Here is a 144,179-nt window from a genome sequence, read left to right on the forward strand (position 1 = left end):
TTAATGGGTTTGTTGCTAATGATGTAAAAATCCCAGGGGTAAGATTTAGAACCATTCAATAGGAGTTGGGGGGGGGGGGGGTATCACTCTCCAAAAATGTGGAATTGTATAACATTGGAAGTGGCTACGCCCCCTTGAGGCCTCTAGAAGCATTTGAGTAAAGAGCAGGAGGTGGGGGGTTGTCCAGTTCCACCCACCAAAATAACAGTTTTAAAAAGAAAAAGTTATAACAAAATTTTAGAAGAGTATTTTTCTTCTAGGGACAATTTCTCATGAAAGTATGGTGGTATCCATCCCTTAATAGTTATAAACCTTTCCTGAACCTATAAGAAGTACAATGTGCCAACCTTTTTAACTACTAATTGTAATCTACAAAAAGGGTAATTTTGTGTATCTTATTTGGGGATATACATCAATTTACTGGCCATTGCCTTATCCCTTTAGACCCCAGTTTGCGAAAATGATTATATGCAGAAGTGATAACACACATTCAATGCAGGGAAGGAGTTTTTAGTCCCCAAAGTTTTAAAAGGCCGTTATCTTATTCATCAGCTCAAAAATTTTGGGGACTTTTATTGAATTTTAATTGGTTGGTTACTAAAGTTGATTATTTTCAACAATTAATTGTAATTTACAGAAGAGATTTTTTGTGCATCATCATTGGGGATGTGCATCAATTATTGGTTTTTGTATGGAGGGAGGGGAAAATGGACTATATGAATTAGAAGATGATTAAAGTCCCTCTACAGATTATGACGTTATACGATTGAATAACTAATGAGAGGCCAGTATACACTGTAATTGACCTGCAATGGTGAAATTTATGCTGGCCTCTCATTGATTTTTCTATCGTATGACGTCATAATCTGTGGAGGGACTTTAATCATCTTCTATAAATTACACTGGTAACATTAAAGCAAATTTTAATGAAATTATTTCTCGTCTGCAATGCTTTAGGTCTTTGTAATTGGAAATCATTTAGTAATCTGTTTATACATCTATACTATAAATTTATTCTGGTAACAAAAGTTTTTCAAACTTATTTTCTTAAAAATGAAATGCTTTTGTTAAACAGTTAATTTAAACTAGCAGTGTTCGAACATTTCAACCAATAATTGTAATCTACAGAAGTGTTTATTATTTTTAAGAATATACACCAATTTATCTTTCATTGTCTTATCCCTTAGGTTGAAGCTAGTAAAAGTGGCTGACTCAGATTATGACGTGAAAAAAAATTAACCAATGAGAGGCCACTATAAGTTTTACCATTGGTCAATTACAGTTTATACTGGCCTCTCATTGGTTAATTTTTTTTGACGTCATAATCAGAGTCAGACACTTTTACTAGCTTCCTTAGGTTCCCTGGAGATTTTGTAGATACTCATTGGGGGGTGATTAACAAGTGTCTGTAAATACTGGGTGATTAAACATAATCAATTCCAGGGAGGGAGGGGACATTGGCCTGTTTATTACACTAGTCCCCAAAGTTTTATAATCAAGATTTCTTATTTGTTGGCTTCACAACTTTGGGGACTTTTGAATTTTGATTGGTTGGTTATTGTTAATTAAGTTAAATGACCAAACTTTTCAATAACTTACTGAAATCTACAGAAGGGTAATTTTGTTTATTATCATTTGGGATGTACATAGATTTATCGATCATTGTCTTATCCCTTTAGATTCCTGTTATTTCCTCTCATAGCGTCTAGTCGATCATAGAAACCCCCCTCTCCCCTTATTTTTGGAATCGAGGGGTGGGGGCAGAAGTCTTTTACCTTAGGTTAGGTTATATTTAGTAATGGGTAGCCCCGAAAGATTAGGTCAACGCAGGGTAAGAGCCATCACTGAGAAGAAAAAAATTTGTCCATTTTTATACTCAATTCAAGAATTAAGACGTTGCCTGTACAATATAATATGATATTTTCATATAATTCCTTTTATTGTAGTTTATATACTATATTGTAAACTTTTTTTTCAATTTTGCTTACAATGAATTCGTAATATTTTTCTGATTCTAAAGGTATATATGAACCCATATTTTTTTACCTGTGAAATAATAAAATTAAGTTCAAAGTTTTTATTCTCGTGGGTTTAAAAAAATCGATTTTTTCAATAATTACCTGACAGAATTGAAAAAGTAAGGTGTCAAATTAAAGATCTTACTATTTTTGTTCATAATGGCCATTTTCTTTCTTTTTTTTGTTGCATTTTAGTACCTTAAAATCGACTTAATTTTTTTTTTTAAAAACTTAAATTACTTTAAAAATAAGAGGTCTACAAAAAAAACCGATTGCATATCTGAATTCTATGAAAAATTTTACATCTACTACTTACTAAAAGAACCGGCTAGCTATAAAAAAAAAGTTGATACACCTTCTTTAAAACAATCGATATAGTATTACTTGGATGTTGTGGTGCTCGCAGCTGGCTAAAATAATCATAACCCCATCCAACCTCTTTACATCGTACCCCCTCTCCTTCTGGATGAAAAAACTGACAAATAAATGAGTTCCATGTTAGCAAATTAAATTGTCAATATATATTCGTATGTACTATATCCATTTTCATTCTGCTATTTTTATATAATGATACCCTAAAAATTATAGTTTTTGTATATTGTTTTGAAAGGTTGTGTGATTTTTTATATAATATTATTTTCACCTTTAATTATTGATTATAAAAGTTTTTCTAGTATGGCTTTGCAATTCCTATTAATATCCGCTGGATCAAGACTGGTTCTCAGCAATACGGAGAAATCAGCATTGTAGTACAGACAATTTTCTACGAATATTAAAATGAAAAATCTTAGAATCGATACTAGTTTTGTTAGACATGAGGGGCCGAACTGGTTTGAATAGTTAGTTAAATAGATATATATAGACAAAGAAAAAGACAGATAGATAGATATTGACAGATAAACATATAGACAAATACACAGATAGACTGATGTATATACAGACAATATACAGATGGACTAATAGACAGACAGATAGATAGACTGACAGACCAATACAATGATGAGACAGAAAGGCAGATAAATAGACAGACAAATTTAGATATGGATAAATTAGATTAAGATGTGGTAAAATAGATAGATTTATAGACAGACAGATAAACAAACAGATAGATACAAAGATGGTTAAAATTAGAAAAATAAATAAAATTATATAAATATGAAATAGAAAGTGTAAGAATTCAGGGAGGGAGGAGACAATGGGCTGTATATTACTCTGGTCCCCAAAGTTTTATATTATTGTTTCCTTATTCGTTGGCTTAACAAGTTTTGGGACTTTTATTGAATTTTGATAGATTTGTTCATTAAGTTGAGTGTCCAAACGTTCAACCACTAATTTTAATCTACAAAAGGGATAATTTTGTGTATCATTATAGGGTATGTAAACCAATTTATCGGCCACTGTCTTATCTCTTTATATCCCTGCGCAAGTGAAAGAATCTCCAATGTTTACTTTTAATCAACACAGTAGACAGAAGGGCCAGGGATCTACAGTGATAAGACAATGGCCGTAAATTGATGTACATCCCAAATGATAATGCACAAAATTAACCCTTTGTAGATTACAATAAATGAACAAAACAACCATACTAACCAATTAAAAATTAAATAAAAGTCCCCAAGGTTGTTCATCCAACGCATAAGAAAACCTTATGATAAGACTTTGGGGCCTAATACTAGTAAACAGCACTATGTCTCCCCCCTACCTACAAATAAGTTATCGTACTAACAATTTTGTTTAGAATTAAACAATACTAAATTTTAAGTTGGAGATATTTTATGTTTCCATAGAACAAAATTATAATTTTCCAATAAGGCTTCGCGATTATTTAGCGTTTAGTTAATCATTCCGAAACAATCAAACTTAGGATCATATAGAAGATCTACTTTCACCTACAATAAGATATAAACTGTCAGTTGACATTAATATCCTCATAAAATTTACTTCTTACTTGTCAATTCCAAAAAGTTTGACAGACAATATTGTTAAATGATTAACTTAAATAATATTATTATTATTTAATATTAACCGCTTAATTGTTTAATAATAACAATATTACATAAGTAAATTTTATTTTATTTGTAATAAAAATTTTAGTTTTAGTTGTTTTGAAAATATTTAATCATTTTTATTAAAAAAAATTATTAATTTAAAACATTTATTTGGCTACTCTATCGGTAAATTTTAAAACTAACTTTACTAATTTCGTTTAACCCTTTGTTTCCGATATTGGGTAAACTATATAAATAAAAGATGGAATATTCAACAGAGCATTTATTAAACGACACAAAATATGTTAGGTGATTTTAGTTGGAGTGATGAGGGGGGAGGGGGGTTATAGATTAACCATCCCTTACCAAAATTTTGTATTCTATGTGTTCTATGTACTGAAAGGTTAATTAAAACTTTTCAATTTTGACGACGCAAGCATAATTATAAAAATCCTTTTTTAAAATCAAAGAATTTCCGTGTGTAGGCTAATATCTCGTTAACTACCGTAACGATAAGGTATTCGTGTACGATATAGCTTCTCATAAGTCCTAGAATTAAGTTTATAATTTTTTAAACGCTCTTCCCTCTCTGTTTAAGGTCGCTAGTACTTATATAATAGTAATAGGATGTCTATCTGTTTGTAGACTAGGATCTACTAACCGCGGAACCAATATGGTTCTCGTTTACAGGGTAGCTTCTCATAGGTCCTTGAACGGTTTATAATTACTTTGGGGAAGGGGATCAACCACCCTCCATAGAGAAATTTTCCATAAAAAAAAATTAATTTTAGGGACGTAGCCAGTAGTGATGTATATAAAAGTAACAGAATGTGTGTGTGTCTGTCTCTTGCTGCTGATTATCCTATTATATAAAGTAGTAAACGTTTTTTGTCTGTCCCAAAGGATCTCGCTAACCGCTGAACCGATATTGTTGTCCTTTATAGTAAAGCTTCTTAAAGGTCCTGGGAAGGTTTTTAACTATTTTTTGGGAGGGTTCCACACCCCTTCCCCCCAAAAAATATTTTTTTAACTCTTCTGAAACTCAAATTTAAATGGGATAAGGTGAACTTTTTCCCCTCCTATATACCAGTGCCCCTAGAGGCTTCTAGGGGGCGTAGCCGCTAGTTACTAAAATAGATCTTAGTATAGATGTGTATACAGACAACTACCTCCCTTCCTTTTTCAATGACCTTCCATGTCTGCTTCTAAATTATTTTCTGCTACTTGGCTGTTTTAATATAAGCGACACAATTGGTTGATTTTCAATAACCCAATAGAAAGGTTGCACAAGGTGGTTGCGATGGGAAGATACAGTTATTTAACCCTTTCTCCCTCTAGTGTTTTACTCTAATATTACTAATGATGTATAAACAACTGTAAGAAAAAGCAATATTATATTAAATATTTATTATTGATGTTCTTAATATTATATAAACATAGTTTTATAATATGTCAGGAAAATAGCTTTGTTTTTTTTATTATTTTCCTATATATAAAAGTAACAGGATGTCTGTCTGTTTGTACTGAAGGATCTTGATAACCGCTGAACTGATATGGTTCTCCTTATTATGGTCCATTGATGGTTAAAATCTAGTTTGGGGAAAGGTACTACAATGAGAAAAAAAACCTCCAAATTTGTTTTACTTATTTTCAAAACTAAGATAAAAGGGGGTTGTTTAACCCCTCCAAAGTCTGATTACCCATATATAAAGACCTCCCCCCCCCCTTCCATGAATAAAGGCCTCTAGTATATAGCTTATTCCAAAGAAAAATCTCCACCTTATTTGTTTACTTATTTTTCAAAACTAAGATATAAGGGGGGTTTTACTGTTTACCCCATCCAAAGTCTAATTACCCATATATAATTATACAGATCCTTTCCCCCTTTCATAAATAAAGGCCTCTAGGGGCTTAGACCGAAAATCCTTTAATGTGAAATAGTAGTGTTTTTGTTTGTCCGTTAATATCTCACTAAGAGCTGAACTGATTCAGTTCTTCTTTTAGGAAATCTTTGGACATAGGTTCCGCTTTACTTAACCGTGCTGGCTTAACCTGTATCAATTATACCTAACCTAACATCCTCTAAGTAATAAACTTATAAACGAAAAACTATTATATTTCAAAATAAAGGGGAGAGGGGGAGATGAGTGCTCAAAAGGTCAATTTAAAGGAAACGGCTTTTTTCACTAGTTAAATAAATAGATAGGGGTATTTGACGTCCAAAAGTTTGGGGTTAGAATGGGTAATTACCCCCCACCCCCAAAATTTTTGATTTGGTATTTTTCCCCCACCGCAAATAAAAAAAATTGGATTTCCTTGCCTTTATGATATAAAGATTACCACCCCTCCTCCCCCCCCCCCAAAAAAAAAAAAAATGATGAATTTAAATCTTAATTTTTTATCCCCCCCCCCCCTCCCCCAACTCAAAAAGCTTGAATATTTGATATTTGAAGAGTTAAAAGAATAATCTTCTTACGCTGCGGATTTAATCTTTAAATCGCATCATACAAAATATATTTCAATTTTTATATATTTTTTGATCATAGAAAGAAAACGAAGTAGCGGGTTTTGTCGTATTTTCACAGTAGCTTTTCTCCTTATTCTAGCCCCTGCAGGGCCTATTTCCTAATCCTGCGGGGCAATCATGAACTTTTACCTAACATAACCTAACTTAAAATAACCTATCAAAAGCTACTGAGAAAATACGACGAAAAAAGTTTTTCCATTTAGATTACCACTGAACCGATTGAGATATCTATATTAGGAAAGCCTCACAGTATGTATTTAGGCTATTTATTTTAGCTGTTTTATGCTATTTTTCTACATTTGTTAGCCCGTGCCTTCGGCACATCAGGACTAACAAAACTGGCTTTAATCTTACAATTTTTTTATTTCAATATCCACGGAAATCTGTCTATAATACGATGCGATAAGTAACTATTAAAGAGTCTCTGTGATTATAATTGTTTAATGTCCAATTTGTTGAGCTTCGCTTTGATGGATGTTGTCATCCTTTTTTTGTCGAGAATATTTTATGTGAAAAAAAACATAAATTTGAATAGAAAACATAATTTTTGCTATTTTGGCATAAATGAAATAACAATTTTCCCAATTTTGTGAGTGGGCCAATTATAACCCCCTTGCTTATATTGATGTACATCCCCAATGATGATATACAAAATTACCCCTTCTGTACATTAAAATTAGTGATTGAAACTTTTGGACACTCAACTTATAAACCTTAATAAACTTAAGTGCCCAAAGTTCATAAGCCAACGAAAAAGAGAACGTTATTATAAAACTTTGAAGACTAATCTAATAAACAGCCCATTGTCCCCTCTCTCTCTAGTCCAATGTGTTGGTATTATATCAACCTACACAAAGAAGAACCATAATAGTTCAGCGGTGAGAGAAATATCATTCGCGTAACACATACATCTTGTTACTTTTATACAAGAAATCCTGAATGTCGACGCAACAAAATAATCCACTAGATATCATATCGATAATTTGTCAGTTATAACCTTTTTTATGACATCCATCTGATTTAAACAATTTTAGGCGCGAAGCAGCAAAGTATTAAGGGGGGGGGGGTTATATATTTGTTTGTTGAAACCAAAAGATCTCAAAAACTTCTAAACTAATCAGGGAGGGAGGGGACATTAGCCTGTAAATTATATTCATACTCAAAGTTATATAGGTAAGTTCTCTTATTCGAAGGTGCGAAAACTATGGATACTTTTATCAATCTTAATTAGTGTTCAAACTTTTCAACCAATAAGTAGAATTAACAAAAGGGTTGATTTTGTCTATCAAATTGGGGGTGTATTAAATACATATACTTAATACTCAAAACAAGGGTGTTTTTTTTTTTTGGGGGGGGGGCTTATTGTGGTTTTGGGGATTTACCCAATGAAATAAATAAAAGGAGATGGAAGGTTATAAATCTTACTTTAGAATACAAATTCTTAGGTGGATAGATAGTTGGATAGATAGATAGATAGATAGATAGATAGATAGATAGATAGATAGATAGATAGATAGATAGATAGATAGATAGATAGATAGATAGATAGATAGATAGATAGATAGATAGATAGATAGATAGATAGATAGATAGATAGATAGATAGATAGATAGATAGATAGATAGATTAGATAGATAGATAAATAGATAGATAGATAGATAGATAGATAGATAGATAGATAGATAGATAGATAGATAGATAGATAGATAGATAGATAGATAGATAGATAGATAGATAGATAGATAGATAGATAGATAGATAGATAGATAGATAGATAGATAGATAGATAGATAGATAGATAGATAGATAGATAGATAGATAGATAGATAGATAGATAGATAGATAGATAGATAGATAGATAGATAGATAGATATATAGATAGATAGATAGATATATAGATAGATAGATAGATAGATAGATAGATAGATAGATAGATAGATAGATAGATAGATAGATAGATAGATAGATAGATAGATAGATAGATAGATAGATAGATAGATAGATAGATAGATAGATAGATACTCTACTCTACTATAGCTATCTCTCTTTCTCTATCACTCCCTCTCTCTCTTTCTCTCTCATCTCTATTTCTCTCTCTCTCTCTCTCTCATCTCTATTTCTCTCTCTCTCTCTCTCTCTCTCTCTCTCTCTCTCTCTCTCTCTCTCTCTCTCTCTCTATAAAGTCAGCTTTTAAAATCTAAGGACTATTGTAATGTAATCAAAAGTAGTTGCACCCCTTTCTTAATTTAGAGTTGAATAAAGGGGAGGGTGTAAAATAGAAAACTTTTTACTTTTGTAGTAGCGTAAAATTCGTACGTTTGTCTGTTTGTATAAAGGCATCCAGTATATAATTTACTTGGTCCGTCGGTCTGTCTGTTATGCTTCAAAAGATCAATAAATATTTTATACAAAAGTTTCTTTACTATTTAAGGTTTTTGTTATTCGCTTATGGATGTTGTTATCCTTGTTTACTCTCTCTATCTCTCTCTCTATCTATCTCTCTCTCTCTCTTTCTCTCTCTCATTCACTTTCTCTCTATCTCTCTCCCTCTTTTTCTTTTAATTTTTCTTACTTTTAAGTTTTTGAATAAAGGGTAGAGTAAAAGATAGAAGCTTTAAATGAAACATTTTCCATCCATTTTTCTTTCTCTCTCTCTTTTTTCTTCTCTCTCTTTCTCTCTCTCTCTTTCTTTCTTTCTCTCTCTCTATCCCTCTTTATCTCTCCCTCTTTTTCTTTTAATTTTTCTTACTTTTAAGTTTTTGAATAAAGGGTAGAGTAAAAGATAGAAGCTTTAAATGAAACATTTTCCATCCACTTTTCTTTCTCTCTCTCTTTTTTCTTCTCTCTCTTTCTCTCTCTCTCTTTCTTTCTTTCTCTCTCTCTATCTCTCTTTATCTCTCCCTCTTTTTCTTTTAATTTTTCTTACTTTTAAGTTTTTGAATAAAGGGTAGAGTAAAAGATAGAAGCTTTAAATGAAACATTTTCCATCCATTTTTCTTTCTCTCTCTCTTTTTTCTTCTCTCTCTATCTATCTCTCTCTCTCTCCATTTCTCTCTTTCTATCTATTCTCCTTGCCTCTTTTATTGAGGGAAAATTTATTTTTCTTTTATTGACCTATCCTTTTTTCCCATATCTTTAAACTAATTCTTTTTCTCTAAGAATTTTGGAATAAGTAAATTGTTGGTAAAAATGTTCTGTAATTTTGTAGATTAGAATATTTATTTATCGCGTCGTATTATAAATATACAACTTGCCGCGGATAATAAAATGAAAAATGATAAGACAATGGCCGATAAATTGATGTTCATATGTTAATACACAAAATAACCCTTCTGTAGATTACAATTAGGCGAAACGCTTGAACACTCAGCTTAATAAAGCAACCAATCAAAATTCATCAAAAGTCTCCAAAGTTGTAAATAATAAAAAAATATTACTATAAAACTTGGGGACTGGTGTAATAAACAGCCCGTTGCCCCCCCCCCTCTCTCTCATCGTTTTTTTAAACATACAAACATATTTTTCCTTTATCCCATGATGTAGATCTGTATAAGAAAAGTTACCAATTTTCCACCTTTAATTAATAGATAAACTTTTTCTTGAATGTTTATTTTACACAATATATTCTTTTAGCTAATCTAATACACTAGAGGCTGCGCTCCCAGTATTTAAGGTGAGGTAGGGGGTTAAAGGGTCCTTAAACCCTCCGAGGATCTTATGTCATGAAAAAAAACTCAATTGGTTTGGTAGTTCGCGAGATCTTAATTGACAAAATACTTTACTTTCTTTATATAATAGGATATCTATCGAACAATAAAGAAATTTTTTAACCGATCATTTTATTTTTTCTAGTGGTTGCAACCCTGTAATCGGAGGAGACGGGAGGAAAAATAGCCTAAAACCATCAGCTAAGACTTAAATTACTAAACTTAATAGCCTAAAACCATCCCGGACGCTTTCTTAGATAAAAAAAATAAGTTTAGTGGTTAGTGGATTTTAATGGACAAATAAAAACCTTACTACTTTAGGATTGACTAGTGACTATATGCCAAAATTCCGTGGACCTACAAGAAGCATCACTGTAATGGCGAATCATCTTAGTCCACAGTTTAAGAGTAATTCTTTGATTTTATATATGTTAAAGGTATTATAATTATGCTTGAGTCAATATTTTTATAGTATACTAGCCTCTAGGGGCTTTGCCTAAAGTGGTTTGATCAAACCAATTTTTCTTATTTTAGATTTAAAAGAAAAATTTTTATTACAAATTTTCTTTGGGAGGGGGGGTAGTCGACCTATTTCAATTTTAGTTGGGGGTGTCCCCCCTCCCCCCAAGAAAATAGTTATAAACCTTCCCGGGACCTATGAGAAGTTTCCCTGTAAAGGAGAACCCGATGGGTTCAGTGGTTAGCGAGATCCTTCGCTAAAAACAAACAAACAGACAGACAGACAGACATCGTTCTACTTTGTATTATAGATAGAATAAAATTACCCTAACCTACAAGATTCTTTAAAAGTTTCATTGAAAATTCCATCTTTTATTTATATAGTTTACCCAGTATCGGACACAAAGGTTTAAATTAAATTAGTAGAATTAGTAATAAAATTTAACGCTAGAGGTAACAAAATGAATGTTTAAAACTATCAATTTTAAACAAATTAATCAAATTTACTAAACTTTAGGAGGTTTACCTAGAACATTTTTTTTGCATTTTAAAAAAGCTGTAATAATGTGATTTTGTTGCTTTTAATAATCTGAGTGCTGGCTTTTAAACAAAGAAATAAAATTAATAAATTTTACCACACCCTAAGAAAAAAAGACAAACATAACAAAATACGTATTAAATTTGGAAGGAAGTCATTGTCTGTAGATAAAAGACTTATTCAATATACTCTGAATCAAACCTGCCAACCAGTATCTGTCCTTGTATCTTCTATAAAGTAGCTTGATGTCTGTCCGTCTGAAGCTTATGATCTCGGTAACTACTGAACCGATTGGATTCTACTCTTCAGGGTATAAACCAATTGGTCCTGTGGTGGTTATTAGCTATTTTCTTGGGGGGTCGGACACCTCGTCCTCTAACCCCCCCAAAAAAAAATTTTGGTAATTTTTTCTAATTTTAATGTTTTTATATATATTTTTATGCTATTTTATATTTTTTTCTTCATTTTAAACTTCTTTGCTTCTTTTGAACTTTGATTTTTTCAAATCCAAAAAGATTGTGAAACCTTCCTTCTCCTGTAGGGGCGAAGCCCCAAAAAGGCTAATGGCAAAGAAATTTTTAATAACATTAAAAAAAAAAGAGAAAAAATTCGAAGGTTTTAGAAAATATAAATTAATATAAATAAATATAAAAAGTTATAACAATGTAAACAAAATTTTTTTAACTCTCCCCTGAACCTTTAGGGAAAAAGCCCCTAGAGGCTAGGTGCGAAATCGCTAGTGTTACGTATAGGATCAGGAATGGAAATTGTCCATAGACATAGTACTATCTTAATATAATGATAACGGTTCTTGGAAGATTCAAGGGGTACCTAAAGTAAGTTATAAAAGTATAAAATCTAGTTTTACGGTAGGGGAATGGGGATGGTAAATTTTTTCTAGGGGTTATTTCTCTTGGGAGGGTGGTGTTATCCTCCCCTAATAAAGTTATAAACCTTCCTGGGACCTATGAGAAGTTACCCTGTTAAGGAGAGTCATATCAGTTCAGCGGTTAGCGAGATCCTTTGGTAAAAACAGACATACAGTTAATTTATTATCAGGCTGTGTAACAAGTTTTTAGTTATTAAATTGATCCCGTATTGATATCAAGGAGATGACAGTAGAAAGGTGTCTACAGACAAAATTACTCCAAGCTGACTGTAATGGGAATCACCATGCAACATTTAAAATCGATAGGACAATTCTAACATGCAAAAATATTGACGGTACCAGCTATCTGTTACGTACGGACCGACTTTGATTATAAAAAAGCCTTGTTTTATTTAAGGAAATAGCAATTAAACCAGCTTAGCATCTAGGGGAGGGATGGGGGAGAATGATAGCGTAAAACCATCAGATTACTCAATTGGTTCAGTGGTTATAGGGATCAAACAAAAACCTTCAGGATTAAGTTCAAGCTACGCCCCTAGAGGAACCTCTGGAGGGAAAAGTTACCCCTCAACCCCCCCCCCCCCATCAAGAATTTTTTTTTCAAGATGATTCCTGTAACAGTTAGGCACAATTTAGAAAAAAAAAATCGTAGCAACTCTATAGAAACCCAGAATGTCTAATAGTTTTATATGGTAATCCCAATATTTGATTTCTAGGCCAATTAGGCAAAATTATATCAGCAAAGCATCTCTACATTCAAGTTTTAAAATGTAAGTATGTCCATATCAGAATAAAATGTATTATGTATTAATTCAATTTATACAGCATTTTGTTGAAATTGTTAAATATTAAATGCGTTGTTATGCGTTTTTTGTTATTTGTCCGTATGTCGGACCATCTGCTTTAATGAGCTCTTCGCTTAAATTTTCATTATTGCTTCGAAACCGATAAATGTTCGCTGGATTAAGACCCGTTCCCAGTCATACTTAAAAAGGATATATAACATCGTATAACAGAAAATTCTCAACAAATGATTTTATTACTCGCGGAAAGATGTCTATAATACGATGCGATAGATAACTATTTTGAAATTGAGGTAGTTTGACTAAAACAAAGAGTTAGACATAAAATCTCAGAAACCACGGGAACACTTCTTATAAGAATGAGTAGTTTATTAAACTTTTATTTTAAAGGGGGTGAAATTAGGGCTTTTAGGGATAATCTATAATTGTGTTTTTTTTTTAAATTTTGTGGTAAAATGAGAGGTTGACTTTTTTGACATTTTTTTTTTATTGATATATTATTACTGTTTATCTTATTTTTGAATAATGATTCCTAGGACAACAAGGTACAATATTATAAACGAGGCATCACCATGTTTAAATCTTAAAATTGAAAGTATGTCGTTTTACTGTTTCATGTGTTTAGTCAATTTTGCAACTCTTCTAATTTTAAAGCTTCGCTTTTACGAATGTTATCATCCTTGTTGAGATATTATTAAACAAGCATAATAAATCATTTGTCTGGTATGTTTTTGCCAAAATTAATCAAATTTTGGTAGATACAGGGCTTCAGGGAGAGGTCAATTGATGATAAAATAATTCTCCAGTCAATAAATTGTATCGTTATTATGTCAAATTATCCCTATATTAAAATAACATGAACTGTGTGTGTGTGTCTGTTTGTCCATACCTAAGAATCTCGCTGACCACTGAACCGATATGGTACTCCTTTAAAATGTAGTCTCAATGGACGAAAAATTTATGTACATTCCCAAAGGTGATAGACAAAAATTACCTCTTCTATAGGTTAACATAATTTGGTTAAAAATTTGTAAACAACTTAACACAATTCAATAAAAGTACCCAAAGTTTTCAGCCAATGAAAAGACACTTTGGGTACCAGTGTACTTTACAGCCTAATGTCCCCTCCCTCCCTGTATAAAATCTAAATAATGATTAATATTCTTATAAAACGAATCTGGCTATTAAGTACGGGTTTCATAGACAAATATTTCCATAGTGTCACTTTATTGGATATAGAATATAGTGGATATATTGACAGGGGAATATTTGCCGTTAATATAGGTTGCTAATATGAACCTCATTTATCGGTTAGTTTGTTCAGTAGGAGTATTGTGATTGGGGTGATTGAATGCATCGTTATTTTAGCCATTTTACTATATTAGAGTACATGAAAATCTGGTGCAACATCCAAGTAATAATATATCGATTGGTATTGTTGTCTGAGGGATAAGTGTATTTTTATCTATTAAACCCGTCTTGATTAAAAATAAAATGAGCTGAATTTGAATTTCCGAATGTGTACTCAGTTTCCTCATCCTATCTCAATATTTACTATTAGCTAAAAAAGCTTCAAACTTCCAAAAAAATATAATTTGAAAAATTAAAATTTTGAATGTATAAGGTATACGTTTGCATTTTTTTAATTACTAGTAAATATTGAGATAGGATGAGGAAACACCGAGAAAACTGTGTACACATTCGGAAATTAAAATTTAGCTCATCAAACATAAGACGAACAGAGTATAGGTTATGTAAAGCAAATAAGAAAAAAACATTTTTATAGAAATTATTTTTTCGATTTTCGATTTTCCAAACCTGCAGGACTATACAGTATCAAATATAACCTAACCTAACAGAAATAATATTCAATTGAAAATAAAACCCCACCTTTTATTAAAAGCGAAGCTTTTCTATAATTAGGGTCGGTCAATCCATCAGTCCTACCGTCCGTCCTAACGGATAGCTTTTTTCGTTAATTTAGGCATGTTAGAATTGTCCTATAGATTTCAAACTTTGAATTGTGATTTCTGTAGTATTTAGGTACGATTTAGAATCTATAATCGTTACCAGGATGTCCGTTCGTCCATTTTAAACATGTTCATTTTTTAACTTTTTTATTAACAATTTATTATGTGATAAAATCATCCGATTGCTCTGATTTTTGGATTACTAATTCCTATTACTATAAGGTACAACGGTTTGAGCGAAGCATCTCTATAATCAAGTTCTAAAAATTCAGTATGTCCTTAAACAGAATTCTGTATTTAAGAAATTATGCAACAAATTTACGTATAATTTTGTCAAAACTTACATATTCATATTTTGTATATTCAGTTCTGACACTCTACAAGGGTTAATGTTCGTCTGTCATATCGTTTCAGAGCTTAGCTTTTATGGATGTTGTTCATCCTTGTTTTCATAGACACTATGGGGAAAATTGCCTAATTATGTTTTGCTGAAATGTACCCAAGATAAAATTAATTAGGCCAACTACAGGAAAAGGGCAATTCTTGGGTTAAGAGAATATTAGGTAAAAACTCAACAAGGGATAAAGAGAAAAGTAAAGTGGGTTGGGGAGCTAAGTCTATATCCCCCATTTAATTTTTTATTCAAGTTTTAAAATCTATTTGGGGGGGGGGGGGCGGAGGGGGATGGTTTTTCAATGGGCCGATTTATTTTCCGAGGTAGGTGTTACCCTCCCCAAAAGTAGCTATTAAATTTCCCAGGACCCAAGAGAAGCTACGCTCTAAAGGAGAACCAGCGGTTAGTGAGATATTTCGGTACGTACAGACAGGTGACAGACTGTTATTTTTATATAAGGTCTAGTGGTGGCTACACCCCCTAGAGGCCTCTTGGGGGTGCTTATGAGAAGAGGGAAGTCGACACTCCACTTAAAATTTAAGTTTTAGAAGATGATTAAAGTCCCTTTACAGATTATGACGTCATACGATAGAATAGCCAATGAGAGGCCAGTAAACAGTAAACACTGTAATTGACCAATGGTAAAATTTATGTTGGCCTCTCATTGGTTATTTTATCGTATGACGTCATAATTTGTGGAGGGACTTTAAGCATCTTCTAAGTTTTAGAAAGATGGGAAAAACTGGGGTCTAATTGACTAGTAATAATCTCAGGATTGTAAATTTAATATTCATGGAAAATTGTCTGTAATATAGTGTGGCTGAGAACCAGTTCTAATCCAGCGGATATCAATCGGTTTCGAAGCCATACTGGAAATAATTAATTTCCTTTTTCTCTGAAGACTAGACTTTAAAGGAAGAAAAATGAACCTTGGGATTTAATTAGCAAAGCTACACTTTTAAACCCATGGATATATTATTATGAACTAACCAATAATAATATAGCCATAACATAAGTTCCATGTTAGCAACCTAAATTGACGGCAATTTTTCTCATGTCAATATATCTACGTATATTCTATACCTATCCATTTTAAAAAATGTTTTGTACACAAAATTCATTGAAAAATTCTTAAGAAGGTAGATAAAAGTTTGATCTTAAATATCACTAAATCTTTGAATATTCCATTTTTATCGAATTTATCTGGTAAAGCCTAGGAAGATAAACCCTTCTTATTTTCAATTTAGTTTTAAATGGAAGGGGAGGGGGTGTCGGTGCTCGAAAAACACTTTGAGGGGGAAAACCATAGTAGAAATTAGAAAATAAGACAATTTTTATATAGAATATTTTATTATAAATGTAATCATATCACAGATCTATATATAATTATAAAATACAAGAACATATACAATTTTGAATATAATTAAATTATCTTAGAAAATCTTATGAGGGGTGGGGAGAGGCCCACAGGGAGAGAGGGGACTGTTAATTACACTGGTACCCAAAGTTTTAAAACAACGTTATGTTCTTGAATTGAATTTGATTCGTTGATTTAAAACTAATAAGTGTCCAAACTTTTCAACTAATTATTTCGATCTACATAAATCATCCAGCCATTACTAGATATAAAGTAACAAAAAACATACAGCTATAAATTACAAAATAACTAAAGCATACTTATCATTTAAATAATTCAATTTTAACATTTAATATCTATTATCAATTATTAAAGCAAATGTGGTAAAAAAAAAAATATTCAATTAATTTTTAAACCTTTCAATTATTAGGTATAGTAATAATTACCATACTTAAAATCATAAAATGTAGTAAAAAAACAAGCTTTATATATCTAAATTTTGAAAATTGTGGAAAATTAATCAAAACACAAAAATTATTTATATTTTCTTTTATTCTTTCCTTGGTCAATTTTAGTTGAGAAAATATCCACAAGGTGGCGTTTATCACGTGATATTCTAATTACTAAATGAAACCGCTTTCCGTAATCCCCGCCACTCCGGTATCCACTTTCACCGCCGCTGCTGTCATGGCAGCGACAAGAACTCTTGCTGTTGCGTGGCTGCGCCACCAGCCGCCACCAACATTTGCTGGTGACTGGCAGCTGCGGCAGCGGCGGTTGATGCCGCCGTTACCGGTGGCAGAACGTGTATCTGCTGGGCGCGCGACATGTTGTACACTTGGCCGATGGCGAATGGGTCGAGTCGGGCGGCGTTGTTGCCGCCATGGTCGGCAGGAATGTACTTGCTGAGGCGGACAGTTGGTAACGGCAGCTGGCCACCGGTTAACGGCATCACGTCAACTGTTATACTTTCCCTGAACATAAAATTATTAACTTATCGTTTTTGTGATAGTTTTTTATCGCATAGTATTATAGACAGCTTTCTGCGGATATTAAAATGAAAAATTCTAAGATTAAAACAAGTTTTGTTTAGTTATTGGTCTATCCGGTAGGGGGGGGGGGGGGGGATTGGGGAAAGGTGTTGGATGGGGGGTATCCTTATTTTGGCCAGCTGTAAGTATCACATTATTAAAGTAAATGAAAATTTAGTGCAACATCCAAGTAATTATATATCGATCACCATCTGAAATTAATCAATCTATTAATCAATATATACCTGGAAGAGCGTTGAATATTGATGACTGCCCCTTGCTTGCCGCCGACCCACACACAAACACACACACACATACACCCACACACACATACACACAAACATCTATCTATACCTGGAAGAGCGTTGAATATTGATGACCGCCCCCTGCTTGCCGCAGACCGCCCACTGCGTCTGGTCCGCGATTATCTCGTAGAACAGGGACGTTTGGCCGCAGCCGCTACTGGCAGCTGTATCTCCCCGCCGTTGTTGACCCTGCTGCTTGTCAGCTGTGGCCGCCGTTTGGGGGTTAAATAATTGTTCCACCTAGATATAGACACAATCATTACAAATCATGATTAACATAATTAATCCTTCTTTCTAACCACTGAACCGATATGGTTCTCCTTTATAGTACAGATTCTACAGTACAGGTCCTAGGAAGGTTTCAGGGGAGGGTATCACCACTTTCCCAAGAGTAATCGCCAAAAAATATTTCCCTGGGCGGGTTCAACTTTGGGTACCATTATAGACTTTGGGTACCAGTATAAACCTACCTCTATCTTCATGGGGCAAAGGGTGCTAGCTCTACAGAATTCATTCCCCTTGGCGGGTTCAACTTTGGCATACACAGTGTACAATGTTCTGTAGTCCTATAATTTATTAGAAACATTGTTTGTATTTTTAGTAGCGAAGCTGCTAAATAATTCATCAAGCCTGTCCGTCCGTCAGTCAGTCCGTAACGCTATATTAGAAATGTGATTTTCTCGTCTGATATGAAAGATAGACAGCTGAAATTTTTTTGAAGATACCTATGACATGTAAATCCAATCTATACATTGTTTAACCCGTCCGTAAAAGACAATCACCTCATTTTTAAAGGTTTAACGATTTCCATAGCGTTTTTGTATATTCTTTCTCATTTTTTCCTTTGTTATAAGAACTGAACATCTGCTCTATAAGTTATAACTAAATTTTTCTGTTTCATCTTTCCATGAACTTTTGTGCTTCTTGTCTTGTTTTATCTGTTTGTCTCTAGGGATCTAAAGGGATAAGACCATGAAAAAATGGATAATGAACCAATCAATCAAGAATTGTTTAAAGTCTCTACCTAGAGTATTAAGCCAACGAATAAAAGAATGTGTTTTTAACACTTTGGGTACCTATATTATTTAGGGCCCATTGTCATCGCCCTTAAATTCCTAGTCTGTCATTTGTCTTTATTGCAATGCTTCAATGCCTGAAAAGTATAGCTGGCACAAAACTCTTTTTCAGTCTCCATCAATTCATCCAAATCTCCCGCCAAATCCATGGACTGCAATGACGTCACAATGTCGTCTTCGTTGCGTTTTCCCGCGCTGCCCAATTCCGCTGAACTTGTTTTATCTCCCTCTTCAGAAGCAATGGGGGCGTAGCAAAATTTAAGCGCAACTTTGGCCGGCCCATCGCCACCAACTTTATTTGGCGGGCTTTTATTGTTTTGATCAGCTGATTCGTTCTGATGCGTGGTCAGCTGATTGTTGTCCGCCATTTTAAGTTGCCACAGGAAGGCGCCCTCAAACTGCTTGGAAATGATGAGCTCTGGATAGTTCTGGTTCATGGATCTAAGTTCGAGTCCCGGTAGGTTCTCCTTATTAACTAGCTCCATATTGACTCCAGTAAGTTTGTAGCTCGTTTCATTGCTCATACAAATAACTTTAACCTGTACAAACTTTTTATCCATGGCGGTGAGGAGGTTGAAGGTGGTGTACAGGATGGGCAGAAAGTTCAGACAAATATCCATTGTAGTTTGTCGCCATGGGTCCTGTATGCGAACTGTGTATTCTACAGAATTAGCATCCTTTTTATTTTCAAGCTTACAGAAGACCCAAATATCTTGGCTGACAGTTTCAAATGGTTGGCCCCCAGGGAAGGTGACAACTACAGTTGGGTTGTACTCATGGTTAGCGCCTGCAGTACGTGCGACCAGGCCGCGGCCACAGGTCACCTGGATTTGTTGGCCTTCTGGTAGGCTTTCGCTCCCACAGTAAATGCTCAAAGACAACTGAAATAATAATAGTTATTTTCGTATCTTATTATAGACAGCTGTCTGCGGATTTTAAAATGAAAAATAATATCAAAGCAGTTTTTTTTTTAGCTTTTTATGATTTTTTTGTAATATTCGTGGGAAATTGTCTATAATACGATGCAAAGCTACTCTTTAAATCACTTTATTAACCTCCAATCTGTCTTTACGTTTATGGAGGAAGCGTAATTTACTTGGCTGTTAGAAATATTATTATTAATAATTCATGGATCTAAAGGGATAGGACAATGGCCGATAAATTGATGTACATACCCAATAAAGATACAAAAAATTACCCCTTTTGTAGATTACAATTAGTAGATGAAACGTTTTTACACTCAACTTAATAAACTAACCAATCAAAATTCATAAAAAGTCCCAAAGTTGGTAATCCAACGAATAAGAAAACGTTACTATAAAAGTTTGGGCACTAGTGAAATAAACCATCCTATATCCGTCATAGGCGTCCAAGGGGGGGGGGGTAATGGGCCATTTGGCACCCCCAAAATTTTTTGAACAATACCCCCCCCCCAAAAAAAATTACCCCTACCTTGGGGGTGCCGTAGGCACCCCCAACAATTTTGGGGGGGGGTATTATCCCCCCCAAACCATTTTGGGGGGGGTAATTACCCCCCCCCAAAATAAATGTTCTTTAAAAAAATTTTTTTGGGGGGGGGTATATACCCACCCCCCAAATTGAATGTTCTTAAAAACAAAATTTTACTGAAAATTTTTTTTTGGGGGGGGGATCTATGATGTAATTGTAAAGCACTGAAGATTCCATAAAATAGATACCTAACTAAATTAAATATTTCATTAAATAATGAAAAAGAATTTCTATAGGCGATTTCTTTTGGGAGGATGTCAGGGTGTCTCAAAACTAGTTATAAAACTTACCAAGACCTATAAGACGCTTCACTTTAAAGTATAATCATATTGGTTCATTGGTTAGTGAGTTAATTATTGTATTTTTATGTTCTAAAGAATGAGATACTACTATATATTTGAATAGTAGTGGCGCCCTTAGCATCTAAGAACTCGTGTTTTCTAAAGGGTAAAAAGGGAGGAGAAAAATAGCCTAAAACCACTCAAAGGATTGACCTATAATAGTGTGGAACCATCATGGGATCTATGTGAAGCTTTCCTAAAAAGGAGAACTCAGTATTAAAAGTAATGAAATCTGAAGCTATAGTCAAATAAACCTTACTTACTACTTTATGTTATAGGATAGTACTTATTAACTTAATAGATTAGGTAGGTGCTTTTTTTACATAATTAAATTACCCCCCCCAAAAATTTTACCCCCGGGGTAAATTAGTTTGGGGGGGGTAATTACCCCCCCCAACAGATTTGGGGGGAGTATTTACCCCCCCCCCAACAGACTTTAGGGGGGGTAATTACCCCCCCAATCAAATTTTACCCCCGGGGTAAAAATTTTGGGGGGGGTAAAAAAAAATTTCGGCGCGCTTCGCGCGCCATTTTACCCCCCCCAAACACGAATTACCCCCCCCCCTAAAATTTTTTACCCCCCCCCCAAAAAAAAGCTTGGACGCCCCTGATATCCGTACCCTGTTAGGCCTGCCAGTAAACAGTTCTCCCTCTCTCCTTTGTTGGAGAACCCTATCGTTATAGTTATTACGATCTTAAGCTTCAGACAAAAAAACCGACTACTTTATTTAAGAAGGATTACAAACAACGTCAACCAAACTATCCTATGGTGTACCTTGTTAGGCCTGCCAGCAAACAGTTCTCCCTCTCCTTTGTTGAGAACCCTATCAGTTCAGTAGTTATCAAGATCTTAAGCATCAGACAAAAAATCTTACTACTTTATATAAAAGGATTACAAATAACGTCAACCAAACTAGAATCTATTACAGCTTACCAATCAATCCTATATCTGTACCTTGTTAGGCCTGCCAGCAAACAGTTCTCCCTCTCCTTTGTTGAGAAGTATGACAGGTTGTTCACTGGCCACCTGGAAGCTGGAAGCTCCTGGCATGGTCAGGTTCTCCAGCAGGTGCAGCTGCCGCCAGCAAATACGCATCTAAGAAAAATTATTTATTATAAATTGTATTAATTTTTGTTAGTATATAAATTTCCACTCCTACTAGTATGGAATTCTTTATTCAATGGCTTATACCTAATTGGGGGAAGAAAGGAATGTTGATCCCCATTGATGATGAAAAAAATTACCCCTTTCTGTAGATTACAACTATTAGTTGAAACTTTTGGACACTCAACTTAATAAACCAACCAAAAAATTCAATAGAAATCCCCAAGTTCATTAGCCAAGGAATAAGAAAACGTTATTATAAAACTTAGGGGATTAATGTAATAATCAGCCCAATGTCCCCTCCTCTCTGATTTAAAAGCATACCTGAGTTAATGTATAGGCTCCTTGTATCCCCGCCTCTCCTATGAGCTCTATCTTGTTCAAAACTTTGGGGACTAGTATAATAAACATCCCAATATCCCCTCCCTCCCCTCTGATTTAAAAGCATACCTGAGTTAATGTATGGACTACTTGTATTCCCGCCTCTCCTATGAGCTCTATCTTATTCAAAACTTTAGGGACTAGTGTAATAACCAGCCTAATGTCCCCTCCCTCCCTGATTTAAAAGCATACCTGAGTTAATGTATAGACTCCTTGTATCCCCGCCTCTCCTATGAGCTCTATCTTGTTCAAAACTTTGGGGACTAGTATAATATCCAGCCTATTGTCCCCTCCCTCCCTGATTTAAAATCATACCTGAGTTAATGTATAGACTCCTTGTATCCCCGCCTCTCCTATGAGCTCTATCTTGTTCAAAACTTTGGGGACTAGTATAATATCCAGCCTATTGTCCCCTCCCTCCCCTCTGATTTAAAAGCATACCTGAGTTAATGTATAGACTCCTTGTATCCCCGCCTCTCCTATCAGCTCTATCTTGTTCAAAACTTTAGGGACTAGTGTAATAACCAGCCTAATGTCCCCCCCCCCCTTCTGATTTAGAAGCATACCTGAGTTAATGTATAGACTCCTTGTATCCCCGCCTCTCCAATAACCTCTATCTTGTTCAAACCAGGGTAGAGGGTAACCTAAATATAATAAATTTATAGACTATAAAAATTGAAAAAAAAATTCCAAGAGGAGAACGCCCAAATTTGTATGTAAATTTGTTGCATAACTGCTTATATAGAGGATATTGTTTAAGGACATGCTTACATTTTTAGGACATGATTATAGAAATCATCTGCATCATCTGCAAGTTTGAAATGAATAGGACAATTCTAACATGTCTAAATTAACGAAAAGAGCTAACCGCTACGGACTGACGGACGGACCAACCATATTTATAAAAAAGCTTCATTTTAAAAAACTTACATTGTTGGCACTAAGAGAGTTAGTGTAATCTGCAGGTTTAAGCTGTCCATCCTTCAGAATTGTACCAGAACTATCCTTTCTCTTCAGAATCTTGGTAGCATTCTTACAGACCAACCTAAAAGAATATTAGTAAAATCTGCAGGTTTTAGCTGTCCATCCTTCAGAATTGTACCAGAACTATCCTTTCTCTTCAGAATCTTGGTAGCATTCTTACAGACCAACCTAAAATAGAACTATTTTAATCTGCAGGTTTTAGCTGTCCATCCTTCAGAATTGTACCAGAACTATCCTTTCTTTTCAGAACCTTCGTAGCATTCTTACAGACCAACCTAAAAGAATATTAGTAAAATCTGCAGGTTTTAGCTGTCCATCCTTCAGAATTGTACCAGAACTATCCTTTCTTTTCAGAACCTTGGTAGCATTCTTACAGACCAACCTAAAAGAGAATTATTTTAATCTGCAGGTTTAAGCTGTCCATCTTTAAGAATTGTACCAGAACTATCCTTTCTTTTCAGAACCTTGGTAGCATTCTTACAGACCAACCTAAAAGAATATTAGTAAAATCTGCAGGTTTTAGCTGTCCATCTTTAAGAATTGTACCAGAACTATCCTTTCTCTTCAGAACCTTGGTAGCATTCTTACAGACCAACCTAAAAAGATATTTGTATAATCTGCAGGTTTAAGCTGTCCATCCTTCAGAATTGTACCAGAACTATCCTTCCTCTTCAGAACCTTGGTAGCATGCTTACAGACCAACCTAAAATAGAATTATTTTAATCTGCAGGTTTAAGCTGTCCATCCTTCAGAATTGTACCAGAACTATCCTTTCTTTTCAGAACCTTGGTAGCATTCTTACAGACCAACCTAAAAGAATATTAGTAAAATCTGCAGGTTTAAGCTGTCCATCCTTCAGAATTGTACCAGAACTATCCTTCCTCTTCAGAACCTTGGTAGCATGCTTACAGACCAACCTAAAATAGAATTATTTTAATCTGCAGGTTTAAGCTGTCCATCCTTCAGAATTGTACCAGAACTATCCTTTCTTTTCAGAACCTTGGTAGCATTCTTACAGACCAACCTAAAAGAATATTAGTAAAATCTGCAGGTTTTAGCTGTCCATCCTTCAGAATTGCACCAGAACTATCCTTTCTCTTCATAACCTTAGTAGCATTCTTACACACCAACCTAAAATAGAATTATTTTAATCTGCAGGTTTAAGCTGTCCATCCTTCAGAATTGTACCAGAACTATCCTTTCTCTTTAGAACCTTGGTAGCATTCTTACAGACCAACCTAAAAGAATATTAGTAAAATCTGCAGGTTTTAGCTGTCCATCCTTCAGAATTGTACCAGAACTATCCTTCCTCTTCAGAACCTTGGTAGCATTCTTACAGACCAACCTAAAAGAATATTAGTAAAATCTGCAGGTTTTAGCTGTCCATCCTTCAGAATTGTACCAGAACTATCCTTGATAACCTATTATACATATAATAAAGTTACAGGATGTCTGTTTGTCTGTCTGTAACGAAGGAACTTGCTAACCGCTGAATCGATATGGTGCTCCTTAAAGTGTAGCTTCTCATAGGTCCTGGAAAGGTTTATAGCTATAATTGCTATAGTACCACATTTTTAGCTATTAGCTAAAACATAAATACATCTAGCGGCGAACAAAATATTTTTGGTAAATAGCCGATTGAAACATAAGATAGAAAAGAAACAATATTTACGTGTCCCTAGACGCCGTGGCGTAGCCGCTGGAAAGTAATGAAACAATATTTTTAGATTTTAAATTATAACAAACCGAAAGGTATATTTCTTAATTGGGTTGAACATTTAAGTAAAGGAGTCAGTAAAGTTAAATTTTTCACATAGGAAACTACACACAAAATCAGACAGCACCATTGAAATACAACTCATAGATTAACAAACAAAAATGCCCTGTTTTCATAAAAATATCAGGGACCTAAAGGGATATGACAATTGCTGTTTAATTAAATGTACATCCCCAATCATGATACACAAAATTACTTCTTATGTAGATAACAATTAGTGGTTCAGACGATTGGAAACTCAACTAAATTTTCCAACTAACCAAAATTGAATAAAAGTCCCCAAAGCCAACGAATAAGAACGTGTAATTTTAAAACTTTGGGGACTAATGGAATAAACAGCCCAATGTCCCCTCACTCCCTGGAACCATTCTTAAGATTAAGAAACAAAAAATGCCCTAGTACATGAAAACCTACAAACCATCAAAAACTAATCAAACTTGAAGATAGAAGAACACAGAGAGCTGCATTATTTCATGATTATATTTTATTAATCTCCATCAAGATTTCTAATTATTATTTAGTTTAATTTCCTGATTTATTTTGACATGAGATGCATTTATCCAGCTTGGGTGTAAGATTGAAACATGTTCAGTTCTCACATGCAATTATTTGGAGTGGGGCCACTTACTGACTAACTCTTTTATGAGAATGTTCAGAAATAATACAGTGAAACTTGTAACTGGCTAAAATAACAATCCCCTCCTACTGGATGGACGAACTGACCAATAAATGATGTCCATGTTAGCCACCTAAATTGACAACAATTTATCCCCTGCCACAATATCTACATACATTCTATATCCATTTGACTAGCTATTAACATCTTACCTTTATCAATTCAAATTTAAACTAATTTTGATATACAGAAAATATGTATCAATAATTTAGAAATTCAGTCTTTCTTAAAAACTTATCAATTAACAATAATTTTTTCTATATATCTTTACTGTATAATAATTTAAAGTTCTTTAGGCTAGCTAAAACTAGTTATAAATATATACGTCCTTGTTTTAAGAGGAATTATTTGATAAAAACAGAAAAGAATTTTTATATCTTATGCAAGAAGGGAATTTGGCATTTGTTTTGATTTAGTTTTAGGTACTTTTTATTTATGCTAGAGGCTAGGCCACTAGAGGCCTCTAATGGCTCTTGGTGGGGGGAGGAGTCGACCACCCCCCCCCCCATTTTCAATTATTGTTTCTAAAGAGTTTTAAAAAAAAATTTGGTGGGGGGATTCTTTTTTATATGGACAATTTATCTTGGGAAGGTGGTGGTACCCTCCCCCAAAATACTTATAAACCTTCCCAGGACATATGAGAAGCTATATTGTAAAGGAGTAACATATTGGTTCAGCTGACACACACAGATCCTGTTACTTTATTTTAAGGATAATGGGTGTATGTTCATAGAGAGAGGAGCCAATGGAATGTTTATTACACTAGTCCCCAAAGTTTTATAATAACGTTTTCTTATTCGTTAGTATAACAACTTTGGAGAAGTGAATTTTGATAAGTTGATTCATTAAAGGGGGGAGGCGAAAGTGACACTTTTTGAAACCTAAACTAAAAGTCAAAGGAACTCAACTAAAAAAAGAGTTACAGGTCTGACATTTTGCATGGCAGTTGCTTTATAGGGGTACAATAAGGAACTGTGAAGAAACGGCGTCGCAACCGCCGAAAACCGCCGAGAAAAGGCAAAAAAAAATTCGGCGGGAAACGGCGGTTTTCGGCGGTTGCGCCGCCGTTTCTTCACAGTTCCATATTTTACCCCTATAAAGCAACTGCCATGCAAAATCTCAGACCTGTAACTCTTTTTTTTAGTTGAGTTCCTTTGTTGACTTTTAGTTTTGGTTTCAAAAAGTGTCACTTTCGCCCCCCCCCCCTTGAGTGTTCAAATATTTTAACCACGAATTATAATTGTAATGTGTATTATCATTGGGGATGTACATCAATTTATCGGCCATTGTCCTATCCCTGGTATGTATTACTGCTTGTGCATATCTTGGTGTGTGTGTGTAAGCAAGAAAATGTGTGAAAAATACTATATTATGTTCCCTGATTTATCTCTTTGTAAATATTTCTCATTAAAACTTTAGATTTATTGCATGAGTATGGCAAGGTTGAGGAAGAGGGTGTTTGAAAAGAGTTTACACAGTGCAATTTTGTTTTAGATTTGGAAAAAAACCGCCCATCCTTTTGCTTACAAATAAAAATAATTTTTTTTTTTTGGGGGGGGGAGGGGTTGTGTAAATTAAATATGAATTTTACTCTCCATAGCTTGATCTTTAAATCGTTTATAGGTGATCTAAACCGGGGCGATTCATTCAGCGCGCCATCAAATTATTAAATACCAATCTTTAAATCGAATTTGCATGGGCGATTTGGCGCGCCCAGTTGCGCAGTACCGGCGCGGCAATGCCACTCACCGAGTGGCATTGCCGCGCCGGTACTGCGCAAGTTATATTTTGAACTGAATATATACAACAAGTTAATAGCTTTATATACAAAACAGATTACAAATGGGTTAGGTAGAGAATGGGTGTGGAGAAGATGGGGGAGCCTCAGCCAGGTGAATAGTAGGTGGTTAGGCTCTGGTAGGGGGTAAGGTAGACGTCCCCCGGAAAAGGGTAGGTTACTGGAACATGCAGAGGGGAGGGGCAACTCCCTCCCTATATCAGCGTTGGATAAGTTGACCGCTTTCTTTGATTATCAAACAATGGCAGAATGGGTTGGCTAGAATTGTGATAAGGAGGGGATTAACGTCTGGGTGTTACCGGCAGTCCCGGAGCATAGCATGCTCTAGGAAATGACAGTCCGTATGCCGACTACCACAACGTATCAATAATTTAGAAATTCAGTCTTTCTTAAAAACTTATCAATTAACAATAATTTTTTCTATATATCTTTACTGTATAATAATTTAAAGTTCTTTAGGCTAGCTAAAACTAGTTATAAATATATACGTCCTAGTTTTAAGAGGAATTATTTGATAAAAACAGAAAAGAATTTTTATATCTTATGCAAGAAGGGAATTTGGCATTTGTTTTGATTTAGTTTTAGGTACTTTTTATTTATGCTAGAGGCTAGGCCACTAGAGGCCTCTAATGGCTCTTGGTGGGGGGAGGAGTCGACCATCCCCCCCCCATTTTCAATTATTGTTTCTAAAGAGTTTTAAAAAAAAATTTGGTGGGGGGATTCTTTTTTATATGGACAATTTATCTTGGGTAGGTGGTGGTACCCTCCCCCAAAATACTAATAAACCTTCCCAGGATTTATGAGAAGCTATATTGTAAAGGAGTAACATATTGGTTCAGCTGACACACAAAGATCCTGTTACTTTATTTTAAGGATAATGGGTGTATGTTCATAGAGAGAGGAGCCAATGGAATGTTTATTACACTAGTCCCCAAAGTTTTATAATAACGTTTTCTTATTCGTTAGTATAACAACTTTGGAGAAGTTTAGATTTGGAAAAAAAACCGCCCATCCTTTTGCTTACAAATAAAAATAATTTTTTTTTTGGGGGGGGGGAGGGGTTGTGTAAATTAAATATGAATTTTACTCTCCATAGCTTGATCTTTAAATCGTTTATAGGTGATCTAAACCGGGGCGATTCATTCAGCGCGCCATCAAATTATTAAATACCAATCTTTAAATCGAATTTGCATGGGCGATTTGGCGTGCCCAGTTGCGCAGTACCGGCGTGGCAATGCCACTCATAAAAGAAATATTTACTATAACTTCATGAATTATCAACGCTCTTTTAATTTATCCTTTATTAATATCACAATGCATGATTGTATACAGAAATATAGAAAGAATGGTTGTACAAAGTAGGACGTGCAGAGCGCGACTGCTTGTATGTGCCTAGATAAGTTAGCAAGGTCTTACATTGCCATTAAGGCAGGCAGCTTGGCAAGATTAAGTACAAATGTAACAAGAGTAGAACTATGCAAAGGCCATCAATCTTAATGTTGTATGTATAATTTGCAACAAGTACCCCCCCTCAAAGAAGGGCATTACCAACAGCCAGTCACAGGAGTGACTGTTAAGTTTTCTTGCTTACAGCCTCAATTAGCGACTGTTTTATTTTCAAATTACTAATTAAGTAATTTGTTACACTTCAATTAGAAGTATACATCTTTTTGCAAGTATTCGAGTGGGGTATATAACAAAAATCAAAAAATTGTTGGCCTTGATTGATACAATTCTAATTTTCTGAATTTTAAACAGGGTAGTTGTTGTACAAAAAGGTTGCAGTTAATTGAAAAGTTATTTTACAAATTCGCGATGCACAATCAAACAAAATGACAAATACTAGTCTTCTTGAATTCTTCATAGCTTCTTGTTATTGGTTGATGGTTGCAGGTTGGGTGTTCAATTTGGTTTTGAAGGCAATCTTAATTAAATAATCACATAACATAGGTTACACAAGAACAAATTATATCATGGTAATTATTGTTACATATATTATTCATAATTTACTAGGTAAAAATGTTTTCTCAAAAGTATATTTAGGAAAATAAGAGCTAGTAGAAAATTTCCTGAAAAAAAAAGATATTTGAGTAATTTATAGATGTAAGAATAAAATGCACAATATTATGAAATCTGCTTAATATAAAATTGTAATATTATAAGTTGCAATAAAGGAGAAATAAAAAATAAGTAGTTTGTGCATTTGTAAGGTTTTTCTTTTTTGAAAATGGTACCTAGTGATCAATAACTAATTTTATCATTAACAAATCTATTACTGTAGCCAAGAATTTACAAATAAGATGAATAGTTTTTTTTATACATTTCATTTAACTGTATCAAATACTTGAATAATTTATTTTAATACAAAGGTAAAAATTTTGCATAGAAGTAAAAATTTGCATGTAATTTAAAAAAAAAATTTTGAAAGATTGTTGTCAAAATATAAGTAATAAAGAATTTGAATTTTGAAAGCAATGTGTTTAAATATCTTTAATTGAGGCAAAATTGTAGTTTAAAAACTATTTGTAATATTTGTAGTATAGTCCACTTTGTTTACATTGCTTATTAATATTTAGTTTTATCAATAAAATACAAATTAAAAAAAGTTTTACTTCTAAAAGAGAATGCACTTTTAGATTTTTTATTTAAATAATGATATTTGAAAGAGAGTGGACTTTCATTTATTTTTTATCAAACATTTTAAGAATAATAATTATTTACTTTTTAATAATAATATTTGAAAGAGAGTGGACTTTCAATGATTATTCATCAAACATGAAAAGTTTGACTTTTATTTTTTATAATAATATTTGAAAGAGAGTGGACTTTCATTGATTATTCATCAACATGAATCAGAATCAGAATAGTGATATACATTTAATATAATTTTGATCAGTTTGAAGATCAACACTAAGCCTTAACGATCTGAATGGCGACCGTTATTTGGTTATTACATTAAATAAAGGGTAGTAACACTATATATGTAATTACATTTAATTTAATTAGATCTGTATGATGATCAACACTAACCATTAACGAACAGAATGGTGATCGTTGTCGGTCATTAAACTAAATAAATGGTCAGAGTGGTGACCCATTGTTTCATAAACAGTATATGTAATTACTTTAATTAGGTCAGAGGGGCGATTTACAATCAAGAGAATGTACTTTCAATGATTATTCATCAAACATGAAAGGTTTAAATATAGTATAAGTAAGAAAAGCAAGGCACTGAAATAGAATGTACTTTCAGTTAAATTTATTACATTAACTGTCGTTTCTAAAGAAGAATGTCCCTTAAGAAACTGATATATTTGATAGCAAATATTATTATGATTATTCTTGGTTAATATCAGATTCAGAAAGTTTACATTACTATATTATCTTGGGTTACTTTTTGGTTAGTAACATAATTCAGAAGGTTTATAGTACTGTATAATTTTCGGAAAAGGGATAATGTTTGTATAGAATCATCATAATGCTCTTGGTTCTTAGTTTAGGTGTTAATTAGAATCATTATAGGAATATGGTATTAATACACATAGAGTATAACTAATTGATATGCAGATATGAACTTGCTAAAAATAAAAGGACTGAGATTAGCATCCTGTAACAATTGTAAAACGTTGACATATGAAAGCAATTACTGCGTTTATGAGCAAAATTAATACAGGTCGATGTTTATGTTATGTTTAATTCAAGCAATTATTCAAGCTTCCTTCATTTATAAGATACGTTTGTGTGAATTGATATACCATTAATTTAGTATGTATGATGTTATATGATAGGTCTAACATATTATTAACTATATGCTATAATCACGAAACCTCTATTTAAAATACAACAAGGACAAGAAGTAAACATTGTAACACAGTGTTTACAATTGATAAACTCTATTAATTAATACATCTAGCCATAAAATCTTGTAATGATAAATATCCCCCCGCAATAAGTATTATCAAGGACAATATATTGCAGGGCTGTTAGAACTTAACATATTTGATATAGTTTTGCTGGTTAATTTAATGATATATAAAAACATATTCAGACTACAATCATTACTATTTTTTTTATGAGTGATCTTGGGCAATTGAAAGTAGTAATGATAGTTGAAAAATATTTCGTTTTTAGCAAAAGTAGGGTACCAAACATCAATAAGATAAAAGTTTTCTTGGGGATGAATTATATCAGGGATATCATTATTACAATAAAAGTCTAAATATAAAGCAAGTGCAAGTATACAAATTTTTGGGTATAGACAAAAGAATAACAAGTTCTTTATACTACTATCTACTTTCATTATGACCAAAGAGAACAAGGGTGCGGGAAATTTGCTCAAAAAAGAAACCTTTAAGATAAGGAGCAGGGAAAGAGAGAATTTATTTATTATTGGGGGAAAATAGACCATCTCTCTATTAAGTTTTTACTGCAGGGTATTGTTTTTACAATTTATTTCTTAACATGAGTTGAAAGTGTAGAAAAAATATTTTAAATTGAAATTATGTAGATAAATGAGTGAGTTTCCTAATATTATAAACCTTTTTCTGGTTACTACAGAGAAATGGGATTTTTTAAATTTATTAACCAGAGTAGAACGAGCAGAGTCATTGGTTATTTTATTATGTAGAGTAGGAAGTATGATAATTCATTCTGTGTCAAAATTATTTGCAACTGTAATGATATTTTCTGTTTAAGGATATTGGTTAAGGATGTAAAATTTATTAAGTGATAAATTGTGAATAAGCATGGAAGTGGAGGTTAATGAAATTTTGAAACAAGTGTTTTTATTAGATTAAAAAAATTCTTTAAAAAATGATATAATTTGATCAAAATATCTATCACGACAGTTGGGGTAAATTGATTTCTATGGACCTCTTATTTTGAAGAAACTTTTTGTAACCAAGGTTATTTAAATCAATATTTTTATGACAAAAAAGCATTTCTAGAGTTAAATCTGGATATAGATAGGCGGTATGTAAGGTGTTTAGTAAATTGGAAATAAAAAAAGATATACTTTAATGTTCAGGTTTTTTAAAAATTTTAATTCACTATGGACAATTTTAGGTTCGAATCATTTTTTGAGACTATGTATCGATATAACATACCATCAATAGATTTATTGGACCACAAGATTTTAGAAATGATATAGGTTTTTAATTTGTTTATTGTTTGGACAATAAAAACGAAAAATATGAAAACACATTGAATAAAGTAAAGACATGCAAAGATTGCGTCGTTTTTAGGATATTGTTACTATTTCTAAGGGGGAAAATATTTGCCTTTTTGTTTAAATTATTCAACAATTCATCATAATTTTCATATCTAATGATAGATGGATTTTATTTTGCTTAGATTTGGGAGGATTTTACCATGGGTGAAATTTTTAGCGAAGGCTAATGATTTTAAAATCTATTACTTATTTTCAAAGAGTTATTAATATAAAAAAAAATATCAAATCAAGTACAGAAGAATATACATATGATGTAAAATATTAAACAGAGTATCAGCACTTTGACCTCTTTGCGGTATACCAAAACCTAAAACCTAGCGCAGATAGGGAGACCTATATGGTTGTAGATAGGTATACTAAAAACCTGTTGTGGATGGCGATACTTATAAAGTTGTAGATAGGTATACAAAATAGCCTAGTGCAGATAGGGATACCTATATTAGTGTCGATCTGTATACCAAATAACCTTATGTAGATAGGGATACCTATATTGTTATAGGTAGGTATTCCACACAACCTGATGTATTTAGGAATAGTTATATTGTTGTAGATAGGTATGCCAAAGTATACTAATTAACCTAATTTAAATAAGAATACCTTATTGTTGTAGATAGGTATGGTAAATAATAGGTACAAATAGGTATACCTATATTTCTGTATGTATTTATGCTTAATAACGTGGTGTTAACAGGGGTAACTATATTTTTTTGTAGGTAGGCACGCCAAATAACATAATGTGAATAGGGGTACCTATATTTTTCATGTAGGTATGCCAAATAACCTGATGTCGATATACCTATCTTGTTGTAGATATGCATAACAAATAGCATGTTTTTTATTGGGTAATGGAGTCAATAGGAAGTTTGTTTAATTATGTAGCATAAAACGCATTTATTGGTATCAACAAACAAAATTCTATACATATAAAGGAATTTTTAAAAATATGGACGCTATTACTCCATTAATGTTATATTACACTGGAGAAATAATATTTTAAACATAAAATAGTATAATATTACACATATTCTATTTTAGGCCTGAGCGCTGGCTATCAAAAGCAAATCGATTTCAGTAGTCATAGTTATAAATATTCAATATTATGGCCAGAATGGAGGCCTAAACTAACAATGACACTTTAACCTTACACATATTCAATTTAAGGATATTTACAAATTGATATTTATCAATTACATTATGAATACTGGATTGGGCAGTATTATATATGCATTTGTTCATGGTTTAGGGATAATTATCTGGTCTGAGTGTTGACCTACATAAAGCGTCAGAATGACGACCTACATTTGATATTATATAACGTTATCAGAATGGTGACTTATACTATGCAATAACAACGGTCAGAATGGCGACCTACATTCGATATTAGATAACTTGATCAGAATGATGATCTATACTAAGCATTAACGGTCAGAGTGACGACCTACTTTTTTTTGTTACATGTATACATAAAGACCGATTTTGGCCAGAATGAAGACCAAAATAAATAATATAATAATATTTTGTTTAATTAGAATATAGCCTGAATGCTGGCTTAGACACATAATAGAATATTGTTTGTTATTGTTTACAGCTGTTGTATAAGAAGGATGATTAAGATACACATTTTTAATTTTGGCTTGAAAGTATTATTATAATGCAACCTTCAATTACAGGAGCAGAACTACTCTATAACTTGATGTTCTAATAGCTTTCTGTGCAGGTTATAAAAAGTAGTGCGGCTACTTTATTAATTGGCATTAAAATGTGCTATGTTATAAAAACATGTGCTACGCATAATTAACTGAGGTTTAAAATATCCATTCATTTATATTACTAAAAAGTAAATAGCGCAGCTACTCTATAACTTTGATATAAGCCATAATCGAGAGTAGTAACCTTTTCGAATTAGGAAATATTGTTCCAGAAGGATGGCAATCTTAAATGATACAAAAAACCTTAGAAATGAAAACCTTCTCAATAAAAAGTATTGTATTTCGAAAGGAGTTTATTCTTTGACTTAAAAAACACAGGAGTGCAGTTATACTATAATTTAGTCAATCGACCCTTAGAAATGAAAGTCTTCTCAATGAAAAGTAATAAGTAGTTGGAATTATTGTATTTCAAAAGAAGTTTATTCTTGTGTCATTTTTGTTGTGAAATAAATGCATCAACAAAATCGCAACTTTATTTTCTGACGGCAGTTAGGATTTACCTTTTGTGAAAGTTAAGATAATTGGCAATCTCTGCGCACGCACAAATGTTTGGGTAGAGTGTTCTCTTACATTTAGTCCCAGACATTTTTTATACCTTGTGTCAAAATTTTTTACGACAATTTTTATGATGTTATATTTGTTATGTAACAATATCATAGATGTCTGTATCATATTTATTTGATATTAATAGACAACCTTACAAGAGTAATACGCGTGCAGTGCTGTAAGGCGCGCCTTACTGTTTATACAATCAAGTATATTTAAATTATGAAAAAGAAAAGTAGAAACGTATTAAAATGCGATAAAATATTCTACCAAATTTTACTTTTAAATAGAATTTTAAGTTTATTTATACTCTTATTCAAGGAAACTATTCATTCATTTATGATAACTTCTGGCTACTAAGTTTTCTGCTGTTTTAAATGCTTTCCCTAAAGCTTGCGAGTCAAACATAAACATTATATAAAGTATTTTTGTCTGTAGCTTAAGATTTCAACAACTTTTGAACTGATTGAATTCTCCACATTATTATAATGAATGAGAATTGCAAAAATGTTTTTGCGTATGTTATTGAACACTGGAAATTTTTGAAAGTTTGCTAGACAGCCTGCTTGGGCTGAGTTTTTAATGCGCTCGCTTGGTTAGCATAGGCTAGTCAGGCTAATACAGGTTTTTTAGTTACCATCATAGAAATTTGTACAATAACACCAATAGTTATTTAAAATGGCTGGTAAAAATATATTTAGTTATGGAAAATATAGGGATTTAGTTTAGGAAAATATAGAGATTATAAATAAAAATAATAGATTGACAAAGATTAAATTTATCTGGTCTTGTTAAATACTGTTATGTTTATGCGGTCGCGATGGAACATTTAGAGAGTTGTATTTTTTACTAACGGGTTGTAAGGTGTTAATAAAATAAAACACAAAAATTAATGCATTATTTTTAAACTAAAAAGAAATGTATGGTTTGGTTGAAGGGATCAATTGTTAATGTAATTCTTTAAATGATTGGTAAGAAGAACTTTTATAGCCTTGTCTAAAACTAGTTATAAACACAGATTCCATAGTTTTATTGTTTTCAGAAAACGTCCTTTTTATAAAAACGCAAGTTGGTTAGCCTTGTGCTATGGCTAGACCATAATCTTATGTATACGCCTTATCCGGTTAACGACCTTGTAGAACTACAAAACAGTCAACAAACACGCTAAAATATTTTTTTTATCCATCTATTACTAAATTTGGTTCAGTAAAGACTTATATTGAACAAATGTATGTTTTTAGACTATTTTCCTATTAACTTTCCTATTAGGGATGAGGTCGAAGCAAATAGTTGTTTTCAAAACAGTAAGTATTTTTGTTTTGCAATTGATATTTCCCTGAAGATATCAGATGTGTAATAAATGTATAACAGAGAGTGTCCTTTTATTATTTGAAGGAGTGTGGACCAACAAACAAAGGGTTAATAATATTTTTGTTTTAATAATTTTTCTTTATAACCTGATAAAGAGAACATTATCAGTTTTATTTATTTATACATTATTTGAAGGAGAGTGGACCAGCAAATAGGGGTTAATATTTTTTTTTGCAATTGATATTTCCCTGAAGATAAAACTCAACCATGATTATTGTGCTATAGTGCTCTAGCAAAATTTCATAATATAAAAGAGATTAGATCTTTGATTTAAATATTGATTTTTGTAAGGAATAGTTTAGCACTAAATTATAATAATTATGGTACATAATAAAAGGTTAACTAAGTAGTATATATAAAATTTTGTATACTTTAAAATGCTTTTGGCTTACTAGCAACACACCTTGTCCCCTTTTTCTAGGGCTAGTCGGATGCTGGGCGGTGTGTCCTATTTTAAAGTATTTTAACGATACATTTATATTGTTTATTATAATAAAAAATGAAATACTAATTAATTTTGTGTTAACAGGCCCTTAATAGGAGCATTATTGACTAGCTAAATCTTTTTACGTTATGTATGTAACATAAAAACGTGTATTTATTTAGCAATAAAACCGAAGGCTACAATAAAACTAATGATTAATAACCATTTTTAGATAAGAATCATCTCTGCTAAGCAATGAAACCTTGTGAATGAAAGGGTAGATAAATTTTTCATCCAACGGCTATGCAGAAACTTTTGGACTCAATTATCCATTATGATTACGGACGTTATTATACTTGCCAATTGGGAGATAAATTATTGGAAGGATAATTTCCTTCTAAACATTAATTTTCAAATACTTTTGTTTTAGAGAATACATAACAACAAATCAGAATAGCTCCCAATTAAGGTCAATTAAAAACTTAAATTAATTACCATTTACAAACAAATTTATAAATTATCACATTTCACAATTCATTATAAGTTTGCAATGCAATGTATGTAGCATCGAGGTAGGCGAATGGAGCAGAATAATATTTTAGATTCAGTTTGTAAAAGGGTGGTATAATATTTATGATTTAAATGCTAAAACATTTAAATTATTCTTGTATGAAACAATCCTCTTATTTTCATTGTAATTTTGTTGCATTGAAGAAACACTAATACAACTAACACACGGCTGAATGATTTTATAAAATATACACCTTCTGAAAATATATATTTTGTAGCATAGCTACTTTATAGGATCTAAATTTAACTTTAGAGGACTCAAATTTCCTACCCAAACAAGAATGTTTTGAATTGTTCCGAAACGGGCTGGTAAAGGAAAACTCCAATTTCATTCTACATTTCAACATTCTAGTGAGAGAACGACGTCTAAGCTGTAGTATTAGCAAAAATATAGTAATCATTATTACTATGTAGGTAAGACAAGTCAACAACCTAAATTTTATATAGGCAATTATGTTTGCTTCTGGATTTTTGTAGATAATCTTAAATTAATTTTAACATTTGTGATTTGTGCTAAAGTAAAACACGAATTGTGAGGGTAAATCTAGTTTATGTATAATTGTAATGATATTATACATTCAACATTAATAGCTAATTTAGGACAAAATTTATAAATGTTACAGGAAGGAGTAATATTTATGAAAATGTACAAGCAAAGTATGTATGATTTATCATAGATCAGAAAGAAGTTTTATGATAAATTTAGAAATATTAAAAGTATAATTGCGATGATATTATACTTCTAATTTAATATAATTGGAAGGGATATATATATTTAGAAACACAATGATTACATATATGTATAATTAAATTTTTTATATTCAGCAGAGTGGAGCTGAAAGATTAATCTAATATATATATTCACAACAGAATGAAGTAGTGAATATTACTACTATATATGTATTTTAATAGTAAACTATATATTTTTGTATATATATTAGAGTGGAAATATATATAGCAAATAATAAAATAGTTTAGGTATTATTAGAGTGTAATTAAGTACTCTTTGACTATAATAAAAATTATTTAAAAACTTTGGGGAAATGCTATCCCTCTTTTTCAAAAATTGAAAAATAATAAAATAAAAATGTCACGAGAACTCACTAGGTGGTTAGCCTCCAATAAAAGAAATATTTACTATAACTTCATGAATTATCAACGCTCTTTTAATTTATCCTTTATTAATATCACAATGCATGATTGTATACAGAAATATAGAAAGAATGGTTGTACAAAGTAGGACGTGCAGAGCGCGACTGCTTGTATGTGCCTAGATAAGTTAGCAAGGTCTTACATTTTTTTTTTTTTTTTTTTTAATTTATCCTTTATTAATATCACAATGCATGATTGTATACAGAAATATAGAAAGAATGGTTGTACAAAGTAGGACGTGCAGAGCGCGACTGCTTGTATGTGCCTAGATAAGTTAGCAAGGTCTTACATTGCCATTAAGGCAGGCAGCTTGGCAAGATTAAGTACAAATGTAACAAGAGTAGAACTATGCAAAGGCCATCAATCTTAATGTTGTATGTATAATTTGCAACACTCACCAAGTGGCATTGCCGAACCAAATCGGGGTGATTTATTTAATAAATAAATATTTTTTTTAATTACTTTAATATTTTATTGCAAAACTATCGTGAAAACATTTTTATAGTTATTTTTAGAATAAATTATATATTAATGTTTTATATAAAATACCATACTGACACGGCATTTTATATAAAATACCTTACTAACACTGCTTAAGTAATGAAGTTGTACTGGCGCGGATCGATATTTTAGTGAGTGCGCAAGCGATTTAACAACAACGCGCCAAAAATCTTTTAAAAATCAATGTATTATAGGTGCGCTGTGGCTCACCATCTGCGCACCTTATGGTTCACCTTTGAATCGCCCCGATTCAGCGCACCATAAAAACGATTTAAAGATCCAGCTCATGGTTCAGTGGGGATTCACCCACCCCCTTATTTGTTTATGTCTTAAAAAATTTAAGGTTGGGTATTTTTTCTTTTTAGGGTGGGGGGATTGTGGGTGTCCCACCTCAAAAGAAAATAGCTTAAACTTCCACAGGACCAATATGTATATTCTCAAAAGTGTAAAGCCCATTTGGTTCAGCAATTACCAAGAACTTAACCGTCAGATGGACAGACAACATACTCCTTTGTATTATAGATGATCTATTAATATGTTCAATAAAGGCTCTCTGAAAATTCCACTGTGTTTAAGGACTGAAGAAGGTGATGAGAAGAAAAAGTGAAGGGTGATGAGTGCACTTTTTTACTTCCTACTTTTCCTAGTGTTTTTAGTAGCTTAACTACTCTATGACTGTCCTTAAGTCAGTCCGAATAGCTATGGGGAAAGATTATTTATTCTGCTGCATGAAAGTCTGTCATACTTGTTTTTAATATATTTCTATATTTTCTTAAAGTAATATGCCCTTAGAGAAAATTCCAGAATTAGACAAACCACTTAACACATTTTTATTAAAGATGTTTTATTTCCAAGATAGTTAAGAGAATAAATATGTATAAGAATAGTGTTGAAAGTAATGTTTTAAAATCTCATCTCAATGTTGCTGCTAATTAACCCTTTAAGCAGACAGATAACCTGTAAGAAAAAGCATTAAAGGGCGAATATAGGTTTTTACTTTTTACATTATTTGATGTTTTTTTAAACTTTTAAATATTTTACTTTATATAATTTGTATGAAGGTAGAAGATGGGTATATTTACCCCTGATTAATTGGTTTCCACGTTATTACGACTATCCTTTAACGAAAGCTTTTTAATTCAACCTTGCCACGAAGCCTTGTGTGATGCTAGGGTGTTTGAGTTCTTAGGGAACCACACTGATTACATAATATTATCTTGAGTTTGACAGGTTTTAAGCTATAAACAGACTTATACAATTAGATATGTCAATATCTTAAAGTTATATATAATCTATGGAATGGCACGGTTTTTTTGAGCCCATATCATATTCAACCTGTATTCGCCCTTTAAACTGTGATGCAGAGAGGTTGCAGAAAAAGAGAAGCCGTGCTGGACAATGAAACAAAGGAAACTTGTACGTGGACATTTAAGAGCATGGGAAAAGAATAGCTGAGATATCGAGGGAACCAATTCAAGATGTATGTGCCAAGCTTACTTAAATCCTTACTCTTATTGAGAAAAAAACTTGGGACAAACTCAGCCTCAGTAGGCCAAAGAAGAATTAAAAGCTGATATGAAATTATTCAATGTGAAACTACATTAATCATCCCTGAAGAGAACATTATTTGGGGAGTAATTTTTATGATAAATATTGATTCCTAGAAGGATTGGGCCAGATATCCAGCTAGATGCTTCTAGGGGCCTAGTCGCTAGTAAAGAAAGTTAGAGATTGCCAAGTACATCAGTTTTACAACAGATATCTGGACTTGTAGAGTTAGAGTTAAAAATGTTGCATATATAAGTTGAACTGCTCACTTTCTTCACTAAGACTCTTTAAAAAAAAAACAGATTTAACACTTTCTACTTAAGTAATTACAGAACAACATACAGGAAGTTTTGAACCTAATTCTTTATGAATGGAAGATTCCAAGCCACAAAGTACATCTCATTGGTACAGACAATGCTGCTAATATGCTGCTTAGCATTGACCTTTTTGAAGATCATCTGAGTTACTATAACCATTCAAATCAGCTGTGTTTAATTCATTTTGTATTAAAACAAAAGAGTGTTCAGGGTTCAATTGAAGCAGCAAGAATGATTGTTACACATATCACGGTTGGACCCTCAGATGTCAAAACTTTATTTTAGTGTTTGGCCAAAATGACTTAGCTATTGTATCTGTAAGTACGTCTAATAACACCCTTTGCTATTTTTAAAATCCTAGAAAATTTTTTTTGCAAGAAAATTGCATAAATTCGCAACCTTTTTTAGAACCACTACATAACTCGAGTTTTAAAACTTTTTATATAAAATCCTTTTTAAAAAAAATATCAATAATTACTTAAAATCAAACCTGAAAGAAAAAAAATCTCATTACACGTGTTAATTTGCATGTTTTAGGTCTTTTTTTGAGGAAAGTATAACTTCCACAGTTTTGACAATAATATATTTTTTTAACATTTCAAAGTAAAATATAATAAAACTTAAATGATTTTTCTTGAATTATCAGTTGAAAATTTCATCAAACATGCAATTTAAGTGATGAAAATTTAATAAAATCATTTTTTGAATGTTTAGAATTACCAATTTTCTACATTTAAAACAAAATGTTAACAAAATTTAAAAACATTCTAATATATAACTTTAAAAATCAATAACATTTTATAAAATGATGTTTTAAAAAATAAATCATTAAAAGGTATTAAAATGCATTTTAAGTTGCTTAAAATTAAAACGAGAATATCTTTTTACACTTTATTCTTTGTAATAGAGATTAATCATCATTTGCTGAAAATGAAACATTTAATAAACTAATTGAATCTTTTTGTGACCATGTTTAAACTTTTTAATTTTTACACTAAGGTGTTTTTTAATGAAAATCTTTGTTGAATTCTCTTTTGCGACAAAAAAAGAAAGGGAATTTTTTACTATTTCTAGGTTATCTTATTTAATTTAAACTATATAATATGAAATAATTTTTAATTGTCTTTCTTTTGAGCCACAAAACACTGTAAAATGTAACATATATGCAAAAATAACAATTTTTTTAATGAATATTATAATATCCTTATATGACATTGCGTCAGAGCTTATTCTTAAGATCATATGTTCATGAAAAGTAGTCATAAACTTGGAGGGTTGCGCTATTTATTAGAATATTAAATAAACTTGAATGGTAAAAATATTAGCATAGCCTTTGTCAATTCAAATGCTTTAGGTATATTATTGGGAAAGTTAGTTTAAAAAGAGAGAATTTGCTGTGTATACTGTTGAAAGACTTTCAAAAATGTAAATTACAAAGCAATCCTAAAAGATCGGGTCGTAGGCGAGTCTTAGTCGGGGGTTTTCTGATAGCAAACATTGCGTTATTGGTATACAATGTAAACAAAAAAATTTTAAAGAAATTCTTTAAATAAAACCCAACGTGTATTGGCAGTACAAACATCTTAATGCTAGCAGACATATGTTTATCAACATTTGCAGAAAACTATTTCCACAAGAAAAATTATTCAGGTTTCTACTTCACAATTTTAAATATTTCTTTCTGATAAAATGTTTGACATATATCGTATAATCATTTACAAAAAAGAATATTTTGATAATTTAGATTTCAGAGAAGATTAATCCTTTCAAAAAACTAAGACGACATTTTGCATCTTCTGTCATGACATTTTAGAAAAAATATAAAAAAAAACAAAATTTAGTATGAAAACTATTTTCATCAATTTTTCTGAAGGTATTATCGTATTCTGTGGCTTTGTTATTATCATTTACTTATATCGAAAGTGCCAAACATTGTACCCTAACTTATTCATTTAATAAAAAACTAACTGTGATATAGAATTGAATAGAATATAATAATAATAATATACTAGTTGTTATAATTGTTACAAATTAATAATTATATGTGTGAATATTATGATTATTAGAAAAATCAATTATAAGTTTAATACCATAATGAGGAGATGCCTTCCTTTGAGAAACAATATAAGGTTGGCCAGGTGCTTGATAAAAGTGGATTCAGATCTGTGTCAGTGTGTATGTGTACATTCCATGTTATCGTGTTTTAATTTAAAATTTTACCCTGCTGCCATTAATTCTGATAATTTCAGAACAAAAAAGCTAACTAAACAAAAATGAGCATTCCACTTAATGTGATGGCAGCCCTAAATATGCCCTACCAACACGGTAAGTTTTTATTCTGCCAAATCAGGGACATCCTGAGTACAATTGAGACACTCCAGCTCGGTGTGGAGAAATTCTTCAAAAACTTCCCCGAAGACCAGAAAAATAGTCGCTACCTGGCTAAATTAGCCCACCCCTTACCATGTTCCAGAAAAGCCAAGAAATGACAAAAAATCATAGAGAGTGTATATTTTAGAATTTTGATGAAATTTTATTTAAATAGCAATAAGTATCAATATATCTTTCAATATAATGGCGAAATTTTAAATATCTCCATCCTAGCTGGCACAGGATGCCAGCAAACCTGGCAGGGTCATACAGGTAAAGAGCAAAAATATTTTGTTTGCCTTAAACTAAGCATTTTAAGTTACCAAATACTAAAATATCCTATACCAGTACATACCAATATCAAATTTAAGTGTTTAAGTCAATTTCAGGGTCCAGGTATGATCCTGCAGGTCCTGATCCCTCAGAAATCCCGCCGAAATTTATATTTTACGATTTCTAATCCAAAGTTGACATACAGATGAGCCTGTTTCTTATTTATTTTCTGTGTGTATATGTAGGGAGGGAGGGGACAATGGGCTGTTTATTATAATAGTCCCCAAATTCACCAAATAGCGTTTTCTTATTTGTAGGCATAACAATTTGCAGGACTTTAATAGAATTTTGATTGGTTAGTTTATTAGTTGAGTGTCCAAACATTTCAATCACTAATTGTAATTTATAGAAGAGGCAATTTTGTGTATTAGCATTGGGAATGTACATTAATTTCTCGGCCATTGTCTAATCCCTATAAATCTCTGATATGTAATACTTTTATTTTATTTCAATTTACTTGAAAGGAAGCATTTTCTATCTTAAACAATACAAATTCTACTTGTCTTTTTTTAATAAGTATGAAAGCACCTTTGGAATAAGTTTGTTTAATGAAAGGGTGAAGGGAGTAAATAATGCTAACAAATTAAATAAGAATATATATTTGAATTAGGAAACGACATAAAATTTTTTAAACTTCTAGCTTTAATTGGTTCAGATGTGGATATAAGTGGGGCATTCCCCCCCCCCCCCCCAATAAAAAGGTAAAATGGTTCAGATAAGAGCCTAGACATTTAGGGATAATCTTTATTTAAAACTTTTCTTTACTTTTAGTTTAAATGAATGTGTTTTAAATAAGTAGAAAATACCAGGCTGGCCAGGACGCAACTTGGTATGAGGAACAGCTGGCAGCTGCAGACATGGCTCAAGATCAGCTCACCAAGGAGAAGCAGCATCTACAGCAGCTCTAGCAGTTGTCACCATGAACAACCTCCAACTACAGTTCCAGCTACTAAAGATTTAAATGTCCCCCACCAATGTCTTTTTATCAGAATAAAACACGATTGGAATGACACATAAAGCTTAACTACAAAATGACATTGAAAGAAACTTGCATAGCAAAACCAAATAATATTAAAGTAGGAAAACACCTTACCGTAATGTAAAAAAGGTGTTAGTTCTTCAAGACCGGAGTGCCGCCCCTGTCCCCACTAACAAATATTGTAAAAAATACAGTAGTCTGTTTGCAACCCTATGTTCTTTTATTTCCTTCCCGGGGTGTGCAGTCCAATCTAACGGCTATCCATTTTTAGGTTGAGACAGAACAGAAGGTTGCTTTCAGTCTACTGCAGTAGATATTATAAATAATCGGTCTGTTCTTTTCCTTTTCTTTCATTCAAAAAACAAAACTTTTTCAGACCTTCTATCTATAATGTCTATATTTCTCAATAATAACAATATCATCTCTCTCTCTCTAAATATAGTTTACACAACGGTTTATCCATTTCTAATCATATTCTATTTTAGCTAAACACACTGTATAACCAGCAGGTATGTCATTTTAACCAGGCAAAGTGCCTAGAAGTTTTGACGTGTCTGTTACATCCCTTCAAGCCAATAATTTGACTTTGACAAGAAGGAAGCCTTTGGAAGCATCTTCCTTGGACACTTTATAGTCAGTTAGTTGGGATGGCCCAATTAATGTAAATAGTAGAATAAAAACTTGGTAATAAAAGAAATAAGTACTTAGATACTTCTGATTACTTTGTCTATCCTCTTATCTTCATGTTTTGTTAAGAAAGTATAAAAAGCTGAAAGCATTTTCATTGAACAATAATTCTATAGAAAATTTGGTAAAAAAAACATAATAATATTCATTTTTTCAGCTTTTCAACCATTATGAGAGTAGCCATATCTCAGCTCAGATACTTTCACCACATTATTTTATATCATTGATATTGCTATTACTTTTTTCAATAATCTTGTAAAATAAATATTATTTTCAAAATTTGTTTCTTTTATTGATTTTTAACATTATAATAGTTCAACAGAAAACAGGCTGAAAACCATTGAAGATTTTTATTCAACACTTGGTAAACCAGAAAAAATTTTGTTTAGGATGTGACCACTAGGTGGAACTCTATCCTCATTGCTAAAAGAGTGTACATGATCAGAAAGAAGCATTAGGACTTTGTGCAACAAACTATGATCTGGTGACTTTGACTGCTCTACAGTACAATACTGTGGAGTTATTAGGCCACTGAAAACATTAGATGAGCTAACAGTTTTATGCAGTAATGTGAAAAAGAGATATCCAAATATATCAGGCTCAGCAGGAAATAATTTATTGATGTTTTCATCATATTATGATTGATGGCAGTGACCCTGTCTGGAATGACAATGCAGTAGTAGGAAGTATGGGGAAAGGAAATTGACCCTAATGAGTGTCCCCCTGGACGTTCAAGGGAAAGTGGATTCCAAGAAAAAGAAAGGTTATAGGAGAAAAGCAATGTCACTTTTATCAAAAGACAAGGATGTCCTGCATGCTACTGTTGTGACAGATTGCCACAATGACCTAGTTACCATCATGAGAGTAAGTGCATAACAGTGAAATGCATATTTTGCTTAGCCTGATAATATATTATCTTGTATGCTGTAAGATAAAGACATTGAAATTAGAGAAAGGCAATCAAAATCATAGAAAATATATGATTTTTTTATAGATTATATAGACAGAACATTGCCAGTTATTAACTTAAATGCCAATCATTACTCAAATATGATAAATTGGGACACTTTAAAATCAGGTCAATTGTGTGAACCTTCAACCACAAAAATGTCTATAAATGAACCTAGAAAATTATCTGAAAAAGATCACATCAAAATTGAATAATTAACTTGTCAAACACAGGCAGTAGAGTGAGGGGTGATATGTGTGTCAGGTGCTGTACTTCACCAATATGAGCATCCGTCCTCCAAGGAGACAAATGGCAAACATAAATGAGGCAACATTCTACTGGATCCCTGCATACGCTGTGGTGGATAAATTAAAGTTAAACCAGCAACAATTAAAGACTTAAAGATAGTTGTTGAAGACTTTGATGCTGGCATTAACATAAATATGTTAAAAGAAGTCACATGTATCTGTCAGAGAATGCTTTAGAGATGTTTTGCAATTGCATAGAAGGAGGTAGAAGATTTGAGCATAAGAAAAGTGCACTGAAACCATTTTTAGATGTTGACAACTAAGGTTAAATATAAAATTAAATATTTTAATAATAATCTATTAACTGTCTTAAAAAACCAAGAAAATAAGCTATTAATCATTGTGATAACTACAAGTACGTAAACTTGTCTACCAAAAAGTTCTCATACATAAAACATACTGTATATTCTTTGATACCTTAATGAACAAGCTGATTCAACTCAAAAGTCATAACTTGAAAATGAAGAGAGAATTAAAAGTGTTCATAAGCTGATTATCATGCAGTTGTCCAGCTAAAAAGCATTGGAGTATTGCTTCAGGCCCACTAGTAGCAGCAGAAAGAAGGCAAAGGATGTTGCTATGCATGTTCACTCAATGGGCATTAAAGTTGATTGTAACCATCAATATTAACCAACATTGATGCTCTACTTGATGCACATCATTGAGAGATAAAAAAAAAGAAATGAGTAAAAGAAGCAGAATATAAATAATAAAAGGTTAACAATGCCTTCTTTAGTTCTATAGACATCACAGGAAACCCAGCTGGCACTTAAATTTTTGTGACAAAAATTGCTGAATGTATCATTTGTTGCTGATAGAAATATCTGTGTCATCCATTAAAGGTTAATTTATTAAAAATACAAAAATAGTTATTTTAATGAATAAAAAATAGGTTGACTTTTGTCGTTAATTGTTTGTTTATTTAATAGGTTTATTTTCCATTGTTTGACAAATGAGAACTGTAGTTTTATCATGACAAATTGTTTCAAATTGAAAAGTTTTTTCTTTTATAAATTCTTATAAATTTTTAACTAAAGAGTTCTTTTCTTATTTTATTGATGTTTTGAGTTTCTAGTTTCTTTTCTAAAACAGCTGGTTTAACTGTAAAAAGGTAAACAATAGCCAGTATAAATACAGTGCACTGTTGCACTGCCAGATGCAAAAAGTTTATTTTAGTGTTAGGCAAAAATGACTGCAATTGTAACAGTAAGTAGGTCTAATAACACCCTTTGATAATTTAAAATTCCTACTAAATCTAATTTTTGAGAAAATTAGATTTGAAAATTTTAAGTTCAATTTTTATCCCCTAGGAGTTACCAAACAATCACGACAAGAAAAGCAAAGATTATTAATTTAAAATTTAAAACAAGGTTGCTTTTATAAAGTTATTCATAAAACCCCTCCTAAAGGGAGTTAATCACTGGCCATTTTAATCAGTTGCTTTGCTAAGGTCACGGAAATTCAGCCTTACAGATATCATATATAGAGTGATTTTATGAAAGACTTCATAAAAGCAAAGTTGTAAAGAATTAAAAAGTATGTATATTTGTTTTTCTTTTCATGGATGAGTGTAAGCTCTTAGGGGCTGAAATTCGAACTTGAAATTTTCAAAATAAAATTTTTCAAAAATTAGATTTAGTTGGATTTTAAAATCAGCAAAGGGTGTTATTAGACCTACTTACTCATACAATTGCAAAGTCATTTTTGCCTACCACTAAAATAAACTTTTTTCAGCTGGCCGTGCAACCGTGAGTGTACAGCAGTGATAGTTTATCATTTTTGTTTACCATCATTATTCTAAATCATTTTTAACTCTGATCTTAATTAGTATTAACTGAATAGACATAAAAGTTATTTAAATGTGCAAATATTGGTTTTAACATTTAATTTCCTAGAAAAATAGTTGATTGATTAGCCATAGCCTCTTAGGGTTTGGACCTGTAGTCATGGAGTGGGCTAAGACACTTTTGTATAGCCACTAGAGCTATCAAGCTCCACGTTAAAGCACATAATGACTTGACCCACTATCTCATGAGAGCTACTCATTATTACCTCACCCTCGCCGAGTATGGCAGGTGTCCCAAATTAAGTCACTGTAATGAATGACGCCCTCCGCATAGGAGGTTGGGATAAGGGTAGTACTGATATTATGTATTTGACTATTAGTATCCAAACTTACTCAATAATCCCCTTCTTACACAACCAGGGGTAGTTGCGTGAATGTATTCAACTGAGAAATTTGAGTTTCCACATGGGGACTAGAACTCGAACTCTCATCACTGTAACTCAGTGCGTTACCACTTAGCTACGACGCCCCTTTTAGAAAAATAGTACCCATATTTGGTGTCAATTTTCTAGCTAAGTTATTTGGTTTAAAACTTATTATTTGTATTTTATCTGTGACTTTTTACTCTATTTAAATTGTAATGTTATGCTTTTTATTTGTTTAGTGATACTGTTAACAAAAGATTCCAGATAGTGAGAGAAAAGGAGATTGTTCAGTGTTTTTTTTATCTTGAGAAATTTCAGTTAAAGGTAGAAATTATCAAGTTATTTGTTTAATTATGTTCTAAGTCTGTCTCCTCTGCTTTTCTAAGCAAATTACAACTATTTATTTGTCTATGGTAAAATTTACTTGATGTTTACTTTGGTTTGAGAACAATAAGTCAATCTTAATCTATATTTTAAAGTAGTTTTGCTGTACAATTTTAATTGTTGATATTTTAAATAATTTTGTTAAATCAATTCTTTATATGTTTTAGTTATTAGTGCATTTTTATTTATCCTGAATTTATATTTTAATTTCAACATCTGTTAGAAGCCTGAATTTCTAGTTTTTTTATTATACTTGTGTTTGATTATAGTGTTTGACTATATACATGTGATTTCTATGTTTTTTTACATAAATCAATAAATGTATTAATTTTCAATAGTTATTCTTTAGTAAATAGTCAACATATTTATTTTTTTGTCACTTATCAGTGTGATACTGCAACAGAGAAATGGCATATTTAGCACAAAAAAAAACAGCCTACCTTGCTAAGGAACAGGTCAGCCATGCTAAAGCATGCACCCGCAAGGCTCAAAAGCAACCTTACATGCTACAGCAGAGCTTCTAATCATACAAGTTGAGAATCTCCAACTACTCTTTCAAACCTTCAAGAGTTTCCCTGTTTTCACTAAGGATTTAAAAATTAATTCTGTATTTCAGAATTCATAATTAAAGACGTTAAAAACAAAAAAAATGAGAAAAGAAAAGATAATAGAGCATACACTGCACACTGGTCTGGAGGGGTCAACAATTCAATTTTTCCTACCCATCCTGGGCCACCTTTATTTTAAATATCAACCCATGTTGATAATATGTTTTTTGAAATAATTTGGGGCCAAAGTTGCAGAACCCTAAAATCTAAGAAGGTATTGTTGACATTGATAAATTGGCTATACTTGCTTGAATGTGATAAAATCAAATATCTGCATGTTGGAAATTGTCCAACTAAAATAAGTCCTATATAATTTCGAAAATTATTTATAACACAAAAATGGTACAAAATGCAAAAATGTGGGTTTTTTAATCAATTTTTAACATAGGGTTAGTTTAGCAAAATTTTCTTAGTGAGTATAACCTGAGTAAACCTATATGTTTATTAAAGAGAATTTGTTGGTATTGTAATTGGCTTCATTTAGCACACAAATCCAGCTTCCGAAATTGTTCGTTTTGTGCATTATCTTAAAAACTAATAGATCGATTAAATTTCATCGATGTTGTAATTTAAAATTATTCCGACGATGCGTAGAGGGGGGAAGGATCTATTTTTGCGGAGTAATATCTGATAAACAAAATGAAAACATACGAAATAGCTAAATAGTATAAAAATCTGTTATATTTCATGTAGATTAGTTAAAATAAATTTCTAAATGTCAATTTTATTGTTTTATATTCATATAATTGATATTATTCTTTCAGCCTACTCTTTATGTGTCTTCGTGTGTGTGTGTGTTTGTGTCTGTATGCATCCGTGCCTTGTTATACTTATGTCGTAGCATAGAGTGAGGAGAGACAAGAAAACACACACACACATTCAAACACACAAACAAACGCATCATTATAAAAATATGCCATAATTTTATTAGCCTTTAGTAAGATGAAATAACAATGATTTAAAATATTTTCTAATTGGATTAAGTCAAGAAAATTTAGATAAAATATTCAAGATATTAAAAATTAAAAACGCGCAAATTTGAAATTTGCAGCTAGTGAAAAACTGGTTATACTTACAAAAATTTTTACTTCACATGATATTTAGCCAATGCAATTGTCTACAAAAAAGTATTTCAGAGTCTTCTTGATTTGACAACTCCTTCCCGCCCTAAATGTCCAATAAAACCTCGAGAACGGCAAAAATCAGACTTTAAAGGTCATTTTAACGGTCTTTGACCTTCAAGGTCATGTTTTTTTTTTCTCACTAATGGACTCCCTGACCCCTAAAACCCCCAGTTTGCTGTATTGGGCATTAAAATCGGCCAAAAGACGGCTGAAAACGAATTTTTGACCCAAAACTGCGTGTCTTTTTTTTGGGAGTGTGTTGTCTTTCTTACTCCTATCCCTTCATTGTACTTGCAGTGGCAGGTTTGCAGCCCTATGTTCTTCTTTTTCTTGCAGGGAGTATCATGTATGCTAAGGCATGTACACTTTCATGTCCCCGGAGAAGAAAAGAGAGGTTGCCTGCAGCTAAGTGTGGCAGACATTAAATTGTGCATTGCAACAGCAATTAAAGATTTTCACTTTTTCAGACCACTCAATTATAATGTCTGCCAGCTCTCTAGAGAATTAGGCTGGCCGGATTTAATTAGCAGGTAGGCAGCCAGTTTGATGAAGATGAACATCCAGATGCAGATATTTTAGAATTGATACCAACAACCAATTTTATGTGCAAATGCCTAAAATGCACAAAAGGGCCTTGCTGTATAATTACAATTTCAAATTACCACCAGATTCTCATGTTAAAATATTTTTACTCAAAAAAAATCTATTGATGATCCCCTAAATGATAATTATCATTATCATGCATACTGGGGGCTGTTCTGTCTGCTGCTTGTTTCAGAAAATCCAAATGGGAGAGACAGAGAGCATGCTTTGAAAAGGCATATTCAGCGTTCGAACTGTTGTACTGGAGCAATATTGGAGATATACCCACCACCTTCTGGAAATTTTTAGAAAAGAATCCCTTATTATACTTTCAAAAACAGAGGAGTCAAAGAGACAACTTTTCAAAACTATAAATTAGAAGCTGAGGTGCACATTACATTATTAACCCATTAGTGCCGAACCGGGCATTACAACCTGGTTCCGAAAAATGGAAAAAAAAACGGTTTCCAGCTTCATAATTGCATCATTCTCAGTATGAATCCCCCCTCTACTACCCTGGCTTTCATTTCCCCCTGGAGCAGGCAGTTTAGCTTACTTCCGTTTGCCGGTATAGCTCAACAAAATTAGAAAATCATGAAAATTCAAAATACCCCTTCTAACTTTTTTGTTTTTTTAGTAAAGTCGCTGATTTTTTTCGTGAAATCTAATGTTTATTGACAAGTACATCTATTTGTGAATTCGTTTTATTCAAATTATTATTTTTTATATGATTTTTTTTATCGTTTTTTTACGCCCTATTATGACCCGTTTCGGCTTGGCCTTAAATACCCGACAGTTTTAAAACCCGGCTCGGTTTCGGTTTTTATTACCTGGTTTTAACTTTTCAACCAATAAAAATAACAGTTTGCGTCATTAGTAAGGGTTTGAGCCACCCTAATAACCCTAGTAATCTCTATAGGTGTCACCCAATAGTTTTATGCTCGTTTTCTGATTTTCAAATTTTATATGTTCTTTTTTTGTAGTGTGTGTCTTTTAAAACTTTGAGCAACGGGTTTTTTTACCCGAAAACGGCGGCACCTATAGCCGAAACACTAAATTTGAAATAAATTGCTTTGTATATTACTTGTAGCTCTATAGATTACATGAGGTTGTGTAGTTTTCAATTACGGATCGTATCAAAGTATCAATTTTTGGTCGAAAAAACCGGGTTTTTACTACAAAACCGGGTTTTAATGCCTGGGGAAACCGCCCAAAACAGGTCATAATGCCTGGTTGGTATTTATGGCCAGGCCGAACAGGGTTTTTTTGCAACTTTCCTGTGCACGACACTAGAGCAAAACAAAAAAATTGTAATTCCGTTTTTACCATTATAAAGCTTCCCTGAGATTTTCAGCTTGATCGGCCCATAAAAGTGGCGCTCGGCACTAATGGGTTAAATCAAGATGTTACTCCGAATTATTAATGCTCTTCAGAGCTCAGAAACTGAGATCCAAGCAGAACAAATTATCCAGATAGAAGATATGTAAAGGGGGCAGCATTTAAGGCATGAGGGGTGGTAGGGTTGGAATATTAATTATAATTTTCTGAGATGCTCTACATGCAACTATCTCTTTGAAAATTTCTTAAGTCTTTCTGATTCAACTTAGTGCAATTATTTTTTTTCCCCTGTGATTAAAATTTTCAAAATTGAAAAAAATATTTCTAAGAGAATAACGCCTCTTATTCTTAAATCTACAAAGTTAATGAAACACAAAACACTTGTTTGCACCATGTTAACAACTTCTCCATTCAGAGAATGGATTATTTTCCCTTTGCTAACCTTCTTATCCATTCTTTGCTATCCACACGCTCCTGACACATAGGCAACTCTTAAAATGCATCTGCTCCGAAACACAGGTTGTCATTAGTACAGGCCATATTATGGTTGTGATGTTGGGATAAGAATTCAGATTATGAGGCTTCAGCATCCATTGCCATACTATTCAGCCTGCTAAATAAATCACTGTGGGCTATAATTGAATCAAGACAAAAGTAAGTGCCGAGCCCTGAGACCTATGCATGGTGAAAATAAACATACAACCATGATGATTCTAGGTAAAACCAAAATATTTAAGCGGGGGCTTTTTGAGAAAATTATATTTGAAAATTTCAAGTTCAATTTTCACCCCCTAGGAGTTGCCGCATAATCATGACAAGAAAAGCAAATATTATTTATTTTAAATTTTGAACAACTTTGCTTTTATGAAGTCCTTCTTAAAACCTCTCTATATATGATTTATTTTAGGCTGAATTTTCGTGACCTTTGCAAAGCAAGTGATAAAAATGGCCATTTATTAACTCCCTTCAGGAGTGGTTTTATGAAGAACTTTATAAAAGCAAAGGTGTTCAAAATTTAAAATAAATAATATTTGCTTTTCTTGTCTTGATTGTGCGGCAACTCCTAGGGGGTGAAAATTGAACTTGAAATTTTCAAATCTAATTTTCTCAAAAAGCCCCCGCTGAAATATTTTGGTTTTACCTGGAATCATCATGGTTTTATGTCTATTTTCACCATACATAGGTCTCAGGGCTCGGCAATTACTTTTGTCTTGATTCAATTCTAGCCCACAGTGAAATAAGTGCAGTCTCCTATATACAGGGTTCGAGAAACTTGTTTGTGGACAACTGGAATATCTGGAGGAAGAAGTGCTGCAGGCACCATCAGTCCCCCCCCCCCCCCATTTTCAAGTCTGATCTTAGTTTGATTGATAAGTTACGACTGTTCTTCCTCATAGACACCAAATGCCTCCTTGAGGAAGCTTTAAAAAAAACTGATCAAAGACATCCACAAGTAGGGTAAGGCGGGGCAAACTCGGGTGAAAAGGGGGTAAAATATTATTATTTTTAAATGAGAACAAGACCATTAGAAAGATATTGTAAAAGCCTAACAGGTCCTAAAAGGACATTATCCTAGGACTTTGGGAAGTTTGTCAAAATTGGACCTATTAATTTCTACCGACTTCACCCCACTCGAAACGAAGTCGGTGGTCGATTTTCAAGATTCCAAAAACCTATGACATATTGATTTAATTACAGCATGCCCAAAATGTTAAAGATGCTAAATGTAATAAAGAGCATGCACAAAAAAATTTATGAAAATAGGACAATTTTTTCTACAAAAAAAAATATTTTTTTTCAAAGTATACTACCCAACTGACTATTTATCTATCCACCTTTGTGGCCACCTATCTATGTAGCTGTCTACATTAAGAGATATAAGTTTTCCGGAATTTTAATGTAGGGAGTAGATTTGAAATCTGCATCAAATTTTAGGAATTTTTTATAAAATTCGTTTTTTGTATAATTCTTTATCTAAAAGCGGAAATACATTTTAAGTTAATTAATTTTGACCAATAGGATAGTTGGATTTTAAACTACCTGCGCTCTAATTGGTTGAATGATGTACGACATCCAATCAGAGCACAGATTTTTTAAATCCACCAATCACGGATGCCAAAATTAATTAACTTAATTTGTATTTCTGCTTTTAGATAAAGAATTATACAAAAAATGAATTTTATAAAAAATCCTTAAAATTTGATGCAGATTTCAAATCTACTCCCTACATTAAAATTCCGGAAAACTTATATCTCTTAGTCTCCATATCTATCTATCTATGTACCTGGCAGCATATAGGCTCTTGTCTTGCTTATACTCCAATCTTTCCCTCATATGGAGACGGTCAGGAGCATCAGCCGGACCAGTATTATCACCACTCTCCTCCTCTATATCTCCATTATCCATCATACTAGATAGAAAGATAGATATTAGTTAGATAGATAGATAGTCAGGAGCATCAGCAGTGCCAGTATTATCACCACTCTCCTCCTTTATATCTCCATTGTCCATCATACTAGATAGATAGATAGATGTGAGATAGATAGTCAGGAGCATCAGCACAGCCAGTATTATCACCACTCTCCTCCTCTTTATCTCCATTATCCATCATACTAGATAGATAGATATATAGATAGATAGTCAGGAGCATCAGCACAGACAGTATTGTCACCACTCTCCTCCTCTATATCTTCATTGTCCATCACCATGTCCATCATACCATAGATATATAGATAGATAGAAGTGAGATAGATAGTCAGGAGCATCAGCACGGCCAGTATTATCACCACTCTCCTCCTCTGTGTCTCCATTATCCAACATACTAAATAGATAGATAGTAGTAAGATAGATAGTCAGGAGCATCAGCACAGCCAGTATTATCACCACTCTCCTCCTCTATATTTCCATTATCCATCATACTTAATAGATAAATAGTTATTTTAGCCAGCTGTGAGTATCAATTTTAGAGTACATGAAAATCTTGTGCAACATCCAAGTAATAATATATCAACTAAAATTAGAATAATTGCTTGGAATAAAATTTCTTATTTCTTTTCCTTTTTAAACGTCCTTCAAAACGTTTATATTAGTTTGTTTTGACTGAGAGCTACCTATGTATAAAAAGATAAAAATAAAATAAATGGAAATGTTGACTTTATTTTTGTAATGCAGTAGTTTTAAGTTTAGGTTTTAGCTGAAAAAACTGTTCACAAAATGTAGCGAAACGAATAAGTTGGAGGTAGGTTGTGCTAAAATTGCGTTAAGGTGTGAGTTTAAGGCTTAAAAACAGTAGTAGAACGATAATATTCACTAAATATGTGCATTCCTTATTGAAAAGAACTAAAGACAAAAAAATTTAAAGTTAACATAAAGTTTATCGTTCTAATAGCCTTAAAACTCACACATTTACGAAATTTTAGCACAACCTACCTCCCCCTTTTTGACTTAAATAGAAATAGGACAAATTAAGACTTTTTTAATTTCCCAACTTGGGGGAGGGGGGGGGGGATTAGGCATGGCCCCTTTCCTATCTTTCCGAAATTTCCTTTTCCTAACCTGAGATTTAGAATGTACAAAATCTTAATCAGGGGGTTGCTTAAAACTTGGAGGGTGCGAACAGTCCCCCCTGCCCTTTACTCCAACTTATTAAACCGTGGGTTTAATTAACATTTTACACCAACAAAAAATTTAGAGTGGGTTTTCGTTACAAAAATTTGCACTAGAGAAAAATTTTAGAAAAACTATACACCACCGATTTATTAGTGCTTTTTTGAATCATTACAGATAAATTATTTTAATCTCAATAAAGTTTACATTATAAAGTCCGTTAGATTTTAGATGTTCGATCATGTATTTGGCCATAACTAAAGCTTGTAAAGAAACTATTTCAGTATCATAGGTCGAGCAAGGTCTGTTATGTAAGCATTTATGGCAGACCTATAGCAAAATACATGATCGTACATATGGAAAACTAACGGACTTAATTTGCACTTTCGTATGAACACTGACATATATAAATGTTTGCCAAGATTTGATGAAATTACGGGCATAATTTAATATATAGGTATACATGTTATTTGTGTGTATACAGGGATATTAAGGTATAAGACAAGATTTGATGAAATTACGGGCATAATTTAATATATAGGTATACATGTAATTTGTGTGTATACAGGGATATTAAGGTATAAGACAAGATTAAATGAAATTACGGGTTATTTGTGTATATATACAGGGAAAAGGGAATGATATTCTGACAAACAATTCTAATGGAAAATTTCCCCACAACCCCTTTCCGCTTTCCTCTCCTTCTTACCCACCCCTCTTCAGTTAAATGAAACACTTTAGAAGGTTTCGTGATTTTTTGAAGAAAACTTTAAGAGGTTTCGTGATTATTTGTAGAATTTATTGTTATAAAAGCTACCCCTGAGGTATATATGTTATTTGTGTATATACAGGGATCCTAAGGGATAAGACAATGGACGATAAATTAATGTGTACAGCCTCAATGATTATAAACATAATTACCACTTCTGTACATTAAAAGTTTTTGAGTTTATGTATCGGACAATGCCGTTATAAAACTTTGGGTACCAGTGTAATTTACAGTCCAATGTCCCCTCCCTCCTAACTTTATATCTATTTTTCTCTTTTTTTTCATTTCTATGTAAAATTTAATCTTTTTCTTCTACCCTTTTTTACATTTTCTCTTTCTGTTTTTAACACTATAGGTATCTATTTATCTATCTAGCTTATAATAAACTAACAGGGTGTTTGTCTGTCTGTACCGAAGGATCTCGATAACCGCTTAATAGGTCCTGAGAAGGTTTATAGTGGAGGGAGGGTAACACCACCCTCCCAAGAGAAATCGACAAAAAATGTATTTCTGAAGTCTTTTTCTCTTTCTTTTTTTTCTCTTCCTTTCTCTTAATCTATCTCTTTCCCTTTTCCATGTTTTTCCTTTATCTCCCTTTATTTCTCTCTTACTCTCGCTCTCTATTTTCATAGCAATCTATCTCTTCCATGTCTAAAATGTTGTTATTTGTAGCCATGATTCTCTGAAGTTAGGATTCAGATCTCAAGTTTCAGACTGACAGACGGACGTACAGACATCATTCTGCTTCGTGTTTTAAATACCTTTCTTATTTCCCTCTTTCTATCTCTCTATCTATCTATCTATATCTATTTATCTATCTAACTATCTCTTTTTCTTCCCTGTATAAAATTGAAGGCATAACCTAATCTTTTCCCTTTCTCTCTTTCTCTAAATCTCTCTTTTTGTCTCTCTATTTTGATATCTATCTATCTATCTCTTTTTTGTTCCCTGTCCAAAATTGAAGGCATAACCTAATCGCTGCGGCAAAATGCTAAACTGAGTTATAAGGACTCAAATAATATCCATCCATTTTTCATTTAATTTAAAAGCGAAGCTTTTTATATAATTAGGGAACGTCCGTCCGTACGTCTGCCCGTAACGAGTAGCTCTTTTCATTAATTTTGATATGTTAGAATTGTCCTATCCATTCAAAACTTTGCATAATGATTCCTTTAACAGTTAGGTACGAAAGTCAGTACGCAAATCTAAAAAATTGTGGAATAATGATTCTTATGACAACAATGTATAATATCATAAACAAAGCATCTATATAATTAAATCCTAAAAATGTAATTATGTCCTTTTACTGCATCCTGTTGAGACTTACAAATTAATGTTCTGCCTCTTTGGTTCTGACACTCTACAAGAGTTATTGTTCGTTTGTCCTTCCTTCTGATTTCAGAGCTTCGGTTTTAAGGATGCTGTCATCCATGTTTTCTTTTCTTAAACATTGCTGAAAGACCAAAATGAAAAAAATGTAGAAACTACCACATCCCAAAAAGAGCAATAATATTTGTTTTTTTTCATTTAACTTAATTCAACCAGAATTCTTTTTTTATTTTCATGAAATATTTTAGGAGTATTTTTCCTGAATTTCTAAATATTTTAGTAGTTATTTATCGCATCGTATTATAGACATCTCTCCGCGGATATTAAAAGGAAAAAGTTATAAGATTAAAAAATATTTTTGTTGGCCCCGAGGGGCTGAAGGGCCTCGTCTAACAAAACTGTTATTAATTTTATGATTTTTGTTTTAATATTCGTGGGAAATTGTCTGCGATACGATGCTACACATGACCTTTCAGTATGGCTACGAATCCTATTTATATCCGCTGGATTAGAACCGTTTGTCAGCCATACTGAAAAATCATGTATAGTATCGTATTATATCCAGTTTTCTACGAATATAAAAACCGATTTAATCTTATAATTGTACATTTATATATCCGCGGAAAGCTGTATGGCTTGGAAACCGAGTAATATCCGCTGAATTAGAACCAGTTCTTAACAATACTGAAAAATCGTGTATAGCATCGTACTACAGGCAATTTATATAATACCACAACTAACCTAAAAACAGAAGCAGTCGAACTCGCCACACTCGGCGACCTATTGACACCAGTCCGCCGCTGTCCTCCCGCCGCCATTCCCCCGCCGCGCCTGTCATCGCCGCCCGCCATGGTCAGCATACTAGCCTTCCTAACGGCCACCTCCGGTTGACCGACCGCCGGCCGACTGGCGGCCGAGCCTTCCACGGTTTCTGGCGGAACACTGTACACCAATGAAACCTCGACCCGTTCGCATTCGATGGTCTAAAAAGAGTATGCAATTAATTTATTATAGCAAATGGATATATTGAAAGGGAAAAACTTGTCGTCAATTCAGGTTGCATGAACCTCATTTATTGGTCAGTTCGTTCATCTAGTAGGAGGGGAGCGGATGGAGTGAAGCGGTTGATTGGTTGGTTCAAACAAACATTGACTAATCCTGATAAAAAATATCAATCTACAGAATCGGTTGATTTTAAGATCAACATCAAATTTTTCGTGTTTTAGATTTTATAGAAAATTTTGGGGGGAGGGGAATTTCTTTTTTTTGGGGGGGGGGGCGGTCGACCCCACTATTTTACTTTTAGTTTTAGAAACGAAAAAAAAATTTTAGGGGGGGTATTTTTCATTTTTTGGGGGGTTGGGGGTGTCCCACCCCCCAAGAAAATAGTTATAAACCTTCCCGGGACTTATGAGAAGCTACCCTGTAAAGGAGAACCCGATCGGTTCAGCGGTTAGCGAGATCCTTCGGTACAGACAGACACACAGATACACATACAAACATCCTGTTACTTTAGTATAAGGATAAGAAATATGGATTACAATACTTGAGGATAAATTATTCAAATTCATTTTAGGAATTAATTTCTTAAAGTCTGTAAAAAGTTTTCTACCCCCTGTATGAAATTAGTTCTATGAAATCATGCACAATCCTAAGAAGCACTCTGACAAATTTCCTTCTAGTCAGAGATTGCAGGGAGGAGAAATGGGGACATTGGGCTGTATATTACACTAGTCCCCAAAGTTTTCTACCCTGTATGAAATTAGTTCTATGAAATCATGCACAATCCTAAGAAGCACTTTAACAAATTTCCTTCTAGTCTTAGATAGCAGGGAGGGAGGGGACATTGGGCTGTATATTACACTAGTCCCCAAAGTTTTATAATAAAGTTTTTTTGTTTGTTGGCTGAACAACTTTGAGGACTATTATTAAATTTTGGTTACCCACTAAATTCTTTTTTTTTTAATTTTTCTTCTTAAAAATGAGATGTGGTCGATCTACCTCCCTCCTAAAAAGAAATATGACCTGTCCTAAAATATTTTTTTTTCGTTTAGAAACTGAAATTAAACGTGGGGGGGGAGGTCATTTAACTCCCCAACAACTCAAGTGCTTTTAGGCTTCTAAGGGCGTAGCCCCTGGTGTGACAAGATAAAGAGAAAGGAAATGAGTTCTGGAATTTTAAGTGGATAAGAAATTGGGACAGGGATATTAAAATCTAAGAAAAATTATTTGTGTCTACAACTAGAACAAGACAATGGCATATAAATTGTTGTAAATCCCCATTGATGATACACAAAATCACCCCTTTTGTTAATTACAATTAGTGGTTGAAACGTATGAACACTCAACTGCATGAACCAATAATCCCAATAAAAGTCCCCAAAGTTGTTAACCCAACAAATAAAAAAAATGGGATCATGGAAAGAAAACAAAGTCATTCCTAATTAGGACAGAAGTCACTGGAAATTGGTCTAAGGAAGGCTACTTATGTCCTTCATCTAACAAAATCTAACTTAAGGGAGGTGACTTATGTCCTTTGTCTGACAAATTCTTACATTAGGAAGGCTGCTTATGTCCTTCAAGTTGCAAAACTTAGCTTTTCTGTCCTTCACATAGCAAAACCTCACAAAACATAGCATTTCTGTCATTCACATAGCAAATTCTTGCAAAACATAGCATTTATGTCCTTCACATAGCAAATTCTTGCAAAACATAGCAAATTCTTGCAAAACATAGCAAATTCTTGCAAAACATAGCATTTATGTCCTTCACATAGCAAATTCTTGCAAAACATAGCAAATTCTTGCAAAACATAGCATTTATGTCCTTCACATAGCAAATTCTTGCAAAACATAGCAAATTCTTGCAAAACATAGCATTTATGTCCTTCACATAGCAAATTCTTGCAAAACATAGCAAATTCTTGCAAGACATAGCAAATTCTTGCAAAACATAGCATTTCTGTCCTTCACATAGCAAATTCTTGCAAAACATAGCAAATTCTTGGAAAACTTAGCATTTCTGTCCCTAACATAGCATTTTGGTCCTTCACATAGCAAAATCTCACAAAACATAGGTTTTTCTGACCTTTTTCTACCAGGAGATCAGAACTAAATCAGAACACACATAACAAGAGTTTTTACATAATACATTAAGATTATCAATTATGCATTTAACTCTGCATAAATTATGATAATTCATTATTATTACCCCTCCCCCCCCCCCCCCTATTTAAAATTTACCCCTGCATAAATTATGATAATTTATGCTGAGTTAAATGTACTGTTTGAACTTCTATCTAACAGGATATGAGAACTTAATCAGAACACACATAACAAAAGAGGCTAGCTATGGTGCCATGTAGGAAAAGTGGCATTGCATTCTAGGGCCTAAAAGGCGTCATAGCTGGCCCCTTTTCAGTCCATCATATGACATGGGAAGGAGGTTGAGGAGCATTTTATGCAGTCTAAATTCCCAAGAATGCAATGCCACTTTTCCTACATGGCACCACCTCCCATGTCATATGATGGACACAAAAGAGGCCAGCTATGACGCCTTTTAGGAAAAGTGGCATAGCATAGTGGAATTTAGGCTGCATAAAATGCTCCTCAACCTCCTTCCCAAGTCATATGATGGACTGAAAAGGGGCCATTTGAATAATTGTTCATCTGAATGTACTATGTAAACACTCTTGTTATGTGTGTTCTGATTAAGTTCTCATATCCTGTTAGATAGAAGTTCAAACAGTACAATTTAACTCAGCATAAATTATCATAATTTATGCAGGGGTAAATTTTAAATAGGGGGGGGGGGGAGGGGTAATAATAATGAATTATCATAATTTATGCAGAGTTAAATGCATAATTGATAATCTTAATGTATTATGTAAAAACTCTTGTTATGTGTGTTCTGATTTAGTTCTGATCTCCTGGTAGAAAAAGGTCAGAAAAACCTATGTTTTGTGAGATTTTGCAATGTGAAGGACCAAAATGCTATGTTAAGGACAGAAATGCTAAGTTTTCCAAGAATTTGCTATGTTTTGCAAGAATTTGCTATGTGAAGGACATAAATGCTATGTTTTGCAAGATTTTGCTATGTTTTGCAAGAATTTGCTATGTGAAGGACATAAATGCTATGTTTTGCAAGAATTTGCTATGTTTTGCAAGAATTTGCTATGTGAAGGACATAAATGCTATGTTTTGCAAGAATTTGCTATGTTTTGCAAGAATTTGCTATGTTTTGCAAGAATTTGCTATGTTTTGCAAGAATTTGCTATGTTTTGCAAGAATTTGCTTTGTGAAGGACATAAATGCTATGTTTTGCAAGAATTTGCTATGTGAAGGACAGATAAACTATTTTATGCAAGATTTTGCTATGTGAAGGACCAAAAAGCTAGGTTTTGTGTGGTGAAGGGAGGCTACTTATGTCCTTCATCTTGCAAAATCTTTGTTAAGGGAGACAAGTTATGCCCTTCATCTAACAAATTCTCACATAAGGGAAGCTACTTATGTCCTTCCTAGGAAGGTGACTTCTGTCCTAATTAAGGAATGACTTTGTTTTCTTTCCATGATCCAAAAAATGTTATTATAAATCTTTGGGGACTAGTGTTATTAATAGCCCAATGTCACCTGTTTCCCTGGCTACATCTAGACCTTACTAAGCCTAATTGCAGTGGTCTAATAAAAAATGTAGAGGAAAAATAGTTTTTTTTTTCAAGTGCCACATCCCTGTCCTGGATAAGACAAAGTTTCTGTGAACTTAATGACGCAGAGGATTGAAATTCTATTAAGATTACCATATTTCTTTAGTTTCATCTTACAAGCAGAAAGGGATGAGACAATGGACGATAAATTGATACATACATTAAAAAATCAAATTAATTACATTGGTGGAAAAGTTTTGACACTCAATTTAATGAGTCAACCAATCAAATTCTTTAAAAGTACCCAAAGTTGATAAGCCAACGAATAAGAAAACGAAATTATAAAACTTTGGGAACTAGATATTTTATATCTATCTATCTACTTACCACTGGAAGGTTGCTAAGGACCTCCAGATGATATTTAATCTGACAACCAGGTATATTCTTGTCTGTCTGTCTGTCCATCTGTCTGTTAGTGTGTGCGTCTGTCTGTCTGTCTATCTATCTAACTACTTACCACTGGAAGGTTGCTAAGGACCTCCAGATGATATTTAATCTGACATCCAGGTACAGTCTTGTCTTCTGGCGAGTCCTTCACCTGGAGGTTACAGGTTAACAAGTTCCAAACCACCCTCTTAACTATCTACAAGGTTACTATTTAGTTGATTGGTAGAAAAATTAGAGACAATATAGTTTTTCCTTTTTATGACTAGGTATATTTCTCTGTTTTCTACTATATATATATTTTTAAATGTTTGATTTTTTTTTTGGAGTCGGGGAACCACTTAACCCATAGGATTCTCTATTTTAGGTAAGCTTTACATAGGTCCTGTGATGGTTTTATTTTTTTTTTGTTTCAAGCTATTTTTCTAGCCCTTCTCTGCCCCTTTCGATACAGAGCTCCTTAGATGCAAGAAGCATAGCCACTAATACTTACAGAAAATAACAAAATTATATCGTTTTAGGTAGGGTTTCGAACTTGTATCTTTCCTGGGTTGCTGAAACCATTTTGACAGTATCATCAGCGGATGCTATAATATTTCCAGCAGCACTTAGAGCCTCTAGCTTACTAAGTATCTCCCTAAAATAAACAAGGGTATCATAAGCTGAGGCTATTATATTTCCAGCAGCACTTAGAGCCTCTAGCTTACTAAGTATCTCCCTAAAATAAACAAGGGTATCATCAGCGGAGGCTATTATATTTCCAGCAGCACTTAGAGCCTCTAGCTTACTAAGTATCTCCATAAAATAAACAAGGGTATCATAAGCTGAGGCTATTATATCTCCAGCACCACTTAGAGCCTCTAGCTTACTAAGTATCTACCTAAAATAAACAAGGGTATCATCAGCTGAGGCTATCATATTTCCAGCAGCACTTAGAGCCTCTAGCTTACTAAGTATCTCCATAAAATAAACAAGGGTATCATAAGCTGAGGCTATTATATCTCCAGCACCACTTAGAGCCTCTAGCTTACTAAGTATCTCCCTAAAATAAACAAGAGTATCATAAGCTGAGGCTTTCATATTTTCAGCAGAATCATAATCTGAGGCTATTATTTCAGCAGCCCTTAGAGCCTCTAGCTTACTAAGTATCTCCCTAAAAAATAAACAAGGATGATGGTATCATAAGCTGAGGCTATTATATTTCCAGCACCACTTAGAGCCTCTAGCTTACTAAGTATCTCCCTAAAATAAACAAGAGTATCATAAGCTGAGGCTATTATATTTCCAGCAGCACTTAGAGCCTCTAGCTTACTAAGTAACTACCTAAAATAAACAAGAGTATCATAAGCTGAGGCTATTATATTTCCAGCAGCACTTAGAGCCTCCAGCTTACTAAGTATCTCCTAAAATAAACAAGGGTATCATCAGCTGAGGCTATTATATTTCCAGCACCACTTAGAGCCTCTAGCTTACTAAGTATCTCCCTAAAATAAACAAGGATGACAACATCCATAAAGGGAGGTTCTCATAAGCAAAACATTAATTCAATCTAAACAAAATTGCTAAATACAGGATATAGTAAAAGGACCGTCTTTCAATTTTAGGATTTGATTATAGAGATGCCTCGCTTAATATATTGTATCTTGATGTCCTAGGAATCATCATTACAAAAATCAAATTAGGAAAATTTTATCATACAGAAGTTTGTTACCAAAAAGTTAAATATCAACATGTTTCAATGGACGTACGAATATTCTTTTGACTATCTTTCTGTATACCTGAAATAGAGGTCTCTATCTTCTGAAGACGCCCCTGGACAACTAGCAATCTGTATTCGAAAAAGAGAAGTATATATTTGTAAGCGCGACCCACCCCCTCCTCAAAAAAACAATGTTTCAAATAAAATTAAATGTATTGACTAAGAATTATGTATTATATGATGTAATTTAACTGAGATCCTATATGTTTTGAGCTAGGACAATATTTTAACTAGCGGCTGCGCTCCTAGCATCTAGGAGCTCTGTATTCGAAGGAGTAAGAAAAGAAGGAAAATAGCCTAAAACCCAAATTAAATGTAAAAATTAAATAACCTAAAACCATCCAGGAACCTATAAGAAGCTTCTAAACCTGGGGAAATAAGTAGGTTCAGTAGTAATCGAGATCTTAAGCAACAGACAAATCTAAACCTTACTACTTCATATGATAGGATAAAGTATATACAACCCTGGACACAAGTTCTCAGATATTTCTCATCTTCTTGCGACAACTTGTAACATTTGGCCAAGTCCAGCAGAGTTTTCATACCTAGCTTCTCCCAACCTTCAAACTAAAAGTAAATACACTTTGATTGCAGAACCTTTATCAATAAGTCAAAATGATTAAAAAGAAACATAGAACAATTATTCAATTCAAGTAGAGTTTTCATACATAACTTCTCCCAATCTTCAAACTAAAAAAAAGTAAACTTTGATTGCAGAACCTTTATCAATAAGTCAAAACCCATTAAAAAGACAACTTGTAACATTTGGCTAAGTCAAGCAGAGTTTTCATACTTAGCTTCTCCCAGCCTTCAAAATAAAAAGAAATACACTTTGATTACAGAACCTTTATCAATAAGTCAAAATCCATTAAAAAGACAACTTATAACATTTGTTTAAATCAAGTAGAGTTTTCATACTTAGCTTCTCCCAACCTTCAAACTAAAAGTAAATACACTTTGTTTGCAGAACCTTTTCTCTTGAATTACACCATAAAAAAGAAATATTCTTTGCTAATAAACTTCCCATGATCTTTTTCAAAGCCATCCTTTCTTTAAAATGCATTAAAAACGGACAGACCACCAACCCAGGGATCTAAAGGGATAAAACAATAGCCCATAAATCTATGTACACCCCAAATTATGACGCACAAACCACCTCTGTAGGTTAAAATTAGTGGTTGAAACGTTTGAACACTCAACTTAATAAACTAACCAATTTAAATAAAAGTCCTTAAAGGTAATAAGCCAACAAAAAAGTGGTATAGTCCCTTTCGTGGCAATGCTCCTTAAGGGGCTTTACAATAGCTTTTATGGGTTATTTTAGGTTAGGTTAGGTTAAGTTAAGTTAGGTGATTGCTCCGCATGGTTAGAGCCCCCCGAAGTGGCTAGAAATATGAGAAAAGCTACTTTGAAAATACGACGAATCGCTCCTTAAGGGGCGTTGCCACGAAAGGGACTTTATCCCAAATAAGAAAATGTTATTATTAAACATCCCATAGTCCCCTCTCTCTCTGCCACCGACCACACACACACACACTAATTAATTACCTGAAATGTTTTGAGCGAGTCAGCCAGGAAAGCAATCGCTTGGTGCACCTGTACACACACCCCAAACACACACACACAAACAAACATACACACACACACACACAAATACAAATACAAACACTCACACACTTCAGTTTATTACCTGGAAAGTTTTGAGTGAGTCAGCCAGGAAAGCAATCGCTTGGTGCACCTGTAAAAGAAATCTATATTACAAAGTAGATCGATATCTGTCCGTCTGTCTTAAGCTTAATATTTCAGTAACTGCTAAACCGGTTGGGCTCTACAGATAATATAACTACAGGTCCTGTGGTAGCTTTAAGCTATTTTCTTAAAGGGAAGGATACCATAACCCCCCACAATAAAAGGTTGATTTTTTTCTTTATGACTTGAACAACTTTGAGTCATGAACTTACTCCATAATTCACTTTGTCTGTCTGCACGTAACGCTAAGGGGGGCAAATGTGATTTTCTCGGCTGCTATTTGATTTAGACAGCTGAAATTTTCATACAGTATTCTTATCTATCGACCAATTTTTTCTTTAGCATATGTCTGTCTGTCTGTCTAAGTAATTACCTGATCCGCCTCAAGATAAAACTGAGCTAACTCCATCCCAATAAGACGCGCACACCTAATCCTGCCAATATGCTTGTAGTTGCTGATGGCAGTCTCCGCAATGTCCAGGTAGTTCTTCTGGAAGCTAGGGGCAGAGGATAGCGACTCTTTCAGCCGCTCCGCAGGATTCTAAGGACAAAATAGCTATTTAACGAATCGTATTATATGTAGACAGCTTTCCACGGATATTAAAATGAAAAATTTAAAAATTAAAACCAGTTTTGTCAGCCCCATGGAGATGGAGGCCCGGGCTAACAAAACTGATATTGATATTGTGATTTTTATTTAATATTCGTGGAAAATTGTCTGTGATTCGATGCTAATCTTGTTTTTTTCAATATGGCAGAGAACCGGTTCTGAGCCAATAGATATTAATCGGTTTCGAAGCTATACTGAAAAGTATGACCACATATAGAGCAGATATTCATAAAAACAATATCTAATGAATTTTGAAACCCTTTTCTATCCAAAAAAAAAGTAAGTATCTAATGATCTTTTGCAGAATGACCGACAGACCAAGTATTGTTGTTTATTTTAAAGTTTAAGGTATTTATCATCCATTAGGCCTCCAAACAGGCTGAGCCCCAGGTGTAGCTAGGAGAGGGTGGGCGGAGCCTTATACCAGTTAACTTAATGGTATATTAAAACCTGGAAGATCTCCTTACCTGTTGGTTATTGTCCAGTTTAAGGTATTTATCATCCATTAGACCTCCAAACAGGCTGACCACAAGGTGTAGCTGCGAGCTAGTGGGCGGAGTTTTCCCTGTAACATTGAAAGACTTTAAAAAGATAGACTTAGACTTTCATGCCACTACTTTTACAATTAATGTAACGCGTCACACACATTAGCAATTAGTGATAGCAATCCGTCGAATTTTTGGGCCGGATCCGGATTCCGGATTCTTAAAAGAATCCGTCAAAAAAAGTGGCGGATTCCTTGCGGATTCCGGATTCTTATTTTTGGCGGATTCCGGATTCGGATTCCGGATTCTAGCAGTATTATAAAAGGCTTTTTTAAAAAAATAAATAAAGCATGAAAAGCTGTGAAATGAAAATAAATATATTTTGATGTCATGTGACTGTCCAATCTAAGCTCTGGGACGAATGCCCTGGCTAACAAAACTGTTATTAAGCTTAAGATTTTTATTTTAATATTAAAAAAAATTTCTGTAATACGACGCTATACATGATTTTTCGGTAAGGTTGAGAACCGGTTCTAATCCAGCAGATATTTATCAGTTTCGAAGCCATACTGGAAAGTATATACCTGGAGTAAGTCCACAAAGGCCGCCAAGAACCAACAGCTTCTCCCGCAGAAACGACCACAAAGCCGCTGAATGCAGACTGTTGCCCTGCAATGAAGATAGGATATACGTAAATATATTTGTTCTTAACAAGTTTTAGGCTATTTAAGGGACAAACAGAAAATGTTTCCATGAAAAAATAAAGAGATATGTGTTCAACCCAGAAAGGGAAGGGACATTGGGCTGTTATTAGACTAGTTCCCAAAGTTTTATAATAAAGTTTTCTTATTCGTTGGCTTAACAAATTTGGTGACTTTTGTTGATTTTCAATTGATTGGTTTCGAAATAGTTATTTCTCGCATCGTATTATAAACGGCTTTCCGCGGATATAGAATGTCCCTAGGTGCCGTAGGCACGGGCTAAAAAACTGGTTTTAATCTTATGATTGTACATTTTTATATTCGTAGAAAGCTGGATATAATACGATGCTAGACATAGTTTTTTCGTATGGATGAGAACCGGTTCCTATCCACCGGATTCGAATGAATACGAGAAACTAATTTTAATCTACTAATCATCAAATAACCAGCCATTGTCATATCCCTTTAGATCCCTGATACATACCCACCTTTGTATTATTGAGGACCTCAAACGCGCACAGACAGACCCAAATTTCCTTTGATCCCTGGACACACTCCACCTCCATGATGGTCAGCTCCTGCAGGGTGTTGTGCAGGAAGGTCAGACATCTCCTCGCCACCTAGCGGTGGGAAATTAAACTAGATTTAAACCAGGGAGGAAGAGGAAATTGGGCTGTTATTGTTACTATATTACACTAGTTCCCAATGTTTTATAACAACGTTTTCTTGTTCGTTGGCTTAACAACTTTGGGAACTTTCATTCAAGGCCACTTTTATGATTGTTGGTTCATTAAGTTGAGTTTCCAACGTTTCAACTATTAATTGTAATCTAAAGATGTGGTAATTTTGTGTATCATCATTGAGGATGAACATACATTTATTCGCCATTGTCTTATCCCTCTAAGTCTCTAAGGCCATTTTCATTATCTATTTTAATTCTACACAAGCATTTTTAAATTTTTATCCTATTATATAAAGTAGTAAAGAATATTTTGTCTTAAGATCTCAATTTTAACTACTAAACCAATTGGGTTCTCTATATCAGGTAGGCTTCACATAGATCCAGTAATGATTTTGTGATCAGATTTAGGTCTTAGGATGGTTTTAAGCTATTTTTCTAGCCTTACTTTGCTCATTCGGGTACAGACTTACCTGCTTACTTAATCACCACGTGACATAGCTAGTAGCAGAGACCCCTGGCGGATATATAAACAAAACTAAAAAGCTTACTTGGTCACCACGTGACATAGCCAGTAGCAGAGACCCCTGGCGGGAAAACAGGTAGTTACGCAGATCAAGGAGGGAGAGGGAACATTTTTCTATATTGGTTCTTAACCTGGAATAAAAATATTTTCATTTGATTTTCATTAAATCAAAGAAAACTTCATACAATATAATACAGTGGAAAATTTGTGGTTAATTTAAGTTGCTTATATATGCATCGTTTATTAGTCAGTTAGTTCAACTAGTAGGAAGGGAGGGAATGAGATAAAGGCGGTGGATGCATGAAGGGAATCGTTCGTTTAGCCAGCTGCAGCTATTACTTTATTAAAGTAAAAGAAAATCTGGTGTGACATCCAAGTAATGATATATTGATTTCTGTAAGAAATTACAGAAATATGTAGGTTTCATAAATCTTTTGTTTTCATCCACTATCATTTTATCGATTTAAATGGGAAGACATATTCCAGTATGGCTTCAAAAATGATTAATATCCGCTGGATTATAACCGGTTAAACTGAAAAATCATATATAGCATCGTATTACAGACAATTTTCGACAAATATTTATAAAAGAAAGTAATAGAAGTTTTGTTAGAAAGGGATTAGGCCCCATCAGGGCTAACAAAACTGGTTATGCGATAATAAAAACTATTGTGGTAATACAGTAGATGCGCAAAAAAATCCAATGTACATACCTGCTATTAATATTCTTATCCAAGGAGAATCCTGTCCAATCAGAGAGCTGGGTGTTGAACGCCTCCAGCCAACCAGGAGACACCCCAACACTAGAGTTCAGGATGAATTGGGTAAACAGAGCGTCTAATTCGTCATACTGCACTAGCGCCTCCTCCTGGAGTAATAATGAACTAATATTATTAGTAAAAAACAAAATGGCGGTGAAACTAGTGACACTAGTGTTTAAAATATGAACTAATATCAGCACAAATTGGGTGAATATAACATTCAAACGGTTATACTGCACTAGCGCCTCCTCCTACAGTAATAATGAACTAATATTATTAGTTAAAAACAAAATGGCAGGGAAACTAGCGACACTAGTGTATAAAATTTGAACTAAAAACAGATTATAAAAATGGGTAAATAAAGCGTTTAGTTCGTCATACTGGACTAGCGCCTCCTCCTGGAGTTATAATCAACTAATATTATAGCATACAAAATGGCGGTATATAGGGAGGCGGATGTGCCACTTTTTGAAACCAAAAGTAAAACGTGCATGATCTATGCCCATAAAAGAGTTAGAGCTCTAAAATTCGACACAGCAGTTGATTTTTTGGAGAACAATATGGAACTGTGAAGAAACGGCGGCGGAACCGCCGCTCCCGCCGAAAACCGCCGTTTCCCGACGAAATTTTTTTTTGCTTTTTCTCGCCGTAATAGACAATTTTCAATAATCTGAGATAAACTTTTTTGTTTCATATAGCAAATTTAGTCATGTTAGAATTGTCCTTTCGATTTCAAATTTTAGTTTGCCTTTTTTCGCCAAATTAGACAGTTCTAAATCATCTGAGATAAACTTTTTTTCTCATAAAAATTTCGCTTATATTTCCACTTGACACTTGTAAGATTTTACACTTGCAATTTTTTTTAATATTGACATGTTTGAAATATTACAAGTGTCACGTGAAAATAAAAGGGAAATTTTTATGAGAAAAAAAGTTTATCTCAGATGATTTAGAACTGTCTAATTTGGCGAAAAAAGGCAAACTAAAATTTGAAATCGAAAGGACAATTCTAACATGACTAGATTTGCTATATGAGCTACCCGTTACAGAAAGACGGACCAAACCTAATTATAGAGTAACTTCGCTACTAAAAACTTACATGAAGTCCCATAATTTCATAGGCAAACGCCAGTTGTTCTTGCAGTAGAAAGTAGGTGCAAAAATTCCACCCAGGTTCATTTCTTTTCTCCCTCTCACTTCGGATCAACTCCTATAATGGATGTAGATATACGTGGATTTATTGAAAGGGGAAAAATTGTCATCAAGTTAGGTTGCTTTATTGGTCAGTTCGTCCATTCAGTAGGAGGGAGGGGATGGAGTACAGGTGGTGGATGGGGATGTAATTTTATAACGAAGGGCCAAAGGCCTGGTCTAACAAAACTTGTATTAATTTTATTAGTATTTATTTATTTTAATATTCAATCGTTTCGAATCCATACTGGAATAATTCTTTATTGCATAGTTTTATAAACAGCTTTCCGCAGATATAAAAATGTACAATCGTAATTTTAAAAAATGGTAATATCTTATGATTATACATTTTTATATTTGTAGAAAATTGTCTGTAATACAATGATATACATGATTTTTTTTAGTATGGCTGAGAACCGGGTATAATCCAGCATATATTAAACGGTTTGAAAAACTATTTTACCTCGAATCTATTTAGAGTTCTGTTGTAAGATTGTAAGAAGAACTGTCTGAACTTGTGTAGGAATGTCTGCATAGATTCTGCTGCCTGGAGAACAAACGAACAGTTGACAATTTAGATTCAATAGAAGCTTTGCTCCATATATTATACTATTTCATAAAGAAGTAAGGTTAGTTTGTCTGAAGCTTGGTTTCAGGCTATGTAATTTTTAAATTCAAGTGTTAGATTTGATTCCTAAGCGAATTCCTAAGAAGTTTCATAGCTTCCTTGAAAAGAAAATCTTAATTGACACCTTATTAATCTGTATATATTTACTCGAGAAGAATTTATATACCCCTTAAAAGAACTTAAAAGTGAGACATATCCAAAATTTAGCATAGCTGACTTAACAAAGCGATTTAAGAGATCTCAAGTACCATAAAACATTCTATAATAAAATCACTGTTTTCCTTGGAGTCAGATTTAGTAGGATCCATAATTGAGATACATCTTTCTGGAGTCTTTCCTCCAATATCTTGTTTAATCCTAGATATATAAATAGTAATATGTATCCAGGATCCATAATTGAGATACATCTTTCTGGAGTCTTTCCTCCAATATCTTGTTTAATCCTAGATATAAATATTAATATGTATCCAGGATCCATAATAGAGATACATCTTTCTGGAGTCTTTCCTCCAATATCTTGTGTAATCCTGGATATATAAATATTAATATGTATCCAGGATCCATAATAGAGATACATCTTTCTGGAGTCTTTCCTCCAATATCTTGTTTAATTCTAGAAGAAAAAAAATAATAAGGTTAATAATAAATGCAAAAACTAGCAAACTAGGTGTCCTACCTAACAAACCTATCTGTAGTTCTTGCCAGGAATTTATAAGCCTTGCTGGGGTTATTCTCCACTAATGGCAAGTGACCCAACTAACCTGTTAAGATTAGCTTTAGTTCTTGCCAGGAGTTTACTTACCCTGCTGGAGTTATTCTCCACCAGGATAAGAAGCCAGTCAGAGCAGCTGCCTGTCTATCTATCCTTCACATGGCAGGTGTCCTAACTAACCTGTCAAGTACTGTAGTTCTTGCCAGGAGTTTGCTTGCCCTGCTGGAGTTATTCTCTACCAGGATAAGAAGCCAGTCAGAGCAGCTGCCTGTCTATCTATCCTTCACATGGCAGGTGTCCTAACTAACCTGTCAAGTACTGTAGTTCTTGCCAGGAGTTTGCTTGCCCTGCTGGAGTTATTCTCCACCAGGATAAGAAGCCAGTCAGAGCAGCTGCCTGTCTATCTATCCTTCACATGGCAGGTGTCCTAACTAACCTGTCAAGTACTGTAGTTCTTGCCAGGAGTTTGCTTGCCCTGCTGGAGTTATTCTCTACCAGGATAAGAAGCCAGTCAGAGCAGCTGCCTGTCTATCTATCCTTCACATGGCAGGTGTCCTAACTATTTGTCAAGTACTGTAGTTCTTGCCAGGAGTTTGCTTGCCCTGCTGGAGTTATTCTCTACCAGGATAAGAAGCCAGTCAGAGCAGCTGCCTGTCTATCTATCCTTCACATGGCAGGTGTCCTAACTAACCTGTCAAGTACTGTAGTTCTTGCCAGGAGTTTACTTACCCTGCTGGAGTTATTCTCCACCAGGATAGGAAGCCAGTCAGAGCAGCTGCCTGTCTATCTATCCTTCACATGGCAGGTGTCCTAACTAACCTGTCAAGTACTGTAGTTCTTGCCAGGAGTTTATTTGCCCTGCTGGAGTTATCCTCTACCAGGACTAGGAGCTAGTCAGAACTGCTACCTATCTATCTATCCTCAAGTGTCCTAACTAACCTGTCCAAAACTGTAGTTCTTGCCAGGAGTTTATTTGCCCTGCTGGAGTTATTCTCTACCAGGACCAGAAGCCAGTCAGAACTGCTGCCTGTCTTCTTCAGGGTTCCCAGCCAGGATAGAATGTCGTCTTTCAGGCTGTTCTACAATCCCAAAACAAGGATGAAAATATTACAAAATATTATATCTAGTACATTATTTTAGACACATTTTCGAAAACTATTTGATTTTATAAATCATCATTTAATATAAAGATTTAATCTCATAATTTATTTTAATACTGGCGAAAAGCTGTCTATTATACGATGCGATAAAAAAAAACTATTCTAATATTTACTAGGTATAAAACATTGAATACCTAACAAAATAAGAAAATAAATTAGTAACTAAAACTTTAACATACACCTACCTAGAACATGTTAGAAAATTTGGTATTACAGACAAATAATCCTTTAAAAGCGTTCATATTTTGACATTTCTAAAACCAGTGATAAGTCAATGGCCTAAAAACTTAGGTACATCCCGATTGATGATATACAAAATTACCCAATCTGTTAATTACAATTAGTAGTTTGCACACTCAATTGAATGAAAAACCAATCAAAATTAAATAAAAATCCTTAAAAGTAAGTTTTTAACCCATAGAAACTTTGTTGACTAGTATAATAAACAGCCAATTGTCGCCACTCTCCCCGGTCTAGGATAGTAAAAATTAACAATCTAAAAGCAAAGCTACCTTATAAACATCAACATCCGAGCAGTCTGTCCAAAATGTGTGTAAAACATGTTGACCAATCAAATTCTTGCGACCCTACAAATAAAAGATTGTAATGCCGATGAATAATGGATATAGATCATACGTGGATATGTTAACAAGGGAAAATGTGGCGTCAATTTAGGTTGCCAATATGGACCTCATTTATTGGTCCGTACTTTTCTCCAGAATGGGAGGAGGGGTGGGTAAAGAGGGAGGATGAGGGGGGGGTCGCCATTTTAGCCAGCTGCAAGCAACACTTTATCAGAGTACATGATAATCTGGTGTATAATCCTAGTAATAATAAATCAATTGAAATATGAATTATCTTACCTTTAGAAGCAAATCCACATCAAAATTCTGGAACTGAACCTCAACGTAGACACTCTTGGACGTACGGCCGTAGCTGCGCTTCCATTCCACGGCCGCGGTAGGCAGGCTCGACACTATTCCTGCAGCAATTAGTGTCCATTAAGATCTCGGAAACAGTAAAAGGTTCAAATTACGTTCAAATAGCTATTTCATTCCTTTTATTAAAGTAACAGGATGTGTGTCTTTGTGTACCAAAGGATCTTGCTAACCGCAGAACCGATATTATTCTCCTTTACAGTGTAGCTTCTCATAGAGAATCGAAGGTTTGTAACTATTGTAGTAGAGAGTACAACAAAAAAAAGTAATGAAACGCCCCTAACCCCCCCCCCCCCCACATAAAAAAAAAACATAGTTTACTTCTTCTTTTAAAACTAAAATTTAAAGGAGTAAGGGGATGCAGAGTCAAAGCCTCCCCACCTAGAGGACTAGCTATTTTTGTAATAGGATATTTTTTTTCAAAATCTTGCCAACCAATGCAATGGACCTCCTTTACCTATAGTGAAGCTTTCTGTAGGTCCGCGTTGATTTTATCTTATTTGGAAGAGGATATCTTAACGGTAACCCTCCCATGGGACATCGCCTCTAGACGCCTTTATATTTATCAAAATACATATCCACCCATGGGTGTTGTTGTAGACATACCTGACTCGAGTCTTGCAAAAATACTCCTGTCCCCAGCATAGCTGACTACGGGTAATCATGCCATTCTTTAAACTTAGGTACTAGTGTAATAAACATCCCAGTGTCCCCTCCCTTCCTCCCTTGGGTGTAGACATACCTGATTCGAGTCTTGCAAAAATACTCCTGTCCCCAGCATAGCTGACTACGGGTAATCCAGCCATTCTTTAATCTTGGGTACTAGTGTAATAAAAAGCCCAGTGTCCCCTCCCTCCCTGCATTGGTGTAGACATACCTGATTCGAGTCTTGCAAAAAATAAAATACTTCTGTGTCCAGCATAGCTGACTACGGGTAATCATGCCATTCTTTAAACTTAGGTACTAGTGTAATAAAAAGCCCAGTGTCCCCTCCCTCCCTCCCCTGGGTGTAGACATACCTGACTCGAGTCTTGCAAAAATACTCCTGTCCCCAGCATATCTGACTACGGGTAATCATGTCATTCTTTAAACTTAGGTACTAGTGTAATAAACATCCCAGTGTCCCCTCCCTCCCTGCATGGGTGTAGACATACCTGACTCGAGTCTTGCAAAAATACTCCTGTCCCCAGCATAGCTGACTACGGGTAGGCCAGCCATTATTAAATCTTTGGATTCCTAAAACAGTATATATTTTTCTATAAGCATCCGCTTTTCTCAATAAAGGGGGGGGGGAGTTCTGACACATTTGCGTAAACCTAGTGTATAGCCAGGTTCCGGAGCTCCAGGCCTCCAGGTGGTTTCTGTACAGGTAAAAATGAAAAAAAAAAAATTTTATGAGTTAGATGTCAGCTTATGAGACAGAATATGTATGTTTTTTCTTCAAATATGTGAATAACAATCAAAAAGAAGCATATTTTGTTATATAAGTTAACCTCTAACTCATCAAAAAAAAATTTATTGTTAATTTTTACCTGTATAGAGACCACCTGGAGGCCTGGAGCTCTGGAACCTGGAAGCCTATCCAAAAGATCTTAAATCTGGGGGAAATTCATCATATAAGAATGATTTTATCCCTAATAACCTATCTTCTCAGTCCAAAGACAAAGCCTATACAGTACACCAGGCAGGGTTTCGGATCCGCATTGATTTTATGCGGATCCGGATCCGGATCCTCAAAATTTGGTCAGTGCGGATCCGGATCCGGATCCGGATCCGGATCCGGATCCTACTGGATCCGGATCCGGATCTTTGACAATAAAAATAAAATCACCAAATTTTTCAAAAAAATTTATTCTTCAATTCGAAGTCAAAAATACTTTTAATTTTCAAGTCTGAACCTAAACCTTAAAGATTGGCTCTCATCAAGAGAATGTCTGAGATTTTATATAAATTTAGGTAGATTTTTCCATTTTTTCCGCATTTTTTGGAGTCTAAGGATCCGGATCCGGATCCGCATTTTTTTTGCGGATCCGGATCCGGATCCTTGGACTCAAAATATGCGGATCCTTGCGGATCCGGATCCGGATCCGGATCCGGATCCGAAACCCTGACACCAGGTTTACGCAAATGTGTCAGAACTTCCCCCCCCCCCCTTACTGACTCACTCACTATAAAATGTTGTATACCGCTATGCTATTAATGCACATAGAGTCAAATATATTACAGTATATCAGTGTAAATGTTAGATAAAAACACTTTTACATCTAAAATACAAAGTAGAACAATGTCTGTCTGTCCGTCTGAAGCTTAAGATCTCAGTAACCACTGAACCGATTGGGCTCTACTCTTCAGGGAATATACCTACTGGTCCTGGTTTTAATAATCCCTTCTATGCTATTCTAATAAATTCTATCCCTACTTTTAAATTCTTTAACCATTTTTTAACTCTTTAAATTAACTAGCAGGAAGAGGAAAACGAAAATTGAACCAAAAACTCTTTGATCTCTAAAATGTAGTATATGTACCTATGTAATTCTAGTTTGGGTCTTGTTTATTCTGCATGTATGAAAGAAATAAGCTTAGCATTAAGGAAGCCAATTCATTTTTTTTTATTTTAAAGAGGAAATCATTTATTCCTTTTCCCAATTTGTACGAATCAAATAAAATCAAGCAGCAAAAACAACTTTACTATGAGGATAGAATTGCAACCCCCGTTCTTTTTCGCCTGACCCTACTTCCCTTTATTTTTTTTTCATCACCACAAAATGTTCAGGGGGGTGGAGGTTGTTTTTGTCCAGAATATATTTTATAATAAAAAAAAAATTTCTTTTTGCGCATTCTTCTACAATTCACGGGAAACACGGTGTGATTATGAATATAAATATTTGTTCTTATTAGTTTACCTTTATTTTTGTACAGTAAAGAACATTTTTAATACATTCTGAAGTATGAAAGTAAAAAATAACAATTAAATACATTATTTAACAAATATTATATAATATATTACAAGCTTACATTTAAAGGAAGCCTGCAAGAAATACACCACTCTAACTGTTGAAAAACTGCCGCAAGGAGACCCAATACCCCAAATTTGAAGCCTCCAACTCCTATATAACAAAATAAAGTTAAAGACATCTTATGATGATATTTTTAGGTCAAATTGTGGCAGTCTTTAAGCAGTAAAAGCGGTGTATTTTCAGCAGGCTTCCTTTAATTACAAATAAAAATATTACAGTTTTTAATTATTTCTAATTATTCTACAGGTACTATCATAATATTTTTAATATTCTTTTTGGGTATTAAAAATAAGATTTTTCGATAAAAATGTTTAATTTGATATTACAATAAAAATAATAAAATCCATTCAATAATATACCTAGACAATCACGTTCTTAGTAACGCAGATATATAAAACATTCAATTTAAGGAATACATTTTTTGCAGGTAGCTTCGCTCCAACCTTTATTTATGTTTTGAGAAGAAAATAAGAAGGAAAATAGCTTAAAACCATCGTGTGACCATTATGTATATTATCTGATAACACAGGCATGGTTCTTTTTTGAACTTTGTATTAAACATACAAAACACATACGGACAAACTTGCACCCTAGTTATACAGAAGCTTTTCAACATAAAAAAGGAATTCATCCTAAGTGTGTTTTTTTTTTAACATTACTTACATTATATTAATCTATTCAGTTAGTATTTATAATTGATTATTTTTAACAAAATACATATAAGTTCTGCTAGGACCAAAATAAAGCTTTCAAGCTGTTTCAGATATATAGATAGACCTTAAAGACTTAATATTATAATAGTTACTTATTGCATCGTATTATAGACAGCTTTCTACGAAGTCCGAATAACAAATAAAGTACTGATTTTAAGATTTTTATAAAATATTCGTGAAAAATTGTCATTTATACGATGCTAAACTTAATTTTTCAGTATGGCTTAAAACCGGTTCTAATCCAGCGGATATTAATCAGTTTCGAAGCCATACTGAAAAATAGATTACATTCCAAATGATCATTTGATACTGAAACAAATTAAAATATATAATTTTCTTAATAACTTAACATGCAAGACAAAAGAAAAAAGGACAGAAAATCATTATTGAAAAAAAATGTATTGTTTTTCTATTTGTATAAGGTTTAGCTAATAATAATATATTCTATTTATTAATAAAATTAAAATTATATCCTTCCTTAATAAAAATATAGGTATACAGGAGGAACAATAGTCAATAAATTCTGAAATTCTGAGCACTAAAAAATGCTTTCGAGGGTGATATTTAAATATTGGGGAAAGAAAGGCCGAATGTAGATTAATTAAATTTTAAATTTTATTGACCTCTCCCTACCTAATTAAAAACCATCAAATAGTTAGGTAAAAAATACAAAATAATAACAATAAAAAGGCAAAAAGAGAGTAGTTCAATGGACAATAAATCAATCTGTCCCAATTTTAGGAACAAAAATAAAAACAAGGATGACAACATCCATAAGTAGCGAAGCTCAAAAACTATAAATAGACAACTGGAAATGATCTATAGAGTATGTAATAAAAAACTTCAATAACAAAAATCACGAAACCTTTTAAAATGTATATTGTATAATGTTTTTTTGAAGCATTAAGCTAATAAGAAAATCACGTTTCCCCCATAGCGTTACGGACGGACTGACTGACTGACTGACTGACGGACGGACGGACATAGTGAATTATAGAGTAGCTTCGCTACTAAAAAAACTTGATATTAGAACACTTTATCTTCAATTTCTCTATCCCTGTATGTTTTAAAAACATCAAATAGTTAGGTATAGAATGACAAACAAAATAACAACCAAATAGTCAACAAAAATTCAATCTTTTCTAAATTTGATAGGTACAAAAATTAAAAATAATATTGGGGATAAGAATAATTTATCTTCAATTTTCCTATCCCTGGATTAGTATCCTTTTCTTTCCAGGAATTTTCTAATTTCCTCCAGGTCTCTCCTCCATTCCCTGTCGTCCCTCTCCACTTTAAAGATCTTGTTGGCGTATATAACTTTGCAGTAGTCCTGAAAATTTATAAATTTTACAAGAGTTTTAATAAGGTGTTCCTAACTAACTAATTGAATATCTTTCTATCCTACTTTATTCCAAGCTTGCAAGATTCCTTAACACCTTGCCAAATATTCAGGAAATATTACTAGATATCCAAGTACCTAGATATCTAGGTACCTAATTATATATCTTTCTATCCTACCTTATTCCAAGCCTGCATGATTCCTTGACATCTTGACAAATCTTCAGGAAATATTACGAGATATCCAAGTACCTAGATATCTAGGTACCTAATGATATATATCTTTCTATCTTACCTTATTCCAAGCTTGCATAATTCCTTAACAACTTGCCAAATCTTCAGCAAATATTACTAGATATCCAAGTACCTAGATACCTAGGTACCTAATTATATATCTTTCTATCCTACCTTATTCCAAGCCTACATAATTCCTTGCCAAATCTTCAGCAAATAATACAAGATATCCAAGTACCTAGATATCTAGGTACCTAATTGAATATCTTTCTATCCTACCTTATTCCAAGCCTGCATAATTCCTTGATATTTGACCAAATCATCAGCAAATATCACTAGATATCCAAGCACCTAGATATCTAGGTACCTGATTATATATCTTTCTATCCTACCTTATTCCAAGCCTGCATAATTCCTTGACACCTTGCCAAATCTTCGGGAAAAGTTTTGTAGCCACAATTCTTTCCAGTTCTAAATAATAATAATAATATTCAATTTAGATTTATCACACTTCTAATTCTTATTATATCATTATCTAGTAGTTTTTGCTGACCTTTAAACCGATTAGGTTCTCCATTTAAGAGAAACTTAACATAAGCCCCAGGGTGGTTTTAGGCTATTATATTTTTATTACCAAGTCTTTGAATGGTTTAGGCTTTAATTCAGTCCTTCTCTATCTCTTCGAATACAGAGCCCCTAGATGTTATCTATCTATGTTCAATAATCCTTTACAGTCGGGCCCCTTGCCGCACCTTAATCGGTCGGGGGGGGGGGGGGCGTTCAACGCCCCCCCTTATTATCTCAATTCCTATTAGAGCTAGAGGGCTAAATTTTGTGCAAGTCCCTTGTTTGATAATGAATTTCCGACCTTTTATAAGTCTAAGTCAATTTTCGCTTCCTTCACCCTTTAATTTAATAACCTTTGTTTTTAGGTCTTTTTTTACTTAAAAATTTCAAACGGCTGTAATTTTCTTATTTTTGAAGCTAGAAGAAAATTTTTTTCCAGAAAATGTTTATCTTTATGTAAATTTTACATTAGAAATATCAAATATAAATTTCAGCGGCCGCAGCTGTACTTGGCAGCTGCCAGCCGCCGCAGTCGGCGGTCGGCGGGAAAACGGCGGCGAATCTTCATGAAATTTTAATATGTTATGTAGACATGTAAGAAAAGCTTAAGTTTAACATTTGAAGTCTCTAAGTCAAAAATTGCGGCCACAGGAGCCTTTTAAAGATTCCTGGAGACCTGGAGGATCAGAACCTGCAGGATCATACCTGGAACCTGAAAGTGACTTGAACACCTGTATTTCATATAAGGATGTACTACTAAAGGATTTTTTAGTATTTTGCTATGATAAAATGCTTTGTTTTAGTCTAAAAAATATTTTTGCTCTTTACCTGGATGACCCTGCCAGGTTTGCTGGCATCCTGTGCCCGCCAGGATGGAGATATTCAAAAAATTCCAACTCTCAGTTATGTGTCATACCCATACTTAAAAAGTCAAGCAGTTTGGGCTCTTTATCTTTCACACACAGAAAATGAGATAGAAAAAAACGGATGGGGGGGCGTTCAACGCCCCCCCCCCCCCTCGACCGTTAAGGGTTAATGTTCATCCTTCTGTCTATCTATCTAACTATATGTCTATCTGACTATTCATATATATGTCTATCTTCTATATGTCTGTATGTCTATCTTTCTCTACCTGGAGTATATAAGTTCATCCCTGTCACTATACCCCGAAGGTCTACACTCAAGATATCTATCTATCTATATGTCTATCTGACTATTCATCTATCTATATGTCTGTATGTCTATCTATCTCTACCTGGAGTATATAAGTTCATCCCTGTCACTATACCCCGAGGGCCTACACTCCAAGTAGACCCCGTCCAGAATTTTAATCTGGAACAGGTGAAAATATCTGTCCCACACCTCATCCACAATCTGAACAAGAAAATCATTAAGTGTGTATGTAAGGTAATATCTCATAAACGGCTAAACAGATCGCCTCAAAATTTGCAGAGAAACTTCATATTTGACTATTTGACAAATTTACTATTTTGGAAAACAGGTATTAATTTTATTATTTCTATTTAAATATTCGTGGACAATTGTCTGTAATTCGATGCAATGCATGATATTTCAGTATAGCTAAAGGCCGGCTCTTATCCAGCGGATATTAATCGGTTTCGAGGACATACTGGAATAGTTATTTATCAATAGTGCATCGTATTACAGACAGCTTTTCGTGGACAAAAATGTAAAATTATTACCTAGATTAAAACCAGTTTTGTAAGCCCGGACCTTTGGTCCCTCGGGTCTAACAAAACTGGAATTAAGCTTATATTATTTTTATTTCAATATCCGCGGAAAGCTGTCTATACTACGATGCGATAAATAACTGTTATTTACCTTGTAAACCAGAGTCCCCTCTAATCTGGATGTCAACAGGCGGTCATGATTATTGTAGTTCTAAACAAACATAAATATAAACACAACGTTGGGTGTTTCGTAGTGGCCAAAGACACACAGTAAATTAAGTAGTAAGCTTTTTTGTCTGTAGCGAAGGAACTCGCTAACCGCTGAACCGATATGACTCTACTTTAAAGTGAAGCTTCATATAGGTCCTGAGATGGTTTTAGGCTATTTTTCTGTCCTTCAATATTCCTTCGAATATTAGATGATATGGGCGCAGCCGCTAGTTTTAAGGATGTTTTTGTCTGAAGCTTAAGATTGCTACTTTATTTTAAAATTAGAAATTTTTATATTTTAAAATGTGATTTCTGAGCTATAATAAAAACAAGGATGACAACATCCATAAAAGCGAAGCACTGAAACGGTAAGACAAACGGACCACTTGTAAAGTGTCAGAACTGTATAATCCGAATATGAATGTATAAGAGTCGAAGAAAAAAATTGTGAGTAAATTTGTTGCAAAAAACTGCTTGATGCAGGTAATGTTTATGAACAAACTTACATTTTTAGGACTTGCTTATAATATTGTACTTTGTTGTTCCAGGAATCAATATACCAAAAATCAGATCAATCTGATAATTAGATCACATAAAAATTTGTTGTTAAAAAAGTAGAAAAATCATCATGTTTAAAATGGACAGTACGAACATTCTGGTAATGATTATAGAGTTGCTGCGCTTTCTAAATCGTACCTTACTACTACAGGAATAACCAGGCAAAGTTTGAAATCGATAGGACAATTCTAACATGCCTAAATTAACGAAAAAAGCTATCCGTCTCGGACGGACGGACCGACCCTAATTATGGAAAAGCTTCGCTTTTAATTACCTTTAACTCAATGTAAAACTGTTCAATTTCTGCCTCTTTAGCCATTCGTTGTAACTAAAAAACAAGAACAAATCATAACAAATTATTAGTTGAAAAGTTTGGACATTGTTAGTTTTAGACCAACCAATCAAGTTTCAATAAAAGTACCCAAAGTTTTTCAGTAAACAAATATGATAACTCGGTCATAAAACTTTGGGTACCAGTGTCATATAAACAGGGATCTAAAGAGATTAGACAATGGCCGATAAATTGATGTACATTCCCAATAATGATACACAAAATTACCCCTTCTGCAGATTACAATTAGTAGTTGAAACGTTTGGACATTCAACTTTATGAACCAACCAATCATATTCAATATAAGTCCACTAAGTTTTTCAGTTTACTAATATTATAACTTGGTCATAAATCTTTGGGTACACGTGTAATTTAACCACACCCACACAGAACGAATAAGATACTAAGTTATAAAACTTTGGGTACCAGTGTAATTTAACCACACCCACACAGAACGAATAAGATACTAAGTTATAAAACTTTGGGTACCAGTGTAATTTAAACCACATTGTCCCCCCTCCGGGAGTGTAAACCCACCTATGGATTATCATACAGAAACGAATATGATAACTCATAAAACTTTGGGTACCAGTATAATTTCAACCCCACTGTCTCCAACCTCCCAGAATGTAAACCCATTTCTGGATTATCATACTTTGGGTACCAGTGTAATTTAAATTCCTTTTATCCATCCTCCCAGTATGTATACCCACCTATGGATTATCATACAGTAACAAATAAGATAACTCATAAAACTTTATGTACTAGTGTAATTTAAACCCCATTGTCCCCAACCTCCCAGGATGTAAACCCACCTATGGATTATCATACAGTAAGGAATATGATAACTCATAAAACTTTGGGTACCAGTGTAATTTAAACCCCTTTGTCCCAATCCTCACAGAATTGAAACACACCTCATCATTATCGTTATCATACAGTAAGGAATATGATAACTCATAAAACTTTGGGTACCAGTGTAATTTAAACCCCTTTGTCCCAATCCTCACAGAATTGAAACACACCTCATCATTATCGTTATCATACAGTAAGGAATATGATAACTCATAAAACTTTGGGTACCAGTGTAATTTAAACCCCTTTGTCCCAATCCTCACAGAATTGAAACACACCTCATCATTATCGTTATCATACAGTAAGGAATATGAGAACTCATAAAACTTTGGGTACCAGAATAAAAACCCACCTCTGGATTATCATACTGCACATTGACAACAGGATTATAATTTCTCTTCTTCAGTTTGTTGATCTTCAACTCTGCCAGCACGTCCTAGAAATGGATATTATATACGTGGATATTATAACAGGAGAAAGTTTGAGTTGATAATAAGGAACTTCTTTATTGGTCGGTTCGTTCTTCAAGTAGGAGGGAATAGAATATTATGACAGGGTAAATTTTGTCATCAATTTAGGTTGCTAAAATGTTTCTTATTTATTGGTCAATGCTTTCCCCCATTAGGAAGGGCGGGAATGGGGAAAGGGAGTGGATGTGGGTTAATTTAGCTAACGTACCTGTTCCTTGGGGAACTTGCATCGTCTCAAACAGCACGGAATATTGTAATCGGTAAAATATGTTGGATTTCCGGTCAGTTTAGCCGCCGATTCGGCCGCCGACAGGGTGTTGATCGCCGAGGTTGCTGGCAGGGAAAGGGACGGCGGCGGAACGCCTGTTGACACGCTGCCGTTACCACCGTACAACAGCTGCGATTCTGGCAGCTTTGTCAGGTTCTAAATGAATATGTAGTTACTACAAGCAGTGGTAGAAATTATTTTAATTAGAGTTGAGTTTTTTTGGAGTATAGCTATTAATCTAAACTATTCATAAATATTATCCTATTACCTATGGAAAGTAGTAAGTTTTTTTGTCTGTGGCTTAAGATTTCGATATCTACTGAAAAGATTTAGTTCTCAATTTTGGGGAAGCTTCTTATAGGGTCCTGGATGGTTTTAGGCTATTAAATTTTTATATTTGGGTTTGATGATAGGCTATTTTACTACTTTTCTTACTACTTAGAGGAATACAGAGCCCCGAGATACTGGGAGTGCAGCCACTAGTTAAATAAGTAAGTTGTTTGTTTGTATTTATCCGTAATATCTGTTAACAGGTATTTGGCAAGGAGGATGTGACATACTCACAAGAGAAAAAATCTGGTGTGTGTGTGTTTGTGTGTCTGTACTATACCTGGAAGGCCTGTTCTGCAGCAGATCCCTTCTTCCTGTTCCTTCCCTCTCTGTCTTTGTCTTGTGTGTGTGTATGTATGTGTGTGTGTGTGTGTGTGTGTGTGTGTGTGTGTGTGTGTGTGTGTACTTTACCTAGAAGGCCTGTTCCGCAGCGGATCCCTTCTTCCTGATCCTGTCCCTCTCAGTCCTTGTCTTGTGTCTGTGTGTATGTATGTGAATGTGTGTGTGTGTGTGTGTGTGTGTGTGTCTGTATGTATGTGTGTGTGTATTATACCTGGAAGGCCTGTTCTGCAGCGGATCCCTTCTTCCTGATCCTGTCCCTCTCCGTCCTGGTTTTGGCCAGCTTGATCAGGTCCTCCAGACCCTCTTTCTTCACTACAGCCTTCTCATCCTAATAAAAGTCAGAGATCTTAAGGGATAAGACAATGGACGATAAAAGGTAAATACATCCCAAAGTTAATACACAAGATTAACCCTGCTGTATACCTAGTACATTTAGTTGTTGAAAAGTTTTGACACTGAACTTAATGAACCAACCAATTAAAATACAATAAAAGTCCCCACAGTTTTAAAGCCAACGAAAAAGAAATCTTAATTATAAAACTTTGGGGACTAGTGTAATAAATAGCCCAATGTCCTCTCTCTCCCTAATAAAAAGGACAAAACAATGAATTATAACTGCTGGTCCAATATGGTTCTTCTTTATGGTGAATCTTCGAGGGAAGGTTTATAACTATTTTAGGGAAGGGTACCTCCATCCTTCAAAGAGAAAGGGTGAAGTGAAGTTAGTTGTGCTAAAATTCCGTAAAGGTGTGAGTTTTAAGGCTTAAAAACAGTAGTAGAACGACAATATTCACTGAATATTTTTGTCTATGGTTCTTTTCAATAAGGAATACACATATTTAGTGAATATTATCATTCTACTACTGTTTATAAGACTTAAAACTCACACCCTTACGGAATCTTAGCACAACCTACCTCCCCCTTTTTCTAGATCAAATATAAAAATTCTTTTCAAAATGAATAGTTTACCTTAGTCTTATTTTCCTCCTGGATATTATTGTGATTACTGGCCGCGGATTTTTCATCCTTGTTGTTCCCTCCCCCTGATAAACTATCTGCTTTCTCAACCTAAAATATAATAAATATTTATCGCATCGTATTGTAGACAGCTTTCCGAGGATATTAAAATGAGAACTTTTAAGATTAAACTCAGTTTTGTTAGCCCCGAGGGACCGGAGGCCTGTGCTAAAAAAACTGGTAGGTAGGCATTGATATTTGAAATTTTATTTTGATATTCGTAGAAAACTGATTTTTCAGTATGGCTGAGAACTGGTTCTAATCCAGCAGATATTACCTAATCGGTTTAAAGCCATTCCGGAAACTTTATTCCAAATATTAAGTAAATCATATCTTTAATAGAGGGGTAGGTTTCTGGTAGAATCCGTAAAGGTTAAGTGTTATAAGTTAAAAACAGTAGTAGAACAATAAAAATTTATGTTAACTTTTTTTTTTAAATTTTGTCTATAGTTCTTTTCAATAACAAATACCTACACATATTTAGTGAATATTATCGTTCTACTACCATTTTTAAGCCTTATAACACACACCTTTACGGATTCTGCCAGAAACCTACCCCTCTCTTTGTATTTTAACAGAAGAGTTATGTTTAAAATGAACAAGTACATATAATGAATAATGAGTTGCGAATCTTTCTTAATTGTACCTAACCGCTACAGAAATCATCATGCCAAGTTTTAAAAACGTTTAGACAACATGCCTAAATTAGTAAACCGATTCAGACAGACGGACGGACGGACGGCGTCTAAATATAGGTAGGCAAGATTAACTTTAAAATCAACTCTACCTTTACATTTTCCGCGCTTCCATTCTCCTTCGTGGCAACGGCTGCAGCAGACTGTTGCGGCTTCATGGTGCCAAATCCGCCGCCGTTTCCGCCGCCATCTTGACTTTCAGTCTTCACCAGCGGCTGCTGTGACGCTGCGCCGCCAGATTTACCGGCAGTCTCCTGGTCATCTTCAATACTCTCAAAAGCGTTGTCCAGTGTTAGTTTCTTCACCTTCGATTTTGAGTCTAAATATATAAATATAAAATTGTTGGATTTTAAAAAAAAAAAATGAACATCGATTAATATGAGGTTCTATAGGTTAGTGCCAAGTTGTTTTTAAAGACCTTAATTTTTGTTTTTGTTATATTCAACTTACCTAATCTTTTATTAAAACCTAATTAAGAATCTTCAGACCTTTTAAAGAATAATATTTTAATACCTAATGGATTTATTATTAGTTGGATCTTAGACCAGTTTATCATATCTATTAAATAAAGTACTAAGGTTTTCTTTGTCTGAAGCTTAAGATTTCAATAACTACTAAATTGATTGAGTACTCCTTTATAGGGAAGTTTCACGTAGGTTCCAGGATGGTTTAATGCTATTTCAATTTTAAATTTAATCCTTGATAGGTACTGATTTAGGCTGTTTTTTTCTATCCCTTTAAATACAGAGCCCCCTAGATGCTTGGGGAGCAGCCGCTAGTACAAAATAAAGTGAAACTCGTAGCTGGCTAAAGTAACAATACACCCAATACAACCTTTACCCCATGCCCTCTCGACCTCCTAGTGGATGAATGAACTGACCAATAAATGAGGTCCATATTAGCAAGCGAAAGTAACGACAAATTTTGCCCCGTCATACACTCACGTATATCCTATATCCTTGACCTGTGTGTGTGTGTGTGTGTGTGTGTGTGTGTGTGTGTGTGTGTGTGTGTATGTATGTGTATGTGTGTGTGTAAGTACCTGGATTGTCGTTATCGCTATCATCGCTCTGGATGTCAGGTCTGTTTGCCTGATACGCGGCTGGCAGCTTCGAGACCTTCTTCTTTACCTGGACAAAATATAAAGATAAAAAGAGGAAGATAGATAGGTACGTCTGGAAAGCAGAGCTAGCAGAGTATAGAATTCCTTATAATAAAGTAACAGGATGTCTGTTGCTTTGTAACGAAGGATCTTGCTAACCGCAGAACCGATGTGGTTCTCCTTTACAGGATAGCTTTTCACAGGTCCTGGGAAGGATTATAGCTATTTTGAGGGAGGGTGCCACCACCCTCCCCAGAGAAATCATTAAATAAAAACTCCTACCTACGGATATTTTTGGAACTTATCTAAATCTAGCACAATCTAGCGGCGAATATAATATTTAGTAAATAGCTGATTTTCACAAAGATTTTAAAAGAAACAATTTTACGTGTCCCTAGTAGAGGCCTCTAGGGGCGAAGCCGCTAGTATCCTATTATATAAAGTAGAAAGATTTTTTATTGTGGAGAAGGATCTCGCTAACCGCTGAATAGATATGGATCTAATTAATAATGATGCTACTTATAGGTTCAGGTTAGGTTCTAAAATATTTTTGGGTAGCGTAACACAGCCCTCCAGAGAGAAACCGCCCATTGAAAATAACCCCCTACAAAAAAATTTCTTTGTTATTCTTTTTTTTTTAAAATGGGGGACAAAGTCCGGGAAGGTTCAGTGCTTGATAAGAACTTTGAGGGCAAGTATCTATCTATCATTATTACCTTATTGACTTTCTTTTTCGCCTTGATTTTCATCGTTAATTTCGGCGCTTCAGGCATTGTGTTATTATTCGCCGCCGCCGCCGTTGGTAACGGAATCTCTTCCGGCATAGTCGGCGGCATCGGCGGTCGATGATCATCGCCCGCCGCGGCGGACGTCAGTTCGTACGACGGAATCGGCGGATTTAGTCGCATCTCCTCGTCGACCCAAGCCTGCGGCTTCTTCCACGTATTTTCCCGCGTCTTCTTGTTGTAATAATAAATCTTGCCGCTGCTCGACACAACCTCGATCCAACTTTCAAATGTTTTCAGAAACGTTTTGACGCCAGTTGCGGTTTTAACCTGTTTCGGCACGATTGGCTCCTCACGCGTAGCGGCCGACCGCTGTGCCGGGGTGACGCCCTTGTTAATCGCCTTAACGCCGGCCGAGCGAAGTTTCTTAATCTCCGCCAGTTTTTCGTTGAATGTTGACTCTTCGGCGTCGTTGTCGCGGCTGGGCGAAGCTTTTCTCGGGGCGGGGGCCTTGCGCTTAACGCCCGCGCCGTTTTGAAGGGCGGCGGTACCGCCAACTGGTGTTGAGGAGGCGTGATTCATTTTTTGTTTTTCTGGAACGAATAAAAAAATAAAGACAATTTAATTTACAGTAGATATCACCAAAGTTTAGTATTACATCAGTCTTTCCTTTTAAAATAATCTTTTTTACCATTAAGCAAAAAACCATTCTTCATAAAAAGTCTTATGCTTGGCTAAGAATATGCATACATGAATAACCAGGGATAAGACATTAGACGATAAATTAATCTACATCTCAAATGGTGATAAGCAAACAAATGGGCTCAAATTGTAAAAAAAAATTCCCCAAACATGGAGGATTTAAAAATGAACATATTATAAAGAAAATATGGGTAAATTAGGAAAATAATTGAGAAAAATCTGGTTTAAAAGAATTTGCATGTTAATAATAGAGAGTTTCTTTCATGAGGGGGAATTAACTAAGGAAGATGGGATCTCTACGGGTTCTAAGTGTAGTACACCCCACCAACCCTCATATGAATAGGTAGGCATGTTTTTTTAATTTTGCAATAAAAAAAATAAAACATAGTTTAAGCTTGTTACATAAAGTTGATTTTGAAAAGCACATTTTAGGGGAAATAACACAAGAAAAGAAAAGGGGGGGGGGGTTAATGCAACCATCTCGTAATCAGTGAGCAAATGGCACTTAGAATTCGAATTTCGATCTGAACTTTTGCATGAGTAATCCTTGGTAGGTCTATTTTCCCTAAATCGAATAAAAAGTTGGAAAAGTAACGGCTGGCGGCTCAGCCGTTTAGCCGTTTTTGCCTATTTTCAGGGTAAATTCATCATCAATTACGTAGGAATCAACTTTTTAAAACATATTTTTAGTTTAATTCATTTTAAATGATAGCAATAACCATTTTTAAAACTTCTAGTACCAACAGCTACCGTCTAGAACCGTTTGATAGCGTTTTGGAGTGGAAAAGAGTATTATGTGGACGGAGATAGGTTTCGTGACTTTTTTTGCAATATAGATATCCAAAAAATGGCAAACCGGCTGAGCCGCCAGCCGTTACTTTTCCAACTTTTTATTCGAATTAGGGAAAATAGACCTACCAAGGATTACTCATGCAAAACTTCAGATGGAAATTCGAATTCTAAGTGCCATTTGCTCACTGATTACGAGATGGTTGCATTAACCCCCCCCCCCCCCCCCCTTATATTATGTTGCATAAATTAAATAATAGATTCATTTGGGCCATAATACTTCTAAGTTCTTACATTTGATGCATTTTATTAAAGCATCAACTAATATAAAAAAAAATGTTTTGCAATCATTGGAGAAAATAATAATATTCTGACTCTATCTTACCACGTATTAGTTCCAGCATAGATTTATTGATTGTTTCACCATCTATGAGAATAATAGTATTGTCATTGCAAGCAAAAATTAAGGATAATAACAAATTAGACGATACAAAACGTTGTTGATTATTCAGATGAACCTTCTTCAAGCAAGGGAGCTGAAGGTAACTGACAGATTCTAGTTTGTTGTGCTCAAAAGGTTGACAACACAGATAAATTTCTTCCAAAGTATTCTTTGAGTTTTCAATTAGTGTTAAAGCATCTATTTCACAAATTTCTCCGATGCGTAGGTGCTTCAGTTTGGAAAATTTTATGTTCTTGAAATCAATTTCATATTCTTGCATAATACCATAATCAATCACCAACTTTGTAAGTGTACTTGAGTTATTTTTCAATAAAATTGCAGACCAGTGCTTATCAACATCACATAAACTCAAATCTGAGAGGTTTCTGATATTCAGATCATCAATTGCAATGCTGGGACTGTAAAATGAATACAAATCTAATTTTGTTACATTTTCAAAATTAACCGAATTTATTACAAAAGAAGCTTGACCTTCACCAGATCTATGAAGAGATAAAGATTTCATATTAGGTAGATGGGGTAGGTCATTATTGTTGGTTGCATAAGCAACATACCAATCATGAATATCAGTAAGTTTCAAATGTTCAAGTTTATTGGCATATCTTGAAATAAAATTGATGCAGGCTTCCCTCACAGAATTTGAATGTTCATTTTGACAGTTTTTGCTTTTACACTCCATCAAAATTATGTCTATCTTCTCCAAATGTTTAAAATAAAAATCTTCTTTTAGAAGATAATCACAACTGTCATGGCACAATGCAACTTTGATTCCAGTAATATTATTCTTGTACTTGAGAACTTCTTGAACAAAATCTGCATCAGGTTTTCCCATGTCTTCATAGGCATCACCCAATTCCAAATTAAAGGCGAGCTCAACTCCTGGTCTTTTAATTGTATCAATTTCTTTTGGCACTTTCAGTTTCCACTTCTTTCCATTATCTGAGCAGGCGTATGAAACTTCTGAGTGCATTTTCATATGGTAGGTTCCAAACACTGATTTGGGATCATGTTACTATTAATACTTAAGTAGTCTTTAGTAACATGTAATGCATGTACAATTTGTGCAACTCAATACCTATCATATGTAAAAATTTAATAATATTTTTAGCATTCAAATCTATTTAATACTATACTAATAAATAATTAGCTAAAGAATAATTCTTAATAATTTACATTTTTAAAAATCTAATATATTAAGAAATAATAGGGTGATATTGCTTAGTCAATTAGTGGCATGCAGGGTGTCGGAGCCGGGAGCAGCAACATTTTTGGTGGAGCCGGAGCCGGATCCGAAGCCGTATTTTTCGTTAAAAACGGCTCCGGCTCCAGATTAGCTAAAAGTGATTTTTAAAGTAATAATATAATTTGGCAACGGTCTATTTCCATATAATAAACTGAAAAACTATTGTTACTTAACAAATAGACACATATCCTTCTACTTTTATATAGCTTTAATCAAAAAAAGCAAAATATTTTTTATTATTTATTTTATTTTATCAATTTCAATAATGAACAAAAATTGATATATTAATTTTAAGGTAGGAGCCGGAGCTGGAGCCGTATTTTCAGATACGGCTCCGCGGAGCCGGAGCCGCATCAAAATTAAACGGCTCCGACACCCTGGTGGCATGTATAAGTTTGCTTAGTTCATTAGTAACATGATCCCTGATTTAAATTCATCTAGTATAGTAGTGAAGAACCAAGAAGAAACACATCTCAATTTCTTCAAATCATCAAAAGATAGAAATTCAAATATTTTTCTCATTGCCAACAAAGGAACAATTCTGAAGTCTCCAGCAGTGTCCTTCGGACATGTACAGTTTTCTTTCAACTGGCAGATTTCTTGCTCCAAATCTTTGTTGAAGGTCTCCAATTCCAAAATTCTGGCCTTCAGTGCCAATTTCTCTGCCTCTAATTCTTCATTTTTGCATTTAAGGTTATCCCATGGATCTAAAGTGATAGGACAATGGGCCGATTTGATTTACATCCCCACATGATTGTACACAAAATAACCCTTCTGTAGATTAAAATTTAACATTGGTTGAAACGTGTGGTACTCAACTTTATGAACCAACCGTAAAACATCAATAAAATTCCCCAAAGTTGTTAAGCCAACGACAAAGAAAACGCTATTATAAAACTTTAGGGACTAGTGTAATAAACAGCCTAATGTCCTCTCCCTCCCTGGGTTATCCAAATTTTCAGGTAACTCAGCATTTTTTCGTTTTTTGCCCATTTTTAGGTTTCTCTCTACTTACTGAAGTAAATTGATCAAATTATGCTTGGTCAGTTTAGACAATTCTTTTATTAAATAGAAATTATTGAATTTTAATAAAACCGGTCAAGTTTTTGGTGCTACCAAGGGCAAAATACTACAATGTAATAACAATTTAACTCGTCGTATCATAGACAGCTTTCCGTGAATATTTAAATGGAAAATATTAATTTTAAAACTAATAGAATTATGATTTAATTTAAAATCCGTGGAAAATTGTTTGTAAAAACGATGCTATAATACATGATTTTTCAGTATGGCTGAGAATCGGTTCTAATCGGCCGGCCTCAAAGCCTTACCTGCATGGAAGGGTTATTAATCAACCATTGCTAGATCCCTTCCAAAAATTATGTACTTTAAACTTTTATGTATTTAGGAAACAATTTATTATTATTAAAACTAAAACGTTTGTTAAGAAAATAAATATTTTTATAGGTAAAGGGTAAAATATAAATATTTTTTTTACCATTTTACAATAAACAAAAGAATAATCTAAATAGCATTAATTAATTTAGATCATAATTAACACAATTTTGTATAATAAACTAAATTTTCACTATATATTCTTAAATTTTTCAGTTTTTAACTAATTTTTATATAATTTCTATGCTAAAACAAACAAAAATTTAAAATGTTATTTTAAAAAGCTGAAAATGCGCTAAAATAAGCTTTAAAACGGTCCAAGGTCAAAAACCAACAATTTCTCTAACTAAGGACACAGGAAGAAGAGAGGGGTGTAATGTATATTCCTAAACAGACGGATTTGTTTTGAAAGTTGTTTAAAATTATGCGCGGCATTTTTGCGCTTTATTTCTTTAGAATGTCGTCTTTGTTACAAATCAAATAAGGTATAAAGAAGATATATTGATAATTGGATCATACACCAGATTTTAATGTTCTCTAATAAAGTGAAACATACAGTCGGCTAATTTAACGAATTTCCCTTTTCCCCAACCTTTAACAAACCCCCTTATCTCCTATTGGAAAAAAATATGGCCATTAGATGACAGGGAAAAAAGCAACCTAGCTAAATTGCCGACAATTTAATGCCCCTCTCATAATATCCACGTATATAATATATCCATTAATAAGTTTTTATCCTTATACAAGCGACTGCGCCCCTAGCATCTAGGGGCTCTGTATTAAAGAGGTAGGAATTAAACAAAAATAGCCTAAAACCAACCTATAAGACTTAAATCTACAAATAAAATGTCCTAAATCCATTCCTGGATCTATATGCTGCTACCCTGAAATGAAGAACTTAAATATTGGTTTGATCGTAGTTCTGAAATCTTAAGCAACAGACATAATAAGTTACAACTTTATATACTTTAGGATAATTATAAAAATATCCTTTTTATAAAGTAACAGGATGTTTGTCTGTCTGTGTATCTGTCTGTTTGTCGTCTGTACCGAAGGATCTTGCTAACCGCTGAAGCGATCGGGTTCTCTTTCACAGGGTAGCTTCTCATAGGTCCCGAGAAGGACTATAAATAAATATAAATATAAAATAATAAATTGGGTTAACAAATTCGACTCACCCCTCCTCAAGTGCCCCTAGAGGCCTCTAGGGGGCGTAACCGCTAGTTTGTACATAAATTATTTAGAATTGTACTTCCAACCAGGGATCTAAAGGGATAAGACAATGGCCGATAAATTGATGTACATCCCCTATGATAATACACGAAATTAACCATTCTATATAATAGATTACAATTAGTAGTTGAAACATTTGGACACTTAACTTAATGAACCTACCAATTAAAATTTAATAAAAGTTCCTTGAGTTGAAAGCCGACTAATAAGAAAACGTTATTATAAAACTTTGGGACTAGTGTAATAAACAGCCCAATGTTCCCTTTCTCTCTGATCCATTTTTAAAATATCCCTTCTCAAATTTCCAACCCCCCACCCCGAGAAAAAAAAAATTTCTTTTAACTTGCGACTCTAGTATGTATTGAGAAATGCACAAAGCGGAGTGTTAAATTTTAAAGGAATACAAGCCATAAAATATTTAGAACAAAATAGGCCATAAAATATTGAATGCTTTTTTAGTTTATATTGTAGTCGCTAGGTATTAACTTTTAATTGTTTTTTAGTATAGTATGAAGTTTGAACTTACTTTGTTTTTGTTTTTTAAATAAAAAATATTTATAAACTTGTTTGCATATATGTTTCAAGAATTAAATTTGCTTTTTACTTAAATTTATATGTGAGCAGAAACAATTTTTTGAAATTATTTAAATATAATCAAAGAACAGTGTCTTTAATATTATATACAACCCAATTAGAAGTGTTGCGACATATTATACACATTATTTTGAAGAGATGATTCTCACTGTTCCACACATTGTGGTCCATGCAATACTTAAAGTAGTAACATAAAGGCGTTTTTTGAGATCATATAATAGACTGTCTAGTAAAACATAAAAGCTTTCGAATTGAGGACGTTAAAGCTCGTTTTATTTGAGGGGTTTTAGTAAAACTTTGGGGACTAATATAATATACTAGTGTAATAAACAGCCCAATGTACCCTCCCACCCTGAATTATATATGCTGCACGTCCTAGCGGGCTAAGTATTGAATGGCAGCAGATACATTACATAGTTTAAAACCTGAAATAATATAGCCTAAAACCACCCCAAGACCTTTAAAACGGAGAGTGAAATCAGTCCAATAGTTATTGGAATATTGAGCTTCAGACAACAAAAACATTACTACTTTATATATTATAGTAACAGGATGTTTATCAGTCAATCTGTATCAAGTGATATCGCTAAATTGATATTGATCTCTTTACAATTCTTATAGGTTCTGGAAAGTTTATAACTATTTTAGGGGAACTGGGAACTGTGGGTCGGTGAGATATAGCCAAGGCTGGAAGAAAAAAAATTGGATTGTAAATTATAATAGAACCCAAAGTTTCAAAAGAATGTTCTCTTATTCGTTGGTTTAAAAGAAATTGGAAAATGGATACTTTTATTTAATCGTGAGTTGTTAATATAAGCTAGCAGTGTCAAAACTTTTCAACCAATAATTTACTCTACAGATAGGGTAACTTTAATCCACATAATTGTGGGATTATATCAGCTTATCCCTGAAGATCCCTCGGTATATCCCCCCACTTTGACCGATAAATTGTATGTATACTTACCCAATGATAATACACAAAATTGCCGATTCCATAGATTATATTAATAACAAGGATGACAACACCCATAAAAACGAAGCACTGAAACGGTAGGACCAACGGACAGGGGCGTCCAAGCTTTTTTTTTGGAGGGGTAAAAAATTTTAGGGGGGGGGGGTAATTCGTGTTTGGGGGGGGTAAAATGGCGCGCGAAGCGCGCCGAAATTTTTTTTTACCCCCCCCCAAAATTTTTACCCCGGGGGTAAAATTTGATTGGGGGGGTAATTACCCCCCCTAAAGTCTGTTGGGGGGGGTAAATACTCCCCCCAAATCTGTTGGGGGGGGGGTAATTACCCCCCCCAAACTAATTTACCCCGGGGGTAAAATTTTTAGGGGGGGTAATTTAATTATGTAAAAAAAGCACCTACCTAATCTATTAAGTTAATAAGTACTATCCTATAACATAAAGTAGTAAGTAAGGTTTTTTATTTGACTATAGCTTCAGATTTCATTACTTTTAATACTGAGTTCTCCTTTTTAGGAAAGCTTCACATAGATCCCATGATGGTTCCACACTATTATAGGTCAATCCTTTGAGTGGTTTTAGGCTATTTTTCTCCTCCCTTTTTACCCTTTAGAAAACACGAGTTCTTAGATGCTAAGGGCGCCACTACTATTCAAATATATAGTAGTATCTCATTCTTTAGAACATAAAAATACAATAATTAACTCACTAACAAATGAACCAATATGATTATACTTTAAAGTGAAGCGTCTTATAGGTCCTGGTAAGTTTTATAACTAGTTTTGAGACACCCTGACATCCTCCCAAAAGAAATCGCCTATAGAAATTCTTTTTCATTATTTAATGAAATATTTAATTTAGTTAGGTATCTATTTTATGGAATCTTCAGTGCTTTACAATTACATCATAGATCCCCGGGATGGTTTTAGCCCTTATAAAGGCACAAGCAAATAAAACATGATCAAACTATTAAATTTTTTGTTATCATGGTTAAGAACTGTTTTAACTGGTTGGACTATACTGGGGTATAGTCCCTTTTGTGGCAACGCTCTTTAAGGGGCGTTTCTTCGTTTTTTTCACACAAGCTTCTCTCCTATTTCTAGCCCCTGCGGGGGGCCAATTGCTTAACCATGTGGGGCAATCACCTAAACCAATATAACCTATCCTAAAATAAACTATCAGTAAAATTTTTTTTTAAAGAACATTCAATTTGGGGAGGGTAAATACCCCCCCCAAAATTTTTTTTTTAAAGAACATTTATTTTGGGGGGGGTAATTACCCCCCCCAAAATGGTTTGGGGGGGGGTAAATACCCCCTCAAAATCGTTGATACAGGATAAAAACTGCTTGATACAGGAAAATGTTTATGGACATACTTACATTTTTAAGACTTGATTATAGAGTTGCTTTGCTTATAATATTGTTCTTTGTTGTCCCAGGAATCAATAAACCAAAAACCAGATCAAACGGATAATTAGATCACATAAAAATTAGTTGTTAAAAAAGTAGAAAAAACAACATGTTTAAAATGGACGTATGGACATTCTGGTAATGATTATAGAGTTGCTAAGCTTTCTACATCGTACCTAACTACTACAGGAATCATCATGCAAAGTTTGAAATCGATAGGACAATTGTAACATGTCGAAATTTACGAATAAACGCTATCTATCTCGGACGGACGTACGGACCGACCCTAATTATAGAAAATCTTCGCTTTTAACAATTAGTAGTTATAACGTTTGGACACTTAACTTATTCAAAATTCAATAAAAGTTTTTAAACCGACGAATAAGTAAACGTTATTATAAAACTTTGGGGTAATTTTGTTCCACAGAAATTGGGAATTATATCAGCTTATCCCTTAGGACCCCTGGTATCCCCCCTTCTCCCCACTTTGACATGCCAGCATCTAGTTATGTATAGAAAATATAACCTTTAAATTAGGTCATTATTAAAATTATAATAGATATACAATACATGGATATATTGACAGGAAAAAAAATTACGTTAATCTATTGTCCTTTATTGACCAGTTCGTTCATACAGTTGGGGGACGGGATGGGATAAAGGAGATGGATGGGGGGGGTATCGTTATTTTAGCCAGCTGCAAGTATCACCTCATTAGAGTACATGAAAATCTGGCGCAACATCCAAGTAATAAAATATCCATTATTAGGTCATTATTAAAATTAGATAATAATCTCAAACAGAGATATGTATTCTTAAAATATAAAATATCCGAAACTAGCGAATACGCTCCCTAAGTCTCTTGGGAGCCCTTATGTAAAGGGAGGGGGGGAAGTCGACCCACAACTTTAAATTTTTTTGGAGAGGGGGTCAATTTTTTTAGTGGTGTGATTTTTCTTGGGAGGGTTGTGCTTTCCTCAACCAAAATAGTTATAAACCTTCTCTAGACCAATGAGAAGCTTCACTTTTATAAAGAAGAACCATATATTTTATTTATATATTTATTCTCTAGTAAAAAAACTTGATTATGTTAATAATTCTAGTGAAATTCCTGCCATTAAATTTCTTGGTATATACTTTGATCCAACTTTAAATTTTAAATATCACATTGATCAATTGAGTCTTAAGCTCTCCAAAGCATTGTTTATTCTTAGAAGATCAAAAAACATACTTGATAAAACATCTATGATTTCTCTATATCATTCACTATTTCATAGCCATCTTGTGTATGGAATTCTCATTTATTCTACTGCTGCCTCTGCCAACTTAACACCGATTATAACAAAGCAAAAAATGGCCATTAGATGTATCATGAACTCTAAGTATAATGCTCATACTGCGCCAATGTTTAAAATGCTAAATATTTTACCATTTGATTTGCTTGTTAAATATTTTCAATTGCAATTTATGCATAATTATAAAATGAATAATTTACCTAGATCCTTTTCAAACACTTGGGAAACTAATGCAGAATTCAATAATAATTATCAATTAAGAAACAACTTTGATTATAGAATTCCTAGATTTAGAACTGGGCTTCTAAAAAGATTGCCATACTGTAATTTTCCTATAATTTGGAATGATTTTGATTGCCATATTATCAAAAATTTGGCCAGTAAAATTCAATTTAAAAATAAACTTAAAGCACATCTTATTGAATCTATTAATATTGAATGTTCAAGACTACTATGCCCTGTTTGTCATCTAAACCTATAAAAATGTAAAAGATTTTTTTTTTTAATTTTTAATTTGTTTTTATATTTATTTCTTTTTCAGAAAGGTTTTCAGTACATAACTTTATTTTTCAATACACAATTCAAGTGTATAAAAAAGGGGGGAACTACAAAGCTGCACACGGGAAAACGGGACCTGATATAAATGTACATATGTACATCTTCTTGCTTCAGTAACCAAAGAAGTTTTTTTTCAACAGCTAGAGACAACACCGCTCACGCGACATCTTAGCTGCCAATGTAAATACAGAAGCAACACAAATATGAAATTATTTTATTATAAATATACCTATGCTTATTTTATCGTACATTATTTTATTGTCTTTTTTTATTATATTGGAAAATAAATCTACTACTACTACTACTATTTTCAGCAGTTAGCGAGATCCTTCGTCGCACACAAACAGTAGCTACTAGACATCCTGTTACTTTAATATATAAAGATTTCTTTAATTTTAATGAAATAATAATAAAAAATTAAATAAGAATGACAACATCCAAATGGCGAAGCACAAAACAAAATTTCTAACATATGTAGTACAAATGACAAATCTATAGTATAAATGTATATACAGATAACTACCCCCCCTCCCCTTTCTCAATGACGTTTTTCGTCTGCTACCAAATTGTTTTCTGCTATTTAACTGTGTTAACATTCCCGTTACCATTGGTTGATTTTCAAAGACCCAACTAAGAGTCAGCACAAGGTCATTGCGATAGGGAAATGCAGTTATTTACCCCTTTCTCCCTCTAGTGTTTAACTCTCATGTAAAAATTACTAGGGGGCAAAGTTGGAAGACTATTATACTTTTTTAGAAAGCCTGTCCTTTGTCCCTGCATAAGATACAGTTTTGGTCAATTTGTAACCTAAATGAGGTTCTAACAGTAAATATAAGACATCTGGATCCCCAATCCGTTAATGGGACCAATAGGAATACAGGGTAGGGACAATCCAGCCATATCTATGAGGAGTCAAATATAAACACATAATTTTTTTCTAACTTAAAGGGACTGTGAACGTAAATTTTTCTCATCTTAATATCAAATCTTAACATTATCTCATTCATAATATCTCACAAATAGAGCAAAACGCGCTTTTGTTTGCTTAAAAAACGGCTTTTTCCGACGATTTTTATAAGGTACGGGGAAAGGAAGAAATTTTCCGTATTATATAAAATGTGCATTAAATTGCTTTTTTCTCCCATTATAGCTAAAATTAAACTTTTTCACATAGTTCTAGATTTTTCCTAACAGTTAAGCTGACTTTTAACATAATCCTTGCTTTAATCCAATGTATAGTTACTTAGAAATTGATAAAATAAGCAATATTTTTTTATTGAAAACCAAATACAATAACAAAGCCAGAAACAGGTTTTTTATTAGTATCCAATTAACTTTAATTGGCCCATCTCTCGCCCACCTTTAATTACAAATTTGTAAATAATAAAGACGCAATATTTCTTTATAAACAGTCTGATAAAAGTGTAAACTAATTCTCCAAAGTGGGTTATTTATTGTTCAACACAATAAAAAAGGATATTATTATTTTATATAACCTATGAGATTCAACCCTTTGTAGACAGTGAGGTATTTTTTTGTCAATAATAGGAATTTAAAATATGTCTTTATTACCTAATTACTACGTTATAAAAAAACGAATTGGCAATTTTATAGCATAAAATAAATCCTTAACAGTAAGTAAATTGTTTCAACTATATATGACAAGTTAAATATCCCTACAAACATTATAAGAAACAAAAACGTTCAGATTTTCCCTGTTTTTTCCTTTTTCCCTCTCAAAATACCATAAAATCAAGGCATTATTTCTGGATATTTTTGTGAATAGGACATTTTTGGTTGATCAGTGTAGTGAAATGTGCTTAGTAAATGTTAAGATTTGATAATCAGATGAGAAATTTTTACGTTCACACTCCCTTTAAAGCTAGTTTTAAGGAAATTGTACTGTCAAAAAATTTCGTTATCTGTGACAGACAAAATTTTCGGGTATAGTCCTTTTCTCCTATTTATAGCCCCTGCGGGGGGCTCTAACCCTGCGGGACAATCACCGAAACTAATATAGCCTTACCTTACCTAAAATAACCTATCAAAAGCTAGTAAAAATACGACGAAACGCACCTTAAAAGGCGTTGTCATGAAAGGGACTGTACCCAAATTTTCGTCTGTTAAAAATTTTGTTTCAGGTTCATTTTGTCTATCTTACCATCTAGGGTTAATGAATCTATTGTTCTAAATGTAATGAGTCTCAGGAAGGGAGGCGACATTGGGCTGTTTGTTACACTAGTCCCCAAAGTTTTGTAATAACGTATTATTATTCGTTGGCTTAACAACTTTTGGGACTTTTATTGATTTATAATTGGTTGGTTCATTTAGTTGAGTGTCCAAACGATTGAATCACTAACTGTAATTTACAGAATGGGTAATTTTGTGTATCTTCATTGGGGATTTACATCAATTTATCAGCCATTGTCTTATCCCTTTAGATCCCTGAATCAGTCTTTACTAGTTGTGCAGTCATTCTAAAGAGTTTATATGACTATTAACGGCTTTTTTTTTGGGGGGGGGGATAGTCGAACTCCCCCTTTTTTAGAAAAAAAAGAGAGAAACAAATTTTGTTGGGGGGGGGATTTTTCATTTTTTGAGGGGAGGTTGGGGTTGTCCCATCCCCCAAGAAAATAGCTTAAAACCATCCCAGGACCATTAGGTACATTCCCTGAAGAGTAGAGCACAATCGATTCAGTGGTTACTGAGATCTTAAGCTTCAGACAGACAGTCAGACATCGTACTACTTTGTATTATAGATAGCATCTGTCTTACTAGTAGCAAAGCTACTTTAAATTGACTTTTCCGTCCGTCCATAAGGCTATGGAGGTAACGTGAAAATTCAAATAGCCAGTTACCCAAGACAAGGGTCATTATGTCTAAATCAACATAATATAATTCATTATTACTAGCGGTCACGCCCCCCCCTAGTAGCCTCTAGGGGCAATCAAGATAGGATTGGGAAAAGTCGACCCCCCCCCACCCCCAATTTCAATTTAATTTTCGAAAAGAAATCCTGGACCTATAAGAGGGTTTACAGTAAAGGATAACCATATCTGTTCAGCAGTTGGCGAGATCCTTTGCTACAGTCAAAAAAGCTTACTACTTTATAAAATAGAATTATTACTGCGCTACTTATGGAAATAATTAATCTAGTTTGATTATCTCTCTTATTATATCTAAATCAACACAGCATCGTGACTTATAAAAAGATACTTATTAGAAGCAAAGCTTTTCTATAATTAGGGTCGGTCTGTCCTTATGTCCGTCCGGAACGGAAAGATTATTTCGTTAATTTAGACATTTATGAATTGTCCTATCGATTTAAAACTTTGCATAGTGATTTCTGTAGTAGTTAGGTACGGTTTAGAAAGCGTTGCAACTCTAAAATCATTACCGGAATGTCCGTACGTCCATTTTAAACATGTTGATTTTTTACTTTTTTAACAACAAATTTTAATGTGATCTAATTATCCGATTGATCTGATTTATGGTATACTGATTCCTGGGACAACAAAGTACAATATTATAAACAAAATTTCGACTTCTGTAGATTTTCAAATCATCAATAAATCTATATTTTTTTTAAGTAGAATGATGTCTGTCCGTCTGTCCCTTAAGATCTCTGTAACCACTGAACCGATCGGATTCTACTCTTCAGGGAATATACCTACTGGTCCTGTGGTGGTTTTAGGCTATTTTCTTGGGGGGTGGGACACCCCCAACCCCCCCAAAAATCAAAAATCCCCCAATTTTTTTTTTGCAGAATATTTCCTTGGTTCTTTTTTTGATGAAAATTTCCTTGGTCCATTTACGAATTTCGCCTAAATTTTTTTTTTGATCACCTCTCGGTGCAAAGCCCCTAGAGGCTAGGGGCGAATCCGCTAGTATTTTTAAAAAGTAAAATGAACAAGGATGACGACATCCATAGACAGCAATTACACAAGAAAATATATATAAATGTTTTATAAGCAGCTGGGAGGGAGGAGACATTAGACTATTTTATAAACCTGTTGTCTCATTAGTTAATTTAAAAACTTTGGGTACTTTTAATCTTTAGAAGGAGTAATTTTGGTTATCATCATTGGGGATGTACATCAATGTCACATACCTTAAGATCTCTAACACAAACGGATGAACGTACAGACATAGCCAAATTGTAGAGGAGCTTTGCTTGCTATAAATAGACAAAGAAATGAAGTTCATGTATAAAGGCATTTCAAAGGTATTTTTCAATAAAAATATTGGTAAATAGGATCAACAAGTGGACTAAATTTTATGTTAATCTTATATATAAAAGTAAAAGGATGTTTGTCTGTCTGTGTGTTTGTACCGAAGGATCTTGCGAATTCCTGTACTGATATGGTTCTTCTTTATAGTGAATCTTAATATGAAACATGAATTAATAGTTGAGAGCCCCTAGAACAAGCCGTTATTTCTTTTATAACAAGGATGACAACATCCATAAAAGCGAAGCTCTAAAACGGTAGGACAAACGGACATTAACACTTGTATAATGTCAGAACTGAATAATCAGAATGCGAATGTATAAGAGTCAAAGCAAAATTGTAAGTAAATTTGTTAAAAAACTGCTTGATACAGGAAAATGATTATGGACATACTTACATTTTTAGGACTTAATTATCGAGTTGCTTCGCTTATAATATTGTACTTTGTTGTCCCAGGAATCAGTATACCAAAAATTAGACCAATCGGATAATTAGGTCACATACAAATTTGTTGTTAAAAATGTTAAAAAAATCAACATGTTTAAAATGGACGTACGGACATTTTGGTAATGATTATAGAGTTGAACGCTTTCTAACTCGTACCTAACTATTACAGGAATCACCATGCAAAATTTGAAATCGATAGGACAATTTTAACATGCCTTAATTAACGAAAAAAGCTATTTAAAAAAGTAAAAAAATCAACATGTTTAAAATGGACGTACGGACATTTTGGTAATGATTATAGAGTTGCTACGCTTTCTAACTCATACCTAACTACTAAAGGAATCACCATGCAAAATTTGAAATCGGTAGGACAATTCTAACATGTCTAAATTAACGAAAAAAGCTATCCGTGACGGACGGACGGACGTACGGACGGACGTACGGACGGACGGACGTACGGACGGACCGACCCTAATTATAGAAAAGCTTCGCTTTTAAAAATTAGTATGGTTTTTTGTACGATTGAGTTTTCCATTATTGGTATCGTTTCAGGCTATTTTTCTGCCCCTTATTAAGGCATCATATCCCCCTCTAATACAAAGCTATATATTACTCAGTCCCGATTTTGTATTGGGTCTTTGAAATCAGCTTATAGCGTCGGAAATATAAACACAGCCAAAAAAGCAGATTACAATTTGGTAGCAGACGAAAAAGGTCATCACCACTTGGGCCGGGGAGTTTTCTGAATTACACATTTATACTTATGCATTGTATTCATCTTTAGTACCAACTTTTGATCATTAAATTCTGGATCATAATTAATCAAAGTCTTAGAAATAATACATTTACACACACACACACACACACTCACATACATACACACACACACACATAGAAACAAAAGCACGTATAATCAAACACTTTCGCGCTCAAAATTTTATTCAATTTGACTCATCCAAAGTTTGTGGTGAATTGATATACATCCCCAATGATGATGATCAAAATTGCCCCTTTCTGAAGATATAACTTTTTGTTGAAAAGTTTTGAACCAAACTATCAAAATTCAATAATGGTTATAAGAATAACAGTTTTCCGTGGATATAAAAAGTTCATCCAGTTTTGTTAGGCCCGTGAGACAGAAGGCCCGATATAACTGCCATTTATTTTATAGTTTTTTATTTTAAAATTGTCTGTAACTCGATGTTATACAGTGTACATGATTTTTCAGTATGGCTGATAACCGGTTCTAATCCAACAGATATTAAACAGTTTTTTAGGCCAACGAATAAGATATTTTGTTTATAAAAAAAAACTTTTGAAACCAGCGCTATTTGCAATTATTTTTGAAATCTTGCTGGGTGATACAAATTAACATACTAGCATTATCTAAACCCCTTTTAAAATAAAAAGAAAAATTTAAATTTCTTATTTCCGCATAAATATTATAAACGGATGGAAAAATGGTTTCACAATTTTCAGGGTATTTTAGCTTCGGTAAGGGGTAGGTTTTAAGCTATTTAGTACAGGGAAAGGTAAAAGGATGGGATGCGGGCGATATTCAACTCTCTCTAAGAAGCTACAATCGAAACCAATATTAAGCATTTAAGCAAAATAGGCCATAAAATAGTAAGTTGATAACACAACTTTTTAAATTTAACAGGGAACATTCTTATCATCTTCTCGTGGATCTTAAGGTATAAGACAATGGACGATAAACTTGATACATCCCAATTACAATAAACAAAACTACACCTTCTGTATAACAAAAATTATTGCTGGAAAAGTTTAAACACTGAAGATTTGTCCAAGATTTAATAAAAGTAACGAATGTTTAAAGCCATGTCCCCTCCTCCCTGTCTTTAATAAAATTGAATAAATGTATATTAATCACTATATTCAACTTGATAATAATAAAAGAAATCAAAAATACCGAATCGAACGGTAAATTTTAAGAAGCATAGCTGCTATAAAATTGGCAATAGACTTAAATTCCAGGGTTAATTTAACTGGTACCCAAAGTTTTATAAAAAAAAAAAACATTATCTTATTCGTTAGCATTAAATGATTGGGTACTTAATTACATCTTGTTTGGTTGGTTCAAACTTGTCAACAAGAAGTTTTTATTTACGAAAGGGATAATTTTATTACCTTACTGTACATTAAGATATATAAGTTGGAAAGAATTTTAATGTTAGATGGAGATTTGAAATCTGCATCAAATTTTAAGGATTTTTTATAAAATTCTGTTTTTTTTTTGTATAATTTTATATCTAAAAGCGGAAATACAATTTAAGTTAATTAATTTTGACATCTGTGATTGGTGGGTTAAATATTATCTGCGCTCTGATTGGAGAAGCTTCAGTGTCGCATATCATATTACCAATTAGAGCGCAGGTAGTTTACAATCCACCTATCCTATTGGTCAAAATTTATAAACTTAAATTGTATTTCCGCTTTTAGATAAAGAATTATACAAAAACGAATTTTATAAAAAAAAAATCCTTAAAATTTGATGCAGATTTCAAATCTCCCTCTAACATTAAAATTCCTTACAACTTATATATCCTACTGTACAACATATATCTTCATTAGGAATAGACATCAATTATCATCCATTGTATTATCCCTCAAGAGCTCTATAAATAAGAGGGTATGAGACAATGGCCAATAAATTAATGTGCATCCCCTATAATGATACACAAAATTACCCCTACTGTAGATTTCAATTAGTGGCTGATACGGTTTGACACTCAACTTAATAGATCAACCAATCAAAATTCAATAACAGCCAACAAATAAGAAAACGATATTGTAAAACTTTGGGAACTGGTTTAATAAACAGCCCAATGACCCCTCTCTCCCTGTCATCCATGCATTGACTTTAGGGGAAGATTTGTTTATTATCAATTGTTCTATCCATGATTCCACGGCGCATGGTCTATTTGAAAAATGATCATGGCTGCGCTACTTATTTAAGTTATTATTCTTGTTTTCTTGATCTTATTTACTAAGTATATTTGCGATTACTTTTATTTAATGAAATCTTCTAATTTTTAACATGTACAAAACGGCCTGCTGTATTGCATCAAGATCCATGACAGATCTATATAGGAAATAAACGTCTATAATCGAGCTCGAATTCTCCAAGTAAAGAATGTTAAAAACTCATAGTGCTCCAATAATCCCTATTAAATTCTCATTGACCAGAACGATAAGACCCATTATTCTACTTTTAGCATCATTAATTCAGTTTTTTTAATTCATGTTGCTATTTGAAGAACATTGAAGTATTTGATTTCTATTCATAACACAGAAAATTTAAATTTAAAATATAGTAAATCTAAGAAAACTTAGTTTTAATATAAATTGATTCGTGCGACACTCCCGTAATGTGGTCTGATATTAAACTAAACATTTTAACCCTTTCAGGATGAAAATTTGAAATGAAAAATATTAGGTGTATATTCTTTTAAAAATGTTAAAAAAATTAAGCAAAACGTTAAATCGTGAATTGTTACATTAAATATAGATAAAACAAAAAATTACTGAAAGAAAGAGAAAGAGAGAGACAAGAGAGAATTAGGGGATATAGAGAGAGAGAGAAAGAGAGAGAACGGGGGGATAGAGAGAGAGAACAAGAGAGAATTAGGGGATAGAGAGTGAGAGAGAGAGAGTGAGAGATAACGGGGGGATAGAGAGAAAGAATGGGGGGGGGGGGGAAGTACATATTGAATTTTTGTATAAAATAAAATTTGAGTAAATATATCATTAAATAGCTTAAATACAAGATATTTTATTTGGACATACTAACGTGATAGAGCAGCTATGTAAAGCAATGGAAAAAAATAAAGATTTTGACTTTGACTTCATTGAAGGACATAACAATTTCAAAAATTTTATTGTCGAGTTTGAATTCAATAGGACAATTCTAATATGCCTAAAATAACAATCAGAACTATATGTTAGGGATATTCGGATGGACAGACCAACCCCCACTGTAGAAAAGTTTTGCTTTTAACAAGAAATAGATCATTAATATTATACAATCCCTTTTCAAACTGACCAATAAATGAGATCCATACTGGCAAGCTATGTTGGGAATATTTACACAATTTTTCAGCCATTGATTAGTAAATGAGAAAATCACATTTTCCCCTAATCCTAGCCAACAGACGAACGGACAGACATTTTGAATTATAAATGAGATTAGCTACTAAATAACAGCGGAAAATGAATTTTGCAAATGTTCCATTATAATCTTGATAAAAAATGTAATCCAAAACAAATATTTTAGCTATAGGCATACAGAAGTGCATTGCTTTCCAAAAAATTAAACCTTCTATATTAAATAGCAGAAGGGAAAATAAACATTTCTCCTACAGTAATTTTATTTATTTCAGAGCACTTAAGACAGAAAGTAAAACTTTTTAAATTTAAATTTATTGACTTCGCTACTAACATTTAACAGATAAATAAGGATGACAAAATCCATAACTATAGAAGCTCTTGAATTAAAAAAGTAAAAGGCAAAGCAAATGAAAGCAAAAAGGGTGCACAAAAAACAGACATACTGAGTAATGATACTTAGTGGTATTTGAATCTTTACACAAAAAATATCTTCGATAAAAGCTGGGAAAATTATTTAAGAGCATTACTGATAGACCGATAGACAATATTATTCTTAGAGTATACATGCATTGGTCAGCAAACATAAAATAAGCCTTCTGTCTTAACCCTGAAAGATCGGGCCCTCTACAAATTCTTAATACATCGGATTTTATACCTTAATATTTGCATCAGCCTTCTACTTTTCCAGTACGGATACTTAATATTCTCAAGAACATTACAGACCAGTGAACAACGTGAGCTGTAGGCTAGTTATTTCATATTTGATTAATTATAAGAGATAATTCAAATCATGAAAATGAATAGATATGTCGGGTTCTATATAAGGTTTAGTTTTATTTCCATCCAATTTATGGATTACTTAGATTTTACATCAGATTTTAGTGTTTTCTAAAAAATTAAAACTTGCAGCAGGCTAAAATACAATAGGGGGTATCCACCTCCTTTGCACCATACCCTTCCCTCTTACTGGATGAACGAAATGACCAATAAACAATTTCCATGGTAGCAAGCAAATTTTATGAAAATTTTGTCTCGTATTCATTCGAATCTGGGGGATAGAAACCGGTTCTCATCCATACGAAAAAACTATGTCTAGCATTGTATTATATCCAGCTTTCCGCGGTTATAGAATGTACAATTATGAGATTAAAACTAGTTTTTTTAGCCCCAAGGTGCCGAAGGCATCGGCTAAAAAACTAGTTTTAATCTTATGATTGTACATTCTATATCCGCAGAAAGCCGTTTATAATACGATGCGAGAAATAACTATTCTCTCATGATTTTCATCTATATTTATCACCCATTATCCAATCATATAAACATAGAAATATTTTTTATTTGTTTGTCCGCTAAGATCTCGCAAGCCACTTATCTGATTGAATTATCCATTTTAGGGAGGCTTTAGATAGCTTCTAGGTTGGTTTGGTATATTGTAATTCTTAACCAAGTCTTAAGTCTTCGGATGGTTTTAGACTATTTTTATGCCCCATAGATTACAGAAGCCATAAATGCTATAGTGGTTAAGCAAGTTGGTTTAAAAAGTAAACATCCTTAACAGCTTTGATTTTCATTTAAAGGAAGGTTAAAAACTTGTTTTGTTTGATTTGCTAGTTAAATTATAATCAACATTACTGATTTGTTGCCTTTATAAAGTAGGACAGATAAGTCACGTAGTATTTTTTTTCACCACTAGATGGAGTTAGTTATATATTTTTGTTTGTTTTATTTCTTTTCAAAAATGTCTTTAAGCGTTTTTTTTTGCAATTTCCCTTGGGAGGGTGGTGGTACCCTCCGCCAAAATAGCCATAAACCTTCCCAGAAACTATGAGAAGCTAAATTGTATAGAAGAACTATATCGGTTCAGCAGTTAGCAAGATCAAGTAAAAACAGATAGACAGACATCCTGTTACTCTATTATACTTATAAGCCAAAACGAAAGATGTTGAACCTTGTCTAAAACCTTGAAAAACTGAGTAACGTCTGCCTATAAATGTTATAATACAAAGTGTTCATATTTTACTGTCAACAATTTACGTTAGCAAAAGAAGGTAATATTATCTGAATAATTGTCTTATTTTCTTGCAGCTCAGCTACATTACCCCCCTCCCCCCTAATAAAAGCGAAGCTTTTCTATAATTATGGTCGGCCCGTCCGTCCGTCCAGGACGGTTAGCTATTTTCTTCAATTTAAGCAGGTTAGAATTGTCCTATTGATTTCAAACTTTGCATGATGATTCTTATAACAGTTAGCCACGACTTATAACGCGCAGCAACTCTGTAATCGTTACCAGAAAGTCAGTATGTTCATTCAAAACATGCTAATTATATATTATTATAGAAAGCTTTGCTTTAAAAAATTAGTTACATTGAAAAGAAACTTCTTATATATCGCTACTAAACCATATCTCCGTCGTAAATTAAACGTAGTTGTGGTAAAATAAAATAACTCTATATTACTTAGGGAGAGGACAATGGGCGATAAATTCTTCTTTAATCCAGTGAGACTTGTCTATACCCATGTGGGATCGAAACCGATTAATATCCGCTGGATCAGAACCGGTTCTCTGCCATACTGAAAATCATGAATAGTATTACAGACAATTTTCACGTATAATAAAATAAAAATCATAAAATCTACACCAGTTTTGTTAGCCCGATCCTTCGGCCGGGCGGGGCTTACAAAAGTGGTGTTAATGTTATAATTTTTCATTTTAATATCCGCGGAAAGCTGTTTATAATACAAAGCGATAAATAACTATTACGAATTATTGTTTTCTAAATTTTAGTGGAATTAAAGGAGAGGTACTTTTAGTCACTTTTGTTTCGAAGCCAAACAGTTTTTTTGCAATAGAATATCCCTCCCTACATATATGATAACTCTAAAAAGGAATTTTGTTGATTAGAGTAATGCTTAAAGTAATGGCTGTATTCATAATTAGGTAATCTATGCCAGTATTATTATTTTGAGTATTTCATTAGATAGATAGATAGATAGATAGATAGGTAATCTATACCAGTATTATTATTTGGCACCTGGATCTAAAGGTATAAGACAATGGCCGATAAATTGACTTACATCCCCAATTAAAACTCTCAAAAATACCTCTTCTGTGGAATACAATTAGTGGTAGAAACGTACTGAACTAACCAACCAAAATTCAATAAAAGTCCCCAAAGTTGTTAAGGCAAAGAATAAAAAAACTCTATTAAAAAAACGATGGGGACTTATAAAATAAATAGCCCAATATTTAATGTCCAATCCTCACTGATTTTTTGGAATATTTCAAGTTTTCAACTTAGAGAGAAGTCAATAGAAGTATTTAAATATAAATAGTTAGATATATAAAAAAATATATCCTATTATATAAAGTAGTAAGTATTTTTGTCTGTAGATTAAGATATATATAGAAAGCTAATGAACAAATCGAGTTCTCCATTTTATGAAAGATTTTTATAGGTAACTGGAAGGTTTTAGGCTATTTAATTTTTATATCTAAGTTTGGTATTAGGCTATTTTCTTACTTTCCTTACTCCTTCCAATACAGTGCTCCTAGATACTAGGAGCGCAGCCGCTAGTTTTGGATGAAGGGAGGGAGGGGACAATGTTAATAAATAACACTGGTACCCAAAGTTTTATAACTAAGGTATAAACATAAATAATTGTGAGAGGTGACAGTCCCATTTCTTGGGGCTTCGTTTCTAGGGGCGTAGGAAAATAGGTAGAATGTAAATTTATTCAATCCCTGAAAATTTCAGCTCATTATCTTAAAAAGGAGTTGAGAAAATCAGGAAAACATAAAATGTAGGAATCAATCTAGCACCCCAAATAACAGACTGATGGACAAAACAATGTATAGATTAGATGGGCATATGTTATAAGAATCTTCACTAAAAATTTCAGCTGTTTATCTTTTATAGGGGCCGAGAAAATCACGTTTTTTCCACTTTGTCTCTGACGGACAGACGGACAGACCGACAGATGGACGGACGGACATTTCGAATTATAGAGTAGCTTCGCTACTAATAATCATACAGATTTATTCAATTGTCTTGTATTATTGATAACTTTATAAATCATTGTCAAGAAAAACTTTTGATAACTTTAACTGAATTAACTTTAACTAAATAATGAGTATATATACATATATATGTATAATTGTTAAAATTGTATTATACAGATATCATTTTTTCTCAGATATCAAAATTTAAGAAAAATATAACATTTAAAACAGTTTTGTTAGCTTCGAGGGTATTAAGGCCTAGGCTAACAAAACTGGTATTGATTTTAGGATTTTTAATTTAATATTCATTGAAAATTGTTTCTAATACGATGCTATAATTGATTTTTCAGTATGGCTGAGAACCGGTTTCAAAGCAATACTTCATAGATAGACAGATAGTTAGATAACCCTATTATAACTTACACAGATAGATAGATAGACACATCATTAGATAGATAGATAAAAGTTATGTTATACCTTATTATTATATACACAGATAGATAGATAGATAGATATAAGTTATGTTATACCCTATTAGTCGTGGTATGTCGTGAACTAACACTTTCAAAATTCACACAAGAATATTATCATGCGAAGCAGGGAAATAATAATATAGAAAATTGAGAGAGAGACAGAGAGAGAAAGAGAAACAGAGAGAGAGAGAGAGAGGGAGAGAGAGAGAGAGAGAGAGAGAGAGAGAAAGAGAGAGAGAGAGAGAGAGAGAGAGAGAGAGAGAGAGAAACAAAGAAAGAGAGATATAGAGAGAAAGGGAGGAGGAGCGAAAGAGGGAGAGAAAAAGAAATATAAAAATAAAGATTTTGATTAAGATACAAAAATGAGAAAGAAAGAGAGACTGAGATAGATAGAGAAAAAAAGAAAAGAAATAGAAAAATATAATGTATATTTAAAGAAAAAAAGAATTTTGAAGGTATATTTTGCTGAGGAGCTTTACTCCTTTAAATACTTGGTTTACAGTTGGGTATTTTATCATTTAACCACATTTAAAAGTAGACTTTTAAGCTCTGATATTTTTGATTACTTTTTAATTTGCATCAATATCATATTGGATGTTTAATGATCTTTTATTGAAATATGAAAACTTCTGCGTTTGGTAGCTAGCAAATTGTTAGGGGGAACAAGGATGACAACATCCATAAAAGCGAAGCTCTGAAATGGAAGGACAAACGAACATCAACACTTGTAGATTGTCAGAACTGAATTAGCAGAATATTAATGCATCAGTATAAACAATATTTTAAGAAAATTTGTTGCAAAACTGCATAATTAGATGATACTGGAGAAGGACATACTTACATTTTTGGGACTTGTTTATAGAGAGGCTTCGCTTATAACATTGTACCTTGTTGTAATAGGAATCAGTTTTCAAAAAATCAGAAGAATGGGATAATTTTAAAATACAAAAGTTTGTTGTTAAAAATCGACATTTTTAAAATGGACGTACGGACATTCTAGTATTGTTTATAGAGTTGCTACGCTTTCTAAATTGTACCTAACTACTATAGGAATCATCATGCAAAGTTTGGAATCGATAGGACAATTCTAACCTGTTTAAATTAACGAAAAAAGCTATCCGTTATACGGACGGACTTACGGACGTACGGACGGACGGACCGACCCTAATTATAGAAAAGCTTCGCTTTTAAAAAGGTAATGTTTTAATGCTATGTAGTTTCCCTTGCAGGCACATTAACAGTAAGAGAACAAAAGAGGTAATTTTTCTCACACTGACCCCTCCCCCCCTCACCCTCCTCCCTCACCCTCCTCCCTCACCCTCCTCCCTCGCCCTCCTCCCTCACCCTCTAAAACGCCTCCTCACTCCCTTTGTCCTTTTTGGGTTCATTTTTCAATCACTTTCTTATAAATAGATAAAAGGTGGGAATATAAGGCTGTCTTAATTCTATCTATCTATACTAGCGGCTTCGCCCCTAGCCTCTAGGGGCTTTGCCCCAAGAGGTTTGATCAACCTAATTTTTCGTATTTTAGATTTAAAAAGAAAAAGTAAAAAATTTTTTTTTTGGGGGGGTATTTTTCATTTTTTGGGGGGGTTGGGGGTGTCCCACCCCCCAAGAAAACAGCTTAAAACCATCACAGGACCAGTAGGTATATTCCCTGAAGAGTAGAGCCCAATCGGTTCAGTGGTTACTGAGATCTTAAGCTTCAGACGGACAGACAGACGGACAGACGGACAGACGGACAGACAGACGGACAGACATCGTTCTACTTTGTATTATAGATATCTAACTGTCTATCTATCTATGTAAACTCTATCCATGCATTAAAATGTCTGTTTTATGTATATGCATAGGATTTGAGTCTTCATAAATAAAAGTATTGGCTAATTTAACCCACTTACCCCTGTCATAAATTCGATATTCTAGTAATGATTCCCATATCCAATAAGCATCAAATATGTAATTTACTTTGTCTGTTCGTCTGTATGTATAAATATTTTATAGTAAAAGCTATTTTTGTAGATATAGCCATATTTGTTGCTCAGTGCAATTTCGTAGCCTTTTTAAAAGCGAAGCTTTTCTGTAATTAGGATCAGTCCTTCCGTACGTCCGTAACGGATAGCTCTTTTCGTTAATTTAGGTATGTTAGAATTGTCCCATTGATTTCAAACTTTGCATGATGATTCCTATAGGAGTTAGAAAGCGAAGCAACTCTATAATCGTTACCAGAAAATCCGTACGTCCATTTTAAACATATTGCTTTTTAACTTTTTAGCAACAAATTTTTATGTAATAAAATTATCCGAGTGTTCTAATTTTTGGAATACTGATTCCTAGGACAACAAAGTACCTTGTTGTATGCAAAGCATCTCTATAATCAACTCCTAAAAATGTAAGTATGTCCTGAAACAATATCCTGTTTATAGGCAGTTTTAGATAAGATAAGATAAGATAAGATTTATTTTCCTCAAAGGTACAACATATTTTATTAGATATATATCATACATTATGTTACTATGCTTTGATCTGTTTGATTCTTCTGGTTTGTTTGATGCAGGTTTGGTAATATAATAATATACATAATAACTATTATTAAGTACCTAGCATGGAATTGGCCGAACTTCGTCTCCACCTAGTTACCAGGCCAGTTCGAATAAGATGAAGATAACATTTTACAGAAAAAAATTCCATGCAACATTGTACCAGATAGTTAGCATAACCCTTTAAGGGTTGTGGAGCCACTGGTGTACTTTGACGCTTGCTAAGCCGGTACAATGTTATATGTGCAAATAAATAATAATCTTAACAATGAAAGAACAAAAATATCTTGCTGTGTATTTCAGACATCCTCCTACTATCAGTTGCAACTTCTCCAAGCGTAAATTCGGAACAATTAAGGAACCAAAACCTCCACCAGGAGTCGCTATTCCCGTTGTGATCCCTTTTCAGCTCTACATAGACAGTTTCCTTTATAACAAATTATTTTCATTATAGAGTGGAGTTTTGTCCGGGTCTAAGGACATCTCCACACCAATAATTACAGGATGACGGCAAATCGCGCGATAACACTTGGTCCAATCCAAAAATCCAAAATCCAAAAAATGAATAAGATATCCTAATATATAATCGTATCATGTACTAAGTGAACAAGGTGTAATGGTTGGTTTCGATTCCTACGGAATCTGATTTTTATTTCTTGAGAATGGATATAATAATCCTATGATGTACAATTGTATAATTGTACAGAATAAAGAATAGGTCATGTGCGATTCCTACGGAATCTGATTTTGGTTTTTTGATAATGGGAGTGTGTCCCTAAATATGTAAGGTTCGATTCCTCCGGAATCTGATTTTTGTGTTTTGAGAACTGGTCACAGCATGGCTGTGAATGGGGCAACAATATGGGGGAGGGTGAGGTGAGGGAAGGTGAGAGGAGAGTGGTTTGTGCTAGAAAACGTTTACATTAATCCATTGATCTCACTCTTTTTGAAAGTAAAGGGTGAAAGTGGGTCATGTTAAAAAAAAAGGCTGTGGCGTGCTATTGCGCGCACAATTTGTTATAGCTTTGCTTTAGTGGAGTTTAAATCTTTCTGTTGTTTAGGCACGAAAATGTTCGGAGAGGAAGAGTACCAACAAATGTGGCAGCCGCTACGCAATAGACTGACAATAACATATCAACGACTTCTCAATATAGTTAATGGTGACAATGTCAGTGAGGAAGTACGTCGTGAGGTAGCCCGTCTACTATACCATCAGGGTTATTTAGAAACCGAGTTGGCACTCACACTATACAACCCAAACAAGGATATGGAGTATCATGAAACTAAATTAGGTGAAATTGCTGAGCGGATAACTGCACAAGAGGGGGCTTGTCTCCAACTATAGCTCCAGAAGTTGGCCATTTCTGGTCAGGACCAGTTATGGTCAAGTTCTCTACGACTTTATATACAAGATATCCGCAAAATATCCGCAAAAACAACCGCGGAATTATCCGCAAGACGTTCACAAAAAACAACAGTGAGGCAACAGAAAAAAATCTGCAAAGTGAGAAATAAATAATACAGTTTAGTTTTTTTGAAAAAAGTAGCTAAATATAATTTTTTAAAAATAATTTACCATAAATTCATTGATTTGTTTTTTAATAAATCCTAGATATCTTGCTATGAACTTTTGTTTTTTATTTGAAAGATGTACAAAGTAATAGGATGTCTGTTAATTAATATTTTGCTATGGATTAATTTAGTATTAGCATAAAAAAAAAGTAAGGATAAGAAATGTAAGTTGATGAAGTGAGAGGCTAGATAGAATAAGGGAGATGGGTCGAGGAATTGAACAGGTATGGGGGAGGAGGGGAGGAAAACGGGGGGGATAAAATGGGGCGTGGTGAATGGTTTGTGCGCGGTCGTGGCTACCAGCCAGACAGACAGAGCGGCGCTTATTGTTTGGTATATGCTAGGGGGGGGGAAAAAGTAGGGGGTGGGGGGATGAGTGGTTTTCCGGTAAAGCACAGTAGAATAACGGAAAAAGGGGCGGGAGGGAGACAATTGGTTGTAAAGCATAGGGGAAATACGCGGGAAATCGGAAGTGGGGAAAGTTATTTACTAATTAATAAGTTAAATTAAGATTGCATAATGCATGGTATTAAAACACAAGGGGGGTATAAATATGGGGTAGGTAAGGTCAAATTTCAATTGTCTCCAAGATGTCAGATCAAGAAGAGGAAGTAGGACAAGGCCAAGGTGCTCTACCAGACGGGGCGCCGGAAGTTCCGGAGGAGGCTGGAGGTGAGGAAAATGTTCCCCTCCATGACCAGGTGCAGGAGCTCATCGCTATGTTAAATTCTAGCGATGAAGTCGATGATCCTGTACCCGTGCACGGCGTCCAGCAGCTGCTGAACCTCGCGGCAGTGCCTGATCTACTCCCATTTCCGGGGGTAGACAGGCGCTGTCTGGACCTCTGGTTTATGGTCAAGAGGAGGTTGTTGGGCGTTGTGCACGAGGGCGACATGTTGATGTGGAGGAGATTCCGCAACGACGCCATCGATGAGGAGATCCTCCGCATGATGTATTCCAACTATGGGTTAGTCGTGAGGTTAATATCAGTAATGCCCACGTACGCCCGCTCCTTCCAGGCCAACATGGATTCCATCGCCGCCATGGACCGCCTGGTCACCGTCCAGCAGGACCTTGTGGAGGAGCTCCTCCAACAGGAACCCGACGACATCGGCGACTCCAGCGACTACGACGAGTAGATGGCTATGCCCACTACATGAGCTTAACCAGTCAGCGATAGTCATATATTAAACAAAATTTTTGATATCTAAATTTGAATAAATAAATATATTTTTGGTCAAAATTATGAAAAAAACTTTGTTATTATTTTTTTATTAGATAAAATAGAGGTAGAGGTTGCGCGATTCGTTAGCTGCTTGATAAAAAATATATAATATAATGGAAGAAGTTAAAGTCAAAATATAAAATGTAAAATGAATAAAATGGATAAGAAACAAACTATGCTAAAGCTACTCTATACATAGGTATGTATGTCGGTTCCTACGGAACCTACTCGTTGAGATTTGAGGTTAAAGAAATGCTGTTTTATTATTTTTTTGATATAGAAATTAAGTGCTTACAAAAAGTCGAGGGCTAAAAGATACGAATAGAAACTTAGTTAGAACAAAAAAATTGTTAAATAAAGGAAGAGAAAAAATAAAGTATTTGCTTTTTTTAAGATAGTAAGTAATAAGTAAAGTATCTTTCTTGAAAATATTTTTATTATCAATCAGTTTAATTTCAAAAATAAAATATTTGCTTTTTTTAAAACTCAATCTTGTTTAGGTAATAAGTAAAACATTTTTTCTTAAAAGTATTTTTATTATCAATTAGTTTAATTTCAAGTGGGAGGTTGTTGAATATAGTTGGGAAAGAGTTAAGAGGGGCGTGCAGGAGAAAGTTTCTATTGGTGCCCGGTTCGTAAGCAAAGTTGTTCCTGTTCCTAGTGCCATACGTATGTCTGTCTTGAACAAAATTCCAGGTGTTTTCAAAGATTTTGGGAAAATTGCCTAATTTATAGGCGTGCATAAATTTACAAACATTGAATTCAATTAACAGGTTAAATGGAAGTATGCCATTAGATTTAAAGAATTCAGCTGTGTGAGCTCTGCTAGGTAAATTTTCTACAGATCTTTTTACAATTTTGTTTTGTTCGACTTTAATACATTTATAATCTGATTATTCAGTTCTTACACTCTAGTCAAGTGTTAATGCTCATTTGTCCTACCGTTTAAGAGCTTCGCTTTTATGGATGTTGTCATCCTTGTTACAGGAGGTAGTTGGTCATTGGAATGAAAATTATACTGGTACCCAATGCTCTACAAACACTTTCTTTAAAAGTTTGGGTACTTTTATTAATTCTTCATAGCTCAAAATAACAGTGTTAAATCATTTCAACCAAAAGTTTTATTTTACAAGGAGTAATTTTGTTAATCATGATTGGGGATGTACATCAATTTACTATCCATTGTCTTATCCCTTAAGATCCATGGCTTGAATGCATGTGTGTCTCAATCTTTTTCTTGCTCTCAGATAAATTTTATGTTCAATATCCTAGTCAAGTTAAAAGAGACCTATTAAAAGTATATCCTATTAATTAAAGTAATAAGCTTTTTTTGTCTGTAGCGAAGGATCTCGCTAACCGCTGAACCGATATTGTTCTTCTTTACAGTAAAGCCTCTTATAGGCTCTGAGACGGTTTAGGGCTATTAAATTTTTTAAACATAAGTCTGGGTATGGATTTAGGCTATTTTTCTGCCCTTCGAATATAGAGCCCCTGGTTGCTAGGTGCGCAGCTGCTAGTACTATATATTACACTAGCGGCTTCGCCCCTAGCCTCTAGGGGCTTCGCCCTATATAGTTTTAGGAAGTCAACCCTTCTTAATAGAAATATTCAAAAAATTATTCTTTGTTTAATTACTCTGTGGTAAAATTAAACCCAGGTTGTGCGCTTTATGAACAAAAATTTTAATTTGTACAAATTAAACCCAGGTTGTTTGCCGTATACACAAAAATTTCAATTCGTAAAAATTAGATCTAGGTTGTTCGCATACACAAAATGGGGGCTTCGCCCCATGTTGCAGTGGGGTTCCCCCACCCCAATTACTGGTTTTTGTTTTAAAAAAATAAAAAAATTTGGAAGTGGGGATTTTTTTATTTTTGGGGGGGTTGGGGTGTCCCACCCCCCAAGAAAATAGCTTAAAACCACCAGAGGACCAGTAGGTATATTCCTAGAAGGGTAGAGCCTAATTTGATCAGCAGTTACTGAGATTTTACAAAAAATGTAAAAAAAAAAAATTTGGGGGGTTGGATTTTTTTATTTTTGGGGGGGTTGGGGGTGTCCCACCCCCCAAGAAAATAGCCTAAAACCACCACAGGACCAGTAAGTATATTCCCTGAAGAGTAGAATCCGATCAGTTCAGTGGTTACCGAGATCTTAAGGGACAGACGGACAGACGGTCAGACGGACAGACATCAAGCTACTTTGTATTATAGATAAGTGGATATTGACATGTGAAAATTTGTCATCAGTTTAGGTTGCTACAGTTGTTATCATTTATTGGTCAATTTGTTCATCCAGTAGGAGGGGAGGGGTTGGAGTAAAAGGGGGGATGGTGTATATTGTTATTTTAGCCTGATATGCCTCTTTATAAGAATCTTGTGCAACATCCAAGTATTAATACGCCCCTAAGAGGCCTCTATTGGCACTCAAGGTAGGAGGGAAAAAGTCAAAGCATTAAAGTAATATATATAGAGCGATAAATAGTATATGTAACAATCACCCCTTGTCAAAGGCCTTCTACTAACTTTGGGTTGGGTCTTTCAGATCAGCTGAATCTTTCAAAAATGTAAATACAACCGGGTGCTGGCAAATGAACAAAAGGCAAATTGTAAACTAATGTTAACACAAGGACGCCCAAGCTTTTTACTTTGTATTGGGGCAAAATTAGGGGTTCTATATGTTCAAGGGGAGTAATCAAACGTATTTTAAAAAAACTTGAGGGGTGTAAAATAAGAGATTCAAAGTCTAAAGGAGTAAACACCCCTTAACCCTGTACTTGGACGTCTATGTATGACCTTTAATGATTTCTGTATTTTTTCCTAGTTAATTTTGTTTTTGTATTGTTTAAATACTGTTCATTTTGTGATGTATAGTCCCTTTCTTCCTGATTTAAGAGCAATGCATGTATTTTATAGTTTAGCTTTTAGTTCTTGTGTCAACCGTTTCGGAGCAAGACATTGCTCTGCAACACGACACGAACATAAAAGTGAACAGTTGTCTTAATATTAATATTATTATTGTATGTTAATCTTGTCTTGAATTAATACATTTTATAAGAATATTTAGCTGTTTGTTCTTGCTACTGCTACACGTCATTTTGGCGCAGTAGTGTAGTACGAATCTATAGCTCAGATTTTCTTTTAGTTGTATTATTTCTTTGCTTTTGGTTTTTGTTCAGGATATTTGTAGTGACCAGGATGGATATTTCTGAATGGAGGAAGATGTCTCAGGTGGAGAAGGATGAGTACATGATTACTTTTTGGGGTACGGTCAAGAATGAGATTCATGCCATTGGGACTAAAATTGATAATGTGGCGGCGGAGCTGGGTGGGCGTATAGCGCCACTGGAGACGAAAATTCAAGAGTTGACGGATAATGTGGATACTAATGTTGCTGCGGTTACTGGACTGGCTACTCGGATGGACGATTTAGAAGATCGTCTTAATAAGGTGGTTGAGCCTAGTGTTGATAATGATATCAAGACTGAGAATGTGACCGTTGTGGATGAGTTTATGACTGGCCAGCAGCGAATTCTTGAAAAGATTGCCCAGCGGAATAGTTTGAATGATCAGCAGAATGGTTCGAATACCCAGCAGAATGGGTCGAATAACCAGCAGAATACCCAGCAGAATGGGTCGAATAACCAGCAGAATACCCAGCAGAATGGGTCGTATAACCAGCAGAATGGTTTAAATAACTCTATGCCGTGGCAGAGGACGGCTGGTGGATCTGGAGGATTTGGAGGATCAGAAGAGAAGCCTAACCTGTTTGCTGGTGGTTCTCGGCCTATTTTTGGTGGTTTGCAGGGAAATGAAGATAAGATCATTAAACTTTGGGAATTGTCTAGGGTTGATGCTGTGGATAATATCTACAATGGAGTTCTCATGTGGTGGCCAGCTCTTTCTGAGGTTGATGCGGAGGATTTTAATACGCTCAATTTTTTTGAAGCTGGACTGAGTGATTCGCAGGTTAGTTGGTGTAAATCTCTTGTTTATGTACCAGATAGATCTCTGTATGTTTCGCAGGGGGAGGAGAATGTGCATAGGTACAATGAAACGTGTGCTAAACTTGATGATCAGTTCAGAAAAAATGCGCCTGAATTTGCGGTTGACGATGATGTGATTTTCTTTGATGATTATTTGGAGAGATTTTGGATGACTACTAGACGTTATCATATGACTAATCATCAAGTGTGTAAGGAAATTTTGTTTGATAAATGTGTGGGTGTAAGAACCGCTTGTGGTTATACACTAAAACCTGCTGACATGGAGAATAGACAATTAACATTAAAGGGGTACTTGTGTAAAATGCGAGAGACATTTTTACCACCCGACATGAAAAATGTGTGTAAAGATGCGTATTTGAGTGTTAAGCAACATGAGAATGATAAGATTGATGCATTTTTTGATAAGATACTATCTTTCTGGAAACGTGCGTATCCGAAACCAACTGATGATATGTTCATGGATTTTTATTCTCAAGTGTGTAATGTGGTTTTATCTCCACTTTTGGCTAATCAGATGCGTCAATTTGCGTTGGATTTGGAGCGTGACGGACAAGTGCGAATGATAACGAAGTTTCGGACAGAGTTAATAGTTAAAGCACAATTGATTGTTAAAGGGCTACAATTTAATCAAATTTCAGGGTCAATGGCTAGAGGATGTACAACAAACCAGATGGCTTTGGCTAAAACAATGGTTGGAGGCATTGGTTCCAAGTCAAATCCTGTAACTATTGATCAGGTTAGTGATGAAGATAATTTGTCATATGAAATAAATCAATGTGAAATTGATTTAGCTGATGAATTTGGTGGACCAGCTGAGCTTATTCCTTTAATTGGCGCAATTCAAGGTGGTTTTATTTGTTATTATTGCAACAGAAAAGGTCACATGATGAGGGATTGCTTTGATATTAGAGATAAAAAGTTGCCTAATCCTAAAGGAAAATACTTTTTGCGATGGGGAAACAAGCCTTTTGTTCCTTATAAGACGGGGCAAAAGAGTTTTAAAAAGAATGAAAATATTATTGATAAAAAGAAATTGGTTGGTGAAATTGAAGGAGAGGTGAAAGAAGGGGAGGATACGCAGGAAGTGGCGCATGTTGATGGTTTAGGGACAAGTGATTATGAGGACGATCTTGTAGCAGAGGTCGAGGCATGGAATAATGCTATTATAGATGACATTTTATGGTTTTAATGTTTTGAATGTATTGTAATCATAAAACCTTATTCCATTTTCTACTTGTTACGCGGCATTGTTTTGATTTATGCGCAATGTAAATAGACAACAACAAAACAAAATTAATGATAAAGAGTGAACGAAGTAACTCTAATTTTGTGATAATTTATTTTGATGGTTTATTTTGAATTATGAAAAGATAACATATTGTTTAAAAGCCTATATGAAAATATGAGATTATGTTATAATGGAAATCAAAATAATTAATTTAGTTTTTGATTATGTTTTGTTGAAATTAGGAAAATTCATTTTTGTTTCAGACTGTTGTGGAGTCTAACAGAGATAAGAATAATAAAAAAGTGAAAATGAAAAACGAATTAGGAATACAATTTTGTAAAATTGCTATTGAAAAATATTATATTGAATTTTAAATTGAATTAAATTTGATAAAAATGTGAAATTAGATAGTTGAAAAGTATTAAATTTTGATGAAATGTGGAAAATTGTTTTAAAAGATGAGTCAGTTATTGTGATTTAAAGTATTCGGTTTTAAAACAATTATATTGCGATTTAGTAATGTTGATTCAGCAAAATTTTTAATGAAGTTTAGAATTTCATGAAGCAAAATTGTTATAATGCATTAGATATAATCGTGGAGAAGTCTCTTTCTATGAAGGAAGGGAGGGGCTGTCTCTCGGAGCTGGTCTCTTTTGTTGGAGGAGAAAGGGGAGTGAACATATTTGCAACGAAGATTGCACCACCTCTCAGAGCTGGTATGCGCAAAATGGGGTGGTGTATAGAGGTAGCTGCAATGATTATCGGGAGTGGAGCGCGCCATGCGCAGAAAGTTGAGCTGCGCAGAGAAGCAAAGCTGCGCAAGAAGGTGCTCTCAGGTATTGAGATATATAGTTAGTTGAATTTCGACTTTTAAACCTTTTATACATCTCAGTTTTAATCTGACAATAATAGTTTTGTTAGGTAATATTTTATTGAATTTCAAAAGAATTGAACTTATGGTATTTGGAAAGTTTAATTTGATTGGTGATTGATAATATTTGATCATGTCATATTTCTTAATACAAATTCTTTTATTGTGTTACAAGTTTATTTGTTCAGTGAAAACATTTATTTATGGCATCTAAAATAATTGTATTTTATTTTAGATTGGCTGAGAATAGTGTTTGTGGTGATTGGGAGATACTGTCATCATTATTTATTTGATGGTGAGTTGTTAAGATTTTGTTTCATGTTGTTAACATTTGATTATATATATATATATATTGCTGTTCGAAAAATAGTCTTGTAAAATTTGTTATATATATATTAATATCGATATTAATTCTTATGAACAGTGATTTATCCATCAATTGGCATCTAAAAGTTTGTAATATTTTAGATTGGTCGGAGAGAAGTTTTACTGATTGTGGATTAACAAATATTTGGGGAGTTTCTGTTGGCCGGAGAGAAGTCTTGTTGATTGTGATATTTTGGACGTTTCTGTTGGTGGATGAAATATTGTCGGTGAGTGAATTGTTTTATTCAGTTATTTTGTTATTTGTTGTGGACAGATAGATAGTTATTTGATAGACAATTGGATAGTTACAACCTCATAACTGTTGGTGTTAGTTAGATAGTTGTTTTATAAGTTTCATGAAGATTCTGAGATGGCGGCTGGAGCGGCTGAAGTCTATGTTCCAACAAAGATTGGTGGCATGGAAATCCTGACCTTAATTGATAGCGGCAATGCAAGAGGCTGCCTGATATCTCAAGTGTTGGCTAGAAAGCTTGATTGTGTGATTGAAGAAACGGATTCAAAAGCAACAGGCGTGCAGGGTTCCAGCATCAAGATTGATGGTGTTGTTCGGAATGTTGAATTTCAGATTGGAGGTCACAGTTTTCAAGAAGATTGTTTTGTTATTTCCGGCATGACTGTACCTATGAACCTAGGCAGTTATTGGCTGAACAAAAATAACGTGAAGACGATATTTGCCAAAGACGGCAACAGAATTGAGATGCATGGAATCAGTGTGAATTTAGTAGCTAAACGGAAGATTGTAGTGAAGAATTTGGTTCATACAGTTTTGGAGAAAATGGAGAAAGCAAGAACTAAGAAACCTGAGATTAATGTAGCTGAGTTACAAGACCAAAAATGGATTTGCTCATTGAAAAATCGAATAGAAATTCCTGCATTGAGTACAGTGGTGGTAGAAGTTTCAACTAAGGGAAATATGCATGAAGGACAGTTGTGTTATATAGCTCCTAGACAAGGTTACTGTAGCCGAAACAACTTGTTGATAAACGAAGGAATTACTGAGGTGGGAAAGAACGGTAAAATTATGACTAAAATCACGAATTTTGAAACTGTTAAGAAATCTGTTCCTGCTGGTACTTTGGTTGGAAATTTGTTTTTGGCGGAGAAGATAGCAATGCTGCAAGAGAACAGAGTTAAAGAAGATGTGTCAACAACATTAAAGAAGATTCGTTTTATTAAAGATAAATTGAAGTTGGATAAAGTTCCGTTTTTAAAAGATAATGTTTCTTTGAAAGGAAGAATTGTTGGTTTGTTTTTAACGAATTTCAAGGCGTTATTGATTGATCCTACGGATATTGGATCTTGTACTTTGGAGGAGTATGATATTCAGTTGGTTCCTGGAGCTCAACCTTTCAAGAATAGGATGATTAGACTCAATCCTCATCATGCAGAGAAACTAAAAGAACAGATTGATTTATGGTTGGAAACAGATGTGATAGAAGAATGTAATTCACCGTTTAATTCTGGAATTTTTGCTGTTAAGAAGAAGGTTGGAAATACTAACGAGGTGAAAGTCCGTTTTGTCCTGGACTACCGCTCGTTAAATGAGATAACTGAGAAGATCTGTTACCCTTTGCCTAATATTGGTGAGCTATTTGACAAACTTGGAGGAAAGAAGATTTTTACGTCTATTGACCTAACTTCAGCGTATAATTCAATGCATTTGAAGGAATCTGTCAGGAAATATACAGCATTTTGTTCTAATGGACGGCAATATTGCTTCAAGAGGCTTCCGTTCGGATTGACCAATGCTCCAAGTGCATTTGTAAAGTTGATGGATAGAGTGATGGATTTGAGTCCTGAACTAAGGGCATTTTGCCTAGTTTATTTGGACGATGTTCTTGTATATAGTATGAATGTGGAGGAACATCTGGAGCATTTGAATACTCTACTACGAACATTCTGTGAAGCAGGCCTCAAAATTAATCTTGGAAAATGTACATTGTTTGCAGAGGAAGTGAAATTTCTGGGCCATATTATAAATGCAAAAGGCATATTTATGGACCAAGCATATATTGAAAAAATTAAGAATTGGCCAGTACCTGAAACAGGTAAAGATATTCAAAGATTTACTGGTTTCATAAATTATTATGGTTCATATTTCAAGAATTTTTCTGATATTACGGCACCATTGAACAAATTCAGAAACAGTAGTAAAATAGAATGGGATGAAAAAAGTATGGAAGCTTTTACAAAGACTAGAGAATTGTTCTGTGAAGAAATAAGTAAATCGTTCCCGGATTGGAGGATGGAGGCTGAACCATTTGTGTTGGATACAGATTGGTCATCTACAGCTATGTCTGCGGTGTTAAGTCAAAAACAAAATGGACAAGAGAAGATGATATCGTGTTGGTCACGTGTTTGTTCAACTCATGAAGCCAATTATGCAGCACATAAAGGAGAATTATGTGCATTAGTAAATGCTGTTGAAAGATTTGAATGTTATTTGAGACACAAGAAGTTTATCGTGAGAACTGATTCAGCTGCATTGAAACATCTATCTACTTGGAGGCAGAACGGATATTTTGTTGGTCTCACCATAAGGTGGATAAACTTTTTATCCACCTTCAGTTATGAGGTTGTACATAGGCAGGGCAAGATGCATACTAATGTTGATATATTGTCACGTACTGCATTAAAGGATAGTAAAGATAGGATATCTAAATTATCGACAGACGAACAAGGAGAGTTAATATTGGATACTGTATATCAATTGGAAGATCCTAAATTATGTCTTATTGCAGGAATTGGAGCAGAGACGGCCAGTCAAATATCATCAAGATTGAAGGCGAGAGAATTTAGTCGTAGCCTGGAGAAGGATCCTGTTTTAGTTGAGGTGAGGAAATTTATTGTAAATAATGTCAAACCTACGTCCAGAGAATTGTCTCAAATGCCTTATCGTGGTAAACAAATATTAAGATTTTTTGAACATTTGAGTTATAAAGATGGTTTAATTATCTTGACTTCACCTATGCGGCTCCAGAAAGAATTTCAATTTATTGAACGGGTAGTGGTACCTATTGGAATGTACAATAAAGTTTTCTTGTTAGCTCATGCAGATGTTACAGCGGGGCATAGGGGTTATTTGGAAACTTTGAGCAGGATTAATCGTCACTTCATTTTTCCCTATGTGTCTAAATATGTAGCGGCGGCAGTTGCAAATTGTGTCATTTGTTTGAATAGACGTAAAAAACCTAAACATAATCATAATATAGAATTTTCTCCTTTGGCTGGGGAAGCTATGGCAGAGTTGGCCATAGATGCTTTAGGTCCTTTGAATGAGTGTGAATATAATGGAGTCATTTGTAAGCACATTTTAATAGTAGTTGACAGTTGTACTAGATATGTGTGGTTGTTTGCTATTGAGGATGTTAAAGCTGAAACAATTATTGAATGTTTGAAGTTTAATTTATTTTCTGTTTGGGGACTATGCGAGAGAATCAGGACTGACAATGCACAAAGTTTCAAATCAAAAGTTTTTAGGGAAGTTTGTTTAAGGTTGGGAATTGAACAAATTTTTATCCCTCCAAGATCAGCAAATTCGAATTACAGTGAAAGATACAACCAATCGGTGTATTCGTTTCTTAAGACTGATTTACGTTTTCAAGATGGAGATTGGGCTTATAAACTTAAAGCTACACAATTTTGTATGAACACTTCTTTCAATCGGAGGTTAGGATGTTCCCCGTATTTTAAGATGTTTCTAAGAAACCCTAAGCTTCCACTTGACTCATTTGATCCGTTAACCCGCTCGAAAATTAAACATATGAATTTTTCAGAGTTATTGGAGTGCCTTGACAAAAATTGGAGAACTGGACAAGAAAGAACTGAGAAGTATTTACAGGTAGAAAATACAGAAAGGATAGGTCGGCCAATAGCTATAAATTCCTATTGTTATATTTTTTATGACGTCACAACGATTGGTGTAGCTCGTAAACTCTGCTCGCTATGGGTGGGTCCGTGTCTAGTGACAAAAGTAATTTCTGATAGTTTATTCGAGGTTCAACCCCTAGAAAAGTGTAGATTGAAAGACAAAGGGGTAAGAATTGTACCAAGAGATAAAATATATGTTATTGAGAGTACTTTAGACTTGACTCCAGATGAAAAGATTGACTTAGTGATTACAGATGAGTTTTTCTCTGTGGATAATACCTTGAAAGTTAACTATGACTTTCCCAATACTTTAAGAAATTTAACTTGTTCAGGCGTTTCTGAAGAGGAGAATAGTTGTGGCGCTAGTCCAGAGGTGGTTGGAAGGCGGAAGGATGGACAGGTAACACCAGATTTTTTGGAGAAATCTTTTTTGGGTGTTGGGTTGTCACAGCAAAGGTCAAATGTATCTCAGGATAATGAAAATTTAGATGATTTAGTTGAGGATCTTAGTGATACTTTGGAAAGTACTCATATTTCTGATAGTGTAGATTCGAATGATATGACTGACAAAACTAAGTTAGACTCTACATATTCTACTATTAGTAAGGATAGTGTTTTTCATGGAGATTATGCCTCTGATAATAGTTTAGTAGACAACAGTTTGGGTGTAGAGGATGTTAACATGGAATCTGCTAGAGAGTTAGAGTCTCGGATGAGTATTTTAGAGGACACTTTTCCAAAACTGCAAAGTAAAATTGTAAACTTGGAACAACGAAGGGGAAGTGTTAAACGAGGTAGAGATGTTGAGGAGGATGAATTAGATAGATCATTAGATAATGCAAAATTGCAAAAAATGTCTGAGACTATTCCTGTTAAAGGTCGTCCTAAAGGTTCTACAAATGAAGTACAATTACAAAAATTGGAAGAGGATAGACAAAACAGAGAAAAAGACAGATTAGAACGTTATTCAGTAGCAGATGTAGTAACTAGGAACCTCGCAAAATTGATTAAAAAATAATATCTGTAATAATTTGTATAATATTTGCAGGAGAAGAGATTACCACGAAAACCGTAGGGAGCGTGATGACAAGAGAGGAAGCAACGGTGGTGATAGACATGACCGGAATAGACGAGATGGAGATCGTGGTATGCGCAAGAGGTCGCCTGACGCTTGTAGTTCAAAGAGTGGACGTGCTGGACCAGTACCTGTGAAGAAATCCAAGGATGATAGAGGAGTCAGGTACTTGGATATTTTGTTATTTGTTGTTGTGATGCAGGTTTATTGTTTGATTGTTGTTGGTGGTATGTATACGTCACAGGATCCACGGTTAGCAGCTTATGATTGTTCTCAAATAAGTAATGTTGAACTTAGATCAGCTGCCTGTTTGCATGATAGGATGGAACCGGTCAGATCTGTGGAATTATTGGGGTTAGCAGAAACCGATTTTATACTGTCAGAAGCCATTAGTTGTGAGGTTAGACTAAAATTGGAGCGCTGGTTTTGCGGTACCGCGAGTCATGTGCACGTACTAGACGTGCCACATGAAAAACAGGTAGAGTTGAGTATGGACGAATGTAGAAGGATTTTTCATTCTGGCAAGTATCAGCATGATGGTATTAGTTTTAAAGTAAACATAGACTTGCCAACTGTTCACAGTTTCACAGTTAATGGAACATTGTCACCTTTCTGGGATGTTGGTGGTGAAAATATTCAATGCAAGACACTGGGAATATACGCACACAATATGTGGTTTAATTTAGGTTTTGCTGTTGGGACTTTGCATATTTTAGTAAAAAATACACCCGTTTTGATCAAGGGAAATGTTGTTATGGATTATGATAAAAAGACGATTGTGGCGAATTTTGAAGATAATCATTTGTGGGCAACATCAACTTCTCCATATTTTCCGTATGTAGTACGAAAACCGGCCAGTAATTTTAAGGTAGTTTTTCAAGATACATTCAATCTAACTACGTGGAATGAACAACTTTTTGTTTCTAACTTGGAAAGGAATATTTTAGTTAAAATTATGGGAACAGAGAAACTTACTTTGCAGCATCTGGATTTCAACATTTTTGTAACAGAATTGGAGGGTATCAAGTTTTTAGAGGAACCGAAGGCGGCTGTTAGAAGTTATTTTGGGGATTTGTTAAAACAGGAAGCTAGATTTGATTTGAATGCTATGTTTTTGGCTAGCAGAGAAAGGAATGAGAGGATGATGGAACTTTTTAGTATTTCTAGATGTGCTCAAACAGAAGTTAGATCAAATGTACAGATGCATCATGGGTTCAGAATTATATACCTGGGAGAAATTGCTAAGTATGAAAAGTGTACAGCGGTTGAAATTCCAGTAAAGTTAGGTGTGGATTATGGATGTGCAGTAGGACATTTGATGGTGGATTATAAAGGTGAGACAGTTGGAATACAAGAATATAGTAGAATGATTGTTGCAGTAGAGGATATAAAATTGTTAAATTGTTCGCAAAGTCCGGTATTTTTGAAGTTAACAGCTAATTTGTTCCTTGGGAATCAGGGGCAGGGACTCGAACTTCTGCACATTGCCAATGAAAAATCAGAACATGTGGGACAAAAGATTTTTCTGAACGATGAAAAGGTGTTTATTGCTGATTTTAATAAGACTATTAAATATCAGGGATTAGAGGATTTTGAGGATTTTAATGGACAAGCTTCTAAGTTGGATTTTGTTGATCATAAGTTGTCATTTTTCGAACAGGTTACAGGTCCTTGGTTTGGTTTAGAACATTTGTTCAAAGATATATTACCATTGTTTGCCAAGTTTGTTTTGATTGTGTTAATGTTGTTGTTAGGTATAATTCCTACGTTGGCATTGTTGTATTGTTGTTGTTCATGGTGTCATAAAAAAAGATTTACTGAGGAAGAATTTAATGCTAGATCTTAAATTCTTATGCTGAAATTTAATTATATTGTATTTTTGCAGGTTGGTTACGGCGGCAACAATGAATCAAAAGTTATTGAGCAATGAAGAAGATGGCCGCCACAAACAATCTGTCAATGAAGGAAATCAAGTCAAACCTGGTCTACCGGTATCTGCATTTTGAGCAGTGAGGACATGCCACTGGCAGATTTAGCTCGTCTTATTGATAATGAACCAAGGTTTAAGTTGAATTTAGTAAACATGTTATCGGTGCAGTTAGAGATGGGGAGATGCATCAACTCCATAGACTGGCCTGTGGACAGGATCCCTATCTTTACCAGCCAGAATTCAAGACACCTCAACCTGATGGCGGCTGGTGAGCATTCTAAAGCTATAAACAGAAAGTTGTCATGGAATGAGACAACTAGTTTGAATAAGTTGAGTGCAACCATATTTCTCTCTAAGCTTGTTTGCGAAATTTTACCAAGTTTGGTGTTGCTTGCTAAGATTGAATACCTGGATGGAGATGAGAGAAAAAGCTGTCAAACGTTGGGCGAATTGTTACCCATAATTAAACATATGGGGGAACTTGAGGATTGGCATCAACTTTCAAAAATTGACGTCATACCTGCAGATGGTAAAATGAGTCTTCAGACGGTGTTGAGAACGGTGGGTAATAGCGTTGATCTGAGGTTGAAGACGCAGGTTGTGTCAGCTATCCGGCTCCTGGCACATTGGAAAGATGTCGTGAATAAAGTAAGCTTTATTCTGAAGCAAATGCCATCCACAACTTTGTTCGAGTTACAGAAAGATTGGCTTGATGGAAAGTCTGAACAGGATTTGAGTGCTAAAGTGTTTATTGACTCTATTCAGGTGAATGAATACATGAACTTATCAGTCTACATTCCACGCATTGTGAATGTGAATTCGGTGAGTTTAATCACCAGTGGAGAGATGCCAGCTGAGATACGTTATGTTAGATTGGATGGTCAAAGAGAAATAATTGATAACCTGGTGAGTGCCACATATGCAGGTAGTCTGTTGAATGATAAAGTAGACGCAAAAGTTTTGACCTGGGAAATGCAGATGCGCTGCAAGCGTCTCCGTCCGACTCTAGCCAAGCAGATATTGTTATGTGATCCAGATACCACTTTAGAGAATGTAGTAAAGGAAATTAGATTGGAGTTGGATGGAAAAGTTTATACAAGTTTGTTGACAACCAATATTGAGTGGAAGTTTAATCCTGAACACAAAGTAAATGAGTGGTTCGAAGGTGATTTCAAATTGGTTACTCGGTTTGGGGATCCTGTTTGTGTTCAGATGGATCAGCCCTTAAATCCGAACATTCCTGTTTGTCTGGACCTTGAATTGTCAAATCAGCAATGGCGTGTTGATGAACAAGTGAGGGAGGAAATGAGGATGGAACACACGCCTGGAATATTGATGATGCTTGATAAATTTGGAGAGGAGGTTAGTCGTAAGCATCAAAAGATTTTGGATAATCAGGAGGAGGTTGATAACGTTGCAACCTCGATTTCGGTTGCGGTTACTAGTGGATTTGAAAGATGTCTTCATATGCTTGGTGATACTGAGGCAAGGATGTCTCAAGACGGCTTGTGTGATGAGACCGCAAAACTTGGAGTGAATGATGATGAAGCTATCATGCCCATGGATATTGAAGAATCTGGCAAGAAGAGCAGAACATCTGGAAAAAGAAAGTAATAATTATAATTATGTGTATTAATTCATATTTTATTTTATTTTATGTATTTAATATTTGTTGAGGCAGTAGTAGTCTCAAAAAAGTTTAAAATTAATGTTTCATATTAATGCTCTATAATACCATGCTTAAATCTGATGGTTATATGTTAACCAATGTTAATTTTATATCATGTATTTATGATAACTATGTAATTAATGCATTAGGTGTTAATCAATGCATTTTTCAAATGATTATATGTTAATCAATGTTTTTTCTTAAAAAAAATATTAAAAAGAAAAAAAAACACATAAAGAAAAAAGGAATATAAAAAAAACACAAAAAAGAGTTCTAAAGAACCACAATAAATAAAAAAAAAAATGTATACGAAGTGTTTAAAGATCTGGAATAAAAATATATATAAAAAACAAAAAAAAATATGGCAGGTGTCATACCAGATCAACTATTATCTATTTAATAAGCGTTCAACGCTACTTATAATACCTATGATAATTAACATGTAAAAACCTATTGTTATATTTAATCTGAAATATTACAGTTTGAAATCCAGGTTCATGTTAAAGCCAGGGAGAAATGTGATGTATAGTCCCTTTCTTCCTGATTTAAGAGCAATGCATGTATTTTATAGTTTAGCTTTTAGTTCTTGTGTCAACCGTTTCGGAGCAAGACATTGCTCTGCAACACGACACGAACATAAAAGTGAACAGTTGTCTTAATATTAATATTATTATTGTATGTTAATCTTGTCTTGAATTAATACATTTTATAAGAATATTTAGCTGTTTGTTCTTGCTATTGCTACACGTCAATTTGTTGAAAAATATTTTGAAAATTATCTATTCATTTCATATAACTGACAATAACCCAATAGTTTTATATAAGGACATAGATAATTTTCCAACACCTCATGGATAGCTCAACCCTTTACGGAAAAATAATTGAAAACAACGTAAATTCAGGCAAAAAATAAATTTGGGAACATCTGCAATATATTAGTTCTATATTTGTCGCTAGGTGTCACTAAAAACTTGATAATTATGATTTGCAAGAAAGTATTCACATCACTAGAAAAAATGTCTTGTTAATCACAAATAACTAGATTTAAAAATACAGTAGTGTAAATCGGAAAAGATGATTATGAATATAATTTTATAGTCAGGAACCTAGTTGTGAGAAATTGATAATGGCAGTTTTAAATACTTCATATAAGATCAGACAGAAATGGCAATTTTTCACAAAAATTGTCCCTTTCTTTTTTAAAAAGCAGAAGAAAGCATTAAACAGCTGAATTTAGAAAGCAAATTTTAATGAAATTATTTTCGTCTGCTGAGCTTTAGGTCTTTGCTATTGGAAATCAAATAGTGAGCTCTTTATTCATCTATACTATAAATTTATTGTCAGAGCCCCCCCCCCCCCATCATTTTCAACTTGAGTTTTCAAAAGGAAAAGTCAAAAAAGTAATTTTTGTTTTGGGGGAGGGGACATCCTTTACCCTCCTCTAAAAACCTTCCCTGGACCTATAAGAAGCTTCACTGTAAAGGAGAACTATATCAGTTCAGCGGTTAGCGATATCCATCGAGATCGTAAGCTTCAAACGCACGGACGGACAGACAGACAGACAGACATCAAGCTACTTTGTATTATATATATAGGATAGAGGCTGTAATATTTCAAGGTGGTGTTTTAATCAGGGTCTAAGTTAGAGTATCTTGGAAACTTTTCAAAATCGGAGAATTTGCAGAAAGAATAATGGGGTTGCCCTATTTTAAATGCACCCTCTACTATACCTGGGAGGAGACATTGGGTTATTTATTACACTAGTCCCTAAAGTTTTGGCCTACCAACTTTGGGGACTTCAATTGAGTTTTGATTGGTTGGTACATTAAGTTGAATGTACATACATTTCAACCATTGATTGATATCTACAGAAGGGTTAATTTTGTGTATCATCATTGGGCAATATATCTGCTAATGTTTTATCCCTTTAGATATCTGACTAAATATTTAGATCTAAATACTAGTGGCTGCGCCCCTAGCTTATAGGGGTCTGTATTTGAAGGGGAAGCGAGTGAGAAAAAAACAACAACATTAAACTAACTCAAGACTTAAATTTTAATGATAAATAGACTAAAATCATCCCAGGACCTATGTGAACCATCCCCAAATATTTGTAGAGACAGACATGCTGACATACTATTATTTTATAACAAAAAAAAAGGTTACACTTTACCTATTAACGTAGTGATAGAGTAATAAAAACAATCTTAGTTTTAGTTTTTTCCCGCATTCAATTATAGACAGTCTTCCACGGATATTACTGAGCTGGATCTTTAAATCAAATTAGTGGTGAGCCAGATCGGGGTGAGCCAAATTTCCACCCAATGAGAGCATAACATTTTATGAAATGCCGCGCTGTGAAATTGTCTGTAATACAAATATACATTTTTATTTTTAAAAATGCACTTTCATGCATTACATGATTTGTCATTATGGCTGAGAACCGGTTCCAATGCAGCGGATATAAATGGCTTTGTTGAGCCTTGCCTTTGAATATATGTTCATTCTTGTAATGCGACAATCGATATATTATTACTTGGATGTTGCACCAGATTTTCATGACTCTGATACAGTGATGCTCGCAGCTGGCAAAATATAAGATACCCCCACCCAGCGCCTTTACCCCATCCCCGCCCCTCCTACTGGAAAAAAGAACTGACTAATAAATGAGGTCCATATTAGGAACCTAAACTTTCCCCTGTCAATATATCCACATATATTCTACATCCATTGTTACATGTAATGCGACTACACTGTCTGTATCCAAAGTTTTAGTTTGTAATCTACTTGTGTGTCTATAATATAATGCAGGGAGGGAGGGAGGGGACATCGGAGTTTAGATGATGATGATCCCTAACAAAATAATACAAAGTAGCTTGATGTCTGTCCCTCCATCCCTTAAGATCTCGGTAACCATTGAACCGATTGGGCTCTACTCTTCAGGGTAAATACGGATTGGTCCTGTGGGGGTTTTAAGCTATTTTCTTGGGGGGTGGGACACCCCCAATCCCCCCCCCCCAAAAAAAAAAAATTTCCCAAAGCCCCCCCAAAAAAATTTACTGGGGAAACTACTTCACATAAAATGGCAGCACCAGAAATACTTAATTTTTTTAAATTATCTCTCTGGGCAAAGTTTTATCTTGATTGGATTGTACAAACCAGAAAAGTAGTCTTTTTTCTTTGGGTGATTTATCTTGGAAGGGTGAAGGTATCCCCCCCCCCCCCTCAAAATCAATTATAAACTCACCAAAGACTTGTCAAAAGTTTCACTGTTAAGGAGAACCATATCAGATCTCTGGATAGCGAGATCTTAAAATACATACAGACAAACATCCTGTTACTTTATATCTAGAATATATCTCTAAAAATCCCAGCTTCTTCTCAGAGATCTAAAGAGATAAGATAATGGCTTATAAATTGTTGTACATCCTCAATGAAGATACACAAAATATCCCTTCTATAAATTACAATTAGTGGTGAAAACGTTTGGACACTCAACTACATGAACCAACTATTCAATAAAAGTCCCCAAAGTTATTAAGCCAAAGAATAAGGAAACCTTATTATAAGACTTTGGGGACTAGTGTAATAAACAGCCCATTGTCCCCACCCTCCCTGCATATATATACATCCAAGCTTCTACTTCTAGTACATATAGTCTGAGAAGTTTTAATTCAATTGTGTAAGCAACATAATACAACACTTGTATCCTTATAATAGAGTAACAGGATGTGTGTTTGTCTGTGTGTCTGTACCAAAGGATCTCGCTAACTACTGAACCGATCGGGTTCTCCTTAACAGGATAGCTACTCTTATGTCCCGGGAAGTTCTATAAATATTTTGGGGGAGGGTAATAAATATTATCCTCCCAAAAGTAATCACAAAAAAATCGAAATTTTTAAAAAATATTTGAGAGACATGAAAGCAACATGAAGAGATATCGTAGAGACTTGAACAAAAAAAAAACATTTAAAGTGCCACTAGAGGCCTCTAGGGGCGTAACCGCTAGTTTGTTATATAGAGACTGTGTTTCTCCCTTACAGTGTAGCTTCTCATAATTCCTGGGAAGGTTTATAGCCATTTTGGGGGAGGGAGGGTACCACCAAACTTCCACGAGAAATCGCCCAAAAATATCAAAAGATGTATAATGGCGTTATAAGCCTCAATGGGCGTTGCTTGTTACATGAAAGTAAAAGGATTCTATGATTCTCTAGATTAAGATCTCGTTAACTCTAGACTGATATAGTGCTTCATTACAGGAAGGCTTCGCATAGATCATGGAAGGTTTACATCTATTTTGTCGGATTGTTAAGGGACTTAAAATTAAATTATACCAGGATGTAAATCAATTTATCGTTCATTGTCTTATCCTTGCAGATTGTATCATTTTATCCTTATGCAGTAAAATCCAAAGTTACATGGATAGAGCAATAGACGTAAAAAATTTAACCTTTCCAAAGCTTTAAGGTCCTAGGACAAACGCAGGAGTCCCAAACGTCGGAGTGGACAAACGCAGGAGTGGGCACTTAACCTAACTTAACCTATTTTAACCATAGTTTAGATTTTTTAAATGCCTAACCCCTGCGGGGGGGCTTATTTGTAAAATAATATCCTAACCTAGCCTTTGTCCACTCCGACGTTTGGGACTCCTGCGTTTGTCCTAGGACCAGCTTTATTAGTAACGTTCTGCCCGTGTAAGCTGGTACATTTTGATGGAGGAAAGAAGGGTTGTAAATGAAGTAAAATAACATTGTTACTTCTCTTCCTCCCGGAGACTTTTATAACCAGGGAGGGAGGGGTAATTGGACTGTGATTTACACTTGTACCCAAAGTTTTATTAACACGTTATCTTATTCTTTGGTTTAAAAAACTTTGGGTACTTTTACGTAATTTTAGTTTTGATTGGTGGGTTACAAACCAGAAGTGGCTAAAATTTCTAACCGATAATTTTAATCAAACAAGGATGACAACATCCATAAAAGCGAAGCTCTGAAACGGTATGACAGACGAACATTAACTCTTTTAGAGTGCAAGAACTGTATATACAAAATATGAATACATGAGTTTTGACAAAATTATACATAAATTTGTTGAAAAACTTCTTAAATACAGAATTACTCAAATTTTCAATATTGAAAAAAAATTTCTAAGAGGAAATTACCAATATATGAAATCGATAGGACAATTCTAAAATGCCTAAATTAACGAAAAAAGCTATCCGTTACGTACTGACAGACTTACTGACGGACAGACTGTCCGACCCTAATTATAGAAAAGCTTCGCTTTTAAAAAGAGATAATTTTGTATATTACTATTGTATTATATATATACTAGAAGCTTCGCCCATAGCCTCTAGGGGCTTTGCCCCAAGAGGTTTGATCAACCTAATTTTTCGTATTTTAGATTTTAAAAGAAAAAGTAAAAAAAAATTTTTTTTAGGGAGGTATTTTTCATTTTTTTTGAAGGGGGGGGGGTTGGGAGTGTCCCACCCCCCAAGAAAATAGCTTAAAACCATCACAGGACCAGTAGATATATTCCCTGAAGAGCAGAGCCCAATCAGTTCTGTGGTTACTGAGATCTTAAGCTTCAGACGGACAGACAGACATCGTTCTACTTTGTATTATAGATTAATTAATCATCCTTTGTCTTATCCCTTAAAATCCCTCTTTACTAAATTAGCCAACTTGCTCTTTTTATATTAAAGTAATTTTTACCAGGGATCTAAAGAGATAAGACAATGGACGATATATTGATGTACAATGGAGATATACACAAAATTAACTTTTCTGTAGATTACAATTAGTGGTTGAAACGTTTGGACCCTCAACTTAATGAACCAACCAATCAAAATTCAATAACAATCTCCAAGGTTGTTAAGGCAACGAATAAGAAAACGTTACTGTAAGACTTTGGGGACTAGTGTAATAAACAGCCCAATGTCCCCTCCCTCCCTGCATATTAAACAACTTGCTCTTTTTATATTAAAGTAATTTTTACCAGGTATGTAAAGGGATAAGATAATGGACGATAAATTAATATACATCACCAATGCTGCAATGGAGATACACAAAATTATCCTTTCTGTAGATTACAAATAGTGGTTAAAACGTTTAGACACTCAACTTAATGAAACAACCAATCAAAATTCAATAACAACCCCCAAGGTTGTTAAGGCAACGAATAAGAAACGTTACTTTAAGAATTTGGGGACTAGTGTAAATAAACCGCCCAATGTCCCCTCCCTCCTTTTACATTAACCAACTTGCGCTTTTTTATATTAAAGTATTTTTTTGCCAGGGATATAATGGATAGGATAATTGAGAATTAATCTTTCTAGTGTGACATTAAAACCGATTGATATCCGTTGGATTAGAACGGGTTCTCAGCCATACTGAAAAATAATGTTTTGCATCGTCTTACAGACAATTTTCACAAATCTTGAAATAAAAATAATAAAATTTAAAACCAGTTTTGTTAGCTCAATTTGAATACTATGTTTTTTCATTTTAATATCCACGGAAAGCTATCTAGAATATTTATTTATTCTTTCTAATTACAGGCTAACAAAAACTGAACTGTCTTAATGCAAAAGTATTAACGGAAAATTAAATTTTCATCCATTGTCCTTTCCCTAGCCCTGATTTTTCACGTAATATCTGCATAGCATACTTTAAATAAAAATGAGGAAAATACATCTTTTTTATCCAATTCTGTAAGTGCACCTAGAGGCCTCTAGGGGAGAATTTTAATGGGGGGGGGGGGGGGTGTCGACCTTCTATTTTCAATCTTTAAGCTCAGTGTAATCTTTTTATAGAGGTGATTTCTCCTTCAAAATAGCTTAAAACCTTCCTGGGACCTAAAAGAAGCTTCCCTATAAAGGGGAATCGGTTAAGCGGTTAGCAAGATCTTTCAGTACAAAGTTCTCATGTTTTATATTGATAGATAAATTTATTTATTTTATAATAGCATTTTAAACAATATTTTGAAAAAATTTTGAAGTCTGACGCTTTTACCGATGCCTAATACAATCCTTGTTACGCCTTCAACATTTCCCCATACGCATTTTCTGCGTCAACTTAATCTAAGATTTGCGTACGTCGACGCTTTATGAGTTAATACGCCGATGCTATATCATGAATTTATGAATTTACGCAAAGGTTGCGTCAAAAAGCGCCCCCCACCCCCTAACCACCTATAGGGGAGGGGGGGGGGGAGTAGCGCCCCGGGGGTGTTTGGGGTTAAGTAATAATGATAATTCTTAAAGGAGTCAAAATAATGCCCTCTAAATATCACACAGGCATACACACACACACACACGCACATAAACTCACACATATCCATACACACACACACACACACACACACGCACATACACTCACACACACACGCACACACATATGGTGAAGTTCTTTCAAAATACTAAATTTATGCTGTAGCCTATTTTGTAGGGATTTGAAGTCCTAAAAATTCACAACATTTATTTAATTTTTTCAATAGATGATTTTTTTATGTCTAGCTCTTATTTACAAGAAATGTATTTTTTTCGCGGATTTTCTTAAATATTGTTGGAAAGGGAAGTCGGTAAAATGGATCTGTAACTTTGGGAGAAGGAATAACTTTGAAGGCTTAGGCAGACACCAAACCAAAACAACTACTCCACAGTGGGATCTTTTGAAAAAAATCGGGACATCCAAAAAATCTAAAATCGACTTTTATCTATCCTAGGACCTAATAATGGCTGTAAGTAGACAGCTATAAAATAAATTTTTAAAAAATATTAATTTTTGGCGGGTTTATGCCATTTTTAAAAAAGGTAGTGAAAAATTTCTTTTCAGTTTTGATGATTTTCCAGATTTTTTTACACAATTTTTTCAAAGCAACAAAAAATACATTTATGTTCATCTTATGAAAAAAAAAATTTATTGAGGTACTTTTCAGATACCTGTACCAATGTCTAATTAAAGAAAAAAATTTAAAAATATTTTTTTGGTGGTGTAAATTGACATTTTGTGAGAAAATTTCACCAAAAATATTAAGATTTTTAACCCCAAAAATCAGTTTTCTCCATTTTACCCAAAAACGGACAGGAGGCCCCAGGTTTTGCAATAATAATATCAATATACAACATGTATTGTGTATAAAACAGTTTTCACAACCTGGGGCCTCTTGTCCGTTTTTGAGTAATTGAGCATTTTACATTGCATGGTTTGAACAATTTTAAATTTTCCCCCGTTAGAGGGGGAAGGAGTCATTTTAAAGTCATCTCTGCAATATTTTCAAACTTTTTAAGGCGGATCTTTCATGACTTATGCATCATTTGCCTCTGGCGAACCGTTTCGCTGTTATTTGCCGCCGTTTGCGTGATTTTTAACGATTTTCACCATTCTCGCGGTTTTAATGGACATTTAGAGGATAAAGGAGTCGTTAAATAAAGATGACTTATAAATACTTTTATTTTAGCAATTAAATTTGCTAAATTTCATGTGTTCTAAAGAAATTTGTAGTGCTAACTGGTTTTGGTCCAGCAGAAATTCAAATTTGGAGATTAATTATAATATTGCAAAAACATTATATAAGAGAGAGAGAGAGAAATAAACGTTTGAGAGAGAATATAATTTAAGTAATTATGCTTATATTCTTATACAAACTTTAAATGAAGATAGCTAGACCTAGAATAAAGGTATTAACACAAAATCAAAAGTGTTTTGAAAATTATGTTATTGTTGTTTATATCTGTAAAAAAAATATTTGAAAACATGCCTTATAAGAAATATTTACATAGACGTTGATTTTGTTAAAATATTCCTATCCTAACTAAAGTTATGAAGTTTTATAGATTTTTTAAAAATAGGGTAGCTTTGCTCCTCCAAAACAGCAAGACGTACTTACCAAATGCACATTAGAAGTTAACAGAGGCAAAATTTAAGTTATTTCCGAGTTAAAGCAAAAGAAATTACACCATTTCTTCAAATACAAGCTTATTTATTGAAGTTTACTTTTGTCTACTCTAAATGTCCCGTTTTTTGGCAAAAGATCGCACTGTGTACTCAATGTGTTTTTGCTATAGTTTTGAAAATAATATTTTGCCGTTTTGTATGCACATCTACCTATCAACAACAATTGCTGTTGGTTGGTAAGATACCCAAAATAAAATATTGGGGGGGGATTCCCCCCCCCCCCTATTCATTCATTACAGTGGAGGGGGATGGGGTGAACTTTCAGGGGTTAGGGTTAAATTTAAATGAGAAGATAAATCTTAAAAGATGCCTACAATTTTGTTTAAGGGGGGAGGGGGCGAAAATTTACCCCTACGGGGTTAAAACAATTTAGGTGAGGGGGGGGGGTTATATTTTGAATGGGGGATTGTTTATGTTTAAATTATATAAATTTGTTGGATGGGTAAAATTAGGTTTTAGTCGTTTTGAGGCGAGGCGTATGTGTGGTTCTTAACTAAGGTTAGAGAATTGTTACTAGGGTTCTTTTCTAAGGTTATAATTATTGACAGGTATTAGTGCTCTAATTCCAGTATGGCTTCGAAGCCGATTAATATCCGCTGGACTAGAACCAGTTCCGAGCCATACTGAGAAATCATGTATCATAGCATATTACAGTTAATTTTCTTTGAATAATTTTCTTGAACAAAAAAAAGTTTTTTGTTAGCCCGGGCCTTTTGGCTCCTAGGGGCTAACAAAACTGGTATTAATATTACAGTTATCATCTATCTATCCAACGAAAGCTGTCTATAATACGATGCGATCTTTTTTACAGTGAAGCTTTTTATAGGTCCAGGGCGTAGCCGTTAGTTATTCAATAAAAGTGGCCAAATGGATTTAGGATATACATTGATACAATGATAG

At 34.0% G+C, this 144,179-nt stretch overlaps 3 protein-coding genes across 10 annotated transcripts; all 3 read right to left on the bottom strand.

Annotated features, from left to right (window-relative positions):
* Nucleotides 1-16,624: 16,624 nt before the first annotated feature.
* Nucleotides 16,625-22,443, bottom strand: LOC145315608 (trafficking protein particle complex subunit 10-like). The gene is made up of 6 exons (XM_080155588.1): nt 22,342-22,443; nt 21,868-22,008; nt 19,140-19,943; nt 18,457-18,552; nt 18,036-18,226; nt 16,625-17,624 (listed from the first exon to the last, which is right to left on the bottom strand). Exons 1-6 carry the CDS (start codon nt 22,426-22,428, stop codon nt 17,336-17,338), a joined length of 1,608 nt encoding a protein of 535 aa, XP_080011714.1. The 5' UTR covers nt 22,429-22,443; the 3' UTR covers nt 16,625-17,335.
* A 515-nt stretch (nt 22,444-22,958) lies between these two features.
* On the bottom strand, nt 22,959-78,539 carry LOC145315607 (trafficking protein particle complex subunit 10-like). 7 transcript variants are annotated; one of them, XR_013878090.1, is made up of 24 exons: nt 78,467-78,539; nt 76,718-76,799; nt 75,489-75,607; nt 75,138-75,212; nt 74,405-74,544; nt 73,034-73,110; nt 72,589-72,671; nt 72,034-72,144; nt 70,887-71,041; nt 70,199-70,304; nt 69,457-69,588; nt 68,852-68,936; nt 68,250-68,347; nt 67,546-67,713; nt 67,114-67,161; nt 66,342-66,363; nt 65,889-65,968; nt 65,443-65,492; nt 64,210-64,301; nt 63,738-63,817; nt 59,320-59,561; nt 55,159-55,284; nt 23,329-23,550; nt 22,959-23,042 (listed from the first exon to the last, which is right to left on the bottom strand). XR_013878090.1 is itself a non-coding variant. In XM_080155583.1 (23 exons), exons 2-23 carry the CDS (start codon nt 76,779-76,781, stop codon nt 23,626-23,628), a joined length of 2,292 nt encoding a protein of 763 aa, XP_080011709.1. In that variant the 5' UTR covers nt 76,782-76,799; nt 78,467-78,539; the 3' UTR covers nt 23,611-23,625. The 7 variants fall into 7 exon arrangements, 4 of the variants coding, with proteins under 4 accessions (XP_080011709.1, XP_080011710.1, XP_080011711.1 ...); XR_013878091.1 differs by lacking the exon at nt 66,342-66,363 and having other exon boundaries at nt 65,889-65,990; XR_013878093.1 differs by lacking the exons at nt 76,718-76,799; nt 78,467-78,539 and adding an exon at nt 76,306-76,403.
* A 1,754-nt stretch (nt 78,540-80,293) lies between these two features.
* Nucleotides 80,294-90,644, bottom strand: LOC145315609 (uncharacterized). 2 transcript variants are annotated; one of them, XM_080155590.1, is made up of 13 exons: nt 90,021-90,644; nt 89,245-89,332; nt 88,295-88,521; nt 87,460-87,558; nt 86,702-86,818; nt 85,759-85,974; nt 85,433-85,516; nt 84,169-84,222; nt 83,278-83,337; nt 82,733-82,809; nt 82,568-82,609; nt 81,261-81,339; nt 80,294-80,626 (listed from the first exon to the last, which is right to left on the bottom strand). In XM_080155590.1, the coding sequence occupies exons 1-13, from the start codon at nt 90,609-90,611 to the stop codon at nt 80,513-80,515; spliced, it is 1,848 nt and encodes a 615-aa protein (XP_080011716.1). In that variant the 5' UTR covers nt 90,612-90,644; the 3' UTR covers nt 80,294-80,512. The 2 variants fall into 2 exon arrangements, with proteins under 2 accessions (XP_080011716.1, XP_080011715.1); XM_080155589.1 differs by lacking the exon at nt 82,568-82,609 and having other exon boundaries at nt 80,295-80,626; nt 82,691-82,809.
* Between the last annotated feature and the right edge of the window lie 53,535 nt (nt 90,645-144,179).

Source organism: Acartia tonsa, chromosome 4 (assembly GCF_053477335.1).
Source record: "Acartia tonsa isolate MP-2025a chromosome 4, ASM5347733v1, whole genome shotgun sequence".
Classification (NCBI taxonomy): domain Eukaryota; kingdom Metazoa; phylum Arthropoda; class Copepoda; order Calanoida; family Acartiidae; genus Acartia; species Acartia tonsa.

Bases quoted from the DNA above. Each gene is read 5' to 3' on its own strand.
- LOC145315608 (XM_080155588.1), bottom strand. From the start codon at position 22,428: ATGTTTATTATACTAGTCCCCAAAGTTTTGAACAAGATAGAGCTCATA. The intron at 18,553-19,139 runs GCATTGAAGCAT...AATAAATTATAG, and splicing joins GTGCCAGCTATACTTTTCAG to GACTACAGAACATTGTACAC. The intron at 18,227-18,456 runs GTAGGTTTATAC...GTCTATATCTAG, and splicing joins TTTGCCCCATGAAGATAGAG to GTGGAACAATTATTTAACCC.
- LOC145315609 (XM_080155590.1), bottom strand. From the start codon at position 90,611: ATGAATCACGCCTCCTCAACACCAGTTGGCGGTACCGCCGCCCTTCAA. The intron at 87,559-88,294 runs GTAGAGTTGATT...ATTATATTTTAG, and splicing joins GAAGCGCGGAAAATGTAAAG to GTTGAGAAAGCAGATAGTTT. The intron at 85,975-86,701 runs GTATAATACACA...ATATTCATTTAG, and splicing joins CTGCAGAACAGGCCTTCCAG to AACCTGACAAAGCTGCCAGA.
- LOC145315607 (XM_080155583.1), bottom strand. From the start codon at position 76,781: ATGGCTGGCCTACCCGTAGTCAGCTATGCTGGGGACAGGAGTATTTTT. The intron at 73,111-74,404 runs GTTAGTTAGGAC...TTATATATCTAG, and splicing joins AGAACTACAGTTTTGGACAG to GATTAAACAAGATATTGGAG. The intron at 65,969-66,341 runs GTATGAAAACTC...GGGAGAAGCTAG, and splicing joins TGAAGGTTGGGAGAAGCTAA to GTATGAAAACTCTGCTGGAC.